A 144179-nucleotide genomic window follows, 5' to 3' on the forward strand; every position below is an offset into this window, starting at 1 on the left:
AGCCAGCAGCTTAGTGAAGGAGATACAGAAAAATACTGAAGAAAATAACATCCTAAAAACCAGTCACATGGAAAAAACAGTCCAAAAGGCCAATAAGAAAAAGAATGCTTTAAAAATCACAATTGGTCAGATGGAAAAGGAGATAGAAAAGCTCTCTGAAGAAGATAATTCCTTCAAATGTAGAATGGAGCTAAAGGAAACTGATGACTGTGAGAAATCAAGAAGCAATAAAAAAAAAACCAAAAGAATGAAAAACTAGAACAAAATGTGAAATATATCATTGAAGATCAGCTCCTGGAAGAGATCCCCAAATGAAAACTACCAGGAATATTATAGACAAATTCCAGAACTCCTAAGTCCAGGAGAAAATATTACAAGTGGCAAGAAAGAAACAATTTAAATATTGAGGAGCTACAGTCAGGATAACAGGATTTTTTTTTTACATTAAGGGCTCATAAGGATATGATACTTCAAAAGATAAAAGAGCATGTATTTCACTCAAGAATCAACTACCCAGCAAAACTGAATGTACTTTTTCAGGAGAAAAGGCGGACATTTAAATGAAACAGGGACTTTCAAACTTTCCTGATGAAATGACCAGAGCTAAACAGAACATTTGATCTTCAAGTATAAGACTCAGGTGAAACATAGAGAGGGTGGATGGGAAGGGCAAATCATGAGAGAGTTAATGATGCTGAACTGTTTGTATCCTTACATGGGAAGATGATGCCAATAACTCATATGAACCTTTTCATTTATTAGGGCATTTAGAAGGAGCATATATGGAAAAGGCACAGGACGGAGTTGAATTTGAAGCTATAAGGTATTAATATCTCCCTTACTTGATTTTAAATGAGGGAGAAAGGAATGTCCTGGGGGAAAAGGAAAGGAGAGGTAAAATGGGAGAAGTTATTTCACATAGAAGAGGCTCAAAAAAGCTTTTGCAGTGGAGTAGAGGATGGGAAAGGTAAGGGGGAGTGAATGAGCCTTACCCTCATCAGAAGTGTCTCAGAGAGGAAATAACATAAATAATCAATTGGGTATAGAAATATATCTTACCCTAAAGAAAAATAGGAGAGGAAAGGGATTGAGAAGAAGAGCGGGAGGGTCATGAGAGAGAGAGAGTATTCAGATACAACACACTTTTGAGGAGAGGGGAGACAGAATAAAAGGAGAGAGAGGATAGAATAAATAGAAAAATAGAATAAATAAATAATTAAATAATAAATAAATAAAATTGAATAAATGGTGGGGGGAATAGAATGGAGGGAAATAGAGCTAGCAATAGTAACTCTGTGAAAAAATATTGAAGAGATTTCTCTGATAAAGAATGCTATCCATCCAAAAGACTTGATAGTATCTGAATTCAGACTAAAGCATAATTTTTTTTCCTTCTCACTTAATTTTTCTGTAGATTTCTCTTTCTTTGTGGTTGGGGGGGAGGAAGGTAGAGAATTTGGAACTCAAGGTTTTGGAAGTAAATGTTGAAACTTGTTTTTGCAAGGAACTGATATTTAAAAGATAAAAAAATAAGTAAAAAATAAAGATATTTGGAGTGGTTTGGAGGAAAGCTTGTGGGATTCCCTGCCTTTACTCTACCATCTTGGCTCTCCCCCCCCCCCCACCCAATGCTGTTTTATAACAAACAGTCTGCATTTTCTTATATCCCCATAGAAAGGTCCTTTAAGGTTTTCTCAAACACTTTAGGAAGATCATTAACAATCTAAAAGATGTACAGCTAGCAAAATCAGAGGTGGTCTTTGAGCCCTGGGCTTAAGGATACCAATGCCAGCACTGGATTTTCTATAGCATCTTATTATTTCTTTGTTTTCTGCTAGTACCCACAGGGAGAAGCTCACTCATTCGCTAAAGTAATTTAAAAGGCTTTCTGATGAGGTTTCCCTTAGCTCCCTCAAGAGAGTTTTCTCTTGTTGTTACCTTTTACTTCTCCCTTGAGGGCAAGAATAGTTTTGCCTTTCTTTGTATCTCCAATTTGTATCCTCCAACAAGAGAAAATTCTCTAGTCTTTTTAATAGCCTATTGATAATACATCTCTTGGAGATTACTTCTGCAGTTGGTGAATCTCATCCATTTTCTGTTGATTGTCAATAGCTTCAATAGTGTAGGTAGTTTGTATTCTTTAAAACAGGGGTGTATGCTATTTGTAACTCTCAAGCGACATTTGCTACAAAAATGTAATTTGATGTCAAACCTATGTGAAGTCTACTGGTTTAATTTCTATCCTAGAAATGATAGTCAGTGTGGCACAATGGAGAGAGTCACCCTTGGAGCCAGGAAGAACTCTGAGTTGAGGCCATCAGTACATACCTTTCAGAAATACATGAAAGATGGACAATGAGTTTGGCTTAAAATCAAATAAAAGGAAAGCATGAACTATATTATGTGGGAAAGTTGCATAGAGCCTTCATTGATACCCAGATGTTCCCTAAAACAAACAAACAAACTTTTTAGTAGAAATAATCTGACATAATCTGGAGAGATAAATGACCTTGAAGTCAGGGAAACCTAGGGTCAAGTATCATCTCTGATACTGTATAACCAATGACAAATACTCAAAACTATAGCAACTTTCTAAGCCTATTAGATGTAGAGAAAGTGATGACCAGCATTGGGTAAAAGGAGTCTCTTTACAAAGAAGTTCTCTACACAGTAAAAAATCACAAATCTAGTCCATGTTCCTGGAAATTGTTAGAACATTAATTTTGTAAGGCATGTCTATTGTTTGTGTCTTTTTAAAAAGGGCTATCCTTCCTCTATCCCCACCTCAAAGTTTTCATTCTATCATTCAACCTCTGACCATTTCAAATGTAACCCTTAGACAACATAGAACCACAAATCTAGAGCTGGAAAGGTCCCCAGAGTCTGACCCCCTCATTTGGTAGATAAAGAAGCTGAGACTTAGGGAGACTGGGTTTCCAGTTGCATAGATATTAAGAACGATTGGCAGGACTTGAACTGGGGTCCTCTTACACCAGAATCAATTCTCTTCCAATATTATAGCATATCTAGACCCTTCATTTTAAAGAGGAGGGAACTGTGACAGGTCTACCTCCTTTTCACTGATGTCACTGCTGTGTTAAAGGAAATCGAAATATATAATAAGAAAAACACCATTATCAGTGTTCTGAGAGCCCGTGCTTTGTTTTTATATGTATATTTCTGATCAATGATCTTGATAGTTCATAAAGTTTCAATGTCAGAGGAAGAAGTAAGGCAGAACTATTTAGGACTCATAGGTAATGCACAGGTAAATCCCAAACTATATAGATCCTACATTTCAATACATGTAATCTAACCAGTTTCCATGGCTTGTTAATTCTACCTCCTGTCACATTCATGCTTTTCTCTTTACTCCCCTAAGTCCAGCTTCTTTTTCATTATGCCTCTATAACTTGTTATCATCAAAGGCATCTAGGTAATACTATGGATAGAGTATTAGACTAGGAGGCAGGAAGACCTGAGCTCAAATGGTGTCTCAGAAATTAACTGTGTGATCTTGGAAAAGTCTGTATTTGCCTCAGTTTGCTTATCTTTAAAATGAGATAATAATAATAATGATAATAATAATAATAAAACTTACTAGGATTAATGTGAAGATAAAATGGAACTATTTTCAAAGCGCTTTGTAAGCCTTAAAAATCTCTATAAATGCTTGTGATTATTATTGATGAGGCTGTTGAAAGTCTCCTGATCAGTCTCCCTTCTACCAGTCTTTCCTTTCTTATTCTACCCTCCACACAGTTGCCAGAATAATCACCTTTTATATCCTTAGTTGTAGACTAAGAACTTGTATCAGGAAGTTAATCAGCCAATCAGCAAACATTTATTAAAAACTTATGAGGGAGGAAATGTGTGAAGAATTGGAGATACAAAGAAAGGCAAAAAGTATTCTTGCCCTCAAGGGAGAAGTAAAAGGTAACAACAAAAACAAAAAAAAATCAAAACCAAAAATTTGAAACAAATAAAAGAAAAAAAAAAACAATCAGCCCCAAACAAATTTTATACACAAGATAGATGCAGTAGGTAATCTACCAAGGCTTAAGTCCTGCCTCTGACATGAATACATATTAGCTGTGTGACCCTGGATAAGTTATTTGCCTTCTCTTTAAACTCTGAGCTTCCATGTCCTTATCAGTATAAATGTAAAATAAAGAGATTAGACTGGGTGATTTCTAAAGTCCCTGCACTTTTAAATCTATAGTCATAAGATTAATGAATTTGTCTTCTTGAAAGATCTAATTGTGGGGTGGCTAGGTGGTATAGTGGATAAAGCACTGGCCTTGGAGTCAGGAGTACCTGGGTTCAAATCTGGTCTCAGACACTTAATAATTACCTAGCTGTGTGGGCTTGGGCAAGCCACTTAACCCCATTTGCCTTGCAAAAACCTAAAAAATATCTAATTGTTAATTGATTGATCTAAACCCTCCAAATTATCTAGTAACATACTAGTTATGGGAATTTCCTCCCTTCTGGACAAATGTAAGGTCCATAAATCTCACACTTTTTTTAACAAAAAGATTAATAACTTGCCCCCCTCCCCTCTTAAAATGGAAATACCCTTTGGGAAGGAAAAATTTATTGGTCACTCTGACAAATATATATCTTGGTGTTCCTTTTTCCTGCCTAATGTACTCATAATGCTCTCTGGAATTTCAAATTATATATGTACTCCTATTCTGTTAGGCCTGTGATGAGTAATAAATTCATAGATTTAGAATTGATGGGGATTTCAGAAGTTATCCAGGCTAACATCCTCGTGTTACAGATGAGGACAATGAGTTTTAGAGAAGTAAAGGGATTTATCTAAGATGACAGACAATATCAGAGAAAAGCAAGGACCTGAATTCCTTGCAGAGGTCTTCCCATTCCCACCCCACCTCGACCAACCATACCTCACAGTGCTTTGATATTTGTCTTCTTTCAACCAGCTTCCAAAATTGAGTTAATGTGTGCAGAATTGTTTTAATTTGCATTTAGCTTATGCAGTTGATATTTTGCAGCAAGGGAACTGGCAGGTCTCTATTGGCATCCTATCTCTGACCTATGGTGGCTGGGTTGACCCTGGTTCAGTCAGATTCTCAGGGCTCTAGGCAATTCTATAATTGCAAATTGTAGATAAGGTAGTCTCCTCATCTGTGGGATCTCCTATTCCACTGAAACCACAGATTCCAAAAGTTAGCTTCATATTTTCTCTGGCCCCAAACTATAGCTTTCTTTCCCTGCCTTCCCTCCCCTCCCTTCCCCCTATTCCCTTCCCTCTGCTCTCCTTCCCCTCCCCCTCCCCTCTCCCCTCTCCCCTCTCCCCTCCACCTTCCCTTCTCCCCTCCTCCTTCCCTTCTCCCTTTTTCCCTCCTCTTCCCCTCTTCCCTGTCTCTTCCCTGTCCTCCTTCCCTCCCCTCCTCTTCTCCCCTCCTCTCCTCTTCTCTCCTCTCTTAGCTTCTTTTCTTCTCTCTCTCTCTCCCTCATTTTTGTATTGTGTGTGCATGCGTGTGTGAGTACATGCGTGTGTGTGTGTGTGTGTGTGTGTGTAACTGGAAAATTCATACTTATCTTTAAAGCAATCTAATTTAAAAATAAAAGTGGGAGAACTGAATACTATCAATTACCAGATAACAGTAACTTTAGATAAAAAAGCAAGAAACTAAACCACTTGCAGTAATCTGGACATGTTTCCAGGTCTCTACCCCATCTATAAATTACCAGTCTTGTAAAGACTTTATATGCTATTAGACATTTGTTTAATAGACACTTGTATTCTATGTTTTGTCCTCATGTCCAAATTGTTCTGAAAATTCCCTAGTTATCAAAAATATGAGAGTGATATCACTAGCGATAGGAGGAGACATCCTCTGAGATAGACCTTAAGGGTTGTTCTTGTCACCACAATTGTCCAGATCACTTTCCAAATAGGATGGCTAAAGGAGGGGTCAACTAGCCTTACAAACAAATATTTTGCTTTGATTTATTTTAAAAAATCACCAGTTTCTCTTCATTGTCAGACTTACAGAAAGCAGTCACACAGAACAAAGAGACAAAGCAAATGGTAACCCTGGCAACAGGAACCGTGTGCAAGCTCTTGGAAAAGGCCATTTTCTACTACCCAGCTCTCCTTCTTTATTATACTCTCTGCATATAGGCTTGGAGGGAGCATTTTGTGGCACCTGAGGGAAAATTTTTAGAGCACTGCATTAGAAAGTGAGCATATAAGCAACAGACACAAATAACAGGAATTGGGCAAATATCTTTCCTGCCCAGCTTTCAAATCCCTTTGGACCCCGATTCTGTTTGCACTGATATGGGATGTAAATCAAACCTACTTCAGCACTATATTCAAAGGACAGCAACCTCAGTTGAGATTGCCTTTGTTTTAAAGTGACATTTAAATTTGACATCAAATAACCGAATACCTCTTGGGTGCAGGGCACTATACCACACCGTGATGTGTTTTTGGTCTCAGAGGTATCTGTACAAACAAATCATCCCTTTACCTGGGATTTGGTCTGCCATGAGAATTTTTTTTGTCTACAGATCTAGAGACATATGGATTCCTGTTTGATCCTGCATTAGAGAGCCACATAGAAACTGTGGCCAAAAGTAATGATATCCAGGTGATCGTTAGTTCTGAACAACCTTTAAATCCTGCATAACATAACAGAGTTCTGGAGAAAACAAACCTACCTTAGTTTATTATTTTAGTTTAATGTTGACATTTATTAAGCATTGCTCTAACCACAGAAGGGTCCAAAAACTAAATAAGACCCAGTGCCTGCCCTTATGAAGCTTTCAGTAGGTAAAGGGGGTGTACTGTTATAGATTAGAAATTGTCTAATGCAAAAAGAAAGAAAATACCAAAGAAAGAAAGGAGAAATCATCTAATACAAGTCAAGAGGAAATATGGAATAATGGATAGAGGTTGGATCTTGGTTCAAGTTGAATGTTTTTCTTTATACTCCTAGAACTTGGTTCTGTGGCTAGCACATAGAATTGGTTTAACAAATATATGCTGACAGATTGGCTGCTCTCTGACACATATAAGTTATTTAATTCTTATTGTCCCAGGTGATTTTCTAAGACTACATATTACATAAGAATTGCCTATCTGCATTTGTGGATGGGATTTCCATACTGGGCAGCTCTCACACAAATGAATTCTTAGGTTTGGGATGCAGAAGATTTAAGGAAGTCAATATAAATAACTCAATCCTAATCATGAGACTACTGACTCTTTTAAGAAAGTATCAAATGTGACCCCAAAGTGTTCTAGCCTGCCAAATGACTCCCATTCCCACCGATCTCTCGGGTATGTGTGCTACTACTGGATTACTAACCGTGTATTTGGAATCAGGTCACTGTCTTGTTCCACTTTCCACCCATTGACTTTATGTTTGACTTTCCAAGACAATTCTTCACTTCCTGCTGTGTTCTCAGCACTATCTCTTACTCACTTTGCTGACCTGTTGCATTATTTTTCTTTACTGCCTCCACCTCCCCTCCCTTCCCTCTTTCCTCTTGACATGTTTGTGGTGGACAAATCCTACCTTTGCTGGTATTTCTTCCCTGGGGTGTCAGATGTAGACAAAGGGTTTGTCAAAAGGGCCTCACCTGACTCTGCATGAAACAAGAGGGACATTTAGTCCCAGCACTGCCCCTTGGTGACATTGTTGTAGAACTATTACAGACTATAGTCCTCAGACTATAAAAAGTATTTGAGGCTTTTACAAGATGTGATGCCTTTTTTATTACTGTAAAATTAATAATTTGTCAAGAGGATAACTTGATTCCAATTTAATTATGTTCTTTTGCTTAGATAAGGAAAGAAATAGGTGAAAAATATGGTGGGGACAGAACTATGAGAACTATGTTAGAATGCCTGGGGAAATCATGGAATCTACAATCAGAACACCTGCATTTGAATTCTGGCTCTGCTTCTTCCTAACTATATAACCTTAGACAAATAACTTAGCCTCTCTGGGACTCAGTTTTCTCAACTGAAAGGAAAGGGTGCTATATTTCAATTTAAAGTCTTTTTCAGCTCTAAATCCTACTTCTGTCTCTATTTTTCCCTTTTTCTTCTTTTTTACCCATTTTAGGAGAGTAAATGACTACCACATTGGTAAATTTAAAATAGGAGTAATTAATTTTTTAGCAGAAAAAGGATAATTATCTGATCCCCCCCCCCCACATCCCCTCATTTTTCTTAGAAATTCCTTTAGTTAGTATACAAATTATAGTGTTCACTTTCCTAGGGTAAAAGTACTTTCCATCTGGGAATTTGTGTTAACTTTTGTAGGACATCCTGAAAATGAACATATTTATATGAGAGATCAGGAACAGGGAAGGCATAGGAGCCAAACAGGGAATTGACCTCTAATACTTAACAATTGTGCTTGCTGAGTTCATTTTCATAGTAGCTACAAAACATTTAATCAGTCTATAGACATTTAAATCCCTTGTGTGCCAGACTTTGGGATACAGAAAGGGAAAAAAAGACAATCCTAGTCCTTAAAAAGCTTCCAATCTAAAGCAGGTGGACAACACATGAAAATTTAAAAGAAGGGTCAGGTAGGGAAGCTGATGGAGCAGTCCAAAGGAAAACAGCTTGGTGGGAAATGAAGAAAGGGCTTTCCTAGGCTGCCCTTCTTAAATGGAGGTTTGGGGAGAAGCTCTTTACAATTAGAGGGTATATATCAATCAGATCAAGTATGAATATTAAAATTGATGCCAATTTTCAGGAGTTTTCCTAAATATTGGAAAGGATCAACTTTACACAGTTCTTTGGGGTTTTTTGAAGCAGATTGCATTTGAAATGAGGCCATAGATACCTCAGTTGGGAATTAAACACAGAACCTGGAATAGAAAAACTGCTTAATAAATAAATGCTTGTTGCCCAAATAGGAAACTACATAGACTTTCTAGCCCTGAGCTAGAGAGAAATCTCTGATGGAAATGAAGACCTCAGGGACCACGAAACATGGCTCAAAAATAGATTTTTGACTGAAGGTGTTGAAGTAGAATGATACAGATGATAAAATGCTCAGTGGGGAGCACTGGTCCTAGGATCAGCATTGTATAGGGTAAAAATGCTCCATTTGGAGTCAGAGGACCTGAGTTCAAATGTGAACTATTTGAGCAAGTCAGTTAAGTATTCCCAGTCTCAGTTTGTTCACTTGGAAAATGAGGTGATTGTAATCACTGACTTTATCCAAGGTTCTTTTTAGCTCTATCCTCCTGCTACAAGGGCTTTCTCTTTAGAGATGTAAGACCAAGGCTGTGACAGAAACTGAGAATACTCTGATGACTAGTTAATCTTTCAGGTTTCTGCTTTCCTAAGAGTTATAGCAAGAAAAACCATGGATGCTTTAAATCAAAAGAAATGTGGAAGAGCCCACTCCATCTTCTTAGGAAGAAGATTCTAGGAAAATCCAGAAGCTGGACACAAAGACATTCTTCAATCATGTTCTTTCTGGAATCAAACCAGTAGTGATTGTGGAAGTGATGGAGACTACATAGCTAACAGAGACCCTGCAAGAGCCTATGTATCATGAAAAAGTAATAGGGTCCAGGCTTGATGGGAGCATTGCCAGAAGACATTGATAGCTCTGTAGTGTGGCTGTGTTGAGCTGTTCCCTTCTATTAGTATGTCCTGCTTAAAAGTGTTATCTATATGTGAGATTCTTTACAAACACCCTCTTGGTAAGGTAATTATGCATCAGGCTCATGGGAAGCAATTTTTTTATTGCCACTTTTCCTTACTATGCTATTTCATTGTCTTTGATTTGAATTGTTTTCTGTCTGACTAATAATGCAAAACATAGTTATGGGGGCTTATGAACTGTGATTTTGAAGCGAATAGAGGTTAAGTGACTTGCTTAGGGTCACACGGTTAACAATGATTTGAATCCCGGTCTTCCTGACTTCAGACCCAGTCTTCTATCCATATGCCACCTACCTGCCTTAATAAATGCTCTGTCATCTTTGAGCTAGGCATCAGTTGAGGAGCTACAACTTGAGGAAAACAGACTTTACAATAGGGATGTCATTTAAAAAATGATCCCTTAGTATCTGTGTGACATGGGAAAGTCCTTTAATCTCTTTGGACCTCATTATCCTTGTTGGTGAGATGAGAAGATTGGATTCTAGCCCCATGGGACCTATTATAAGCAATTAATGCTTCTGATTTTATCATGTATTTACTAATCTAATTAAACTGTATTTAAATTATGTCTTCAACTGAAATTGATAAACAAGGAACTGAGCAATTCCGACAGAGACACTATGCCTATATAATGGACTGTGTTTATTTGAAATGGTTCTAAAGTTGATAATTATAATAGCCAGCATTCATTTAGCTTTATAGATATTATCTCATTTTATTCTCACAACAACTTTAGGAAATAGATATTATTTCTTCCAGTTTATAGATGAGGATACTAAAGTAGACAGAGATTAAATGATTTTCCCAGGGTTATACAGCTAGTAAATGTCTGAACTCTTCCTGAGTCTGGGTCCAGTATTCCATCCGCTGTGCAACTTAAGCATCTCTGCCTCATAGGATTTCTAACTGCTCAGTCACTGACTCTCTCTACCTGGATAACTTCATAATATTTTTAGCTGAAAATGTCTAAAACTGGACTTCTCATCTCCCACTTGATATTCTCCTTTCTAGCTCTAATTTTATGTTAACCCCACCACCATTCTCTTTATCACTCTTCTGGTACAGTGGATCATTCAGAGCCCAAGGGTTCAAATAAAAAAAAAGCAAACTCCATTTAATAAAAATATATTAAAATATCCCAAGGTGGTTAAAAAGCTCTTCTGGAAAAGAAAAGCAGATAAAACCCTTTTAAAAGCAGTTGGAAGAGAGGTTCCCTGGGGTCTTAGATATTCTTCACCAAATCCTAAAAAAAAGTACTTTTATCTTCTTCTTGCCCAAAGGGCCCACAGCTGGGTGACACATGAATCTGTGTGAGGGCAAAGTTAACTTAAGCTGTCTCAGGTCTGCACCACCCCTTCCATGCTCACAATAACCTCCTCAGTTCCAACAGATTCTTGCCTCATGCCAACTTTCTAGACTAAAGACCAGTGGTCTTTCAAAGACAACGCTATCTTAATGGCACAAAGATGAATTTTAATGGAAGACAGATATCACACTGAGGGGGTAATAATGACTCTGTTTTTTATCAAACTAATTCTTATTTGCTTCCTAATCTAATCCCAGTCAACTTTGGCTAGTGAATTTTATATATGCTCTATATACAGTTTTATATGTTAATTTAATAAATTACTAATGCTATTGAAAGTTAGTATGGTCTGCAGAGGGTCTCAAAATAGATTTTTGTCTGAATTTAGGAAGCGTTTCTTCTGAAGAGTTTGGGCATTTGGGAATCTGTAAAGTATATATTTCAACTCTAAATTGTATGATTTTTAAAAGATTAAGGTAAGAAAGGTTCATAAATTTGGAGGGATAAGGGATCCCAGAGGCCATCTAGTCCTACCATTTCCTTTTACAGATGAGGAATTGAAGCTAAGAGAAGCTAAGTGAGTTACCCAAGGTCACAAAGGCAAAAGCAACAGAGCTGGGTTTTGAGCCCTACACTGACCCTCTACCTCATTGCTACTCATCTCCAAAGAAAGCAAATTTTCCACTGTACTACTCTGGATTGGGGTTAAATTCTCCTGACCTAGAAAAATAAAACCAATGTTTCCTATCAACTTCACTAGTAACTCAGGGGCTTTAAAAGATGTCTCTTTAGGGGACATTAGCAGAACAAGCTTCCCTCCTCTCCCCACCCCAGACCACGAAGTCTATTTTATTCACTGAAGAAAATTTTCCCCCTTTTCTCCTTCCACCCTCCAACTTCAGTATAGTTTAAGTTTCAATTTACAGATCACTCTGCAATGAACTACTGAGCAAGTGGACTCATTTTCTCTATGGCAACCACTTCAAAGTCAAATGGAAAAATACATTAGGCAACACTATGGCTGGAGTAAGCTTCCAGGATACATTACACCATAAATACGCAGAACTGCAGTAATGGAGCTTCTATCAAATACTGGTCTGAATGCATGAGCTTATGACTTTCACAAATCAGAAAAATGAAACTATAAATCAAGGCTCTTGATGCGAAATTATTGGAACTGCTCTCCCATAAGAGCATGGGGAATGGACAACAAATGGGATAATGAATGGATCAATCAGTAATCCCAAGATAGGCACTTATCTCAAGTTAATCAATGCATAGGAGAAATATTCAGTTCTACTTCTTGCTCTCAGAAATAGATTTTTTATGGGAAATGTGCAAATAAAGTTTGAGAAATTAGGGAGTTGATGACTAGTGAGTTCAGAATTGAAATTGAGATGTAGCTGTGGGGCTCAAATCTATTAACTTCAATTCATCTTTGGAAAGTCTGGTTTTGGAAACCTATGGGCTGAGCCTTTGCTTGAATACAAATAATTCAGTTCTCTATTTGAATATCACCTCAAAGTTAAAGATATATATTTTCTGACTTTCCCTCAATATTATAAGGGAAACTGCATGACCAGATACAGGAATTAGTACATTTGAAAAACAATACCTTTTAACATTAAATCATGAGAAGAAAGAATTTTACGCGGGAAATCATCTAAGTAGTATAATAGATGGGATCTCAGAGCTGATCTGATCCTTCCATTTCACAGATTAAGAAGTCACCAGTTCAGTGAGCAGCTAGGAAGTACAATGGGTAGTGTTCTGGGCTTAAATTCAAGAAGATAGGTTCAAATCTGATCTCAGACACTTATTAGCTATGTGACTATGTGACCCTGGGCATATCACTTTGGTTTGCCTCAGTTTCCTCAACTGCAAAATTGGAATAATGATAGCATCTACTTCCTAGGGTTGTTGTGAGGATTAAATGAGATTATAATTGTAAAGGGCTAAGGACCTTGGCTATATAAGTATAGTCAGTATATATATTATATATATATATATATATATATATATCATATATGAATGTTAGCTATTATTAGCTAATGGTATTACTCTTTGAATTAGCACAATTGCTGCAAGGTCACATAATAAATCACCAGTAGGCTTAGCATTAGAATCCTGCTCTCTCTAGTTCCCAGATTAGTGTATCTTTCATTTCTCATGTCAAATGGTCTCACTAATGGAGAGGATTGAAATCCCAAGATTCTGGGAGCCATTACATTAAGCTATGATTTTTGATAGTGAAATCTCAAAATAATAGCATTGTCCATTCATTGATTTCAATGGCAGATTATTATAATGAACATTTAAAAAAATTAACATTCTAATTATCTTTTTAAATTAGTAATCATTCTGATTATTAGTGATTAATAGTGAAGAGGTTTCCTCTGAAATCAGTTTTCTGAGGTTTGGGGTCTAGCAAAACAAAAAAAAAATATTCCTAGCATAACATGGGAGTTCTAGCCCTGCCTGCTAGTATCCTGATATCTTGACATATTTGAGTTTGTCTGTGTTGCCTCCCAAGATGTATAATGAGCAAAAGAGAACCTAAAGTGAAAATGAACCTTTCTTTCAGACTTCAAGATACCAAACCCATTTTGAGCCATATCTCCTTGCAGCTGGGAGCTGGGTGTTTTTGACTAAATACTGACATTCTTTGCTATTGACCTACCTTCTCATTAGCAGGTGATGATTGACCTGGAATCTGTTCTCTTGATTAGTGAGACTCTGGCCAGGAGTTAGGGGCACTGAACCATTTTTTTACTCTTAAATCAAATCACTCTCCTGATGACCCTATCTATTCATTAGAAACCTTGACTTCTGGCATGGGCACCCTCCTCCCAACCCCCACTACCTACACTCTCTCTTGGTTAAGGGAAGAAACCTGACATATCTTGAATAGGATCAGCTTGCTGTATTTAGTGGTAAGAACCTGTGGAGAAGTAAACATCAGTAAAAGTTGAGATTCTATCCAGGCTGGTTCTATAAATCAAAATGATTTTTTTTATGTTTTTGCAAGGCAAAGAGGGTTAAGTGGCTTGCCCAAGGCCACACAGCTAGGTAATTATTAAGTGTCTGAGGTCGGATTTGAACTCAGGTACTCCTGGGCCAGTGCTCTATCCACTGCGCCACCTAGCCTCCCCTCAAAATGATTTTCAACAATACCTGTTGAAATTCTAAGTTCCTACACTTTGAGAAGCATGTCCCTATTTATCTGTATGTCTGTCTCTGTCCATACACCTATATTCACATATATGGAGGTGAGACAAGAAGGCTGGGCATTCCTTAAGGTACAACATCTTTTGTACTTTTTCCAAGAGAATACTAGCTAAACAAGTAATCTGTCTCAGAAGTCATTTATCATTATATTTGGGGGCCATTGTTTTTTTTTTTTAATCAAGAGAGTAAGTAAAACAAAGATGATAGTTTTTTTTAGGTTTTTTTGCAAGGCAAATGGGGTTAAGTGACTTGTCCAAGGCCACACAGCTAGGTAATAATTAAGTGTCTGAGATCAGATTTGAACTCAGGTACTCCTGGGCAAGTGCTCTATCCACTGTCCCACTTAGCCACCCTGATAAAGAGTTTTAATAACCACTCCTCAGGATGGTGAAAAAAATAATAGATAAAGGCAGTAAATAGAGAGTTGATATCAAATCAAGAAGACTTGGATTCAAGTCCTGACCTTTGATACTTATCAGCTATGTGATCCTGCAGTAGTCAAACTATTCTCATTGTTCTAAGACTATAAGTTGCAGGGGAAGTGTCAACCTGAATTCATAAAGGAAATATAATCTCTTGGGGAGGGGGGGGGTCCTTATACTGATGAAATCACAGATCTTTAATAACCAAAAACACAAAATTAACCTAGGCTCTAGGCTCTATGGTAAGGACCAAGATTTTGTGGAAAGAAAACTGATAATTTGTAGACCCAAATTTTAGTCTTAGCTCTATTACTTGTTAGCAGTGTGATTTTTCAAACAATTTAAACTTTTAGAGCCCCACTTATATCAAATATAAAGTGGGGATACTAATATTTGTCTATCTGTCCCCCATAGGGACACTGTGAAAATGATAAGATAGTATATGTGAAAATATTTTGCAGATTGTCATATAATCTACTATACATACAAGGAATTCCAATAAAGAACAGATGATTTGCAAGCTATAACTGCATCCCAGCTGGGATAATGGTACCCATCAATATTTATAAAATCAGGAAAATATTTACTATCAACCCTCAGTTTTTGAGTTTTGAATATGTTTAGAAGATGTTGGAGACAGAGATAGAAACACAATATTGCCATTTCCTTCAGAGTTTTTAATCCACTTGGGCATTCAGGAAACATGTATAAAAATAAATATATCGCACAGTACTACATGATGAGTGGTTGGGAGTTTTAAGGAGGAGTAAGGGTTGAGGCAGTTAAAGAAGATCTTTCAGAAGAAATAGAGCTCAATCATAGTGTTGAAGAAAGTTTTGGAGTAGGGGAGAGGGCATTTCAGGGCAAAGAAACATCCTGAACAAAGGCTCAGGAATAAGAGTTATTTGGTGTACTATAAATAGATAAGTTTGACTAAAGTGGAGCATTAATGTAGGGGAACATGATAAATAATTGGAAATTCTAGCTGAAATTTTGGAGTTGCTTTTATAGCATGAGAAGAAGTTTGGAGGTTATTCTACTAGTCTGCCTGACATCATGGTAAATGGATAAGAAATGCTTACTGAATTAATTTTATTGAAAGATTTAGGAATAGGGAGAGTAGTATCTGTTAATAATGATGAGGATAGAGTGAAGAAATATGAGATGAGGGGTAGAAGTCTACTTAAGAATCTACTCCAGTGGATCATGCATGATGTGATGGATTGTGGTGATGATAGAAGAAATGGAAAGGAATGGGCAGATGTCTCAGTGACTTGTGGGTGAGGAGGCAAAGGAAAAAGTAAGGATGAAAATCTAAATTCCTGCACTGGATATTTAAAGACCTTCACAATATGATTCCAAATTACCCTTATAAGGTTTGTTTCATGCTATTCTCTCACATGTCCTAAGTTTCAGTTAAACAGGTCCATTATTCTTTCTATGTGGTATTCTGCCTTCCATCTCCTTTGCCCACAATGTAACACGTACTTTGGGGTTCAGTATTAATCTCTGCTTATATTGGTAGACCGAGTTTCTAGAAAATGTCTATTTTATCTCTTTAAGCTTCTAGAAATAGCCCTGAGGGGCTGAGGGGAACATTTATAGTATGATAGCTCATGAGTTCCATCAATGTGCTGGTGGCATGGTGGAGAGAGACCTGGAGTCAGGAAGATGAGTTCAAATTTGACTTTAGATAATATCCCAAATATTGACTTGGCCTGTGACAATACTATTTGTTCATCTAAGTGACAGCACCAATAAATTCCTTTACCTGATCAACAAACCTCAAGATAAAAGACATTTTGGATGAGGAGAGAGCAATCCTATTGTTATCTGAACACATTTACTTTCCAGCCTAAGTGATATTCTTGTCATTAGGAATTTTAAGCAAATATTATAAGGTAGGAGAGGATCATATTGTAAAATCATGTCCTCTATGTGAAATCTCAATGATTACTTAACTCAATTTTTATGATGCTTTGTTCTTTCTGTATAAAATGCACCCAGAAGTTTGTATCAGGGTTGGCATTCATAAGGATGCCATCCTCTCATGGGTTTTTGGTAAGATCCTAGAAAATAAAACTTTATTTATAAAACTAACTTTATTATTTACTTTTTAGCTTAAGAAAATTACATTTAACACAGCTCTCTAAAAATCCTAGGACTCATATTTCCATCAGAACCTACAGAGAATAGGACAAATTAGACTCAAATTGGAGAGCCCATGTGACTAGAAATCTTTTAGTTGGTGTCCTCAACATATTCCTCTTACGTATCTGTTGAAATCTGTAGAACCTTGAGGCTACTTTCTCTTTTTAAAAAAAATGTTTTTAAATTTTTATTTTTATTTATTTTTAACTTTTTTAAAACTAAAATTAAATTAAATTAAGTTTATTTTTTTATTGTAATGATTCGAGTTTACTTTCTTTATCCATTTCCATCTGTCCTCTCCTGATACAGAAACTGAAGAAATAAAGAAATCCAAATACCCTGAACTCTTCAAAATTCATGAGGCATCTTTGACCAAGGGAAGTAGGGAAGATTCTAAGGTTGAGCAGGTCTCTGCTCCTGCCACTTCCCCAATCATTTTCTTCACAAGGCTTTAGCTGTTTTCATATGCCTGTGATGGACTTTTTCCTGAATCTTCCTTGCAGAATCCCTAGTTCCTTTCAAGTCTCAGTTTAAATGTCAATGCTTCCCAGATTTTTCTGAACTCCATTCCCTCTATCTTCATGTGTGAGTTCTCTCTCCCTCCAAAATATTACTTTTAATTCCCTTCTTATATTTGTAATCTTGACTTGTCTGAACATGGAGGTGCCCTTGATGGGCCTTTTGGAGCATGTCCATATTGTCCAGCTTGGACACCTTTGCATCCCCTGCCTCTTTTGATTGGTTACCTGTATCTTTAAAACTGGTGTTGATTCTCTGTTATTCTTTTCTATTACTCTTTTTCTGTTATTTGCAGCTTCTGACCAGAGGAAAATCATAATTCACTTACAGCATGAGTGCCATGAACTTTGCCAGTGAGAACAGAAGGAATTCCTTTTCCTGCTCCCCTCTATCACCCTAGAGAGTTCAGGCCATGGTAACCTTGTAATTGGTATGAGAAGTCAAGATGATTGAGACTGCAGCCTGAAGGAGGTTTTGAACTTGGAAATGAGTCTTCTGAGTTAAGTGTTGAGTATTCAGAGTTAACTATATTCTGAGTTGAGCTTTGGACCAAATTCTTTCCCCCTTCCCAGCAAGTTCGATGATGTTATGATTATATTTTCTGAAGTAAATATTTCTGTTAATTGCTTTTTAGTGGTTAATGGAACTGGGGTACAGAGGACTACTCCTTATATTTGGGGTGACCCCATTGATGGGGGGGAACTTGAGCCATTGGAATAGAATCTGTATACCCTCCCAACCCACCTGGCCTTCCAGGAAGACCCCTGTTAGTCTGTTATATATTTTCACTTATTTCTCTTTGCCTTTGCTGTATATCCCTAGTAGAATGTAAGTTTCCTTAGGTCAAAAATTTTTTATTTTTGTTTTTGTGTCCTCTAGAATCTAGCAGCATTTTGTGAATTGGACATATTTAAATTTTAAGAGACCTAGTTTCTAAGTAATTAATCATTTTATTAATCATACTAGTAGATAATTAAAAAAGAGTCACTCTTGAATGTCAAAAAGCCCTCATGGAACCCATTTGATGCCTATATGCTCTCGGGAGAGTGGGTATTCCTGAAGATAGCAATTGACTCTGGTTAACAATTAATGAGAAGTATATTATGATGAAAGGTGAACCCATTCTAATAAGGGGTTATGGACATGACTTCGATCTCTCTTGCTTCCTGACCATCCCCAATCTTGGGTAATCTAGACATAGGATCTACTTCTATTTAGATCTGCCTTAGAGGAACACAATGGGCTAGAATTCATCTTAGATTAAATTTTTTATAAGTTTCTCTAGTTGGGTGGGGTCTCCCACTGAGGACTGAAAAGAATTGAAGCAATCTTATTAAACATCAATGTTCTTCAGTTTAATGTAATTTAATAATTGATCATTAATATAAGAAAGGAATAATCATTTCTCTCAAGGTACTTAAAGAATGAAAAAAAAAGAGTTGAAGATTTCTCTAATATTTTGAGTTTGGTAGGAAAATGCCATAAAGTTGTCTTGATAAGAAATCTGATTTGGGAATAAAGATGATTGTTTTTATTAATTTTGAGCTTGAAGTGACAGCATGACATTTTGGGCATGAGAATGGATTGGGGAGCAATCTATCCAACTGACAGATAGACACAAGGGAGTATAACTTGGTTCATTTAAACAGTCAAAGAAAATTAAAGTTGGAAGCTTGATGGATGGTAAACATTTCAGTTGGGGAAAAAATTGACTATTGGGGCAACTTCTCTATGTCTGAGCATTAAGGAATTGCTCCTCATATTCTCATAGTCCTTTCTAATCTGTTCTGAAATGGGCTTTTCTATCACTATTCCACAGTCTAATGAAACTCATTAAGAGATTTTCCCTGTTAGACTAAATGCTTCTTTCCTTAATCCATCTCATTACACTCTATATACCCCCTGGTATAAGCTTAAACAATTCTTCGCCCTCACTAGTGTTTATTCCCTTGAAAATAGTTTAATTTTGTGAGACCCATTAATGTAAATGGAATTTTGTCCTAAAGACCTAAAAATTCAATAGAAGAGTTGGGGTGGCCTTTGTTCCTATGGATTCATATGGGCTTATTTATAATTTTGGATTCATTTAGAATTAAAAAATGATTCCAAGTGAGAGATTAATACTGGATAAAACAAATAAATATGGTTCTATTGTATGGAGTAATAGAGTCAGCTTCAACTTTAGACCAGTCTATGCCAATTGGTCCAAGGTCAGTAGCAAAACTAAATGACTAGACATTTACATAACTGGAATTCATTATATCTAAATTCTTAATGAGGATTGAGCAGAGGTTATTCAATCTTCTTTTATAGGGGTCATCCCTTGAAAGACTTCTGGGGTTGGGGTAAGAGAATACAGACTCTTCTGATGTATATTTTCATATAATAATTCAATTATCTAATCTAGGACAAATTCTTATCGATGGCTATCACTTCTCCTAGTCTTAATAGCTCAGGATATTTTCCAAGGCTCAAAAATAGATACAACAAGATATGGCTCTCAACCTTTTAGCAAGATTTACAAAGCTCATACAGTGGGCCAGATAAGAGGAGGGTCCTAGACTCTGAAAATTCCAGGGAGCACATGTACTGGATAACTGATTGTTAAATTGTACAGTGCTCACACTTTGTATTCACTTCTTTGAGAAAGTCAATAAAGGTGGCTAATCAGATCACCCAGTGTCCAGGGCATCCCTTGATGCTGCTACTTATTGGCTTGGGTTGCAGCCCTTCAATAGGGGCAGTAGTTTAGAAGAGACTTAACTCCAGTTCTTTTGTCTGTGTGATTGCATTTATTTACAGTATAAGGCAACAAACAGTTATACTGTATTAGGCAAGGTTAATGTTTGTGGGAATGGTGGTGGCAATAGCTAACATTACCCTGGTCCAAAAGAAAATATCGAGGATAGGATTGCAAGTTAAAAAAAACCACACTTTTCCCCCTTTGTATACTCATATAAATTGATTGTTTTTATTGCTTTTCTTTTAAAAAAAATACCCTTTGCCCATGACTTTTGATATATCCCAGGTTGAGAAACATGCCTGCTTCCTTCCTCTCCCTCCCACATGAACATATATTTTATTTTTTCATTCTTACTATTAGATCCTAATCTGAATGAATGGTACTTGCAATCATCATCTCCCTGTCACAAAAGCCAAGGAAAACAGGAAAGTTCTCAATTAGGTATCTATATACTCCTTCTTGGGCTGTTTATAATATTGGGTGTAGCTTTCACTGAGATCCCAAAGTCTTCTTTACTTCTTATTGGATGTAGTCTGTGACACGGAGCCTTGAGGGGTTGCTCTGTTTTGTGACCTTGCTGAGTCCTCGTAATCCAAACTTCAACTAATGATCAAAGAATGGGAAAATCTGAATGAACAACAAAAGAACCAAGTTAGAAGCCATCAAAAAAATCCACTGAAATTCAGACCAAGAATCTAAATAAGACCATCATTTTTCTATTTTCTTTCCATTTCTTCTTCAGGCCCTCTCAATCATTATTCAGAAATCCAACTCTTGTTACTCTATATAACCTTGCATTTAGTAAGTTTGATGGATGCTTTCAAAAATATTGCTATCACTTGGTAATATACCTCATATGGAACTTTCTATTTTAGTAACAATAACATCAACAACAAAGGATAAAAAAGTATTTATTATTGCAGTGTTTTCTCCAAGGAATCTGGGCAATTTTAGGATGCTAAGCCCAAGAGTGCAACTTTCCTAACACATTTTCCTCATGAAATAAACTTTTAGATTGAGACCCTAATGTAATAGAATTAGACCTAGATCAGTATTCAACACTATGGTGCATATTTCCTGAACTTTTTTGGAGAGGGATGGAATTGAATTGAGGAAAGGGAATAGAAGAAAAGAAAAAGAAGCAGTTCTTACTTCCACCTGAAATTTTCTTGTCTTTATTTGTCCAAATGTTTATATAAATGTAAGAAGACGTATTCAAATCATACCTCTAGTACAATTTGTGTCACTTAACTTCTCAGCAAACCTAGAAAACAACTAAAATTGTAAGTTGTAAAAGTTTAGAAAGGAAGTTTTATCTTTGTATATTAGCTGACTTTTATCTAGTACTTTGAGGTTTACAAAATGCTTTACAAATATCTCATTTTGTCCTAACAACAACCCTGGGAGGTGAGTGATACTATTATTATCCCCATTTTACAGATATGGAAACTGGGATAAAGAAAGGTTATGTCGTAATCCCTGGAACCTTGCACAGTGCTTGATTCCTGGAAAATATTAAATGAATGTTTGATTGACTGATTAATTTTCCTCATTAGAAATTCCCTACACGGATTAAATCTTAGATCCATCAAAACAAACAAATGATTGTGGTATCCCCAAAGTGAAATGTCAGCTTCATGGGAGCAATGATTCTTACATATTTGTCACTTTATCCCTATCACTTAACATTATGATGGACCCTTGTACATAATAGATGCTTATTAAATATTTATTGATGAATTTTATTGTTGAATAGGATAGGAAATAGGTGAGATAAGATGATCTAGAGAAGTTAGCATGTAGGGAAGTAGGTGTTTTTGTTTTCCCCATGTAACAAACTGTTCACAACCAAATCAGACTAACTGAAAATTTTGCTTTATTCTCTCTATAGATGGTATGTACAATTTCCTTTTATTTGCCTGACAGAAAAGTAGTACCATTACTCCCATGGCACTGTGTCAGCCCATGGCAAATTAGATGAGTCAAATGTTTCGTCCTACATTCAATTTGCCATGGTCCTATGAGTATAACTTATGTTAGCTTTGCCAAAAGTGTGGTTTTTTTATGAAAAAAAAAAGCAGTTCTGTGGCAGTTGTATCAGAGAAGAAAAAACTTGATTTCATTAAAATATTTAATCTAAGTAGATCATTATTCAGAAGACATTGCAATTGAGTGAAGGGTGAGACTGAAAGGAAGGTGTAAATAGATTGTAGTGTATTATTATCCCTGAAATTGTTCATAAAAGTCATCATGAAGGATTTGAATGACTTGAATAAAAAGCAGGTGGGTTAGGTTTGGACAACTTGAATACTATCCCCATGGGATCTGTTACTATTGCTTAGCAGATGATTCATAGATTTGTCTCCCTAGGCCTACTTCTTCCTCTCTTTAATTCTAATCTAGCACCACTAGCCACTTAGCAGTCATTTCAGTTTGAATATCTGTGGATATCTTAAACTCAATAAATTCTTTTTTTTCTTTACAAGCCTCTCCCTCATTGTCCCAGTTGCCACTATCCTCATAGTTTTTCAGGGTCACAACCGTGAATCCTTAATTTTCACTCTCACTTTCTCCATTTTTCTAATTACTTGCCAAATCTTGTTGCTTCTAACTTTACAACATTTCTCACACATGTATCCTCTTTTCTACTCACATAGTCACCACCCCTAGTTTCGACTTTTATTACTTCTCCCCTGGACTAATACAATTACCGTTTTTTTTTAAATTAAAGATTTTATTTTGAGTTTTACAATTTTTCTCCTAATCTTACTTCCCTACCCTCATCCCCCACAGAAAGCAACCTGTCAGTCTTTGCATTGTTTCCATGTTGTAAATTGATCCAAATTGAGTGTGATGAGAGAGAAATCATATCCCTAAAGAAGAAACATAAAGTATAAGAGATAACAAGATCCGACAATAGATATCAGGTTTCCCCCCCCTAAATTAAAGGGGATAGTCCTTGAACTTTGTTCAAACTCCACAGTTCTTTATCTGGATACAGATAGTATTCTCCATACAATTACCTTCTAATTGGTCTCTGTAAATCATTTTTCTCCTCTATTAAACATAACCTATATGCAATCATCAAAATAATTTTCCTAAGCACATATCTGATCATGTCATCTCTTTGTTACTCCAGTTATTCCCTATTGTCTTTAGGATCAAATACTGTCTTAAAAATTTCTTCACGGGGCAGCTAGGTGGTGTAGTGGATAAAGCACTGGCCCTGGAGTCAGGAGTACCTGGGTTCAAATCTGGTCTCAGATACTTAATAATTACCTAGCTGTCTGGCCTTAGGCAAGCCACTTAACCCCATTTGCCTTGCAAAAAAAAGAAACAAACCTAAAAAAAAAATTCTTCACAACTTCTATATAAAATTTTGTCATGGGGTGGCTAGGTGGCGCAGTGGATAGAGCATCGACCCTGGAGTCAGAAGGACCTGAGTTCAAATCTAACCGCAGGCACTTAATAATTACCTAGCTGTGTGGCCTTGGGCAAGCCACTTAACCCCATTGCCTTGCAAAAACCTAAAAAATAAAATTAAAAGTTTTGTCACACATTACTGTACTCTCATCCTCACTTGCAATCTTCAGTCTAGCCATTTTTCCCATTTTTTGTTCTACAATATTATCATATCCACTTGTCCCTATGTTATTGACTACTGTCTACTATCTTGCATTTTTTCCTTTCTTCTTTTCTTTCCTATTTCTCCTCTCTTTCTTTCTCTCTTGGACATACTTCTTCACCTCTACCTTTTGGAATCACTGGTTTTCTTTCAGACAGCTCATGTGTTACCTTCTATGTGAAGTGATATATTGCCTTCTGTCCCTTGCTATTGTCACCCCTCCCATCACCACAATATATTAGGCATGTTTTCTTACCCATTGGAATGTAAGTTCCTTGAGGGCAGGGATTGTTTCACTTCTAATATTTTTTATCCCCAGCTCTTACCACAGTGAGTACCAAATAAATGTTGTTAAGTTTCTTATTTGGTACCCCCAAATATTAAAAGAAAAAAAAGTAAGTCTTCTATACTAGTGTATTCTCAATGATGGATTTATGGAAAGACATTCATAATAATTCCATAGAGAGAGAAAGCATGGAGAGGTTGTAACCTCTCTAGTAGAGAGAGCATTCACACCAAGAGGTTATGGATCTATTAATGGAAGTTTGATACTACAAAGATTCTCTTTTACAGATAATCAAAAAAAATTCAAATTTGGATGAATTTTTATATAAGGGATCTCTCTATGTCTTTCGCTCTCTCTCTCTCTCTTCTCTCTCTCTCTCACACACACACACACACACACACACACACACACACACACACACATAAATAGCAGTTACCATTTCCAGTCATACAATTGATAGAAAAATTCCATTTTAAGTCATTTGTTCTCATATTGGAGGTTCAAAACATTTTTTACATCATAAGTTTAAAAATTTTTTTATGTTCAATGGAGAAAATCTTATGTGTGTATATATATATGTATATATACATATATATATATATATTCCAAATACATTTTTGTCAGTTAAAAAAAGTCAGATACAATGCCAAATTCCCTGGTCTTATTCATTCTAGATTACTCTTTTGATATTAGAAATATTTTTCTTTACTAGGAAATACTTTCCAAAATGAAACAATAGACTACCAACTTTATCTATAAGACTCTATTATCCTATGATCCTTGTGCTGCCTGTCTATTACTGTGTCTTGGTGGGTAGGTTCTAATGGCTACAACTAGCAAAGACTGATTTAAAAGCAATAGACCAGTAATGGTTTGCCAGTCCCAACTGTCCTAGGCCATATCCACCACAGGGTAGCTATATCGAGGAAGAAATCATAGATTGTTGTGAAAAAAAGTGAAAGAATCAATAGTCAGACTATATGAAATTTCATGACTTTGTACCTTTAAAGTTTTATAGCTCATTTCATTTATGAATGTATTATTTGATTAGTCCAGATTCCTTTCTCGGTTTCTCACTCTCCTCTAACCATACATAAAAATATATCTTTTTTCTGGTAATACTTTTTTATATATAAAAAAACTTATATACTATAAGTTATATACTTTATATATAATATATATATATATATATACACTGCTCAATAATCAATTAATTTTTACACCAATATTAAGTATGTTGAAGAATCTACTTAAGTATTTTGACATCATTGATAGAGACATTGTGGTAGAGTGGAAAGAATATAGGATTTTGATTCAGCAAGACCTGGGTTCAAATCCTACCTCAGACATTTCCTAAATCTAGGACCTTGGATAAATCACTTATTGTCTCTTGACCTTGGTTCTTTATCTATAAATGGAAAGAACAGGATTAGAATGTTAGGGAGATGACATCTAAGGAGTTTTCTAGTTCTAAATCTGTAATCCTATGTTGAAAAAGTCACATAGCTAGGGTGTGTAACATTCTGTAAAGGTCAGAATGTAGGGGTGTCCTAGCAACATGTTATAGTTTAGGGAATCTTTAAGGCTAAATCAACTCAAAGTTACCCCTTTTTTGGTAAAACAAAAGTCGCTTGTCTTCTATAAGGGCATCAAAATGATCTCAAAGACAAAACCATCTTGATAAGTTATTATAATACTATTTGAAGTTATGACTTTTTTTTCATTTTCTTAGTCGTACATGTAACTTGATGATCTTCTTTCCTGGGGAATGTACTGTTCTTGCTCTCCCTCACACCACATCCCCCCCAATAGTTCTGATGCAAAATAAAAAAAAGAGAAGTCTGTTAGGATTTATTTTATTAACAAAAGAAAAGACCAAGAGGTAGTTGAAGAAGAGGGACCACAGTGGGAGGGAGGAAAGAGGTTGTGCTCTTCTCTAACTCAGTTAGCTCTGACCAATAATAGTTCTGTCAACTGTAATTCCATCAGGGGTCTAAGTCTAGAAGATGTCTTAGAAGGACTTCAGAGCATGAGATGTTCCAAAGATTTCAGAGGGAAGGTAGATCATGCACTATTCATATGTGTAGTACTGGGTTGCTAAAAAATCTGACAATTATATTCAGAGAGGTATAACTTTTGCCTGGGAACAGAGACTTTCCTAGATGGAACAGGCACTTTGTAAAGTTTTTCTTTACCCTTGGTGCTTTCCACATTTATTACAGAATCAAGGGAGCCCAAAGATTGCTGAAGAGACATTCATCCTTGAGAACAATTATGATGACATGCTTCACAATTTGCAGCTGTTTCCCAGCATGATGGGACTCGGTCGCCAGACCTTGTATAGGCCACATTGTATAATTTCCTGGGGTATAGATTCAGTGATCCATCTCTGCATGCTGGGCATCAGTGGATATGATGTCTTCTAAGTTTTTATAATGCATCAAAAATACTAGAGTTTCATAATTTCCCAACTGGATGGGAGGATCAAAATTTGACTTATACAATACTTTAAATTCCTTCTATGTGAGAAGGGTGAGGGGAGGATAGGGGAGTGAAAAGGAGGATAGGGAACGAAAAGGTAGTGAGGGGAGGAAAAAAGGAAAAGATTTCCTGGAGGTCAAAATTCCAGGCTAGGTCTCAAAGCTTATCTTGCTACTCTGGCATAGTCTTCAAGAACTAAAATGGTGAAATGTGAAGAATGTCATCCACCAATAGGTACAACTCTCGATAGAAGTGAGTTTTGAAGCTGGGAGCAGATAGATAAGAATGCAGACCACTAATATTCTTATTTCTCTATCACCAATCAGGTTTTCTTCTATTGGTCTGGTCAGCCCTGGTGTTTGCATCTGTTCCAAGTATGTCAGAGGGCTGCTAAGCCCACTTATAACAGTTAAGAAACTTTCAGATACCTTGCTGGAGGAATTGTAGTGCTGGTACTATTTTCCCAAACATCAACATAGCTATAAAGTTCATTGGAGTACAGGCTACCCTGATTAGGTAGCTGACACAGAGATGGATATAGGAATGATATTTTGGAAGTTCCACCATTAACAAATACAAGTTGATCTCTTTAAGAGCAGTAACACTTTTACCCCGTCTTGAGCTTTGCCCTGTCAAAAGTCATGGAAATCTTTTCTTTAATGACAACCTTTTTCTCATTTGAGTCTCTGTGGAATTTCACTTGTCTTTGTCCTCCTTAACTCAAGCCTTGAGCCCTTGCTAGACTGTACTGAACTTTAACAAACTGTTTAACACAATTTTTTTATTTTTTGGAGAGTATTTTTAAAAAAAAATTAAATATTTTGTTTTCCAATTATATACAATGGTAGTTTCTACCTATCGATTTTTGGTAAGGTTTTTAATTTTACACTTTTCCCCCCCTCACCCTCCCTTCCCTCGCCCACCCCCCCATAGAATGCAATCTGAAAATCTGTTTCTATGCTATGCATCCATCAAAACTAATACAATGTTTTTTTAATGGTGGTGATGGTAATGCAGGTATATAGGAGGATGATCATGAAGAAAGGAAAGGCAGAGAAGACAACAGTGCTGATAGTTTTGAGTATAATCTACCTCAAAAGTAAAAGAAAATCTTGGCATCTTACTATGAAAACTAAGGGGTTTTTGTTTGTTAATTTTTAACATTTCCCCATATCTATATTCCTCATGTCTACTCTATTCTTTAATTTATATTATAATTTAGAACTGTCTGAAACTTCACAAATGGTTACCAGTTCTTTTTTTGTTATGTAGTATTTGAGACTCTTTTTGAACTTACCTTCTAATTCTTTGATCTACTAATTAATTTTACTTAATAATTTTGTTTTCTCTCTAGTTCATGATAATTCTTTCATTAGCTAACCCCTCCCCAATTTAGATAACATTCGCTAATTCTTTCTTTTCTTTGTAATTCTCCTAAATTGACTTTTAATGTCTCCTTTCTTTTTTGCTAAAATTTTTATTTTTGTCTCAGCTCAAAAAAGCCTTGTGGCAAAATAATAACTATTAACCTTGGAATAAGTTATTTATTTTTTATTATTCTTTTATATTTTGAAAATAGAGATTTCTCAAATGTTTTAGCAAAAAATTAAAATAGCATCATTTCCATATTTTAATATCTGATGCAAATGGTCTTGTGGAGACATATACTTTTAAAAGCAGTTTGGGAAGAGTAAGGTGTTTTTACAATCTCTTGTCCATTCTGTTTTTGTAATATGCATTCAAAAAGACTTGGTGGGAATAAAATATGTGTAGGAGAAGCACAATTAAATTTTAAAAAGTATTCAACATAGAAGATATTGTAAAAGATGGCTCAAACCACATTACTTGTTTTAATTTCTTATTTATATGACTCATAGCCTGCATTTGATTAAGTCTAAACTCATTTCTAGCTCTCATATTGCCTGTATGCAAGTGTTTAAAAAAAACACTTAGACATTGATAAAAAGAAACAAAAACACTAGAAAGAATGGAACTGATGGGACATGAAGCAGATACTTTGACTTCTTATATTTTATGAACAAGGATATGATGAGATCAAAACTGTCACTGTGTATAGGCAAGGGATGAGAGTCATTGAAATGTACTTGGAGCTCTATAGGGCAGTCACCATTAGAGTCTTTCTTTTGTGTTAAGGCATTATTATTAGAAGGGCCCCATGAAAAGGCATGCATTGTAGCTCTGTGATTTATTTGAATCATAGTTCTAGAATGGAAGGGTCCTCAGAGGCTCATTTTATAGAAGAAGAAACTGAGACCTGAGAAATCTAAGGGGCTTAAGCCAAAGTCACACATATAAGAAGTGACAGGGTTATAATCTGAACCCAGATCCTCTGAATTGAGAGCTTGGATGCTTTCTGCTGTATCATAGATTAATTATTGATTACATAGGAACCTGAAAGAATGAGAGGAAAATACGGTTAAGTCTAGTTAGTACAGATAATGAATCCTTTGAAGTGGGTACAAATATCTGGATATATTCAAATTCTACACAATTGGAAGTTGTAATTGAATAAAGTATGGCACCAGTCAAATGAAAATATGTCATATGAATTTGAATAATTCAACTACTTCAGAGGATTCACTCTTTGTACTAATTGGGAACTAGCTATAGTTTTAATAGGGAAATGTAACTAGTAGAGGAAAGAGGATGACACAGGTGCCAAACAAATAGAAAGGGGTCAGGTAACAGCAAATATGGATCCCTGTGGGCTGCATATTGACTTAGTTTTAAAATGTAAAATTGTCTATGATTAATTATATTTTTAAATTTTGTTAATTATTTCCCAATTACATTTTAATCTGGTTCAAGATATACTGGAAAGTGTTACAGGATGCATGTCTGACTACTCTATCTAAGGCATAAGAAAAAAATTAAGCAAATGACTTGTATTCTTTTGATACCTTGGTTATCCAGAGCTCTCAATTTAATGGAAATGAATTTAGCTTCAGAGATTTTTCTTCTAAGTGACTTGGTTGTAACAACAGAATGAGTTCTTGGATATGTATGAAGGGAAAGCATGAATTAGGAATAGTCCCTCCTTAAGAAAGAGAAGAAAAATATGGGTTCTTAGAAGTTCCAGCCTAACAGACTTCCTTAAGATCATTCAGGGATTCAGTGACCAGAGATATATTTTCTCTGTGATTTTGAGAATTGTAAATCTTTACTACTTTCTTTTTCTTTTGCCCCTTTCTTTGCTTTAGTTTCAACAGCAATAAATGCTAGGGAAAAATGAATTGGCTGTTGGCATGCCTTAGGGAAAAGGTCAGGGGTCCAGTTTGCTAAGAGCTGTGCTCCAAATCCAGTATGAGGGAAGAAAAACTCCTTGTCTACAACCATTTGTTGATGGCACAGTGTATCTCTCTGGTGTCTAAAGGGATAATGAAAGTGCAGGAGCAGATTAGTCCCAGGGAATTAGACCATTGGAAGAGCCAGGGTCTGAGAGAAGGACCCAGCTGGATAGCGTCACAGAAAGGGGCAGTCTTTGTTACAGTGAGGATCAAAGGGCTCAGAGCTGAACATGATGTTCAAATTCATCTAGTTCAAAGATTCTTAATTTTTTTCCCTGTGAGTCTACCGAAGTCTATGGACACCCCAGAATCATGTTTCTAAATACATAAAATACTTAGGATTACAAAGGAAACAAATAATTAAAATGCAGTTATCAAAATATTTCTTACAAAGTTCATGGACCTTAGGTTAAAAACCTCTAAACTTCTCCAATCATTTCATTTGTACAAACATGGAAACTGAATTCTACTGCTTAAAGTAACACTCCCAAGGTTCCATGGAGCAACACTTCAAAACTAGGTAGCTAGGTGATATGATGAATTAAACCAGCTTAGGGGGTACGAAGACATGAGTTCAAATCCAAACTCAGACACGTTAACTGTCTGATTCTAGACAAGTACTATCTCAAGTACTTGAGACCAGTAGTAGACAAATACTATCTCAGTTTTTTTAATCTGTAAAATGATATTCTAAAAGTCTTTACTTCCCAAGGTTGTCGTAAGGATCAGATGAGATATTTGTTTGCTTTGCAAACCTTAAAGTGCAACATAAATGTAGTTGTTATTTTTGTTATTAACATCTATATTCTCTGACTCTAATTCCAGTGATTTTCTTCTATACTTTGAGGACTCTCAGTCATTAGCTTCATCTTATCTTCATCTTTCTGAGCTTCAATTTCCTCATCGGATAATTGAAAAATCAAAAAATCGGAAGAGATTGGACTAGATGATCTCTTTGCTTCCTTCTTAGCACTAAATTCTTTGATTTTGGGTACCAGAAGAAAGACTATCATGAAGGTGGAGGGAGGCATTGTGCCTGTTTAGCTCTGACAGTCACGAAGACTTTGCTATTTGGTTATCACTGAAGCAAAATAATTGAAACTTTAGAATGGATAGAGATGGAATCTAGAAACACTAGATTTCACTTTGACAATCTCTAACCCATTTTTCCATCTAACTATGAAATGGAACTAATGCTAGTTTCAAGAAATGTGAATGGTAGTTGATGTGGAGCAAGTATGTAAATGATGGAAACTCCCATATAAATGTCATTTCTACTAATGAGGCTATTCCATCTTATCAATCTTTTTTTGGAAAAATACAAAATTCCTTTGCTTGTGACTCCTCTAACAAGTGTTTGCCAAATAAAACTTATGCATTAGCAAATCAACATTTGATTTGACAATATCCTAATAGCCAAAGTGAGTATTTTAAAAACAGATAATTGCCATCTAGACAAATGGAGTTATTCCAAATAGAATCATTTATTTTTATTTGAGGCTAAAACTGTTTTTTTCTTCCTAGGGCCAAGTCAATCAAAGTTCCTCTCTCTTGACTGACTTTTTCAAGCTTTATAATATTCATTAAGACTCATTATTGTCCCCAAACTTTTCCTATCTCTCCTACCCTGAACTAGGTGTTCATTGCATTATGCTAGACAATTGCTATAAGTCAGAAAAAAAAATTCCCTTTTATTCCTTTGGTATATTGTGATTTTTGAGTAGAGATCTGACAATATCAAGACTGGCTTTGTATGTAGGCAGAATAAGAGTAGGGGCTTATATTCTATAACTGTCTCCTTGGTGAAGAGATATATCATGGATTACTATGATAAATTAAATAATATAGTAAAAAGTACTTAAAGCCTAATGTTGGGGTGGCTAGGTGGCATAGTGGATAAAGCACCAGCCTTGGAGTCAGGAGTGCCTGGGTTCAAATCCGGTCTCAGACACTTAATAATTACCTAGCCGTGTGGCCTTGGGTAAGCCACTTAACCCCATTTGCCTTGCAAAAACCTAAAAAAACAAAAAAAAAGCCTAATTTTTTTTTTAAAACAGGTTGCCTTTGTTAATGTTTTTTTTTTTTTGACTTCACTGTATATATTGATGAGGAAGAGTAAGATTATAAAAAAAGAGTCAGAGGAACAAAAAGGAGAGAATTTAGAGATTTGAATTGTTTGATCCCTTTCATCAAGGGAAGATGTGACTCTTAAAATATTGATGATATAGGGCAACTATGATAGCTGAAGCCAGAGTTAAGAGTGCAACCAAATTCAATGATTAGAAAAGAGAGGCATTCATAGCAAAAGTGAGGGAGGACAACATAGGAAACAAACCATTAGGGAGAAAACTAACGCTAGTTTTGCAGAGACATTGCTGCAGGGTGATGACATTTATAGTGAATTTATTTGTATTCCTTCAGCAAAACAGAAGCAACTAACTTAGCATCCACTTAAAAACAATAATTAGTTAAAATAGAATTTAATGAAATATAGGTTTTCTCCTTTTGCTTTTCCTGAATCTCCTCTTCAAAGGAAGCCTTTGTCCTGAGCCCTTTTTCATTACCCATGCAAATGAATTCATTAAAAAAAAAATTAACCTGAGGTTCATTTGTGCTATTTATCTTGAGTGAGTTTTGTGAGTATTATGCCTAACATCAAAGTTGCTAGCTACATCTCTGAGGAAGGAAAATAATATACCTAGGCAAAATGCTGATTTACCTAATATTTTTAATATGATAAATTATGTTCACTGTTGTCCTCATGCTGAAACATCTTTGCATCCCAGGTTCAAATTCAACTTAATGATAATGAATTATTTCCTGAATGAATTTCCTTAGTCTGGTGGGACTTTAGGTATATTTTAGAATATTAATTAATATTCTAATTCTAATATTCATTAATACTGTTGGTTTCTGATTCTATTTTATTATATCCTGTGTTAAATTTTTAGGACTATATTTGTCCCATTCAAGAGGTTTAGGAGAGTACTTTCTTAGTTTTTGATAATTTATGTAGTATTGATACTAATTGTTCTCTAAAAGTTCAATGGTGAATTCTGTTCTTATTTTTATTCTGTGTGAACAGCTTACACAATACAACCTCCTTACTGTGATCATGTCTTATAGAAGACTTACTATTGATATACTGTGTTATCCTTTATCCTGTATCCAAGTAAAGTTTTAGAAAGTTAACAGGGAATATATTCAGTCTTAAACCAAAAGTCCAAGAAGTGTTAACAGAGAGGGTAAGAAATTAGAATAAGCAATTATTGAGTTCCTATCATGTTCCAGTAAAGTGCCTTAGAATTGTTATCTCCTTTAATGCAGTTTGTAGATAGAAATCTGGACTTGGAATTAGGAAGACCTGAGTTCAGATCTAGTCACAGATACTTACTAACCATATGTCCCTGGGCAATTCACTCAGTTTCTCTCTCCCTCAGTTTCCTCAATTGTAAAATGGAGATAATAGTATTGGTTATGAGGATTAACCAATATGACATTTATAAAGCAAATTACAAAAAAGTAAAGTGATATATAATAACTAGATACTCAGTATTTTATTACCTTATTTTAGAGCGATGACTGGGTTCACAAAGACTATGTTAGGTTTGTTCAAGGTCTGGTAGATCCAACTAAAATGAAAAGACTATAGATCTTGTGACAGACTGCATATTTGCTTGGTCAGGACCAGCTTTGAAAGTTTTTAATTATTTATCCAAAATTTGGCCCTAGGATGATTAAGCATAGCAACTCCCGAAGCATGTTCTAAGTAATAGGGAACCATGATCAGCCTCTGGATGAAAGTCAGTATCAGTGTCATATAGATGAAACTGTCTATCTGACTCTTATAAACATTAGAGAACTGGTCTAGTTTTCTTTTATTCTTTTATGTCTCCCTCCTTTGTTATTTGGATCATTTGCTTCAGGGAATAGTAAGTTTTGCTTTATAGAAATGAATTTCATTCATTTATCTTTTTCTTCTCTTTACATTACCTTTTCCTCCCCTTTCAAAATATTTTTCATTCTATTTCCTCTTCTTCTTTCTCTATTCCTAACTTATCTTGGTATCTTTCTTTTAAGCCATCCCCTTTGCTTCCTTTTATTTATTATCCTTCTCCCCTTCCTAACCTAAACAGTATTCTTCTCTCATATCTTTTCTCATTGAGATAAAGTGAAAAAGGAAAAGGACCTTCATTTCCTCACTCATTGAAAGGCCCCTTTCTTTTTTCTTGCGATCATTAAATAATAATAAATCTAGAAAAGTATATCTCTAAAGCATTTAAAATTCATTCAAGCAAATAGAAACATATTTGAAGGCAAAAAAAAGAAAGACACCTTTAATGAAAGTTTGATCAAAATCTTCTGTTAACTAGACCTATGGAAAGGGTGGATCTACAAGCTAGTTTTTAATTAGAGGAAGTTTATCAGACTGCTTCTTTGCAGATGATTCATATTCAAGCAGGACAATCTAGGGAAGAAATGGAGGAAAAACCCTCATTTACATATTAACCCTGATTCTCTCACAGAAAGGGGGTCAGTAGTGCATTGGATAATCTGTTAGACCAGTCGGGAAAGTGAACCCTGCTCAAGTCTTCTGGTCCTAAGAGAAATCAAGGAAAGTTTAATTAATGCCAGACAGTAGACTTTAAGAAAAGTATATTACCTTCACTCTCTGCTCTTAATTCCTTTGGTATTGGTTTCTGGTGAAATTCTTTGTAGGAAAGTCTGAGTATCTTTTTCAGGCAGAGAAATGTTTGCTTGGTTGTGAAATATGAGACATGATTAGCAAATATGGTCATAAAGAAGGGATGTTAGTGATATCATTCAGTCAGTCAGCAAACATTCTTTTTCAGATATTATAATAAATACAGTGGTACAGCAGAAGTCAAATCACAGTCATTTATGATAATAATAAGAATGTAGCACATATACATTAATTATCTCAATTTAATGGAGGAGACAATATACAAATAAACAATGCATATGTACAAGATGCATATCTTATTAATGGAAGGAAAGCTCAGATAAGGGCACCAGCCTGGCCTTGTGACAAAGAAATAGATAATAAACATCTCCTGCTCAATGTGGAATTTGAGTTGCCAATTTTTAAATTAAATTTTGTTTTTTCAATTAAGACGTTTATTTTCTCTCTCTCTCTCTCTCTCTCTCTCTCTCTCACACACACACATTTCTCTCCCTCTATATACTACATTAAGAAATATAAAAAGGAAAACAAAATCCTTCTAACATGCACAATTAAGCAAGGGACATTACCTGAGAGTTAAAGTAGTCCAGGGAAGCTTCTTCCAGGTTTGAGGAACAGCTAGTGAAAAGGCAAGGAGGCTGGAGATGTTTCCTAGGAACAAGTAGGCCAGTATAGTTGGAGTATAGATTACATGGAAAGGACACATGTATGAGTAAGACCATTTGAAAGTTGTGGACAATATGGAATATTTATAGACAATGGATTTTGAGAATTATGTTTTAAGTTCTGTTAGTCATGGAAATTTGAACAAACAGAAAAAAGCAAAAATAAATTCAGATATGAAGATTGTTTAGGCAAAATGTGGATTGGAGAGCCACGAGTAGATTACTTTTTTTTTTTTTTTAGGTTTTTGGCAAGGCAAATGGGGTTAAGTGGCTTGCCCAAGGCCACACAGCTAGGTAATTATTAAATGTCTGAGACCGGATTTGAACCCAGGTACTCCTGACTCCAAGCCAGTGCTTTATCCACTATGCCACCTAGCCGCCGCTAATGAGTAGATTACTTTTGAAGATGAGGCAGGGTCCCAAGGGAGATTCAGTGGAAAGATATTGCTTAGTTCCTTCAGAAAAAGGTTTCCTTTAGAAAAATAAACAATTATGATAAACTTTTATTTATGTGTAAATTATTCCTCATGCAAACTCAACTTAGTGCCGTATTACAAAATTATATCCATCTTTCCTGTACTTTTCCCCATGAGTAGAAGATCCACTTTAGCTATAAATCACTTTGTCATCTATCCTCTAAGATAAGAAGGGAACAAATGTTTATTTTTTACTGTGCTATGTGCTTTTCAAATATTGTCTTATTTGGTTCTTCCAACAACTCTGGAAATTAACTGCTATAATTATTCCCATTTTTATAGTTGAGGGAACTGAAGAAGGCAGAGGTTAAATGACTTCCCCAGGGTCCCATTGGTAGGAAGTATCTGAGACTGTATTTGAATTCAAGTCTTCCTGATTCCAGGTATATAGTGTTCTATCCACTGCTCCATTATTTTAGAAATGGGAATGATGTTCCTGGTATCTTCCATAGTATTTTGTTTGTAGCTCCCTAAAGCACTTGCACCATAACAGTGATTATTATAGTTACAATATACATTTCTGTTTTATCCCCCCTCCTATATTCCAAGAGGAAAGGACTATGTTTCACATAGATCTATGAACTTATCACAGACGTTTGGATATGGGCTCACCTTCCAGTGATACAAATTGTCCCCCCTCAGGTTCTTTCTATTCTGTATACTTCTTGTCTTTGTACCTCTGATAATTTCACCATAATGTGCCGGGATCCTTTGTTTTATTTTCATGAAATATCCTGGATTCTAATGGAATACAAGGTGTCCATGGGCTATCTCTCCCTCTTGCTGTGTGATCTGCTCCTCTCTTTTTTGCAATCATACGGTTCTTTGACAAATCAACCAACTAATCTATGAACATAAAAGCATTTAACAAGAACTTCAATCCTCCAAAGATTATACTTCGATGTGTTCTAAGAGTCTTAGTGCCCTTTTAAATTCTTAAGACAGAAATAAGACATTTGGGACAGCATGTATTTAATGACTTATAGCCACACATCAAATTTTTTATTTCCCTAATTACCTACCAAAGTGCTCTGAAATAATAGGCACTGTGTTGAATGAATACATTTATTATTTTTAAATTCTCATCTTTTAGGTAAGGAAACAGATCTAATGAGTTTGCATGTGGTACCCAGGGTCATCCATCTAGTATTGCTAGAAGTTCAGTCTCTAATTCCCAGATAGCACTCTTTCTGCTGTAGCTACATGATGTCCATATTTTTGGCTCCATAAAAGTTTCATCATTATAAATAAGAAAATGGATTTTTAAAATGGGGACTCTTATCTATTGACCTAAAGCACATAGAAAACTAGAAAGTATAACTTGAAATATGGAAATCCTTTAAATATATGAATTGTATCTGGACAATAGGGAAAGTAATTTGATTTCTGTCCTAAAGTCTCCCTTCAGGTCTGTACTGGTTAAAAAGTGGTCACACACATAAGTGAGTGCTCCAAAGCTAGGGGAGTGTTTCAGTTTGGGGATATATAGTGATGGTGGCTTACTACATAATGTGAAGAGCTCTGTGTAAACTTAGGATGACCTCTGATTGCAGACTGTTCACATGCATTTGTATTATCACATACTTAACTAGCAAGTTTTTCTTTCTTCCATCTTTTGCCCAGGTAAACATTTAAGAATGGTGAGATTGAGATGTTCTATCCCGTCTTTTTGAAGAGTTATACTTTCGCTGCAGTCTATTTGGAGTAAACATTTCCTCTATTATGCAGTTGAATATTATCCTGCTATATTTGAACATCAGCCCTATCTTAGTGGTAATGGTAATAGGAATGTTCATAGAGAACTAGTAGAAAGAGTTATTGTTCTTATACCATTTCTTATTTTGCATATCACATCTGAAATATCGGTTGATAAAGTCATTTACCATTGGTAATAAAACATAGACTATAGAAGTATCTTGGAAACCTTGAGAGCAATCTAATCACATCAAACATTAAATAGTGTCTCTCCTTCCTCAGATGCTAAAGAAAGCAAAAATGTGCGTTTTTATTGCTATTCAAAAGGTGAACTTTGATTTACACAAAAAATCAGAACATAAACTTCCAAGTTTTCTATCTAAATACAACACACATTTCCTGTGTATTTGAATAAATGGGTGAGCCCTACAGGGACATTTGCCATCTCCTTTGGAAGTGTCCATCTCAGAATAGCCTCTGGGTGCACATTTGCAAGTCGAATAGTAATAAAAAAAAATTGACACAGGATTTCAATCTATCCAAACAGTATAAAAAGACAAATCTCCTGCCTGGTATTGACTTTTTATTTTAAAAAAAAAATATTGTATGATGAGTTGTGACATCCATCCTGATAGCCAAAAAGAAAAGGCCAACTCAGAAAAATGTCTTACTGAGATTGTTTTAAGTTTTCTGTATGTTTCTCTCTCCCCCTTTTCCCCCCCATCTCTCTTTCTCTGTCTCTCTGTCTTTGTCTCTCTGTCTGTCTCTCTCTGTCTCTCTCTCTCTCTCTCTCTGTGTCTCTCTCTCTCTCTCTCTCTCTCTCTCTCTCTCTCTCTCGTGTGTGTGTGTGTGTGTGTGTGTGTGTGAACTAGGTAAATATCTTGCCATTTTGATTTGAAGTGAAAGTCAGTATTCTTTGGTGCTTCTAGTTTGACCACTAACTAGTTTTAACGACCATGGGCAAGTTACTTGATTTTTTCAGCTTATTGATTTTCTCATTTGTAAAATGGTTATGGTTAAATGGAAGGGTTGGAGAGAGGACTTGGTACTCTCTAAAGTCTTTTTTCATCTCAATCTTTCCATTTGGTTATGGCTTACACAAATGAAAAGCAATAATGAATAATAGTTCTTGTGGAAGAAGGTAGAGGATGATTTCTGCTTATTAGAAAATTCCCTATACCCTTGAAGTTATATCATTAGGTCATTTATACTACCTATCCACAAAGAAAAAGGGAGCTAGATATCATAGTGAATAGAGGGTAGGATCTGGAGTAAAGCAGATCTGAATTCAAATCTCGATTCATGTACTTCCTAACTGACCCTGGGTAAGTCATTTAACCCTGTTGCATCAGTTTCCTCATCTGTAAAATGAGCCAGAGAAGGCAATTACAAACTACGCCAGTATCTTTGCCTAAAAATCCCCCCAAAACAGTCATGAAGTGTCAGACATCACTGGAAATGACTAAACAATGGCAAAGCTGGTTCTTCACCTAAACCAATGCATCCACAAGGGTTTTAAAGTGGAGATCAAGAAAATTGCATGTCTCAGAAAATGTACTGATTGGCTCTCATTAAACTTGCCTTGATTTCTCTTAGGATCAGTGACCTGGACAGTTCTCATTTTCATGCCTGAACAACCAGGACTACTCATAGGAGACATAACCTGGCTAGTTTTAAAGCCAACTGGTCACTTTGGATTGTGACCAGAGATCTAAGTAGAAATTTTTGTGCCCAAGGTAAGGGTAATAAAATATATCCTCAAATTCTTCTAGGGAGTGGACTGGGGACTACCAACTGTTATGCCACAAACCAAAATAAAATAGAAGGCTAATTGACCTATTCTTCAGGAGTTCTTAATCTGAATTCAGAAATGAATAAGAATCAGATAAATACATGAATCCACATGAGGTATCTGGGCTAGTGAAGGGTTGGGAACTTACAAAGAGCTTATATGAAGTAACTGGCATCTCTCTGATAGTCTCCTATTTTAATTAATTAGTCTTTCTATCTAGGTGCTAAATTCATTTCATTCTTTGATAATAATGGACTTCTGTGCTCTTGATGCTTTCTAAATTTCAACAGTCTGAAACTAAGCCCTAGTCACCCCACTCCAGCTATGATTCAGATTCTAACCTAATTAGAGATATATTGAAACTAGCTTATTAGCAGGTTCACGAGAATCAGTTGTTCAATTTTACGTGTGAGCACTTATACTTTGCTATTGAGAAATGCTACAAATGGAGGCAATTTATTGTTTTGTTGCTTGTCTAGACTTAAGAATATGAAGGAGAAAATGTCAATAATGCAAGTTAAACTACAAAATGTCTTCTGTCCTTCTCCCCTCCCCACTCCCAAGAGGAGGTGTTAAATATTTACCATCATACCACTGAAACTAATCCTCATTTCCTGTCTGCAATAAAAGTATTTCATATAATAACTTTTTCCCTTATAGTATATACACACTTGTAAAATCTAAGGTCATAAAAACTCAACACTCATGGTAGCCTGTAGCAAAGCAGGATCTTATCCCTACTTTCATTTTGTGGAGGGAGAATTAGATTCAAGTTCTCTTCTATTTTTTTACAGTGTGACTTTTAATATTCAGATTATTGATCTATTATAAACATATTGTGACATGTGGTGTAAGTTTCTGGTTTGAACCTAATTTCTGTATTTCTGTTTTCTTATTTTCCAAACAGTCCTTATCAAAGTAATTCTCCTTTCAAGTAGTTTATGTTTTTTGGTTTTAACAGTGTTTTGAGTTTGATCATTTCTATTCTTTCTTATTTAGTTTCATTGGTCTACTTTTTTAACCTATGCCAATTAACTTTAATGATTATTGATTTTTATAATATAATTTGAAGAATCAAAGTTTTGAGTGGCTAACTTTTTGACCTTGATATCATACTTCTGAGCATATAAAAAACAAAATAAGTCCTATATATGCTAGTATTTCATAGTCAAATATTTTGTGGTAGCAAAGACCTAGAAATAATGTACTATTGCTTGGAAAATGGTGGAACAAATTAGGGCATATGAATTTTATTTGATGCTATTGTGTAATAAGAAGAAAGGAATATGAAAAATTCAGAAAGAATGGGATACAGAGTAAAGTGGACCTAGAATTATAATGTAAGTGGAAAAAACAAACAAAAAAATGAAATGCAATACTAAATGGAACAATGACATATGACTGGTTTTGGCCCTGGAGAAGTTGTTGTTGCTGTTGGAGAAATAGAGAACTACCAATATGTGTGGAATTGTATACATTTTTAGACATTTTGTTGGGTCAGTTAGGTTGCTTAACTCTTTTTCTTTGTTATAAGACAAGTCTCACTTGAGAAAGAAGAATAATGTATCTGGAAAAAATAGTAAAAATTTAAATCATGAATAAGATGAGTCTTTTTATCCTTTTAAGGAGAATATAGTTATTCTTCTGATTTCCCCAAAAGAGGCTGAAGCTAAGTCAGGTCAATACATGAGAGAATTTAAACTGAAAAGGCAGGGTCACCAGACCTTCCAAAGAAGAAGTTGGATTTACAAGGGAGAATAGAGCATTTAAAAATAGACAAAGGGTGATTGAAACGTTTAAATATTTTTTCTTTAGTAAGAGTATTAATAGAGCATATTATTATGGGCTTATGTAACTCTAATGCTCTGGTTCAGTGTATTAGAACAGCCCTGTGGCATTATTACCATTTTGACAACAAGATGGATATTTCAAAGAAGCGCTTTTGAGTTCAATCAAATTTGAAAAACAATTTAAGATCAGTCATTTATGTGGTGCTGCTTTCATCTGCAAAAGGCTAATTTAGGGAAAATGAATGTGCAAATGGAAGCTGCCTCACTCCTGTTTCATCCATAGTCTATTTTTTGTACGTGAAAAGAGCAATAATCTTCAGTGAACAAATGAACTTCTCTGTCTACAGCTTTGATGCTGCAGAGAGTTTAAATTAATAGAAGGGCATAGAAATCAAATTGTTCATATCACGACAGTCACTGGATAGTAGATACAACAAAGTGGATGCCACTAAGCCATGAGAAGCACTGCAAACAAAAATATTTTTTTTTTGCTTATGAAAGAAAATGTAATGGGAAAATATCAAACTAGTGAGAGGGTTTGCAAAGATCAGGCCCAGGTTTCTATTTCTCATTAAAAATTGTCACTTCAGAAGCAGTCCTTCAATAATCAAAACTGAAGATTACCCGACAGATAATGGATAATCATAGGACAAGATCAGGATATAACATATTACCTCTGTGTTATGTGGAAGAAATATATGAAAGAAATAATAATAATAATAATAAATAAAAATAATTATATGTTAGGCACTGTGCTCCCATGGAGAAATGACATGAAAGTTATTTCCAAGTAATGTAGTAGTGAAAGTGAATGATAACTTATAGATAGCCTGTGTTTGATATCCACCTATCATCAACAAATTGGGAGTAAGTTCCCCAACACACTGGCAAGATTTCTTGTGATAGGTTTATGGCAGAGCACAGAAAACCATGGATAGACTGTGATTTGTTTTGTCAGAGGGAGTCTCCATGGTGATAAGATCGTAGCTCTTTGGCATATTTATGATTTGGGAAGTATTCCAAATTGTGCTTTGGATTAAAAAATGACTGCAAAGTTCATTCATAAGTTCATAGAAAAAAGTTGGAAAGGACTTCAAAGGTCATAGAATTTAATTTCATTTTATAGGGGATGATACTAAGACCCCTTGATCTTAAGTGACCTTTGCCAGAAAATATCTGGGCAAGATTCAAACCCAGAGTTTCTTTACTTCAAGTCCAGTGCCCTATCCATTACACCACTCTGTTTTGAAAACCTCAAAGTATTTTAACTTGGTTGATTTGGGTACTTCTGTAACCAACATAGATTACTATCTTCCTACTATTTAATAGGGAGGCCTCAAGAGTTATAAACAAATATATCAAATTATTCTATCTTCTAAATGATGATGAGACTCATCCAGTCTGTCTAGGTTGGTCCTTTGCAAGTAGATAGAGAGGCTTTCACTAGGCCTTCACTGAAGTTTCTCTAGATTGGTGGGATCTACCAGATTTAACATTTATTGGCATAGCCTTTGGGAACTCAGGGACAACATGTCACAAATGAGGCATGAACTCTAATGGAGGGCCCAGGTATAAGAGATTAAGAATAGTTAAGATCATAGAGCATTATACCATTCACCCACCTTCACTTTTCTCCCCCTTCAGTTTGCTTTAGTCATTTGCTAAACTTATGCAGATAGCTATATTGGAGTCTGACCTTTTTTTGAAAAACAACTTACTGGAGAGGTTGTGCAGAGTAAACCAAACACCAGTGTGTAGTGTTGGGCAGCAATGGGTTTAAATTTCACCTTTATGCTTACTAACTTTCTGTATGACGATGGGTAATCAATCATTCAACCATTAAATAAATAATGATTTATTATCTGTTATGTGCCACACACTGTGCTAGCCTCTGGGGATGCAAGGACAAAAACAAAAACAATACATTTTAATGGAAGAGACAATATTTACAATATAGAGTTAATTCATTCACATATTCACATATGTATGTACAGATAAATGAGTTAAATATAAAGTAGTTTTGGAGGGCACTGATATAGTCAGGGGGTCAGAGAAGGCTTTATTTGAAAAATTGGATTTAGGTTGTATCTTAAAGGTAGAAAGGGATGCTATGAAGCAAAGGTGAGGAGATGATTCTATAAAATGAGGATAATCATCTGTAGCACCTACTTCACAGGGTTGTTATGAGGAACAAATGAGATAATGCACCTAGAGTGCTCTGAAAACCTTGAAGTACTATATTCAGGTAAGCTATGATTATTGTGAACAGACTAAAATGAGAATTTCACTTAATCAGAGTTTCCTACAAGAGAAGATATTTATATTTGCCATGCTCTTCACTTTCCTGGGTGGAATTGAAAATGAGTTTATTTATAGGATCATAGATTTGGAGTTGAAAGGGACTTTACAGATCACTTAATAAGTGTCTTCCATTTCTAGACCTATTCTATAGATTATGTAATTGGGTCAAGGTCATACAAGTAGAAAGTAAAAATGGGTTTTAAAAAATATATTCTCTGCTACCAGATCCAATTCTTCTTCTATTTAGTCATGCTTGTGGTCATCTCTTCACAATAATCTCATTCATTTAATCAACTAATGTTTTTTAATTGATTACTATGTGCTAGTCACTGTGTTAAATACTGAGGATATAAAGAAAACCAAAAGATAATCACTGTCTTCAAGGAACTCACTTGCAGTGTGATGCAAGAGACAGTCATGAAAACAGCCATGAAGAACCAAATTATATACAGACTGAATTGGAGATAATCAATAGGAAGAAGGCATTTGTATTAAGTGATATTGGAAAAGGCAGGTGATATTTCAACTGGAACTTGAAACAAGTCAGGAGAAAGAGACGAGGATGGGGAGAGCATTCAGGTATGAGAGATAGTCAGTAAAACTGCCTGGAGTTGGGAGATGGAGAGTTTTTAGCAAAGGCTAGCTAGGTGATCATTCCTCAATCCAATGATGCAGCCATGAAGGCAGAGAATCCATGATGCTTAGTAAGTGTGAATGTGGACACATATGGGACATATTTATTTGGGTGATTCATGGCATACAATCCTCCATTACAATCTTTGTGTGATGCTTCATGTTCTGGGTTCTAAAAGGTCATGCCAAAGAATATAAACTGAAGGTCCTATCAAGATGAGTATGAAGCCATCAATGGATTTTTTTTGGCCTAGAATTCAAGAACAAACCTAGTTAAGTTGAAAATGTCTCCTCATTAGAAAGTTGACCATTGGGTGCTGGATTTTTTTCAGCTACAACAACTCACAAAGAGAATCTATTGAAATGAACAGGGTTATCATTTCCATTGATGGAGAGAATTCTCACTGAAAATGAATCATGGATTCTTGAAGTTGAGTATTATTCAAATTTATTGACCTTTGGGTCTGGTAATTGTTAATCTTTATTGACCTTTCTTCTTTTCATAGCTATAAAATATACTTGACTGATTTTTAAAATTCACTTTAATAATTTCTCTCAAGTAGAAATTATTATCTAGCAAAGATTATCAAATTCTTCACCCTTTAGTCATCTTCATTTTAAGAGATAATATTATTATTTTAGTTTACTGTAACTGCTTTATTTCAGGTGTTATTAAATGTCACCCATCCCTCAAATATCACATTCATTTACTATTTTAATATATACACAGAACACTACTTTTATGCAGCATTAAACATACATACACACAAATATTTGCACTTAAAGAGGAAGCAAAAAAGAAAATAATCTTAACTAAAGGAAAAAAGTCCCAGTGACTCCTTGTAGCATTATTGTATTAAAGAAAAAAAGACCCATACATCAGTCTAGATTTTGTCACTAACTAGCTGTGTGACTTTAGGCAAACTACAATCTTTCTGGTCCTCACTTTCCTTATCAATGGTTTGGATTATCTAAAGGATATCCTTAGCATAAGTTTTCTTAAAAAAAATAACGTTAATTTTATACTTGCACCTTTTCTTCATTTCTCCATCTAGCACTGTGTCCAGCCTATAGTAGGCTAGAAAACTAGGTTTCATTGGTATAGGGAACTTTCCCCTATTAAGTGAGCACTTTTTTTTATAACTGATAGTTTTTGAATTTCTCAGAGTACTGAGAAGTTAAATAAATTGTCTAATGACACACAGCCAGTATTTGTCAGAAAGGGGACTTGAACTGAATCTAACTGGTTTTGAAGTCAGCTTTCTATCTACTATACTATATCGTTGATCATCTGTCCCTCTAGGTTCTCAATAAATTTACTGAATTTAAATAATTTCATAATAATTACTAGGGATGGACTAGTTAAAATATCAATTTTATGGCAAGAAGAATGGCTAGTGTTATTATTTGTCATTTTATATATTTTAAAATTATATCAGACTCTATAGAACAAAGTTTAAATAAGATGTAGTCCATCTCATGAAAGTATTACAGTTAAGTAGAAGATAGGATCTAGACTTGGGATTTCTTTAGATAAAGGAACTTCCGGGTGAAGAAATTTCCTTTATCAATGCAAGCTAGTACCTTTTTTTTCTGAAATATTATGGTCTTAAAATGTTACTAGAGCACTGAAAAGTAGAAAAAGTCACTCAGAATCCTTCAAGCAGCAGAGGTGATATGAAAACCCAGTTCTTGGTTCTGATGCCAGTTTTCCATACACTACTCCATGATGCCACTAAATAGAGAGATAAAACATAAACACAGATCAACTAAAACATTCAACATTATATGATGAGTACATTAGAGAGCTACAAAGTGCTATGTAAACTCTAGGGGAATGTTGTTAATCCCTGGGAAGTTGGGAAAGGCTAGCTGGAATATGGAACATTTGAGTTGGGCTTTAAAGGATGGGTAATATTTTAACAGCTGGAGAGCGGACATTGGAAGCTTATCAAACAGCATGAAGAGAGGCATAAACTTTTACTGAAATGAAATGAAATGGAGGGGCAAAATCACAGTGGATGTTTGGAAGATAGAGGGTAGAATTATTTTACTGGAGTATGTCATGTACAAGTAGCTGATTGGGAAACTTGTCTGAAATGGTACAGTGTCACTATTACATAGAGGTCTTTAAATACCAAGCAAAGGAGTTTGGGGGTTATTAAGTTCAACAGGGATTCATTGATGTTTCCTGAGTGAAAGTATCCTGAGCATAACTATATTACGGTATAAGACATCCCTATTCTAGAGCAGCATCTCTATTATCCAGTCAGTCAGGAAGCTAGTGTTATATTAAATTCCTACTATGTATCAGACACTCTGCTAGGGATATAAAGAAAATCAAAAGGTAGTTCTCATTCTCAAAGATCTCACAGCCTAATGAGGAGACAATATATAAATGCAAAGACAAGACACTAGTATTAAGGAGGAATGGGAAAGAACTCTTGCAGAAGATGGGAATATGATTGAGACTTGAAGGAAGACAGGAAGGTTAGAGAAGGAGGTGAGGAAGAAGAGCATCTCAGGGAAATCCAGTAAAATGGAGTGGAGAGATGGAGTGTGAGTGAATGTGTTTGTATGTGTATATGTGTATGTGTATGTGTATGTAATAGCAAGAAGTTTGCCTTACAAAGAACTTGGAAGTGAGGGGGTATAAGAATACTGGAAAGAGGGGGAAGCTTAGGTCATGGAGGCTTCTATAAATGAAATAGAGGATTTTCATATTTAATCCTCAAGGAAATAGGGAACACTAAAGTTAGGGTTAGAGATGGACTATAATGGGGAGAGTCTTGAGGAACCAGATAGTCAGGATAGTCAGATATCAGAGGAAATCAACAGCATATATATATATATATATATATATATATATATATATATATATATATACATATATATACAGATTGCTTTAAAGGTAGAACTGAGAATTTGGAAACTCATAGGATATGGGAAGTGATGAAGTGTGAGGACAGATCACTCTAAGGTGGGAAACTGGAAAGATGCTAGTACCCATTAGTAATAGGGGAAAGGAAAAGTCTGGGATAGTGGGAGAAGATGATAAATTAGGTTTTGGACATATTGAACTCACTATGTCCATGAAACATATAGTTTGAGATGTCCAATTGACAGCCAGAGATCTGAAACTGGTGGTCATGAGAGAGGTTGGGACTGGGTTCTGAGAACACTGTATATTTTTTGTGATGCAGTGTTGCCACTGTGGAAGTGCATATGGAAAAGACAAGAACTTGCCTTGATAATCCACAGATTGCAAAATGGATATATGGGCTGACTGGTACTTCTAGCTTCCATCTTTCCTGCCAATTTGTAGAATGTATTTAGAGAGAGAGAAGGAAAAGCTTAAGAGACTCTCCTATGTCCCATGGAATGAGAAGTAGTTTCTGTGGCCAGCAGTGCCTTTGCTTAGAAAGTATTGGCTAGATATCTCATTACAGCTTCTGATGGGTAATCAATTGAAAGGTTGAGGATAAACCTTTTATAGAACACAAAAAGTGGTAGGATTGGGCCCACTCAGCAGTCATTTAGAAATTCAGAATCTGTGACATCTAATCTTTAACCTACTATGGATTTGCTTCATGATACTGGGCAAATCTCTCAACCTCAGGCAACTCATTATTAAATAACAGAAAGGCAAGCCAGACAAAGTTAGCCAGTATATGTCTCAGGAACGAAATGAGCAGCTTGCTTCCAATTGCTGCAGCTGAGTAAATAGATTGGGAAAGCTCATTCCACAACCATTCAGCACTGAGTTAGAAATTGTGAATTTAGAAATGAAAGGAATTCTTCAGTTCAGTTTTATGTCTTTTACTCTTAGTTTTAGCTTTATGGATAAAGATTCCCTTTGAAGTCAGTAGAATTTTTGATTTCCAGTTATAGACTCTTCAAGGCTATATAGGGGAAAGGGAGCAGGACAAGAAATCCAGAGATTTGGAATTGAATTCCATTTCTGACACTAACTTTAAGAGCTTGGGCAAAACTCTTGACTAGTAGGCTTCTTAAAGGCAGAGACTTCCTTATTATGGGTAAGATGGTGAAAGGATTATATCATTGAATTTGGAGTTGGGAAGACAGAATTCGAATTCTTATTTAGACACCACTTCTATAACCCTGGATAGACTCTTTTGTTTCTCTTTCCCTCAATTTTCTCTTCTGTAAAATGGAGATAATAATAGCGCCTACCACACAGGGTTATTAAAAGGATCAAATAAGAAAATGAAATATGAAGAACATGGCAAACCTCCAAAGACTATATAAATGATATCTATTAATATTTTAATAATAACCACATTTAATAATCATCACTTCTGAAATATTAAATTCATATTCTCTCTACTTGGCACAGTGCCTGGTACATTCGATAAATAGATACTCAATAAATACTTGATGGCTTGACTTTTTTAACTTTTGGTTTCATTTAAAAATGAGGATGGTTATGTTTGTAATGTCTTCCCAGAACCTTATTGTGAGGAAAATTCCCAAGTCATTATCTGATTATGATGTGTTAATATTTTTCCCAAGACTGATGCTGTTCAAATGTGATGGCTAGAAAGGCAAAAATAAAAGCATTGTTCATCAAACAGAAAGGGTTTCTGAATTTCTTTTCATTGAATCTGAACTTTTTGATTTTATGTGATTCATTTAAGTGTGAAAATGGTTGCAATCTGGGCACCTGCACAAAAACAGTGAGAGCAGTGGGAAGTGAAGAGGATTTAGCTGACACATATGGAGTGTGATATTCTTTGACGGCAGCCCCAATTTGTGGGCTTTGGTATGAATTCCGGAAAGCTGTAATGGAGTTGAGGCTTACGAGGCTTAAGCTCCCATTTCTTCACAAATCATTTGGCTCAAACATTTGTCTTAAATCCAGTATGGAAATGAGACTAAGTGTTGTCATCCCCCCCACCCAGATCCTATCAACAAATTGGTGGAGTTTCTTGGAAGTTAAGAGAAAAGTATTTCACTTGGTATTTCTCTAGCGATCTATGCCTTATAAATATTGTCTTTTAGAGACAGGTAAATTGTTCTTGTTTTCTTCTTTCTTTTTTTAAAATCAGATTTTGCCTAAGAAACTAGAATTATTCAAAAATTGAATAAAATAAAATAAATGCTAATATGATGCATCATTATTGAATTTGTCTACTATATTTGAGAATGACTAAGTGGGAGAGAAGGGAAATTTGATATTTATTTGTCCTGTTGAATATCCAAGGGATCAAATAGAAGATTACAATAAAGGGAGAAAAGGAAATAGAGCAATGCCATCCTGGGGTCTATAGTCAATTGTAGGGAGCAGGGAAGTTTAACAACATAGCATCTAGTAATGACAGATATTGTACCTAATTTACCTACACAATTCTTTTCCCCAGACTACTGGTCCTTTAAGCAGTTGCCCTACTCTGCTTTTAAGCTTATTCTGCACTATAAAAATCAAGAACATTTATTTCTCTAACTCCACTGGTCACTGGATTCTTCCTGAATTGCTGACTCCTATATGGATTGATTCTGACTGTTTAACAGCCTTTCAAGGGTCAACTGTGAGTGTGGCTAATCTGTTCTTGATCAATGGACAGGCTCCCTTTTGAATACAGTTATGTTAACACCTTGTTACTGGTGCCCTATGTTGCCTCCACTACCCTCACCCCCACCATGATCATCATAATCCTCCTCCTCATCATCTTTATAAAATAATTCACACCTATAAACAACATCTGAGATATTACATTAAACTTAGATTGCATAGAAGTGGAAAGAAAAATTTGAGCTTGAGGTCAGAGGACCTGTGTTCATATTCTTTGTGATGTGTGGTTTACATACTTTCTCTGGGTTCTCAGTTTCTTGTCTATAAAATAAGAACATCAGAATAGATTGCTATCGATACCCCTTCTCATTTTCTTTCTACTGTATCTCCCAAATAGTTTCCATCATTGATTAAGGAGGGTAAGAAGAATGTTTATTCACTGTGTTCTTCAGCACAACAGCCATAGGGTCAACAATATATTCCATGGTGGAGAGAATCTAATTCTTGAAACCATTTCATTGGTATTTCTGGGAAGCTCTGTTTTTTGGAATGTGGTTCTATCATATACTTTTGGAACTTGAGGTAGGTTATCTAAAATCTCTGGGAATTCAGCACCATCAATTGTGAGCTGCGAGGGGATTTTACAAAGTCTCTTGCAGCTTCAAATCTATCATTCTAAGAAGTTTAGTACTCCAGAACATGGCCAGTTAGTGCTAGATCTGATAGTTACTAATTTCAGTTAACCCTACAGTTTGGGGAAAAAAACAAAACAGAAAATGACTGAAATGGACTTTGTTGTAAGGCCATTGTGAATATGTAGGAATGGCATATAGTGGAGGTTTTTAAGGAAGAAAAATAATTGTCCTTGCTAGCAGCAGTTAATTGATTGGTTGCTATTTTAAGCCATTTCTTATGGCAAAATCATTTAGAGCAAGGTAAGTTTTCAGGAACAGAAAAAGAATTCCCTGATGTGTGCATCTTTCTATGATGATTCTTGGAAGGAATCCAGTGGAGCTCTGCTTTATATGTACATTTCCCAATCATCCATCCAACACATATCTGTATGCTTTAACTGCACTTGGTATAGCCCTAGGGGCTGGGGAGTCAATTTTCTAGTTTAGAAGGAATTGTAATTATTAAGATCTTTCTAAGATAGTCTAGGTTGCATTTCTGAGATAATAATCGTCTGATGGAATAAGTGTTCCATCAACTTCAGATCATGTTGGATAGTGCCAGTTATAATATATCCCAGGTAAAATAAAATCTTTGTACTTTTGTTCAAAACACATCTGGGGGCAGCTAGGTGGCGTAGTGGATAAAGCACCGGCCTTGGAGTCAGGAGTACCTGGGTTCAAATCCAGTCTCAGACACTTAATAATTACCTAGCTGTGTGGCCTTGGGCAAGCCACTTAACCCCATTTGTCTTGCAAAATAACCCCCTAGAAAACAAAGAAAACAAAGCACATCTGAAATATCACAACCATTTATGGTCAGTGGTCTGATGGCGAATGTCAAATAACTGGCTCTTTAAAAGAGCATGTATGACACATTTTAAAGTTTAATTGGCATAATTAACATTTTCCCATCATATTCTTAAGTTTAAAAATCAGCAAAGTAATGAATCAAGACATGAAATATAGGATTTTCTGATTTCCAAAATGTAATTGTTTTTTTATGAAAATTTAACAGTTGACTCTTGGGAGCCAGGATGAGCTGGTCCCAGCCAATCCATATTTTTAGATATATTTTGGGGGAATCGTGACAATGTGGAGCAGTTTCAGGGATGGGGAGAAGTCCGGTTTCAGGTTATTGAAAGTTTAACTAACAGAAGAAGAAACTAATTTGATAATTTGATTATTGCAGGATTACCAAAAAGAAGAGGATTAGACAACTGTTGCTACAAAGGATAGGACCAGGAACAAGGAGTAGAAGTAATAGGGCATAAGATTTGCATCTGAATCTATACTATCCTTGATGTAGGAATTTCCTAGATGAGAAGTATTTAAGGATTGGCCTCCATGAGTATTTTCCACCTCCTCTGATGTCTCATTGAAGTAGCTTAGATTTAAAGTTGCAGGTTATCTCAAAGTTCACATCATCCAGTCTGGCATAGATTGGATTCTAGGTGTGTGAAGCCTATGTCAGAAGAGCACAAACAAGTCCTACCAAGACACAAAGGCTTTGGCTATAGCTTTGGAAAATACCATGTGTTCTCTCTGGGGACTCTCCTAGTTAGAAGTTTAGCTTCAGAGTAAATTTTCTTTTTCTGCCTCAGAATTCCTGAAGATCATCTAGTGAGAAATAGAAGTGCTTCAATTGGCTTTGGGAGAAGGAATACTACTATTGGTGAAGTCAAATATCCTTGGTGTATTGGAGGAACCTGTCAGTTGTATGCAAGAGATATGGAGTGAGACCAGTTATGAAGCTATTCTAACTGTTCAGACATGGGGGAGGGGGAGGAAAAAGGCATTAGTTGGAAAAATAGCAATAGGAACATAAAGGAGAATATGTCTGAAAGAGATGTTGAAGGAGATAAAAAATGACAAAATAAAATGATAGGATCCAGGAAAGCAACACAAAATAATAACCATAACAAAACAGTCAAAAATAAATGTTGTCAAATTACATAGAGCAAATTTGACTCCAATGATTGACTCCAATGACCAGTAGATGTGGGAAGACATTTCACCCCATTTGCTTATTTATATGTGTGCATATGATAAATGGTTCATCAATATGGAATGAAGTATTCAAATATTTGAATCATCAGATTCTTTTTCAATTTGTTGCTTTTGCTGAATTTTTCTCTTTTCTCTTTTAAAAAATTCTTTTTTTATAAGAGATACCTCTGGTGGGAAGAGGGTGGGACACTTGGAAATTTTCTAGGCAATGTAAAAACAAAATTTATCATTAAAAATTAATTTTAAAAAAGACAAATAGGGATGTATGCGTTGAATTGATTCTTTATCTTTCTTATTTGACTATTTATATTTGTATTTATTTATATTTGTATTTTATAGATTCATAGATGCCCATATACAAAAATATGTACACACACACACACACACATATATTCCTATATCATCCATTTGGATACAAGATTTTGTGTGTAGGAATTGCTTCATTCTTTGATTCTTTTTTATTGTAACCCTAGTATATAGCATGCCACCTGGAATATGGTAGGCATTTAATAAATGATTTGCAAAGGATTGTCTCTCTTTTTTCATCTCCAAAGTGACATCTATATTTTAGGTCTGAGAAGAATAATGAGACTTTTAAGAGGATTGGGTAAGTGAGAAGGGAGAACTAGCTTTTGGGGTGGGGAGAGTAGTTCAGTACTAGATATGTTAAGGTTGGAGCTAAGAGGGGCATATATTTTTTTTTTTTGCTTGTCTCCCTCTCACTTCTCTCATCTTTGTTCCCCTTTTTCCTTATTGGTCAAGACTCAAATGCTGTTTCTTGGCTGCCTCAATGATATTACTTCAATGTTTAATTCAGGATTGACTCTTTAGGGATATTTTATATTTACAGATATTTCCTGATGCCCGTTTACTACAATTTACCTTCTTTGTGTCTTCTTCATTCTGATTTGTTTTTTTGAGAAGAAAGAGTAAATTCATGTAGTGAATTCCAGAGACTGGAAACTCACTAATGTTTATTAACAAAAGAATAGCTAGATGACAAAGTAGATAGAGTATTGAACCTGAAGTCAGAAAGAATCATTCATTCATCTTTGTGAGCTGAAATTCAGCCTCAGACACTCACTAGCTCTGTGACCCTAGGCAAATTACTTAACCCTGTTTTCTCCAATTTCCTCATCTGTAAAATGACCCGGAGAAGGAAATGGGAAACTACTTCAGTATCTTTGCCAAGAAAATTCCAAATGGGGCCACAAAGGTCTGATCAACTGAAATACTTAAACAATAAAATTTGTTCTTCAGTTTATAAGTTTAGAGAGGTACTTGGGGGGTACTGAGAAGTTAGGAATCTTGCTAATAACTGCCAATTTAGAGCAGGATTTCTTATCCGCAGTTCTAGACAGTTCTTAACCTCTTGATAATTCTCTACAATAGTTCGTACTTAATATTATTTATTGATCATTACTCCATTCTATCTCATTATGCATTGATGATTTAATGATGATAGTTTAAAAAAACCTTGATGGATACCTGCATATTTATTAGAGATTTCTAGGACTCTGCACATTATTGAGGCAGAAATGGAGGAGATATTTATTAATCTCTGTTCTTTTGCCATCTCTTACTGAACTTGCTATACTTCAAATCTATTGAGTGGGCAAGTATCCCTGGATCACCTAGACATCGGTCGATAGAACTTCCAGAGAGCTTAATTCCATAAAATAAAAATGCAATTTTGCTTGAGAGAGCAGCAACATTTTATGAGCCAAAATTAAATGTGGCATAGCGTAGTAGATGGATGGGAGCAGAGTCAGGAAGACCTGGATTTAACCATGATCCCTAATACAAGCTAGCTATGTGACCAAAGAGCAAGTCAGTGAATGACGCTCGTCATGTAAGACTATAAATTACAGACAAGTTGTTGATCTCCATCATTACAAAGATTGTTCACCCTGAGAGTTCTCTCACATATATACAAATGAATCTGAGATCTCGTTGATTTGAATGTTCCCTACAATGATGCAGATTGTAGTCTATTCATGTAAAATAGTAATAGCAGTGCTTTAGGATTTGCAAAACACTTTACAAATATTATCTCATTGGTCCTCAGAGGAACCCTGGAAAGTAAGTGCTATTGTTATCCTCATTTTACAAATGAGAAAACTAAGATAGACAAAAGTTAGGCAATTTTTCCAGGGTTACACAGCTACTAAGTGTCTGAAATTGCATTTGAACTCAGGTGTTTCTTTCCAATTCTTGGTCTAATGGTTGTCCATTGAACCAATTAGCCTCAGAACTGTTCAACCTGTGGAATTCTTAAATATTTTCTTCTATGAGTTCACCAGAGGATGGGGAGGCACCCAACATGCTTTATTTCACATGATATTGGTATAATAGCAGCAGAAACCTTGGACAGTCCACCTGAAATCTCCTTCCTTGCCATGTGACCAGTTCAGTTTTTTCCTTTTCTCTATTTTCTAGATGATATATTTTATTTCTGTTCTTCTTGAAGTTTCTCTTTGTTTGCATGGTGCAGCTTGTTTACTTTTACCATTAACCTCTTCAAAGTTCTTTGCAAGATATTAATTTTCAATTCTTCAAGGATTATTCCCTATGTCTTACAGCTATGCAAAGTCAGTAGAATATTGGTATTAGAATTATGGGATTTTGTGGTCACTAAAAAGAACTTGGAAATTTTCTAAAGGCAATCTAGTCTACTTTCCTCCATCTATTTAACCCTGGGAGTATGCCATTTTGACAGGTACAGACAAAAAATATCTGGCAATGGGCTATTTGGGAAAATCTTAGCTCAATAATAAATGTAAAAACCCAGCATAAAATCAAAACTATCAAGAATGTAGACTACTAGAGGGAATTTCTACCTCAATACATACGGACAAATCTATCAAAATGACTTCCATGTAATGAAAATGGAATTCTTAATACTAATCCTAAAAGTATAAAATATCCTATTATTTCTGAAAGGAGAATGACAATGAATCACCTCTCTTGGACTCAATTGGTACTTCTTTGTTATGAGGTCACAAAAACTTTCAAAAGCAGAAAGATTGGAAAAAACAGGAAAAAAAGCAAGAAAAAAATATTCTGGTTACCCCTCTTAACACCAAATGAGTAGCATCCAATCTGACCCCCTCACTCAAATTCAGCTCATGTGCTTTTCATGGCATCACCTCCCTGATGTCATGGTTTTCTTCAAGAATGAAGGACAAATACTATTAATCATAGAGCTAGTGAGAAGCCACTAGAGAGTAGGGGAACAATTAGTATGTCATGTCCATTAACTGGACATGATATTCAGTTCAGTTGGGCCTGAGGTAAGGCATTGTTGAAGGTGGTGAAATTCCACAACCCTTCTTTCATTGTAGCTAGCACTGCAGATTATTTTTATAGAAAGTGTTTTCAATGATTATCTAAAATTTTCAAATGCCAAGAAAGATTCCCTTTCAGAAGCACATTTAAAGGGATCCAGAAACTTTCAGAAGTGAGGGTCCGAAACTTTATTCATCTTCCTGGAATACAATGAGGATGACAACACACTTTCACAATACACCTTTCACAGGTTTACAGGAATGTAACAGCCTCAAAATATTCTATCCTCCTCCCTCCCATGGTCATAGTGGACATGAAATACTAATTGTTTCCCTACTCTATAAGCTGTATGCTTTTATTGTTGTTCAGTCATTTCAGTCATGTCTGACTCTGTATGACTATATTTGGGGTTTTCTTGGCAAAAATACTAGACTGTTTTGCCATTTCCTTCTCTAGTTCATGTCACAGATGAAGTCAATAGGTGACTATAAATAAGAGGTGTTCTAGGACTTGGTAAGAAAGATTATAGGAGCACCGATTTTTGAAGAAATGAAAATCCATCTTTTTATTTCCCTTGTGCACAATTTTGCTTTAAGATTGTTTTTCTGGGACAGTTAGATGGCACAATGAATAGAGCACCAGGCCTGGAGATAGGACTGGAGTTCAAATCTGATCTGACGCTTAATACTTAGTTGTATGACCTTGGGGAAGTCACTTAACCCCATTGCTTTGCAAAAAAAGAAAGACTGTCTTTTTATATAGTCCCCTCTTCCTCTTAAAGAGCCCCATTTAGGGACAACTAGGTGGCGCAGTGGATAGAGTGTTGGTCCTGGAATCAGGAGGACCTGAGTTCAAATCTGTTCTTAGACACATAATAATTGCCTAGTTGTGTGACCTTGGCCAGTCACTTAACCCCACTGCATTGTAAAAAAATAAATAAATAAAAGATCCCTATTAAATATATCCTGGAAGGTGTCATATCCTAAATCTGTCAGGATTAAGTGACAGTCAGATAAAAGCAAGGATGGGATATAGGAAAGTTCCTTGGGTGGAGTGGGAGAGGTGACAGACAAGTGGAAAATAAAAGCAGTGTTTAATAGGGAAGTTCAAGTATAGATATCACCGTCTTCACAATTTTGTTTTCAGAATCTTCAACCTTGGCCTCTCCTTGCTTGTCTTTGACTCCCTTGATTCTATTCACTGTTCCTCTTTGCTCTGAGCTTGTGCTTTGATCTGGCCTAATGTTTCCAATGTCTTTCATCGATGTCTTTGAAAATTGAATTTCAAGATTTCTAGTCATTGCCATTGGTAAAAGAAGTTAGGAAAATCTGAGTTCAAAAGTCGATGTAGATACCTATTTGCTGTGTGACCTAGTAAATCATGGAAGCTCTCCCATTGTCAGTTTGTTCTTCAGTGAAATGAGGATAATAAGCACTCACTTCATTAGTGTTGTGAGGTTCAAACAGGATTTGTATAGTGTTTTTCAATCTTAAAGGACTATTTAAATGGTGTATAATTAATTAGTTATTCATCTTTTAAAGCCCAAATCAAAAACAATGCTTTCCTCTTTCGGAGGATTAGTAATGACCATAATTTCCCCTTATGCTTAACCTTGCATTCTGTTTTGCTACTCTCTCTGTATTGTGTTATTTCAGTTATCTTCTGCCATGTACCTGTTAGATAAGCTCCTGAAGGATAACTTTTTTCAACTTTGTATCTCACAAAATGCTGAGTGCAGCAAATGTACAAAACAAGATTTAATACATAGGTATTACTGTTGTTCCCATACGCCTAACCTTGAGGTGGCAGTCCATCTATGTACTGTTTTCACTTTTTTCCTGAGAATGTTCTTATGTGCCTATTAGCAACAATAATGGAAAGCATGAGGAAATTGGGTTCAGGGGACCAAAGGTTTCTGCCACTTACTATCTGCGTGACACTGTACGAATCCTTTATATAGTCTCCTCTGAACCTCAGCTTCTTTATCTATAAAATACAGGGGATATACTAGATGACCTCTAAAGTCCCTTTCAATTCTAGATCCATGATCCTATGGTCCATTAATGCATTTCTGGGCCATCAATCCCATAAACCCAAACTTATATTTATGCACATAAAGCTCCTCAAATTCTTTGAGAATTATATCCTATTATTCTAATAACTAGAAATGAATATTGGAAAAAGGGGGTGGACGGAGTGGGATGATTTGGTGAGTAAAACTTTGACTTATAGATATTTCCTCGTTGTCCTTGTTGGGGAAGTTTTGTAGTGTTCCAAGCTTACTCTCTTATTTAAGTCTAGAAGTTTGACATTTGTCTTATCCAAGCTGTGACTTACCTAAAAAAATATATTTGATTCCGCAGAATAACTTTGGGAAATAGTTTCTATTATCATTCCTATTTTACCAATGAGGAAACTGCGCCAGATAGAAGTAAAGTAGCTTTACTTAGGGTCACAAAGCTAAGAAGTGTCTGAGACAATTTTGAAGTTAGGGCTTTTTTATTTCAAATCTGTCTTTAAACCATAACAGATTGTCTCAAAAGACAGAAAGTTTATCTACTTTAGATCTATTATAAAGTTTTTTTTGGAATAAATATCTCATAGCTGATTAATAATTCTGTATAAAGTTACTCAGGAAAAATGGGTAACTATTTTAAGAAAAGCAAAGTTTCTTTAAACTTTAAAGTTTATGGGAGCAGATGAAGGTGCTTGTGAAATTCTGCTATAATTAATAGAGAGATTGTTAAGTGAATCATGCAGTATTAAAATACCATCTCTGTAACATAGTTGGAGATAAATGTTCTTTCATGAATTGAATAGAACTCTTCTGCATAACCACATTATGAAATTCTTTAATTTAAAAATTGTGTTTTGGGTGTCTAATAATGTAAAAAAGACAAATAATCGGGTTCATTGAGGTCTAGATTTGAGTTATTGTGCTTAAGGTTCTAACACTGATTGTACATCAGAGTCATGGAGCAAAGTATTTTGAACATTTAAAGGACATTACTGTGGGGATGATTTTTTAAAAAAGTGCTTTGAAATTTTTAAGGTGCTGAGAGACCAAGTTACTTGAATGAGACCATGCTTCATTGTTATGTTAGAGCTTAACACTGAAACACTTTACTCCCCAAGCGAATGATCATGGATAAATTTTCAAATTAATAAAGGTTTGAATATCTCCTGCTTGTCGTAACTTAAAAAAACCAAACAAACTCTGCTGTGCGTGTATTAACAGAGATCTGTTCAATAGTATCCTCAAAAACTGAGTCAGGTGTGATTTGTGATTTGTTTAGGCCCATCTTGACCATCACTGAAGATAATAATAATAATATTATTATTAACAATAACAATTATAGAGCATTGTGATGTTTGCAAAACACTTTACAAATCTTATCTATCTGATCCGCATACCACTGGGAGATTAGTGCTATTCTTTACTTCCATTTTACAGATGAACAAACTGAGTCAGTTAGGTTAAACACCTTCTAAGTTTATGAGACTGAGCTTGAGCTCAGATCTTCCATGCATCTGTACTTAATGAATACTTATTGATTGATCACATTCGTCCAACATTGACCTTGTAACAGATGTACTTCTGGGACTGTGAATGTCACATGTCCCTGATGAGGAGGATGAAGATTAAAGAAGTTAAGTGACTTGAAGAAGGTGGGTTCCAAAATCGGTCTATCCTGACTTCAAATGTTCTGTCTTCAGTCTTCTATTCTCCAAGCTGAACTCCTTTGGTTCCTTCCACCATTCTCTGTGTGAAAATATGCTGCTTCAGACAAAGGCATTGAACTATTAATCTTTTCATCCTTGGGTCATGACACTGAGAAATCCCAGGCATTGATATTTGTAACTGAACATCCTTGATTCTTTCCACCATTCTCTGTGTTATAACATGCTACTTCAGATAAAGGCATTATATTATTCATCTTTTTATCCTTGTGCTATGACATTGAACAATCCCAGGGATTCATATTGTAACTTTAGATGGATTGTAAAATGCATGTATACTTCATATTTAAAACAATACTAATTTCCCTTCTCTTAGGTTTAATGTTAACCTTGCAATCTGTTTTGCTTCTGTTGGCAAAATTAATTTTTCTGATGTGGCAGATTGTTGGTACAGTGGCTAGAGCCTTAATGCTTGAGACAGGAAGACCTGAGTTCAAATCCAGATTCATATATTTCTTAGCTATGTGACCTGGGCATGTCACTTAACCTCTCTCTGCCTCAGTTTCCTCTTCTATGAAATGGGCATAGTAAAATCATCTATACCCTGGTATTGTGAGGAACAAATAAAATAATATTTGTAAAGTGCTTTACAAACCCTAAAGCATGATATAAATTCTAGCTATTAATAGGTGTCTCTGAAGTGACAGAAAATTGGTTTTCCCACTTTTAAGTACATCTATAAATCTGTATTCCTGGTTACCTTAGACATCATTCTACCCTTCATGGTCAAAGTTACTTTGAGTTTTTGATCTGGGTCATGCTCCAGAGTTCACCTTATTTGATGAGTCTTGGCTTGAGGGCTAAAGAAGGCCAGAATGTCTGAGAACTTTATGTTCATGTTTTCTCATTTATAAACTGGACTGACTAACCTGTAGGAATGAACACAAGAATAAAAAGAGACACTCTAGTTAATGTGAGAATTTTGTTTGGAGAGGTGGGTGCAAAAATAACCCCAAAATAGAAATTCCATTATATTGTGTCAGATTATATTTGGAAGATCATATTGGATTGATAATGAGATTCATTTCAATACTCCTTTGTTGAAGGAATCACAAATTTAGATAAGATAAAGTGAGTTGTATGCTGAAGGCAAATAAAAAGGAGTTGTTTTAACAAAGAATTTGCCATCATAGGAAATTTTAAAAATAAAACAATATAATATTAACAAAGAGACAAGCCATGACTGGACAGGCTATTTTGGGGATGATCTGGTGTTTTTGAAGGAGATCCCTTATATGAAATATGGATTACCTTAAAAGAAATATTAGATGTCATTTTACACAGATGTATCTCTATATTAAGAATTCTCTCTGAGATAAATGAAAAACATGAGAGACAATCAATTTATTAATTGAGCTAGTAAATAATCAATAAATTGATGGTTAGCAATTTCTCTTGATAACCAAAGACAAAACCAAGGATTCCTGAATATTGAAATACCTTTGGAAGAGGAAATGCCTGACAGGTGAAAATCAGTCTTGATTGGTGAAGAATTAATGAGCAGATGGATTTTAAAATGTACAGGTAGGAAATTTTAACTCCTCCTGCTGAGAACGAGTTTGATCATGAGACTCAACTGCTTTTAGCAATCTGAATAAAGGAATCAATCTTTACCAAGACCACTCAGGCTGTTTTTTCCCTTCCCAAGTTGGATTCCTCTGAATTGTAATAGAAGGACTGCAAGAGAATAAACTTATTTCCTCAAGAATTTACCTAGATTAGATTAAAGTTTCAAGTTGGGTTCAATCCAGCCTAAGATTTAGAGCATGTACTCAGAAGCTTTGGGAAATTAACTGACTGATCTACATGGACTGGCTCCTGATTTAGTAAGTAAAGGAAAACTTTAATCCAAATTATTAACTAGTTATTAATATAAGAGAAGATAATTTCTCTCACTCTACAATATCCCCGAATGTTTGAAAACTTCCGGTGATGACTGTCACTATTTTTTGCAATCCTATTAATTTTAGACATTGTTAATTATTCTTTAAAGCTTAATATCGAATGGAAATTTATCTCTTTCTTATTTTGCCCAGTGATCTCAGTTCTGTTTATTGACTTCTATATCTGTTCCCATGGCAGGGTTCTTGAAATATTTCACAGAGTCATGGAGTCATAGTTGGAAGAGACATTGATTATTGCCTGTGCAGGAATATTTTCCGTAATAGTGAGATCAGAGTATATTGGATTCTTTGATATTTGATGTTTACCTTTGATATTTACTAACTCGGGGACCTTGATCAAGACCCCTCCATCTCTGTGTGTTTCAGCTTTCTCATCTGTAAAAAAGAAGAACCAAATATACATCTGTAAAAGGCGGGAGTTAAACTAGACCAGAGGTTGTTAACCTTTTTAGTGTCATGAACCTTTATAGAAGACTAGTGGAGTGTATGGATACTTTCTTGGAATAATACTTCAAATAATAGAAGGAAATGCCAAAATTTCAATGAGAAATTAGCGAACTTATCATTTTCTAAGTTCAGATACCCCATGTAAATTTATACATTAATGCCTTGGGGTTTCAAAGACATTAGAAATAGATGGATTCTGAGGTTCTTTTTTAGGTTCAGATCAATGATTCCTAAAAATCACTGTGTTGACAACCTTTAATTTCAAGCTCATTACTACTAAGTAAGCTGATATAATTTTTAGTACTATTATTTGAAAGACTTCCTCCCACCCTTACATTGAGCCAAACTCTACTTCTATAACATCTAGTCAAAGCTTCTAATTCTCCTTACTAGGACTGAAAAAATCCTATTCTAAAAAAGCAGCATTTTTATTTTTGAGCACAGTTGGAATGTCTCCTCTTATCTTTTTCCTGACTCCCCTGATTTCTCTTCTTCAGTATAAACAAACTTAGTTCTTTCAACCCATCCTTTTGCAGTATGACTTTTAGTCATACTCAGCTTCCTCTGACTGTAGTCTGATTTGTCAGTGTCTTTCTTAAAATGTCAGAACAAAACCAGATTCAGTGCTCCAGATCACACCACTTAACAGTGACACTGAGAATTTCCTTCTTCAATCTTCTCTTCTCCGGGCTAGACATCCTTGATTCCAAATGTGACTTGGTTTCTGGTCCCTTTACATTCTCCTTTTAATGTTCTGGATTCATCAATAGGTCTCAAGAGTTTGTGGCCATTTGGCTGATTCTCCACCATTACTGTCATCAACTAATGTCTAGGGACATGTGATATACACAATTCCCTTCCTGATGCTAAATTTATCATAGCAAAGTATCCTCAATTCGATTCAATTCACTGAACATTTATTAGGTACTTATTATGGACAAGACCCTTAAGAGCTAAGATACAAAGACAGAAATGAAAATGGTCTATGGTCTCAAAGTCCTTATAGTCTATTGAGGGGAGAGATATGAAAAGTAAACAGAGAAGTAAATAACAATAGTTATAGATAGCATTTTTTAGTATTCAAATTTTCAAAATGCACCTGTGCTTTTTGCACACATACATACACATATGTTCTGATGTGTAGATACATGTGACAAATGCATATAAATAACATGGTATATATGCATGCATGCATGTATAATTCAATTCACATAATAACCTGGTAAGGGTAAGTCCTATTATTACTACCATTTTGCAGAGTGAGTGCAGAATAGCTGATAGAGAGATGACTTTGGAGCCAGGGAGCTCCAAGTTCAAGTCTTTTCTCTTATCTACACTAGCTGTGTGATCCTAGGCATACTCTTGATTTCTTCATGCAGAGGTATCAAACATCAGACAGGAGCCCACTACTGAGTGTCCAGAACCAAATGTAATTGGGAAATATTTAACAAAATGAATAAAGTTCCATAGAATATAGATAATGTTAATGTGTGGTTTTTCTAAGTCAACATGCTGCCTGCTGGGATACTTATGTACTGGTGAATGACACTCATTTCCATTGAATTTGACATTCTGGGACTGCAAGTTTCAGAGATGGATGTGTTGGATACTATTGTAGAGAGAGTTTTCTCCCAGGAACTTCCCTATACCAGTGAAATCACAGATCTATGCTTTACAGATGATAAATCAGAGGCTGAGAATGTAATAAAAGAGCTAGTAAGTGTTTGGTAAATGTAAAGTAAGGTAAGGGCTTTTCATGAAAGGGAAAGTAATGCCTCAAGTGTCATGAAACTGGACAACTGGTTTGATCTGGAGAATCACTATTGGACATACGCCAAAGAGACCAAAGAAAGAAGAAAAAGACTCACATACAAAAATATCTATAGCAGACCTTTTTGTAATGGTAAAATATGGAAACGAAGTAAGGTGCCCATCAATTGGAGAATAACTGAGCAAATTATGGTATATGAATGTAATGGAATGTAATTGTAATGTAAGGGAAGAGGAAGGGCTAGTGTCAGAGAAAATGTGAATGCAAATTAATCCTGGGTGAAGTGAACAGAACAAGGAGACTGATTTATATAATAACCATAGTGTAAACCCTAACAATTTAAAAATACCTAAAAACTATGATCCATACAATGATCAGTTGTGATTCCAGGAGTCCAACAATGGGATAAAATGCTACCCACATTCTGCCAGAGGAGAAGTGGATTAAAGTTGAAGAATAAGGCATATATTTATTTATTTTGCTTTACTATACACATTTGATACAAAAGTTTTTGCCCCTTTGGGCATAGGAAAAAGAGGAACTAAATTATTGTTAACTGAAAAAAAAATAAATTGTAATAAAACAGATAAAGGGAAAATGCTTGGTACTTGAAGGGGACAGATCAAGAATAGGCTTATGTTGGAGGTGCTACCTAAGCTGTGCTTTAAAGGAAAGTAGGAATTCTAGGAGGTAAACTTTTTTGCTGGAATAGAAAGTATTTACTATAGGTATGAAAATTTATGTTATTATGAAAATAGTTAAATTTCTATTTTAAAATCTTGTTAAGTTTTGGTATAGAAATGTTTCAAAATATTTTGCATTGAAAGGGAGATTTGCCTTTAAATAAGCTATTTAGAAACATTTTCTCTTAAAAAAGCACATTTTTAGTAATTCTAAAACCTGGGAAACAAAGCAGTATGTGAAAGATTCAGGCTATTGCTAGAGGCAACCTCAACTGCCAAGGGAGTCATTGTCCATGCATACACAGCAGATAGCAAATGGGAGGGAATTGAATTGAGGTCTATCAAACCGAAAAAGAGAAAAAGAAAAGAAAGGAACAGGTAAAGGCATAAAGGCAAGAGACCTTAGAGGATTAGAAAGATCTATCCTGGAAGAGTAGTGTCTCAGTGCAGAGACACAGAGTCACAATTATGTGGTGTGTTTGCTCTCTTTTTGTTCAACCAGAGAAGTATAGAAAATCTTCTTTGATGAGGAGGAAGCTAGGAAGGCTAACAGAATTTATTCCCTCAGGTAATAGGTTTATAGATATTTAGAACTAGAAGGAAACTTTGTTGTTGTTCATTTGTTCCAGTTGTGTCTAATTCTCTGACCCCATTTGGGGTTTTCTTGGCAAAAATGCTAGAGTAATTTGTCATTTCCTTCTCTAATTCACTTTATAAATGAGGAATTGAGGCAGACTTACTCAGTGTTGTAGAAGGGAGAATTAGTCAGGGACGGGGTTTACAAGAATTGTTGAGGTTTCTTTTTTCAGTGAAAAAAATCACAAAGCACTCTGACTCAGGAGGGCAAGAAAAGGCATAAATTTGAAATCATATGTTATTGTAAAAAATTACAAGTTAATTCACAGAATTCTTTAGCGAGGTAAAGAAAGTAAAAGGAAGAAAGAGCTACAAGTTGGGCTGGTGAGACCATCAAAGATAGCTAAGAAAAGGAAAAGTCAAAAATTGGTGAGTGGGCTGCAATCAAAATGGATCCATCAGCTTGAAGATAGCAAGAAAGACTTTTTCAAGAAATTATTGGAGAAAGGATCAGATGGAGTTAGGTGTAGAACTGGGAGGTCTCAGGGAATGACTAAGAAGGAGTTTCTATGACATAAAGTTGTATCTTGTACAGTTTGGAGGACCAAAAATAATAGATTAATTTTAAATTCTTAAATTAAGGTTGAGAATTAATACTACCTTAGCTGAATCAGCTTGACTGGAAGTTGGGGTCTTTGTTAATTCAAGATTGCCCCAAGGAGTTTATGATGTATAACTAAGAGAGCCTGGTGAGATAACTAGGAAATACTAGTTCAGATAGGATTAAATACCAGACTAATACAGAATATTCAATGTATTCAATCGATATGGAAATCAGAAAGGTTTAATAGTTTTAAAGGATTTACTATTTTAACAATGTCTATTTGCTAGGAACATTCCTTGCTTACAGGGTTTTGCTTGAAAGGAACAATACAGAAAAAGAAAAGGATCATGACATTTGTCTCAATACAGAAAAAGAGGGAAAAGTTACAATATCTCTCTGCCCAGGTTCCCTGTTTCAGGGAACAGAGCTACAGTGTCTAAGGTCATAATTGAACTCAGGAAGTTGAGTCTTCCTAACTCTAGGCCAGACCCTCTATCTGCTATACCATCTAGTTTCCCAGACGGAAGTTAGAGATGATCCAATCTCATCTTCTCATTTTTCAGATGAGGGCTTCAGAGAAGGGTAACTTGTCTGAGATCATACAAGTAGTAAAGGGCTGAGCTGGGATTTGAACTCAAGTTTTTTCATTTCAGCTCCCTCACTCATCCCATTACATCACATTGTTTTACATGATTATCTTAATAGGATGTCAATTTAGGAGTTTGTTTGGCATATACATGGAGAACCCTGTGTGATTTTCCCCCAGAACATTGACTATCCCTTCTTATTTAGTATATGTAGAGAAAGGGGAAGAATAAAGCTGAATATTGAGAGTTCTAAAGTAGCCTAAAAGAAGAATAGAAGGAGAAAGTGAAGGCTAGACAGAATCCCTTTTTTGTTCTTGATAGTAGCAAACATTAAATGATTTATTGTGCTTAATGCTGGAGATAAAATTTTAAAAGGATGAAACAGTACTTGCCCTCTTAGAATTTATAATCTAATTTTTGATTCCTTACTACCTAAACTTGATGCACTTAGGGAAGAGCTTGAGCAAGGATTGCATGTTTAGAAGGGGAAGAAAATCATGAATTCACTTCAGTTTGGAGAGCTAGATAACATTTGTTAAGTGTTAGACATAAATTATAGCATTTGTAAAGTCTGGAATGAGGCATTGGGCTATTCTTCATTTTTGGCTCTCTCTCAAATAGCACAATTCTTTTGAGCTATAACAAATGTTGTTTGGATTGTTGTCACACCGAATCACTGAATCTTAGAGCTGGAAGGTACTTTAAAGGTAATTTAATCCATATCCCTAATTTTATAGATGAGAAAATTTAGGACTAGTTGAAGTGGCTTGTCTGGGGCAAACAACTAATAAGAGGTATAGTTGGGACTGGAAAGCCAGCTCTCCTAATTCTTACTTTCCTTCTGATATCAGCATACTATTATCTGTCACTTTGCTTCTACTCTGCTTTGCTTCTAGCCCTTATTGTTATTTCACTTTTGACATTTATTTTAGCCCTCAATTCTCTCTCTTTAGTCCTGTCCTGCATCCAACTATTTGGAGAATTGTGAAGAACGAAAGATCATGTCCTTTCTTCCTCTTGGAAGTGCAATCTCATCTATAGGTCTAGGTGACTTCATTTTCTATCTTCCTATTCTTCTTTTAAAATTTTCCCTCAGATCTTTTCTTCAACTAAGGCATTATCAAATCCAAGAGCTAGACAGGCCTTTAAGGCCAACTAGTTCTATCTATTCCTGAACAAGGAACCTCCCATGTGATTTACCCAATGATAGTTATTTAGATCTTGTTTGATGAGGATGAATCCAATACCTCCTGACACCATCCATTCTACTTCTAGGTAACATTAATTGTTTGGAAATGTGTCCTTACCTCAATTTAAATTTTCCTCTTTATAGCTTCTATTTATTGTGCATAATTTTATCCTTTGGGTCCTAGCAAAACAAGACTTTTCTACATGACTAGACTAATGTCATCATTTCTTTCATCTGATCATTGTATAATATAACCCTAAGACCTTCCCCATTATAGACATCCTCCTATTTATCTTACTCTCCCTAAAATATGGTGCCCAGGAAATTAGATAATGATATAATACTCCAGGTGTTGTTTGACTAAGGTAGAGTTCTATGCAACTATCATAACTCTAGTGAGGCAGATAGGTGGAGAGAGTATTGGGCCTGGAATCAACCAGATCTGAATTCAGATCTATCTTCAGATACTTACTAGCTGAATGACCCTGGATAAGTCATTTAACCATTGCCTGCCTCAGTTTCCTTATCTGTAAAATAGAAATAAGAATAGTGTCCACTTTCCAGGTTTTTATGTAAGAATCAAATCAGATAGTATTTTAATGTCTTAGCACAGTGTCTGATGCTTACAACATATTTAATAAGTGCTTGTTTCCTTTCTCTCTTCATAATTCTTATAGGCTTACCTTCTATAACTTTATTTAAGTCACTGATAAAAGTTACAGAGCTCTACAACTCTTGAAATGGAAGGCACCTTGGAGGACATCTAGTCATTATTTTACAGATGAGAAAACTGAAATCACCCAAGGAGGTTAAATGGAAGCCATACAAGCAACGAGCACCAAAAGTGGGATTTAAACCCAGATCCTTTGAGTTGAGAGACAATGTACTTTCCAATACTATATTAACTATTACTGACTGCCTGAGTAGAGAGAAGTCAGATATAAGAGAGATAGAAATGTCAAGGTTTGACAACTGACTATATATGGTAGAAGAAGAGTGTAAACATTGAGACTAATATGAGGTTCTGAAGCTAAGAGAATTGAAGGATGCTATCTTAGAACTAGGGAAATTTAGGTGAGGGGTGGGTTTTGGAGAGAAAATAATGAGTTCTATTTTGGACATGTCAAATTTCAGATGAATTTTAAATGGCAATAGAATTAAGTGAATAAATGAAGGAAATATGTTTACTATGTACCAACAACTTTGATAAGCACAGGGATATTTAACTACAAAAGCAAAGAGAACTCATGCCCTTACAAGTGAACATTATTCTATTAGGGACAATTAAGCAGACAACGGGGAATAGTGGTCAAGCAGGGTCACTTTGGGACATCTAAGTGGAAATATTCAGATAACTTGGGATATGCCATGGGAGCTTTGGAGATAGAACTAGCTTTGGAGATAGATCACTGAAAAAGGAAACAAGGGGATTGTTTTACCCCTATTTCTGATGTTAATTTTATTTTATATAAATTAAGATGGAAAAAAATTGACTGTCAAGAATACCATCTTCCTTACTTTTTCCCTTCAGAAAATCTCCTACTGAAACAGAAACTAGAAACTCTAAAACACACAGTTCATTACATCCTTGTACTGAATATAAACTAATTTTTCAGATCAAAATTACAAGCCAATTACAATAACCATAATGTATATAAGTTACATATTTTGAAATATAGTTCTGGCTCTCTCTCTCTCTCTCTCTCTCTCTCTCTCTCTCTCTCTCTCTCTCTCTCTCTCTCTCTCCCTCCTCTGAACAAATTCAGACCAAAAATTCCCATCTGCCTAACTCCAGGGCCGGTCCTCTTTCCACTGCACTACCTAGTAAAATGCTAACCTGAATGATCCCTATTGAGGGGGGTGGGGGTGGGAAGGAAGGATGGAGGAAAATTTTGTAACTTGGAAACATGCATGTACAAATGGAAGAAAATTAAAAAAAAAACAAAAAGTAAGTTCATATGAAAAAATAAAATAAAAATTCCTTTCCTAATCATTGACCAACCTTTCAAGTTTTAGTCTTCTGAGAGTGTGTAAGGGAAACCTAGTGACTATACACTAGGGATAAAGTGTTTGATACTGAAAATCCCAATAATGTGGGTGAAAACAATGATTTAGCTCTCCAAAGGAGAACCTTCATGTTTATAAGAGTTGCTGATTCAAAAGTTACAATTAAAAGCAGTTCATGTCACTGGAATGGTATGTTTCAATTCTTCTTTGAGGTGAAAGTGAATATATATATATATATATATATATATATATGTCCTTTGGAAGTCTCTAGATGTATAACAGTTCAACCAAATGTCTTCTTAACCCTATGATTGAATTTAACTTTAGATTGGTGCTTTTCAGCTTTAGGAAGGCTTTTTTCTCACCTGAAGACAGGCAATGTGCAGAGCATTGTGAACAAATATTGTCATAATAGAATCACACTGAGTACAGGTGGCTGTTTGACAAAAATGAGCCCTAAATGAATCTTGGCCAATCAAGACCTGACTGGATATCGGCTGGCCTGGAAATTTGTCATCTTAAAACCTTTTCCTTAAGGCAACACATTTTGAAAGTCTGCTTTAGGAGACATATTTATCTTCAAAAGCAATTATGCTCCTTTGAAAAGAGTTTTTCAGTGTCCAGCTATCTTGAAAATTGTTCCTGCTTAAGAAATTAAATTTCTTAATTTATGTCATACTAGGTTGAACAGTTGACCTTACCTTATTGCACACAACACATGCAAACATATTACTTAATCAAAGTATTTCTTTGATGTACCAAACTTTTCCTGGGGACTTCTGGATGGATTAAGTCCATTTCTGATTTAAAAAAAATTAACTTAAGTAATGCTCATCACAGCATTTAAAATAAACTCCTACTGGAGTCCTTTAAACATTATGCATTTTAAGGCTTTATTCTAGATTCTGTTGCGAGGTGATAATTAGGTGCTGAAAACTAATTAGATCATCATATAAAACTGCCTGGTTTGCCATCTGCTAAATCTGGAGAGTGATAGCCCCTCATTGAATTGGAACTGAGGAACCCTTTTATTCCCCCATTCCTAGTTTGGTTCATGTTTTAATGTGATTGAGGAAGTGAAGTTATTCAATACTTCTGGGCGAGTTTGCCCAACTAGATAGAGATGCAGCTGCATATTGATTATACTGATATCATCTGTATAAAGAGAAACACACTAGATTTTAATATGACCCACATGAGTATGGGTAGAAACTGGAAAGATTATTTCTTGATAATGATCTATGAGCCCTCATAGTTCAGACATATAAATAAAACTAGGTACCTGGGATAGGCCATGAGGACAAAGCATTTTTCTTTTCCAGAGCCCTTGAGTCAGACCAATTCTATTGAGGATAAATGGAGTTGACCTGTAGGCCGTTATTTTCCTCTGACTTTTGTCTAACTTTGATATCTACTTTTATCCAGCTTCAGGATAATGAAAAGAATAATTTTTTTCAAGAGATTTTGGAGATTTACCTTAGATGAAAAGTGTTTTGTTGATATAAGGGATTAGCCTCTCAAGTTATTTTGGTTGTAACTTTCCAATCATTACTTTGGGCTGAATAATCAAGATTATTTTTTAAAAATGGATTGGCATATACATACTCATGGAGGAATGAAATGGTCTAAGAAAATCAGTGTATATGCATATATATATATATATATATATATATATATATACACATATATATCCCTATTTTAGGGTCTATATTTGACAAAAAAATTTTGCCTTTTTCAGGCATAACTAGAGCAGGCTGATTGGTACTTTGCCCCCAAATGTTAAAATTTAGAAGGTACCAAATGCAGTATTCACAGTCCTATAATAATATAGAAGCAAGAGCATTTTATTACCCAGTTAGCAAGAATAATTAGTTAAAATAGCAAGCAAGCAGATGGCACACTGAAGTGAACTCTTGCCTCATTATATCTTACTGTTCTCATAGCCTTAAAACCACCTCTGTGGAAGCCTCATTCCAATGTCTCAGGATTTGTTGTTTCCATCCATAGAGTGGTGTTTTCTCTATCCCTTTCAACTGATGACACCCTTTATGCTCCTTGTTTATAGGGTCCTTTGTGCTCCTTGCCTTAGTTTGAAACTTCCTTTATAACAGGGGAAAAAAAAGAAACCAATAATAATTGAATTAATGCTAAAGTTTTTAGTGGTGGACTAAAGCTTCCATTTTTCTATTGCAAAACATGAAGCAGAAATTGCACCCCAGGGAACATACCTTTGAATGGGTTTCTTGGAATTAGCCCATGGAATATGTGTTGAGTTGTCTTGACCACTTTAGGGGAACTTTTGATCTTTTCTGAACTCATTGCTTTTGGTATGATGCAACAAACCCTAGGTGGGTCACTTCATGATGGGTGAAGCAGGGGAGTTGCTTCATCTAAACTGTGTCAGAAGGAATTGCACAGTAAGTGACAATGAATGATCCACTTGATGGAATGCCAAAAGAGAGTGTAACTGTCCTTTGGATCTCCTCCTTCATTTCCCATACATAAACTAGATTTTCCTTGGTTGACATCCTATGAGAAGGTAGTACATATCCTTACTACATAGCTTAAGCCTGGGTTTTGGGTTGCTTTTTCTTTTCTGTTTCCTTCGAAAACGTAGATCTTAAAACAGGAATCCTGAATTGGAGAGGTTTGGAGGTCTTGGGTATCTTAACTACTGAAGCACTGTCTAGAAGCTTCTTGCCTATCAAATGTCAAACCAATTTAATTGGGTTTGTTTGTAGTCTGATGTGGGAGGGATGACTACCAAATAAGGTTCATTGACTCATTAAATGTTAGGTGATCTTAGAGATCATCTATTGCAGTACCATTATTTAAAAAGGAGAAAATTAAAGTCAGTGCCAAAGTGACTTGGAACAGGGGAATTATTGTATATATATATATATATATATGTATATATATATATATATGTATATATATATACATATATATACACATATTTATATATATACACATATTTATATATATACATATATATGTATATATGGAAATATGGAAAGGTTATTACTTGATAATGATCTATGAGCCCTCATAGTTCAGACATATAAATAAAACTAGGTACCTGGGACAGGCCATGAGGACAAAACATTTTTCATGTATGTATATATATATATATATATATATATATATATATATATATAAATATATATATATGCATTTTCTTTTCTATATATAAATATGTAAATATGTAAATAATATGTAAAAGATATAGCATGTAAATAATATGTAAAAGAGTTCCAAAATCATATATATAATATGTAAATATGTAAAAAATATGTAAAAGAGTTCCAAAATCATTTGGTCTCAACCTTTTATTTTAGATATCAAGAATTTGAGAAATGAAGGAAAGAAACATTTATTAAGTGCCCACTGTATTCCAGACATTATGCTAAACACCTACAAATATTTCATAATCATCATGTGAGGCAATGCTATTATTATCCCTAATTGACGATTGAACAAACTGAGGCAGTTAGGTGACTTGTCAAGAATCACCTAGTTAAGTGTTTCTGTAAGATAAAATGAGCAGATGGACCTTGGAAAAGCTTGGAAAGACTTGCATGAACTGATGCTGAGTGAAGTGAACAGAACCAGGAGCATTATGCATTCACAATATCATTGTAACAGGATCAACTGTGATGGATGCAGTTCTCAATAGTTCAATGACCAAGGATAATTCTGAGAGACTTGTATGGAAAATGCTATCCACATCCAGAGTAAAAAACAATGAAGGCTGAATGCAGAGCAAAGCATACTATGTTCACTTCTTGAAACTTTTTTGTGTTGTTTCTTTCACATGATCTATTTTTCTCCTTAGATCCAATTCTTCTTTCATAGCATACCTGATGTGGAAATATGTTAAACTCAATTGTACAAGTATAACCTATATGATATTGTTTGCTGCCATGTGGAGGGGGGGAGGTACGGGAGGGTGGCAGGGAATCATGGAATTCAAAAACTTTCAAAGAATGAATATTGAAAACTATCACTGCATGTAATTGGAAAAAAATAGAGGAAAATTTAAAACAAAAGAGAATCACATAGGAAGTGTCTAGGATTGTATTTGACATTAGATCTTCCTGACTACAGGCCCAGTACTCTCTTCACTATGCTATCTAGCTGTTTAAATGAGAAGCTAAGAAACTTGTTCAGTGTCATATACCTAATTACAGAGGCAGCATATTACAGTGAAGAGACCTCTAGAATTATAATCATAAGTGCTCAAGTCCCATATTTGGTATTTGACTCTATGATTGGGATCAAATCACCTAACCTCCCTGAGGCTCAGTTCCTTGAATTTCAGGTCCACATCATCAATAGATTATTGAGAATTTTAAACTGTATGTTATTTTCCATCTCCCAGTTCCAGTCAATCCTTTAGCATTACTACCCTCTACTTGTCTCACATTAAAAACACCTGACTTCAAGTACTATCATTTCAATGGAAAAAAAAAATCAGCCTAGAAGAAGCAGTGGGTCATCCTAATGGAGAGCCAGGAGGTAACACAATGCCAGGTAACACCACCATCTCCCTTCAGAACCTGATGGAGATAACTCAGGATCTGAACCCAAGAACCTTGGGAATATCAATCTCCCTCCTCAAAACAATCAACATATCCACTAATCTAGGCATCAAAGTCATCACTGAAATAAGAAATCATTGTGGGCTTTTATTCCTATTAAAAAATTATTATTTTGTTTCATTTTAAGTTCCAAACTGCTTTCCTTCCTCCCTCCTCAACCCATAGTAGACAAGGTCACCATTTAATATACATGCATATATGTGTGCATATATATATATATATATATATATACACGCACATATATGTTTATCTAAAGACATATTATATGTATATACTTATATATGTATATATAAAACCATATACATAAAAACCATACTATTTTTCAGTTCTTTCTCTGGATGTAGATAACATCTCCCTTCATAGGTCCTTTGTAGTTGATTTAAGTATTTATTATACCCAAAATAACTTAGTTATTCATAGTTATTCTTTAACTGTATACAGTGTTTTCAGGGGTGCTGCCCATTTCACTCTTCATTATTTCATGCAAGCCTTTTCATGTTTTTCTAAATTTAAATTGCCCATAATTTTTTCATTTCAAAATATAATATTCCTTCATAATCATATACCACAACTTGTTTAGCCATTCCCCAATTGAAAGGCATCTTCTAAATTTCCATTTCCTTGCCATCATAAAGAGAACTGCTACAAATATTTTACAACATATAGATTATTTTCCTTTTTTCCTTGATCACCTCGAGAAACAAACCCAACAGTAGTATTGCTGGATAAGCAGTTTAATAATTCCTGGGCCTAGTTCCAAATTGCTCTCAAAATGATTGGATGTATCACAGTTCCACCAACATTAATGGTGTATTAGTGTCACAATTTTTCCATATCCCCTTCAACATTTGTTATTTTTCCCCTTCTATCATTTTAGTTCATCTAAAAAGCATACTATGATATCTCAATGTTGTTTTAATTTTCCTTTCTTGAATCAATTTAGAGCATTTTCATAAGATTATATAGTTTTGATTTTTTCATCACAAAACTGCCTATTACATACTTCGCTTATTTATCAATTAGACAATGACTCTGATTTTTATAAATTTGACAAAGTTCTCTATATATTTGAGATATGAGAGCTTTATCTGTAAAACTGTCTGTAAAATCACATCCCAATTGAATTTTCTGCTTTTCTTCTAATCTTGGCTACATTGGTTTTATTGTAAGAAGTCATTTTAGATTAATGTATTCAAAATCATTTTACAATTCACAGTGCTCTGTATCTTTTGTTTATTCATAAATTATTTTCCTTTCATAAGTCTGATTGATCATATGTTCATATTATTCCAATTTACTTATGATATCTTTTATATTTAGGTCATGTATCCAGTTTGACCTTATCTTGGTAAATGGTATAAAATATTGATCTATATGTAGTTTCTGCCAAACAGCTTTCTAGTTTTTCTCAACATATTTTTTTTTATCAAGGAGTGAATTCTTATACCAAAAGCTTAAATCTTTACATTTGTCAAATACAATATTATTATAATAACTTACTACTGTGTATTTTATGTCTAATCTGTTCTATTTTTCCATCTTTCTATTTCTTTTTTTTTTTAGGTTTTTGCAAGGCAAATGGGGTTAAGTGGCTTGCCCAAGGCCACACAGCTAGGTAATTGTTAAGTGTCTGAGACCAGATTTGAACTCAGGTACTCCCGACTCCAGGGCCGGTGCTCAATCCACTGCGCCACCTAGCCGCCCCCTAAGATTTCTAATAATATTGGTGATAATGGGTCAACTTGTTTTACTCTTGTTTTGGATTGTCCTTTTTGCCAATAATGCCTGCTGATGGTTTTTGGAAGATGTTCCTTTTCATTTTAAGGAAAAATCCATTTATACCTATGATTTTTAAGTTTTTTTATAGTAATTAATAGTGTATTTTGTTGTATTTTATTTGCATTTATTAATATAATAATATGACATTTGTTACTTTTGTTATTGATATAATCAATTTTCTTAGTTTTGCTTATGTTAAACCATTCCTATATTCCTAGTATAAATTTCTGATTGAGCACATTGTTATTATCTGTGTGATTTATTGTTGTGGTCTCCTGGTTAGTATTTATTTAGGGTTTATATATATATACATATATATATATTCATTAATAGAATTGGTCTATAATTTTCTTTCTGCATTTTTCCTTTTACTGGTGTAGTTATCAGAACTGTATTTGTTTTATAAAAAAAATTGGTAGGATTCCTTTGCCTATTATTCCAAATTATTTATGTGATGTTGAAATTAGTTGATATTAAGGGGCAGCTAGGTGGTGCAGTGGATAGAGCACCGGCCCTGGAGTCGGGAGTACCTGGGTTCAAATCTGGTCTCAGACACTTAACAATTACCTAGCTGTGTGGCCTTGGGCAAGCCACTTAACCCCATTTGCCTTGCCAAAAAAAGAAAACTCTAAAAAAAAATTAATTGATATTTACATATTTGGTAGAATTCAGTTGTCTGGATGTTTTTTTTTCCTTAGAAGCTTTTAGGGGTCCACATTCCTGATCATTACCAGCAAAAATGCTGATCAATTATCATCCAAGTTAGATATGAACAGGGGTCCTGGGAGTGGTACCCAAAACCCAACCAGTCCTTCTTCCAACTCAGGTCTCACAATCATCACCTGGAGATGCAACTCCTTTGGAGAAGGGGCTAGTTATCACTATCAACTGCCAACCAACCCCACCTACAAGGAAGGTAAACTAGCCTAGCTGAAGAACCCTGAGGAAAAAAAAATAAGCAGCTTGTGCCAGGCAAATAAAACCACTACTACCACATTGACCACCATCTTCTTTAGGACCCTGATGGAGAAGACCCAGGACCCTGAACCCAAGAGTCTTGGGGAAAAGCATTACTGCCAGCTTGGTGTTCTCAGCCATCATCCTCAGTAGCAATCCTCTATAGAGCTGGAGCCTGGCACTTTCAGGTGCTATAGTCATAGTTCTGGTGACTGTAGTCACCAGTTCAGAAAGTTCTGGTGACAGAAGTTCTTGGCACTCTCAAATAATTCACTAGTAGAAACTGATATAGTTTTATTGGAGGAAATGACATTAAAGCAGACATTACCACCTGCTTGGCTGCATCACAAGGTCTATGGGACCTTTCCATTTGACTTGCAGCTGAAACCTGCCATAAGTGTTGTCTCTCCCATTAGAGGATGAAAGGGGACAGGCTTACTTTTGTGTTGTTATCCCCAGTGCTTTACAAATAATAAGTGCTTAATAATGCTAAAACTTCTGGTTAATGACTCTCGGAGAAAAGTAATCAAACTCCCATGTTGTGGATTTGACTGGATCTATGGTTAACTCTCAAAGTGACCCTGGCATTGAGATATATGGAATCTTTGACATTTAAACTGCTGAAGCTTTTCAGTAACTGCTGAGCGGTTAGAGATATCACACAGAGACCCAGCAGGACTGAACACTGGCAAAGGATTTTTATCCCTTCTAGAACCTAGAATGAGGCTGATTAGTTATGAGACTTTATTACAATATGTGTTTATATAAATTAGCTAAGATTTAGTTTGATTTTATTTATTGGAATAGTTTGGTTTCTTTCATTTGTTTGAAAACTTATAGTCCCTGGGAATTAAAAAAAAAAGAAAAAATCATGATTCTCCCTTTCAATTTTCAAAAGTTATAGGGCTTTAGATATTTTATATGCAAGAATCACAATCATTTGGCCACATCAATATACCCAAGTTGAGATCCATGGCACTAGAATTTTCTATGAAAGTAAGGCTTATTCAAATTTGAACTTTTTTTTAAAAAAATGAAATGAAAAGTATACATTTGGAAAATAAATTGTAGTGTAATCTATAGAAATGGAATTTAAAAAATATAAATTAATAACTTATAGTTTTATTGATAGAGCACTGGCAAGGTGATGGGAACATAGAGTTAACCTGATCTCAGGAATTTTATATTTTGCTGGAGAGAAACAATTTACACACTGATAAATGAATACAAGATAATTTGAGGAGAGAAGAGGGAAGTGAACTGGAAAGGCTGATACTGGTTTATTTCTATTTCACAGAATCTTAAAGTTAAAACAAAGCTTAGATGTACAGTCTTATATTATTCAAATGTTGACAACGTGTCAATGGCTCCCTATTGCCTCTGGGATAAAATGTAAATTCCTTAGTTTGACAGCCTTTCACTGTCTGGTTCTATTCTCTTTTCCAGATTGATTCATATTATTTCCCTCATGCATTCTATATTTCAGTCTAAACTTGTACATTTGCCATTTCCTGTGAACATGTCATCACCTACCTTCATATTTTTGACCACTCTGTCCAACTTTGCCTCCTAGAATCCCTTGTTGTTGTTTGTCCTTCATTCTTGAAGAAAAACATGGGTGCTGCCATGACATCCAAATGAAATCCAAGTGGATTTGAGTGGGGTAGAGCTGTACAAAGTCACCATCCTTACTGAATCCCTGTCTCCTAAGGTTTTTCACAAGTACCATCTCCTGGGTTCTTGACTTTCCCAATTGTTTGTGCTTACCAAATGCCCCAAATCACTTTGAATGTATAATCTATCAACCAACAAGCACTTATTAAGCCTCTCCAATGAGCCGGGCATGGCAAACAAGATAAAACCAGAAATGGTAGACTAAAAATTGTGTAGGAGGAATAGTAAGTCAATGTCATTGCAAAGTGCATGGAGAAAAGTAAATTATAAGAAGACAGGGAAAGTTGGAAGGACTCAGGGTGTTAAGAGCTTTAGGTGCTAAACGGAGGAATTTACATTAGTTTCTCAAGATAATTAGGAACCACTGGAGCTTATTGAGGGAAGAGAGGAAATAACATGCTCTGTCCTATTCTTTAGGTAACTCTCAATGGTGGCGAGGTGGATCATGGATTGAAATGAGCAAAGAGACCAAATAAAAGGCTAATTTAGTAATCCAAGAGTGAGTTAATAGGGGATCAATAGGATATGGGGTAGATCTGGAAAGTACATCTAGAAATGTGTGTGTATTTTTATATATATATATATATATATATATATATACTGTTTAGGGATTTTTAAAATATATTTTCATAAATTTATGATATTATTTGTCTAGGGTATTAATTCTTCTGTAAGTTAGCCTTAGAAACCTGCCTCAGTTTCCTCAATTCTAAAATGAACTAGTGGAGGAAAAGGCAAACCATTCCTATATCTGTGCCAAGAAAATACAAAATGGGGTCAAGAAAAGTCAGATAGTTGGGGAGGATTGAGAAATGACTGAACAATATACATATACTAGATATTCCAATGGTCTTCATTCTGTTTATCTATCTATCTATCATCTATCTATCTATCTATCTATCTATCTTTATATCATCTGTCTAAACACATATACATATACACATATATGCATGCATATTCGAGTGTACTTAGTATATATTATTGAGGTTCAAAACTTTTTTTTTCTGTCATGAACAATTTGGATTTTTACATTTGAGGGCCATAAAAATTATCAACTTAAAAATTAGTCTGCTATATTTGGTCAAACATTTAATTAATTTGACCCTAAAAACTCCTAGATTTGATGAATTTTGAGTCCTATCTGTGGCTGTCTTGGCAGCACCAGACCAAATGATTTCAGGGGCCTTATATGGTCCATCGACTAGACATTCCCCACTCCTGGTATATAAATATACTAAAGATATAATATATATACATATATATATATATATATACATATATCTACATTATATAATTATTTATTTACATGGATATATATTCTTTCCTGCCATTAGAATATACTACAGACTTTTTCTTTACTAGACTATTTTCATTTTGGTTTTATGTTCTTATTACCTAGCACAATGCCTGAAAAAAAATAAGCATATGATAAATGCTTTTTGAAATTTGGATGAATGAATAATATTCTTCTGCCCCTTTCAGGAATCCTCTCAACACTACTGAGGTAAGACTTTAGTCTGTGTTTGAATATTTCCAGCAATATGTTTTCATACAAGGTAATGTTAAAAGACTGAGAATCCCATATATCTGAAAATTTAAGCCATTTTCAAAAGCTAGTTGTCAAAATAACTGGCATTTATATAATATATTAAAGTATGTAATGAACTTTAAAAAACTACTTTAAGCAATGACAATATTATTATTGATTATTACTGTTTTACCTCACTGTTATGTATTGCCTTCTGCATATATATAAAGCAAGACACACACATATTCATACACAGAGTAAACTTCTGATAGTATATAAAATATTCTAGACTCATGTTCTCCTACCTCTTTATGGAAACAAGAACAAGTCATTTCTTTATCTATTCTGATTTCAACATTGTTTATTACAATTAAATGGTATTTGATTTCTTTAAAAAATTATTTGTAGCATTATATATACTGTGTACATAGTTCTCAGTTCTTTACTGCAACAATTAATACAAGTCTCTTTTTGCAATTTTTATAAAATAATATTCTGTTATTTGATGACTATAATTTTATTCACCAATTTTCCATTTGATGGGCAAACACTTTAATTTTAGTTTTTTGCTACCATAAAAAGTGCTATTATCAATATTTTGTTATATATTGTATCCTTTCTTTGGCTAGAAGTAGAATCTAGGCTGAAAGATATCATCAGAATAGTGATTATTTTGTTATAAAATCCCACAATATTTTCAGGATATCTCTTTATTCATTTGTTCCAATGTTTAGGTTTTTTGGTTATAAGGGGTACTGGAGTAAATCACAGAGCAGCATGACTGGTAATAATAAGATATAAAATATAAATCTATCACAATATTGATATAGATATGGATTTGAAGTTTGTAAAGCACTATCTCATTTGAATCATCCATATTAGAGAAGGCAAACAATGGAAAGATAAGAAGCCAAAAATGGGAGCTCAACAGGAATGGCACAATGGGATGGAACACTGTTATCTAATTAATCAGGGTCAAGATTCATCCTCACTGTAACTTGTGACAAGCATTTTATTAAGAGGAGTTAATGTTAGGTAACAGAGTTTTCACAGAAGGTGAAATTATTTTTAATTCTTAAAATAGACATAATACTGCCTTGGAGAGATTCCTGGAAGTTCCATTAAGCATTCCTGATATTCTAGTGATAATTTTGAAATACCAGAAGTCTCATTAACAATATGTCAAATAGAGAGAGTCTTGATCATCCCTTACATTTACGGGAAGTTATCCATTTCAAAAAATGAATTGAAGACTGAAGAAGTGGAAATTTCAATGAAACAAAATCCTTCCACTAAATCTATTTGCCTAGTGGAGGAGAAACATGTGTTTACATGCTGCCACTTGACTAAATTCTGGCATGTGATTAAAGAAATTGAGTTGTTCAAGTTAGCATGGCTTCCAATAAACAGTATTGATCCCTCTCCCTTAGTTTCTATGGCTCCATGTTTATTTTTCAAACTGTCAAGTACATGGAATCTTTTGATCTTGAAAGCTTTCCTATCTTTTTCTCTGGGGCCTTTATATTTAACTAGATTTATGTCTCTTCCTTTTCCTAATGCAATAATAGAAAATGCCATTTGTTAGAGTACACCTTCGAGCAAATTATTGAGTTTGTCTCTTGGCAGCCTTATATGAACTTCCCTTCTCAAATCTACCAGGCAACTTGATCTTATGCAATAATGTACATGTAATATTTTGCAAATCTTAAAATATCATATTATTTATTATCTCTTCTATGATTATATTCATCTTAATTTATATTATAATTTATTTATCTTTATGTCATCTCATTAACCTAGATTAGAAACTCTCCTAGAAAGAAATTGTGCTTGTTTTTTTTTTTTTTTTGGTTCTTTATCTCTTCACTCCAGTATTTTTCGCCAAGAAAACCCAAATGGGATCGTAAAGCATTGGACACAATTGAAAAATGACTGAATACATATATATTCTGAATTCCAAGAAGAGTAGATACTTTAATAAATGTTTTTAATTGAATTCAATCTTATTTATAGATTTATATTTAATTAAGCTATATATTTTGAACCAGTAGGATCTTTAAATTACCTTTATGGAGAAAGAATGGTGCATTTACAGGGATTTTTTTAAAAAATCAATTCTTAGCATTGAAGTCCTATTGAGGGTACAGGCCAGCTTTAGATGTTATTTGGGGTTTGGGGTAAAGAGAAAACAAAAGAAATATTTGACATGGTCCCTGAATTTGAAAAAAGTTGGAAAGAAATAGTATAGACAAAAGATTTCTTGACTAACTGACCAATAGTATATCATCCTCCATGTCTGACCAAACCAGAGTGTTATGGCTTTCATTGGTGAGTTCACCTGCTATATCCAGGAACTTTATATAAAGTTGCTTCAGAAACTCTAAGAGTGGCAATTGCTTCCTATGATAAGTCAGATAAAAGTATTCATGTGACCCTTGCTTTTTCTATAACCTGTGTGACTTAACTTTAAAAAACATTCATTGAGTACCTTTAATTCTTTTTTCTTTAGGTTTTTTAAATTTGCAAGGCAAATGGGGTTAAGTGGCTTGCCCAAGGCCACACAGCTAGGTAATTATTAAGTGCCTGAGACCGGATTTGAACCCAGGTACTCCTGACTCCAGGGCTGGTGTTTTATCCACTGCGCCACCTAGCCACCCCTAGTACTTTTAATTTTTAAGGCAGAGATAACAGCAGCGCAGTGACTGTATGACTCTGGGTAAGTCAGTAATCTGTTAGGGACCTAGTCCACACTCTAATAATAATAATAACAGTAATAATACCTAGCATTTGTATAACAACTGAACACATACAGATTATTTGAATCCTAACTGTAGCCCTGTGAAGTAGGTACTACTATTATTGACTTTTCACAGAGAAGGAAATTGAATCTAAAAGATACTCACAAAAACTCTATCAACCATCATTCCCCTCACCCAAAATATCACCACTACCACCCATCACCATTTGTAAAATGGGCAATGTTTGCTTTGGATTCACTCTTAAAATAGGGAGACCTTTCTTCCATTCCAACCACCAGCACTTACATCATGGGATTTTTCCTTAGATTCCCTTTCTAAGGTATTAGGTTTAAGGTTTTTCCTTTTTATGGGGAATATTAATTTTATTTTTTAAGTAAATAATATTCTTGTACGTGTAAAGATTGTTTTCAACTTCACTTTCTATAGAATTTTGAATTCCCAGTTTTTCTCCCAACCTCCATTTCTCCCAACTCCCCACCATGATGGCAAGCAATCTGAAATAGGTTCTACTTGTTCAATCATGTTAAATGGAGTATTCTTTTTAACAGGAGTATCTGAAAGAGGGATAGTCTTCAAGAAATGTTTTTCCATCAAAGAAATGAAAGTCTAATTGTGTAATTTCTAGCCTTAGTATAGAATATAGTTGCCCCCAGCAGATACACTGTATCCTTTAATAAAATAGATGTGAGAAATGCCAGTATGTAGAAGGACAGAACACATTCACCCCCTCCTTGCCATCCCTCCTCCCCACCCTGCCATTTTGCTCTTAGTGGGACATCGACTTAGAATTTCAAGTTGCTGTCCTGCTGATAAGACTTAGCAGAACTCCTTTGGTTGCTATTGCGAGCTAATAGGGATGTTGTCAGGATTCTTCCCTGTCAATCACTTTACACCTTTCCTGGGACTGGTACAATCTATGTTCTCATCCCATTTCTTTAGAACTGTTTTCAGAAAGCCCTAAAATCTGAAGGCAAGAAACAAATCAATGTGTCAACCTAACTTCGGAGCTCTTGGCTTTCTTTTTCAGTCACACCTACATACAACTGCTCTTCCTGGCTTTCCTTCTCACCACCTCCTCACAGTCAAGCAAAACAGACCTTCCTCTGAACTGTTTAAGATTCACTGCATCGACTTCAGCTGCTTTTGGCATTTTAATTAACATTTAAATGTGAATGAGAGTCATATTCAAACTTTGAGGATGCTTATAGAAATTGGATATTAAAAATGTTTTGAATCAAAATCCTGGACAATAATTCAATTAGAAGGTTAGACCTGGAAGGGACCTGGGAGATAATTGAGTTAGACCTTCCTCATTTTACAGATAAGGGAACTGAGACTCTGAAAGGTTGTAAATTGGCAGGAAGTCACTGCTAGTTAGGGACCAGGAACAGAACTTTTTCTCCATTTCCAAATCTGGGCTTTTGTCATTAGATCAAGCTACCTCCTGAGGGTAGGAATATTCAATATATTGAGTTGTCTCTGGCTTAATGATTTCACTCAAGCTTCTCTAGATTCAGGATAAGGCAGCATAGTTTGGATGAAATGGCATTTGTTTTGATGTGGGCCTCAGATTCCTCATTTGTGAGATGAGGGAGTTGGAACTCTAATATTTCTTCCTTTTTAAATCTATGAATACAAAATTGCTCATTCAATCTTTCACTTTAAGGAAATAGAAAAGTGAAAGGGCAGAGTTGGATCTTTTCCTGTTTTTTTTGACATAGGGGATTAATTAAAAATTATCAATTTAAAGGCCTTTTCAACTTCTTTCTAAGTTGATCTCCTGACTTATAGAGGGGTTCCTTCTAGACTTGAGGGGACTATAAATATGTTTGTTGAGGACCAGGTAAAAGAATACATGCTAAATGATCACAACAGATTCAAAGCCATTTTTTAATAGTGAGTCAGTCTGGAAATAATTTATCCTAAGGAAACCCTTAGGTTCAAATAGAGCTTCAGACACTTATTAGCCATTATTCTCTCAGCAAGTTACTCAACTTGCCTTAGTTTCATCATTTTCAAACTCAAAGTACTATTTTAATGTTAGCAATTATCAAATCCACTGCAAATTATATATATATTTATCTTGAAAGGAAAGGGAGTACTAATGTTCAGGACTCACCTGTAGACTGAGGAGGGAATTTGGACTAGATGATGTCACAAGACTCACTGAGTTCATAATCAATGATTCTATGATGTGAAATTCACCTTGAAGATTTTAATAGATCAGGAGGATGAAGAAAGACTTTCTATTGAGGAACAATCAATCTACCAGTTCATAAACATTTATTAAGTGCCTCTATGTACTAAACTGTGTTTTAACAATGTGTTAAACACTGGAAAACAAATAGAAATTTTTTGCCCTCCAGGAGTTTATAATCAAATGGAGGAAGACAACACAAAAAGAGATTGAAAAAGTGGGGCAATACTGAAAAAGTGGGCACTGGTATAGTGGCTAGAAATGAATGCTAAAACATGAAGAACCGTGAACCCTAGAGCCCACTTGGAGAAAAGTAGAAAACGAGCAAGAAAGGATGAGATAAGACCAGATTAAGGAGGACTTTAAAAGGTTGAACTTTCTATATTGGGAAACTAGGGAAATGGTAGTGCTTTCTGTTTGTTTATTGTGAAAAAAACTTTTAATTTAGTGGAACAAAACACCATATTGAAGACTCCTTTATGAAAAGCTGACTCGCATCAATAACTTCAAAATCATTCACATTTCCTTGAAAGATAAAACAACCAATCAATCAACAAGCATTTATTAAGGATCTCTTATCTGTTTACTGCTGGGGATAGAAATAAAAAAAAATAAAACAATGCTGACAATCAAGGAGTTTATATTCTAATAAGGAAGATAAGAAGGATATACATATATATACACACATGTGTACATGAAAATATACATATATGTATATATAAAATGTACTTATATACAGAACAAATATAAAGCGAATTAATATAATATAGATAAATAAAAGGTAAATGCAGAGTAGATAAGGAAGTAGTCAATCAGTCAATGAGCAATTATTAAATACCTCATGACCCCAATGTGATTTGAATACACAACCTTCTGATTTGGAAGACTGGAGTTCTAATTTAACCTCAGACACTTGACACAAGTTGGGTGACCATGGGCAAGTCACTTAACCCTGACTGCCTCACATTCAGGGACATCTCTAGTCATTCTGATCCATAGCTGGCCACTGGACCCAGATGGAGGAGAAAGTGAGGCTGGTGACTTAGCACAACCCCCCCCCTACTCAAATCCAGTTCATGAGTCTATCTTGGTAGCACCTCTCTGATATCATGGTCTTCTTCAAGAATGAAGCACAAATATCATCATCATCATCATCATCATCATCATCATCATCATCATCATCATCATCATTAGAGACCTATCTAGAAAAGACACTGTTCTAGACAAAAATTACCTGGAGAATAATGTTCTTTAAGGTTTTTTTGTTGTTGTTTTTGGCAAGGCAATGAGGTTAAGTGGCTTGCCCAAGGCCACACAGCTAGGTAATTATTAAGTGTCTGAGGTCAGATTTGAACTTGGGTACTCTGACTCCAGGGCTGGTATACTCTATCCACTGTGCCACCTAGCCACTCTGAGAATAGTTTTCTCAGTTGCATTTCTGATCTGTGCAATCCTTCTCTGCAGAGGACTAATCTGTGACTTAGGTGTTCTGGGAGGGAAGGAGGAAGAACATAAATTGGATTTCTTATCCTTACAGTAGGGTCTCTAGAAAAATCTTGAAGATTAAGGTCCTTATAGTATTATATGCATGATGATATTGGTAATGGGTTGTTTTTTGGTGAAAGTGACTAATCAATGAAATAAATGAATTTTTTTTGAAATTCAGTCTTTGAAATAGCTTAAATGATGATTTGATCTATTATTGAGATTTCTTTAAAGAAGAATTTAAAATATAAAATAGTATGTATTCAATCAGTAGTCAAAGAACTTGATGTATAAGATGTTGTAAAATATTTTATTACCACCACTCCCACCAGTAAAGTACCTACATAGGTGAAATAAGCAATTACTTGTCTTGCATGATTTGTAAAAGTCCCAATAAGATCCTAGTCCTCCAAATTTTCTTTCATGGTTATAGAAATTCTATAATTATACATAACATTTTGGTTACATATTGCCTTCTTTTATAGCAATCTTTTAAAATGTAAATACCTTTGGAAAGTAACATATTAAATGTTACTTAAATGCCAGGAGAAGGAGACCAGTAGGAAGGAGTTTGCGGTCTAAGGAAAAGAGCAAGAAGACTCATAGCTAAGGGACCTTAGACACTGTGTAGTCCAATGTCTTTAATGAAGGAATTTCACAAAAGAAACCCGTGATCTAGAGAGGTGATGTGTATGTTTTGTTTAAGGGCACACAATGTCTGTGGCGGTCTGCTAATATTCAGCCCACTTTTTACTACTTTTATGTGAAAGGAGGAAAAAAAGGTAAAGAAAAAGAAGACATTGGACTCTCAAAACACAACTTCACCTAAGTTTGTAATTTTGCCTTGGTTGCTACATAATTTTTAAATAAGCATTTATGAAATCCCTACTATGTGTCAGATGATGTGTTCTAGATACTTTGATTACAAAGATGAAATTAATTGTTCCTTTCCTCAGGGCATTTACATTTTACTGGAGGAAAATGAAACAATGTGCATACAGATAAATTACTATTATTATTAGGTATAAATAATAATAATAATAATAATAATAACAGATTCATGTAGCAATTTAAGGTTTGCAAAATATTTTCCAAATATCATATCATTTGATCCTCTTCATCAGTGTTTGGATGGAGATGCTATTATTGTATATGAGGAAACTGAGACAAGCAGGTTGAATGACTTCCCTAGGATTACATAGCTAATATTTGTCTAAGGTAGAATTTGAACTCTGGTTTATACTAACTCTAGGTTGAGTGCTACATAGCTGCCTATATAATGCAAAATTTGTACAAAATAGATACCTAGCCATTTCACGATGGAGAGTTCTACATCTGGGGGCATCAGGAATAGGTTCCTATAAAATCAACCTTTACTCAGTCTCAAAGGAAACTAAAGGAATTCTAAGGGGGAAAGGTGAGTTCATTCTAAGTATGGGGAATAACCTGGGCAAAAAACATAGCGGCAGAAAATGATATTGTCTTACATGGAAAAATAACAACAGCAAGAATAGCAAGACCACCAATTTGACTGTGATGTGGGGTGGCTGACTTATCTGAATATGCATTGTAAAGTGCATGGAAATTGAACTAGATGATCTCTGCATTCATCTAATTGAGGAATGTATTGGAACTTTTCACTTGCCATGTACCGTATTATACTTTGATCCCTCTATTGGGTATAGATAATATGATCTACTGATTCTGCTGCTAAAGGAAATAAAAGGGGGATTAAAATATGATTTCTTAGTAAAGAATATGTAGTACTTTTATACTAATGCCTAACATAGTGCCAGTGGGTACTTATAAATATTTTTGTTTGGTTGAAGTGGTGTCAGAAAAAAAAATTTAGGGAAAATTAAATATATATGAACATAATGTATATGTATGTATATATATGTATATCTTTAGCTGTTTAAGCAGAAAACAACCTTCAACCAAACTGACCATCTTGAAGTAGGGCAATGGTCTTTAGGTTAAGATTAGTTGTTCTAATAAATAATGAAAAAAATGACAGAAGTGGACAGGAAGATAGTTTGTCTTCCTTCCTGATGGAACCTTGAGGGTTTAAGAAATTGTTTTGCCAGCAATGATAAACCAAGAAGAACATGGCGAGCTAAGTCACCACCTTGCCAATGTCTGGCATACAGTTCTTTTAGTTTGGTGCCCAAGATCCAGAGATATTGCCAGGGCAGGGGAGCTTTTGCCAAGAAAAGCAGATTAGTCTCAATTTGCTTATAAGCTTCCAGGAGAGCTGTACCAGTCCAGCTAGCCAAGAATACTTGGGCCAGGTGTCCTGAAGAGGAAGGTTGTCCAATTATTCAGATAATTAAGGGGCAAAATGAGCCTGGTAGATTAGCCATCTCCACTGGCTTCAGATAATAAGCCCAATGCACCACTTTGGTAGTATGGGACTGTTCTTTGCTCTTCCCGATCCCTTGATTTTGTTACCTGTCCAAAGCAAAACATGGAAGTGACTACAGCTCTGTTCAGTCTTTTCAAAATTATCTTTGGAAAGCACAAATAGACAGATGAGCACCAGCTGAGAAAACCTTCACAAATCAATCAATGTCAGGGTTTGTCCTCCACAATTCCAGAGAGAGAGAGAGAGAGAGAGAGAGAGAGAGAGAGAAAACTTCAGTTTTCGGGAGCAAGTAAAGTAGATTCATGAACAGAACCATCATAATCAATTTCCATTAATTCAATATGGGATGAGCTATTTGTTGTGATCTTTGAAAAACAGGGGGTTAGGGCAGACGTTCTTTTGGGGGGCACATAGCACTAAATAAGGTTCTTTTGCCTGAGTGAACCACAGTCTGTAGTACTGCTTCCCCATGGTACATGGCCTATGTCTTCCAGCCTAAACTACCTGAGGTACTACATATTTTGGACCAATTAATGAATGCACACCCTATTGAGTGTTTGTTCTTTTATAAAAAAAAATGAAAAAAAAAAAAACTAAGTTCCCTATTTCCATGCAAGGAGGAAAATGGTTTATAAATAAAAAATGGAGACAGGCTCCATTATGGTTTGTGCATTATTGATAATGCTTAGAAAGGCTGCTGAGTGAGTATGAATGGTATCAGATCAAACTAGAGGAAAATATGAGAATGTAATCTTTTCAAAAATGCTTACAACCATATCCAATACATTTGGAAATTGGTTGTAAATGCCGGACTTAAAAAGACCAGTTGCTCATGGTCTGCCTTCATTTTGCTCAGACATATAAGCTGTAAAGAAATGCTTCATTTCATATGTTTAATGTTATACTAGACTCTGAAAGTCCCCTGCCTTAAAAGGTAGATGGAGAAACTTGCTGAAAAACATTCACTGAGATCTTACAAAAGACTTGAATTCAAGTGCCAGTTACTAAAACACAAAGAGGTCAAGCAACATGCCACAGGAGAACCTTGAGTAAAGGAGAAAACAAATTATATCAACTTATTCTTCATTTCAAAAGAATTCAAGGGAGCTAAAGGGGAGAATAGGGTGAGGATAAAAGTGAAATTTATAAATATAATGCAAAGAGAAGATGAGGATAACTGAAGTGAATATAGTATCTTGTCCTTTATTAAAAAACATCAGAGCAATGGTTGTTCCAAAAGCCGGCCTTCTTTAGAGCTAATGCATAAGACTATTTCTAGACAAAGCAAAAACAAGGTTAAGGTTATAGTAGAGAGTGACATTTTGGATTTCTTTGCAGTTTGTTAACAATTTACAAAATCTCTTTCTTGTTGCCACAATCCCACCAATATTATGTAATGCTGAATTTTATAGCTTTCAAATAGGTCATAGTTACCCTTCTACATTTTTTTTATATCTTTAGGTGCCAAAAAGATATTTGTAATGATCCTTCACTCAATTATAGTGGGAATCCAGTCCATTTGATCTAATATTCCATAAAGTTTATGCTTCTAGAAAACTATTAACCTCTCCATGATTATTTAGTTTTTTCAGGACCTTGACTTTATTGTAATAAACTTCTCGACTTCTTATTAAATTGTGAACTCTGTGATGGCAGGGAGAATCTTTTACTTTTTTTGTATCCCCAGGACTTAGCAACATACCTGGAAAAGAATTGATTAATGTTTGATTCAAATGAAACCCAGTGAGCAATGAAAGCAACTAAAATACCAGCCTGACTAATAAAAGTCAGACTGGATCAGGACTGAGATGCAGAAAATGAAAAAGAGAATATCGTTGCAGAGTAGAAGAACAGAAATCTATTGACTAAATCCCAAGAAATTCTGTTATTCTCTATTCTGGTCAAATCACATTTAGAATATTGTGACTGACTTCTTCCCAAATTTTAATAATCATCTGAGGTGTACAGAAGGTGACCAAACTGGTGAGGAGACCTGGAGAAATGTTATAAAGGGATCACTTGAGGAAACTAACAGGTTTTAGAATGGAGAAGAGAAGCCTATCTGGGGGCAGTGGGGAGGAGAAGAGAGCAGGAATGAAACTTTATTAACATGAAAAGGCTATATAGAAGAGATTTATAGCTTAATTCAAGTAGCTTTAGGATCGATAAATAGATGTTAGTGAGAGGTAGATTTTGCTTCAATGTGAGAAAGAGCTTACTAATAATTGATGTTTTACAGTAATAGAATGAGTTGTCTCCTGAGGTAGTGAGTTTCTCATCACTGGAGGTATAAAAAATAAAAACTCAGTGCTCACTCTCTTGTCATAATGTGATAGAAGTGGTGCTCACTTTGAACAAAGGTTGGAATAAATGTCCTCTAAGTTTCCTTCCATATCCTGGATTCTAGGTTTTCATATCTATATTACAGACTGATTTTTCACATAAAGGATTTCACCTTGTAGGATTCTCCCCTGTTAGCTAGTAGATAGGGGTTCTTTGCCCAGGGTCTTTGAGATTTAAAAAAATATGTTAACAACTGTGATTCAACATGATTGATTTCCTTTCAAATCCTCTGTTTTATTTTTTTGCATTTAAAAAATATTATTCTCAGAGAGGGATTCATAGGCTTCACCAGAGGAATCCATGGCATGAAACAGTTTAAAAATCCCTATTACAGAATCTGCTTCCATGTGCAGGGGTCCTAGATACCTACTAATTTTTCCTGCTAGCTTCCAGCACTAGTCCCATTCATTTGATTGTTAAATAAATCTGTTTGATTTCACCCAACTGCCTTTGGCTCCCCAGAACAAACCAGCAAACATATTACCAGATCTATACCCCTCTGACATTAGTCACAAACAACAAAGGCTGGCCTCAGGCTTCTTTTTATTGCTCAGAGAGGTTCAAACACAAAACCATTTGTTTGCCTGCGCAGATTTTAATGAATAGCATTGTAGTTGAAACCCAGTTTACTAGGTGTTTGGGGCTGAGCATGTTCAGGACATTTTATTCTTTCTTATTCTTCATGGGAAAAGCCTAAGCAATAAAAGAATTAAACCCATTTGCGAAATAGACAGATTTGGATAAGAAATCTTGCTTTATTTTATTCTGGACCTGGCAATCACACTAATCTTCAGAATCATAATTATGGAACTTTTAAGTTTAAAGGGACCTTAGAATCATCTGATCCAACTTTCTCAGTGTGTTAACTCCCTCCCTCTAATTAAAGCTTGGGGTGGAGAAATGCCCAACTTAAGGTCACAGAGGTAGGAATATAACCAGGATTAAATTGTAGGTATTTTGATTTTTAAAACAATATTGCCCATATTGTAATTCTCATTCTCACTTTCATTCCTGATGACAAATCTCAGGTCCCAGAGGAAGGACATATCTCCCCTTTGGAATTTAGGGGTACTCCAAGGAGCTGGGACTGATTCTCTAATACCATTAATTTGAGTCCCAGGTGGTATATTTTCTCCAAAGATTAGAAGTTGAAAATTGTTTTAGTAACCAAGCATTAAGTAGCTTTTAGAAAAAAAATTATTAAAGAGAAACAATAAAATTAGTTGATACCAAACATTCTTCCAAAAGTCTATTACAAACTCTTCCATAAGTATCTATAGAGTTCAAGGCAAAGTGGGCTCAAGCTCAGAAAATATGTGTGGCAAAATGATATACCTCAAAGCTGCTGGTTTCTAGAAGTTTTTTCCCCTCACATTCACAGTGCTCAGGACTTTTCCCTTAGATATGATGTAGTTTCTTTTCTTGTCTCCTTATTAAACCATGAATCTATGTCTAGTCTATCCTTGATTCCCATCAGCCTTCAGTTCATCTAGGGATACTGCTAGGACATTGGTGAGAAGATGGGAAATTCAACATTTCTAATCTTAGGAACTAACAAAGTTTTCTTCCAACTAAAGGTGTTGGAGAGAGATCAAGGCTGAAGCAGAGATTTTCCTCTCCCTCCTCCCAACTGCTTCTTTTTATAGGTCTTATTAAGACACCATACTTACTTCAACCTCTCAAATGACCCTTTTCTCAATTTGATAATTTATACAACCAGGTCTTGATTAGGACAAACAATTAATTCCACAAAATAGTCACATTACTTAAATTTGCACTATTTCAAGTTATAATACATTTCTATATATACACATAATATATATACATATATATATTATGGTAATTGGTTCTGGCTCAGTAGAAATATGCTGTGATTCATCACTCACATTAATTGGGACATAGCTGTAGATGACCCTTGGAATGTGACTAAGTTTTACTGGGTTGTATGAATATGATTCCTGTGTAATATCACTCCAGTTCCAACCTATGTGGTTGTTTTTGTTTTGCTTTTTATTTTCATTTTTTTTTGATTCAAGCCTCATTTGAGAATGACTGATCAGGGGCGGCTAGGTGGAGTAGTGGATAAAGCACTGGCCTTGGAGTCAGGAGTACCTGGGTTTAGATCCGGTCTCAGACACTTAGTGATTGCCTAGCTGTGTGGCCTTGGGAAAGCCACTTAGCCCCATTTTCCTTGCAAAAACTTAGAGAGAGAAAGAGAGAGAAAGAGAGAGAGAGAGAGAGAGAGAGAGAGAGAGAGAGAGAGAGAGAGAGAGAGAGAGAGAGAGAAACTGGTCATCTTGTCACTTAATTTAAGAGTATTGGGGTGACTTGAGTCTGGCACTTGAAAAGTGAATAGTAAATACTCATTGATGGATTTGAAAAACTCTGAAGGCTGAAGACAAGGTAGAGTGTAGGTAGGAAGAGACAGAAGAGACAGATGTGGGATGTTAATTCTTTAGGAACTCAAACTAGAACACTTGATGGGGTCCAGGGCTAGAGCAAGATCAACTGAGAAGAGAAGAGCTGAGCATCCCTAATGTCAGGGCTCCTGGACTGATGGGTACCAACCATACTTTAGGTTGAATCAGACTTAGTCTAATAGGCTGGGACTAGCATGGCTCAGAGCTTGGGCCTTCCTCTCAATGCCTTCCTCCAATATACTTGATTTGCGAAAGCAAACACCCCACCTAGTACTACCCAAATTCCTTGATATCTCCTAGAAAGTCACTTTCTTTATACTTTTGAGAGGTGGCATTGCCTTCAGAGAACCCTGTGCTCCTACCCTGGGAAAGCAGGTTTGGGCTTACAGAAGCTATAGACCTTGGTTTTTCCCAAAGTCAGATAGATACTGAGCCTCAGGGGAATGGACAGTAATTATGCCTTCCCAGAAAGGATCTCTGTTGCCTTGGAGTCCAATTTCTATCCTTATAAGCATTCCCTCTATATCAGACCAATAAGTGGTTATCTCACCCCTGGGATGACCACATTCTACTTGAGGAGAGCTCTGTTTTAGGTTGTTTTCCCCTTATGACAAGCCCAAATCTGCCTCTGTGGCTTAGACCTCTTGTTTCTAATTTGAATTTTTAGGATCCAGAACAAATCTAAGTATTTTTTTCCCAATGACAGTTTTTAAATGGCTACCAAGGTTTGTGCAAATTCCTATGAATATTGTTTCTAGATCTGCTTCTTCTCTTCCTAACTTCCCATAGCAGCCAGCACCCCCAGTATTGGTGAAAGTGGCAGCAACACAAGTCCCAGGGCTATGGAACTATGGGCTATGGAGGAAAGGTGCCCTATCTTCCTAAGTAGGGTTTTAAGGGAAATTGGGTGGGAAGGCTCTGATAGTTCTTTCTGAACTGTGAGTGTGAGGTGTGGGTGTATATATGTGATGCTCATACACTGAGGTTAGATGCACATTTACATTTGTGTGTCCTCTTATTGCTTTCATAGTTTTCTTTTCTTTAGGGCAGCTTGGTATTGGTCATAAAAGAAGATGCTCTCAAAGTCTGGTGGCTGAATGATTTCTGTGACCCCAAGCACATTAGGATGTTGACAGAACAAGGGGGACACAAAGCTGGAATCTCAGATAACCTAATAGCCTGCCTTCTGTGAAGACCAAATTTAATCAAACTCACAGTATTCAGAACTGGAAGTGAGAATTTTGTTCAGACCCCTCATTTTAAAAATGAAAAAAACTGAGTCCTGGAGGGACAAGTGAGTGGCCTAAAATGGCACAGTTAACTGGGGTTTAATAAAGCTGACAAAAGAAACTACTTAAAGAACAAATTCTATTTGATAACAAGGGACAGCAGAGAACCAAGGTAAGGGGGAAAGCTTTTTAAACTGGCACTCTTCAAAATAACTATATAGTTAAGGTCTAAATATGTCTAACTTAAATATACATTATAAATATCACCAAAAATTAATCAGAAATGAATGAATGAATCTTTTTTCATCTTAGATAGTGTGAGAATTCCTAATAAAAAAGAAGGGATAGAGAACCCAATGGTTGGCACATAATAGGCTAATACTACTAATAACTAACAGTTATGTAGTACCAATTATGTGACAGACACCATGTTAAATGATTTATGATTATTTTCTCATTTGATCCTCCTCTATCCTAGGAGTCATCTTCATTTTACAGATGAGGAAATGAAAGGTCAATTGATTTGCCCAGGGTCACATTGTTAATTAAGTGTCATACTGGATTTTACCCAGGTCTTTCTGATTCCATTCTATCCATTGTATCATATAGCTACTTGATGATTGATTGATTGAGAACACAAGTAAATTAATGGGCAATTTTAATTATGTGACATGGAAAAACTTTTGTCTGAACAATCAATGCAGTTATAGAAAAGACCATTTAGCAATTGGGAAATTATTGGGAATGATTTAGAAAGTGATTTCTGTTGAATGGTGCAATGAGAAATGATATGGGGAGTTATTGAGAATTGAGTGAGGGGTGAGGAAATGGGAAAACTAATTATTGACAACCTTTCCTAGGAGAGGAACAATAGGTGAGTGAATGGCAAGGTCAAAAAGGCTATTTGAAAAAAAAGTGTGGCAGAAGTCAGTGGAAAAAAGGTAGATTGATGGAAAGATAGGGAATCATCTCAAGGGAATTGTCTTTGATAACGGATATGGGATTAAGGTTACAGGTGGTGAGTTATTCTTGGAAAGATGGCAGCACATTATTTCAACTGAAACTAGGGCGAAGGATAGAATTAGGGGTGACCTTTTTAAAACAGAAAAAATGCTATTAGAATTGGAATGGTAGAGGGGAGAGAATTTCACAATGGCTAGGCTCTAATTTCAAGACAAAATAGTAGGTCAAGTCCTCTGTTGAGACCTGCTGTTTGTTCCTAAGAATCAGAGTCCTGGGCTGAAGCCATCAGGATTTGAGGGATGATGGCAGTCAATGTGATGATACTTATGCAATTTGGCTGGCCCATATTGCCTCCCATCTCTCCTTCAGGGTGTCTGATTGCTTCAGGTAGTCTGGCTTGTATACCCCACTGTGCCGCAAATGATTGACGGTTGTTAGGAATGACTAGATTCTTCTCCACAAGAGTTGTGAGATTTGGGTTGGAAGCAGGACTAGTGCTTTTTGGTTTAATTGCTAATTATTTTGCCTTGCATTCTACAAATTTACTATGATATCAAATTTTATTTTGACTTGTCAGGAAAAGTTAGTAGAATTGGTGGCTCTTGTATTATGACTTGAGATTGACTATTACCTTCCTTGAGTTCTATTAAAAATAAGGAGAAATATTGGGGGGCTTAAAGTACCATCCTTGGGATACTCCCACCCTCAAATCTGTTTTTTTAGCAATAATAATATTAAACCCTACAATTCTGCTATAGAGACCCATTCTCATGTATGAATCATCTCTCCTAATTTTGTCTTTAAAGGAAATATATATTTTTGTGTTTTTTGAAAATTAATTTTCTTATATGTTAGTGTGAAAATAAATCTGAATAATTTGAAAACTATGGGTGATAAATGTGGGATAAGAATCAATAAAAAGAAGTAGGGTATACTTTTTTAATAAAATGTATAGAATTTATCAGCATAGGTCAGGGAGGAAAAAAAAAACCAGACCAATGAGTAGTATAGCTGACAAAACACTAGATTAGAGATCAGAACTTTTGAAGCTGCCATTAATTAAATCATTTTACTTCTCTGGACCTTGGTTTGTTCATCTGGAAAATGAGGGACATTGACTAGATCTCTAAGATCACTACCATTTTTAGAAGTCCTAAGACATTTGTTAGTTTTAGTTTATGGTTTTAATGCTGTAATTTCAGCACTTAAGAGTTTCAAGTTTTCGAAAGAATGGAACATGCATATAGTCCAATTTGCACCACCTGATAATATGAGTGAATATGACAGAAGGTATTTGTTAGAAATCTGAGGCACATAAATTGTGAACATTTCATCATCTGGCAAAACAATTGAAAATATAATATTTGTTAAAGCAATTGCCAATATTTGTTTAATAAGTTTTAAAATCTGTTACATATGTTGTAAGATTTTAATGAACAGCAAATGCCCATTTTTCAATTTACTCCCTTTCTCAGTAATCTTTATTGTTTTGTTCATTAGATTATAGGACTTAAGAGTTGTGACTAAGAGTTGGAATAGATCTCGTAGGCCATGTACTTCATTTTCATTTTATGTATGAGGAAAATGACAGGTTAAGAGCATTTTCCAAAGTTCCAAAATGCTTTGCAGAATGGGTTTTTAAAAATTCATTTTTTTCTAATTCTACATCAAATGCTTTACCCATGACATCATGTTTAAATCTCTAATCTTTACAACTGTGTGTTAGAATATTTTTTGTTTCTTCTAATTATCCTGCTTCTTTTAACTTGATATCAAAAGTACTTTCAGAGAATGTACATAGTTCTGGGAGTTGGGACTTCTGATCTGCTTGCTTTTGCAACCCCTTTGCAAGTATATTTTCCCATTTGGCAAAAGGAAATCTTCTTTACCTGATAAGAATATCTTTTAAAGAAATTCTTCCTAGAAAATTTCAGGAAGGAAAACTTTAGAAGTCTGTTTTTGCCTTCACTAGTCTCTTAATTTTCAGCAGAAGCCAAAGAAGATTATAGTAATATATGTGCTTCTATATATATATTGCTAAAAGCTTGAGACTTTCCTCAATCATGGATATGTGCCAAGGCACATTTTAAATATTTTTGGATTTAATCTAAGAATGAATGAAATACTTATTTCTCCTCTGACTGTATTTTCTGCTTCTGAAATTAACTTGGGTTTTTTGCATATCCTCCTAATTGGTGGAGAGAATGATGGCCCACTGTACATGGAATTGGTGCAGAAGCTTTGGAGACATGAGGGACTTTCCCACCCTACTTCCAGAGGGAGACTCATGGTTCTACAATCTCTTCAGGACTCTCCAGGGATTAAGAGAAAAAAAATTTAAGTGACAAATATTTAGGGAAAACTAGAACTTGCCCTGGTTTCCATCTTGTCTTCCTAGCGACTTTAAGGAATTTCCCATTATATGAGTTCAGATCTTTCTCTTGGTTGAGTGAGTTCTCAGTTTAGAGTTCATTTAGAAGCTCAGTGGATAGAGCACTGGGTCAGGAGTCAGGAAGACCTTAGTTCAAATCTGGCCTTAGTTATTTATGAGCTGTGTGACCTTGGGTAAATCATTTAATCTCTGTTTGCTTTGATCCTCTAGAGAAGGAACCCATTCTAGTATCTTTGCCAAGAAAAATCTCATGGTCCACAGGATCATGACATGACTGAACATTAACAGAAAACCTCATTCACTTTTGTATATTTTCTAACCAATTCTAATCTGCAGATCTCTGAATTCAAGTTGCTATCTGCTTGTACATAAATGGCGTATTAACTATAGGCTAACTTGGATTGTCCTGCCCTTTAAGGAATAGTGATAGGGGAAGCTAGTGGCTTTATTGATCTTGCAACTAAAAAAAATGTACTCGCAGGCCAGATTTCTGAGACAAGAAGAAGACCACACTCTGGAGTGTGATCTTCCAGTTTCCAAAGTAGACTTTGATTCCTACCTGAAAGGGAGAAAAAAGGGGGCAAGGGAGTAATCAGTTGTTTTTCCTCTGAGAGGGGGACTGGAATTAAAGCTATCACACATACTATAGTCAAGTTTAGGTAAGAACTATACAACACCAAAAAGGCCAGAACAAAATTAAACTGTATTTGGGAAATGTTTAACAAATTAAATAGAAAGACAATAGAATCTAGATAATGTTAATATGTGGTTGCAGAGAACCTTGTATGGCTTGGTGGTCCCCTGTTTCTATTTAAGTTTGACACAACTGTTTCAACATCTAAGACTGTCTAAGCCTTAAGATAATAGGCACTTGTCAACTAGTTCCCTTACTAATAGTCCTTATTTAGAAAAGCTGATTCAGACACAGGCTGCTTTCTATCATCCTTCAACACATTGTATTGAATATAAGTAGAAAAATGGAGATTTTTAGATAGTAGTTGTCTTTTTTAAACCTGTTATATTTTATTTCTACCTAATCTTGCCTTCGCTTTATGCTCTCATCAAGATATAAAATATCAGCAGCCATTCAAAGGAGATTGGACTATGTTTACTTATTTTATATCCACCAAAAGATGGGGATAAGAAATGGTTCTGTGATTTCACTGGTATACGGAAATTTCCAATGTGGAGACTCCCTTCCTCATGCAGATTGGCACCTTTTCTGAAATTTAGAGAGTTAGACAGTGACCTAGAGAACTGGGGTCCCATGACTAGTATGCATCAGAGGCAGGACTGAAAGTCAGATCTTCCTGCCTCTGATGTCCATTCTCTATCCACTATACCTTTGTCACTCCATCACATCATTAAAAAAAGAATTAGTATAACATTAATCCTGTGTCAGGAAGACAGGAATAAATCACAAGTCCATTTGTTTTCTTTTTATCTAGGCAGCTTCCTATAGTGCATAGAGTGCTATACCTGGACTTGGAGACGTGAAGACCTGAGTTCGAATCCTGTGTCAGTCACTACTAGGTATTTGATCCTGGGGAAATCACTTAACTTCTTCCTGCCTCCCTTTACTTCTTTCCACAATAAAGATGATAATAGCATTTTAGCCCTGCTTTTCAGGGTTATTGGGAAGATAAATGAGGAAATACTTTGTAAACCTTACAAATGGTACATAAATGCTAACTATTATTATCCAGTTGAATATTTCTAAAATTAGACAAACCTGCTTCCAATGAATATACCTATTTCCATATCTCCTGACAATGAATTTGGGCTTTTGTTTAGTTAGTTTCTTACAGAGATAGTTTGAATTAGCTGAGGATTTGTAGAAAAATCAAGTGAATGTAGTGGTCAAAAAGCAAACAGTTTTTGCAAGATTCAGTAGTTTTTTTTTGGTTAATGCCTATCAATTTAGAGACAATGCCTTATAATCTTCTAAAAATCATAGGGTCACATTTGATATCTTGCTATGGACAAGCAGGCCTTTTGGTTTCTGGATCTAAGCCTTGCCTGGTCTTAAATTCCTTTTTCCTTTCAGCTAGGTATTTTTAGGCTCCTAGAGGAAAGTCTTTTTATCCCACTTCTGGCTGCTTGTAGTCCACTAATATGAATTAATAAGAAGAAAGGAAGACCAAAGTGATCAAATGGTCAATGTCTCATTCCATAGAGTGGTCATGCTGCTCCCCTGGCTATCTCTAAGCTCCATGCATATGCAAATGTGTAACATTTTTTGCCCAGGAACAAGTTGGACAGGTTATAGTTTACTTCATCACCAAACTAAGTTAAAGTCATACTATGTTCAATTAATACCTCAGGGCCTTTGTCACCTCTTGCCAAGATTATCAAAACAGATTTTGAACTGCTCTCCTGCTCTCACCCTTCTAGTCCATATTATACACTCCTGTGAAAGTAATTTCCTTTAATCTTAAATCTAATCAACTAAAATACATCTAATCAATAATGTCTAACTATTTGTGACCTCTCTTGGTGTTTTCTTGGCAAATATACTAAAGTACTTACCATTTACTTCTCCAGTTCATTTTACAGATGAGGAAACTGAGGCAAACACAGTTAAGTAACTTGCAGAGGGTCATGTGGCTAGTAAGTCTGAGGTCAGATATCAAGTCAAGAAGTTGAGTCTTCTTGACTTCAGTTCCAGCCCTCTTTCCCTTGTACCATCATTGCATAACAAATACAAACTACTATACACAGTTTTTAAAATCCTACCCAACTAAGTCCCAACCTATCTTTCCAGTGTTGTAGAACATCCTTCCCTCTCCCATGTTCAGTGCTATTATCAAACTGGCCTTCTTTCTATTATTCCTTCACATATTTGGAATGGACTCACCTTGCCTCTACTTCAGAGTCCTTCTCTCCCTTTCAGATTCAGAATGGGCACCATCTTTTATACATAGCCTTTCCTGACTCCATCAAGTGACAAGCTCTCCTAAACTAACTTGTACTTGACTATTTTTTTATATTTTCAATTCATTCACTTCATATTTATGCTGTCTCTATTTTGTATGTATTTGTTGCCTCCACATTTGAATGTAAGCTTACTTCATAGGGATTATTTTGTTCTTTGTACTTGTAATGCCAGTGCTTAGCAGAGTGCTATTCATGTATTAGGTGCTTAATAATTCTTTGCTGATTGATTCTTTGATATCTTCCAAGATTCAGAACCAGACAGTCTGGTAACATCATGCCTTCTAGGATGTATGATGCTTTATTATGCTCTTTCTCACCATATAATCTTAAGAATTTAGGAAGATTTTGGAGACATGAACAAGCCTCCACAATTGATCCAAGGTATGGGACACTAGAGAAGTCCCCCTTGCTTTTTTTTCATATTAAGGATCGAGCATTGAAATTTGGGTTCATATCTTGTTATTAGCATTCGGGTGGATTGGGCTTCTTAGAATTAATCTTATAGTTTCCACATAGCTATGTGAAAGTTTTATATTGGAAAAAGAATCATATAGATAAACACAGTCCTGGAATGTGACTCAGTGTTTGTTGGTGAATTATCAGTTCTCTCTCATTTAGCAGGAGCATGAATCACAGTTTGTTGAAGACACAAACAGATGGCTAATTGCCTCAATATAAAGACATGTTCAATGCCCTTAGTTTTATTTTCTATGCTATTTTCCTCCCCTCCCCCAACCTCTTTTTAGGTTCTTAATGTCCTTATGTGCTCCCTTTCTCTGCCCTTACTGCCATCCCAACACTAGTGGAAATCTACTTTCAGAAGCTTAGATTCCAGCCAATCATACCACTTATGTAAATTCAAAAAGCTGTGAGATCTTTTCTAGGCTATTTGTAGGCTGACTGATATCTAATTGCAGAGGCCGTGCTTCTTTGAATAATGCTGGTACAGGTGACAGAGGGCTGGAACTGAAGTCAAGAAGACTCAACTCCTTGACTTGAAATCGGACCTCACACTTACTAGCCACATGATCCTGTGCAAGTCACTTAACCTGTTTGCCTCAGTTTCCTCATCTGTAAAATGAAATGGTAAAAATACTCTAGTATATTTGCCAAGAAAACACCAATAGAGGTCACAAATAGTTAGACATTGAAATAACTGAACAATAAAATTTTTTGTATGCTCCCACATTATTTTATAAGGGAAGTTACCTCTTCTTTTTCTAGAATATGAACATTACCAGACAGGATTACCATCTCCCTCAGATGCTCACCATGTTATGGACAATTTTTGTTCCCATGTAGATATCACATTTTAGCAGAAAGATTCTAAAAAATATTTTATGTGAATTGCTGTAACAAGAAGCCTGGTGTTCTACTATTTTTTAAGTTTTTTTTTAAAATAATGGCACCATTGAAGGCTTCATCTCCATCTAAATATATTTTCATAATTGCATACTAAGAGGTGAACTTAACAAAAGGTGTGCTGTCAGATTTCCCAATTAATTTGTCCATCTGCTTTTGTTTTTGAACTAATTCTTTCCTATGTACTGTACAGTAAATATTTTTCATTCACTGGCTCTGTTTTCTTTTGATTGACATTCATTTTCATTTCAGGGAGCCTTCAGGATATGAATAAAAAGTATGAGAAAATAAATGTCAGATGATGAATGTGAATGGGTGAAACTTTGAGGGATGCTCTCCTTTTTCCCATTTGGAACCCTTTCATTTCTTAAATCCAAACTGAAAACATATAGAGCTCAAGTTGTCTCATGATTCAATAGTTCAAATACCTACAGATTTCAAATGAGTCATCGGTACCAACTCTCAACATAGATGACAGAAAGGGGACAGTATGCATACTGATTAACCATAAAGTCAGGCATAATCTCCCTTTGGAGGAAGAGCATGATGAAGTCAGGAACCTGGGATATTCTGGGATTCAGAGAAACAGCTGTTCTTTGGAAGCTGAAGGGGGACAAAGATACTTGTAACTCTTTGAGGGTTTAGTTAAAAGTATCAGGATGTAGCCTTAGGTCTAATGTTTGGTCAAGCTTGGTTAAAGACTAACCTGGATGAAACCGGTGACTGAATTTAGAGGGAAAGAATAAGATAAGGCTAGAAAATATATTGAAAGGTTGTATAACTAAGGAGAGAGTATTAGAGACTTTAGGAACTCACTTGGGTATGTGTGTGGTTTTTAGAGAGATAGAGGGAAAGCTGGCAAATGTGGTATTAGGAGCCCTGATCATGAACTGAGATGGATTGTAGCCCAATGTGGTTCAGTGATCCAAATACTAGTTTATCCCATGAAGCAATATGACAGCAGGAGAAGTATGATGCTACAAGACTAGATTTGGTATCATATAGTAAATCTTTCTTGAGAATTTTTTGAGCTTCTTCTCTGATATAAAGAAAATACATGCAGCAGCAGTGAGTTATATAACAAGAAATGTAACTATGCCCTTTCTGTAAAATATCATTTATTTCTTTTGTGATTATAAAATACTGAATTATAACTGAAAATAATTTCCTTTCCTTTGCCATCCTGCCTTAATAATTTCCTGTTTAATATGATGCTATATGAGTTTTAAACTAGGTCTTCTGTGGGGCGGGTAGCTGGCACAGTGGCTAGAGCACCAGCCCAGTCAGGAATACCTGAGTTCAAATCCGGCCTCAGACACTTAATAATTACCTAGCTGTGTGGTCTTGGGCAAGCCACTTAACCACATTGCCTTGCAAAACAAACAAACAAAAAAACCTAGGTCTTCAAATCCAGTGATTGCTGTATTATATAATTATTTCATCTTTGATTATACTTTGAAAATTCTTTGACTGTAAATTTTTTCTACCCGTATACTCCCCAATACTATCTTTATAGTTTCTTTTTTTTTAGGTTTTTGCAAGGCAAATGGCGTTAAGTGGCTTGCCCAAGGCCACACAGCTAGGTAATTAATTATTAAGTGTCTGAGGCCGGATTTGAACTCAGGTATTCCTGACTGGGCTTGGTGCTCTAGCCACTGTGCCACCTAACCACCCCTCTCTAAAGTTTCTTATTGCTCATTATTTTATGATAATGTTTTATTGATCTCTTATTTTTATAGTCTAATTATTTTCCAATACATTCCTCTTCCCTTGCCTTCATCAAACCACCCAATGAAGAAACATAGTCTGGTAGAAAGCAATGGGTACAATAAACATTTGATAACATGAAGACAAAGCTGTATCTTAAAGTCATTGACCTTTTAAGAGTATTTAACCAGGTAGGTAGATAAAAATGGATAGATGGATAAGATTATTTTTAGTATTTAATATGTACCAAGTCCCATGCAATAGAGGAAGAAAATCTTTTGTCTTTCCTTCTATTGCACAAAAGATGGATTTGTTATAATTAATCAGAGCTGGGTTGTCATTTAATGTTTTTATTTAGATTATTTTTAATAGCACAGATTGTTCCCCCATTTCAATCCATCACAAGTTTTCCACATATCTTGAATTGTTGTGTTCCTTGTTTCTTAAGATGCCATTTAATTCACAAGAGGTACATTTATGGTGAAACGCCATCATGCAATCATAAAATTGCAAAGCTGTAAGAGACCATAGAGATGATAAAGGATGACTTGTACCTGGAAAGAAAACTCATCTACAAAATATGCAAGTAATTATTTGTTCTTTGCTTGAACCTCCAGAGATGGGGAATTCTTGAGACCTACCTTTCCCACTGTTGGACAACTCAATTTGTCAGATATATTTCCTTATTTTGAGACAAAATGTCCTAATTTAAAAATTCCTCCTGTTGGTCCCAGTTTTTACTTTTGGGGCCAAGCAGAACAAACGTATTCTCTCTCATATTTCACTCCCTAGTTCCAGATGTCTCCAAGCAGTTTCTTTCCACCAACCCTCCTATGATATGATTTGAAATCTTTTTTACAATCTTGACTACTCTTGTCATTGTTCTTCCTAAAATGAAACCCTTAGAATTAAACCCAGAATTCCAGACATAATCAGTGGAGGGGTGCAACATTTATGATACCACTGCTTAAAATCCGGTTTGCATCATTTGCACATTTGATGAACATGCCATTTTGTCATTTTCCAAGTCAAAGACAAAAATATATTCAGAACAGGACCAAGAACAGAACTCTGTTATTCTTCATTGCTTAGTCTGGTATATAGTATGTGATTAATAAATGTTTATTGATTATTCATAGAGTCTTTCAGATATCTAACTACAGATAGACACTAAATCATTGCTTTGAGTTTTTTTAAGGGACCCAGTTATTTAGCCAGTTCTAAATCTATCTAAGAATGCCATCATCCATCCTGCATCTCTTACTCTATTTCCCAAGGATAACATGAAATAAACCTTGTGAAATACCTTTATAGAATTTATATGGCACTCTCTTAATCTACCAGCAAAAATCATTCCCAAGGAACCCATTTCTGAGACATAGGGATAATTTGTTAAGTGCTCACAAACAACCACTCACACATTTCTAGTCTAGTGACATTTTCTAGTATTCTATGATTTTTTCTAAATATGAATTTTATTTTTTAATTAACCAAAATATTTTATCCTTGCCAGACATCCCCTGCAAGTAAAAAAGCAAAGAAAAATTAAACCTTTATAATAAATATGCAGTCTATCAAAATAAATTCTACTTCCATTACTTAACCTAACTTAAAAATTTTAAGTTTCCTATTAACTCTTTTTATTCTGCACTTTTCCCATCCATAAGCCTTAGACACACAGACACACATGTATACATATACACATACATGTGTGCATAAGAGCAAAGTAGAAAGAGTTCTGTCTATTCTCTGCTTCCCGTTTTCATTATTGTTATCATAATACACATTTCTAAAATAATTTAGGTTTTTCCCACAATCAAGTACATAAATCATGGTACCCCTTGTACCCAAAGAAACAATCCTATCTCCTTTTTGATCATTGTTCTATCCCTACTTAAACTAATTCACTGAATGTATGAGATTCTGAGATTTAGCAGTTGTGATAATACCTTTCCAAGTTATGTCATTCTTTTGTGATCATTTTTACTTACCAACCTTTATTTCCATATTCCACATTCTTCTGTTTTCACTGATTGCTTTAGAACATCTTCATTCATTGTTTTTTAGGTTTTTTGCAAGGCAATGTTAAGTGACTTGTCCAAGGTCATACAACTAAGTAAATAAGGCTGGATTTGATCCTGATTCCAGTGCTTGTGCTCTATTCCTTGTACCACCTAGCTGTTAAACGTTCATTCATTTCTAATATAACTCATTGATGTTTGCAGCTTCAGAATCTTTTCTCTGAGACCAGCCCATATCTCTTGAATTGCCTTTCCACGTTGAACCTTAAGTCATTTGTACTTATTGATACTTTCTCCAAACTCTTTGAATCTTTTAAATCTAAAGTACCTATGGGACCAGGACCTTCTTCCTTCACTTAAACCATGGTAGACGTGTGCTTACTTCTTCCCAAGGTTCCTATGAATTCTACTTTGGCAGCAAATTCTTTCTTATTGATAAAAATCACATTCAGAAGTATAGCTTCCTTTATCAATTATTCTGTTTAAAGAATAAAATTATTAGTAAGATAATTTAAGTAGTCATCTGCTACTCTTCTTCTCCCCCCCCCATGGGTCTTATCCCTTAGTTGCCAATTAAATCAATAGGTTTTTTCTATAATTAAGATATATATGTATATGCATATATATACATACATGTACTCACATATACAAATACATTACACAAAATGTAAACACACATAGATTGTATACACATGCACACACATATGAATATATGCACACATGTATACATATATCCTAACTAAGGTGATTAACACCTAGGCAGTTAGCTGGCTTAGTTGATAGAGAGCTGGACCTAGAATCAGGATGATGAATTCAGTCAAGTCTTAAATACTTGTGTCCCTGAGCAAGACACTTAAACCTGTTGACTTTAATCAACTAAAGAAAGAACTGTCAAATCACTCCTGTATCTTTGCCAAGAAAACTCCATGGACAGTATGGTCCAAGGGGTCACAAAGAATTGAACATGACTGAACAGCAACAATAACAGCAAGGTAATTAGCAATCTGGTTTGTGGGTAAACTGAAGGACAATCAAACCCTCTCAAGACTTAAAACAAAACAAAGCAAAAAACTACCAATGAGATCTTTGAAGAAATGCACTTCACATCACCTATGAGACTATTTCTTCAGTCCTTACTACTACTTCTGGTTATTAACTTGGTAATGATGCTATAGGAATATCTTCCTCTCAGAGTCATTACTACACCCTGGATGACCTTGGGCTTATCTGCAGTATAAAGTGTGAAAGAGAGGGAGAGTAGTAAAAAATAAATCTAAAAAGAAAGAACAGTACCAGTTTCTGAAATGTCTTGAATACTGTTTTTACACTTTTTTTTGCAAGGCAATGGGGTTAAGTGGCTTTCCCAAGGCCATACAGCTAGGTAATTATTAAGTGTCTGAGGCTAGATTTGAACTCAAGTACTCCCGACTCCAGGACCAGTGCTCTATCCACTGCGCCACCTAGCCACCCCCATTTTTACACTTTTTTGATCCTCACAATCCTAGGACACAGGTTTTATTATTATTATTATCTTCATTTTACAGTTGAGGAAGCTGAGAAAAACAGAGGTTAAGTGACTTGTCCAGAATCAAAAGGGTGGTAAGAGTCTGAGGCTGGATATTATTTATTTATTTTATTTTTTTTATTTTAAAGATTTTATTTATTTCGAATTTTACAATTTTCCTCCTAAGCCTGCTTCCCTCCCCCCAACCCCCACAGAAGGCAATTTGTCAGTCTTTACATTGCTTCCATAGTATACATTGATCCAAATTGAGTGTGATGAGAGAGAAATCATATCCTTAAGGAAGAAAAATAAAGTATAAGAAATAGCAAGGTTACATAATAAGATATCAGTTTTTTTTTCTAAATTAAAGGTAATAGTCCTTGGTCTTTGTTCAAAGTCCACAGTTCTCTCTCTGGATACAGATGGTATTCATCATGGCAGACATGCCAAAATTGTGTCTGATTGTAGCACTGATGGAATAGGTGAGTCCATCAAGGTTGATCATCACTCCCATGTTGTTGTTAGAATGTACAATGTTCTTCTGGTTTTGCTCATATCACTCAGCATCAGTTCATGCAAATCCCTCCAGGCTTCCCTGAATTCCCATCCCTCCTGGTTTCTAATAGAACAATAGTGTTCCATGACATACATATATCACAGTTTGTTAAGTAATTCCCCAATTGAAAGATATTTACTTGATTTCCAATTCTTTGCCACCACAAACAGGGCTGCTATGAATATTTTTGTACAAGTGATGTTTTCACCCTTTTTCATCATCTCTTCAGGGTATAGACCCAGTAGTGATATTGATGGATTAAAGGGTATGCACATTTTTTTTGCCCTTTGGGCATAATTCCAAACTGTTCTCCAGAAAGGTTGGATAAGTTCACAGCTCCATGAGGCTGAATTTTAAATCAAGTCTTTCTGACTCCAGGTTCAGCACTAATCCCATTCTACAGTTGTCTCCTTGAAGCTTATGAAGTAATTAAATTTAATTCAACATACTTATTGGGTTCTTGCTTTGTTCAAGGTATTGTGGTAGGCATTGGGGACAAAAAAGGAAATTGCCCTTGGCCTGAAAGAACTCATGTTCTAAAGAGGAGCAACAAGACTTTTATGATTCATAAGAAACCCAGAGAAGAAAGTAATGTGGAGGGCGGATTTGATGAGTGAGAAAGTGAGTTAAGAAGATTAATTAGGGACTATTATTATGGTGTAAGCAGGTGGTAATGAGAACCTTTAGAGGCAAGGAGCCATGTGATGGGAAGGACTGATGCGAAAGATGCAACTGGTTGGATATGAAAATGAGAAAGTTCAATGGATCATGGATCCAGAACTGGAAAGTCTTAACACTTTTGTTTCAGAGTTGAGGAGACTGAGATCCAGAGGTATTGTTGCAGTAATGCATAGCATGGAAACAAATACTGTCCATAATATGGTAAGTATCTAAGAGAGATGGTAACCTTATCTAGTACTGGTCTTATTCTATGGAATGAATAGGCAACTGCCCATATAAAATTGTTTTGGGGGGGGGGGAAGGAAATTTTGTTGCTAACTCATTTTCAATTGTATCCAACTATTTGTTACTCTATTTGAGGCTTTTCTGTTTGTTGTTGTTGGGTCTTTTTTTGGGGGGGGGGTCAAGGCAATGGGCTTAAGTAACTTGCCCAAGGTCACACAGCTGTATAATTATTATGTGTCTGATGCCAGATTTGAACTCTATCCACTGTGCCACCTAGCCACCACCCAATTTGAGATTTTTCCAGACAGAGGCTCTGGAGAGGTTTCCATTTCCATTTCCAGCTCATTTTATAGTTGAAAAAACTGAAGCAAGCAGATTAAAGTGATGTGCCCAGGATCACAGAGCTAGGGAATATTAAATGATTGTAATTGCACAGGTAATAAGGACAGAGGCAAAATTTCACCTTCGAGCTTCCTGAATCCAAGTCATTCAATCTGTCAAATAGCCATTATTATGTAGAGAGAGAACTTTTTCTCTTTTTATTTTGTTTTTAATGGGAATTGGAGTAAAGTATGGTATACTGGTGCTTGAAATAATGAAGTAAAAGGAGGATAAGATTTTCTCGGAAAGATAATATGTAGTTTGGTCTGGGACATATTAAGTTTCAAGGGTTGGCAGAACATTCATTTTATTTATGCCATATTCAGCATATGTACTTATTGCCTACCCCAGTGGAAGGTAAATTCTTTATTAGTAAGGATTGTTTCATGCTTAGGAATTGTATCCCTAAAACCTAACAGTGACGGAAATATAGTAGGTGATTATTTAATAAATGCTCATTGAGTGATTATCTGATCTAGATGGATGCATTTAATATAGATCTGGAGATTGGGAGATAGGTCAGTGCTGGAAAAATCTCACTTTTAATCCACCCCACTTTTATTTTTTCCTGTTAAGTGACAGAGTTAGTTTTCCAAATGATTTGAAACCACCCAGACTACCCTAATGATTTATTCTTATATCAACAGAAATGGGGTGAAAACCTAATTTAAATTTCTGTAACAGAAAAGGGGAGAAGGTTCCATTTTGGTAAAATTCTGTGGCATGTATGAAATCTGACTAAATAAATCTACTGACAAGGAGTTCTGTAATAAGGAAACGGAAGCCCTCTTATCTAGCTATATTCCCTGAAAATTGAAGTCAACTCACCCCTAATAATATAAATACGTGGATGGCAGTTGTGAGAACCTTTATAAATAGCATTACAAGTTGCCCCTAAAATTTAGAGGGACCAAATTGCTGTCTCTCTTTAAGGAAAAAAAATCCAATTTAAAAATTTTATCTGCATGGCTGAGCAGCATGGGAAAAAAATGTTTACCAGCTTAAAAAAATATTCAGTCATCCCTCCTTTGCTTTTCAGGGTCTAAGCAATGCTGTATTAGAAAGCATTTATCCTCAGTGCTTGAAATAAGAACAATTATGGGTTGTAGCTTAGTTTTACCAAAATTGTCTCTTGACTCCAATCTAACTTCTTGTAGACCTAGTCCTGGACTTTTGTTAATTTGCATGCTTAATTAAAAAATAGTGGTATAGAATCAATGAATAGGGAGGAAATTATGGGACTTGGTAAAGGTATCAATAGGCTGTGATCAGATTTACTAAATGGTTGCTAATGTAGTCCTGTGAGTTGTAGATTCAGTTTTTTGGCAGGGTCCAGAAGAGTTTCGTCTTCACCCTGAATCAAAGTACCACTCTGCTGGTGGGTAGGTGGCATCAAATTTGCCACCCTCTAAGGGAGAAATAACTTTACTGACAATACCAAGCCCTGATTCTTATGTTCTTAATGCTTCCACAATACTCTAAAAACAGACTAGCTATTTATTTATAACCATCAGGATTTGGGGGAGGGGGGAATAAGGATAACTTAGGCCATTACTAATAGAATAATGATACATACTTATTTTTATACTTATTTTACATACTTATTTTTTTATTATTTGAAATGTCTATAAGCACCATCATCTTTCTCAAATATCTAATAACTTTTATTACAAGGAGGATTAAGGTAGATAATACCAAATTGTGAACAATCAAAAGACATTGAGTCTGTGATATTTCTTTACTATGTTCTCTGGGATATGAGTTAATGATCTCTGACAATAATGGGACATTATGAATTCTTAGAGATGGCAGTTTTTGTATAGTGTCTCTTTTTTAGACTTTAGGGTATCTGGGGAAAATGCTTTATATATATATATATATATATATATATATATATATATATACATTAGACTTGTTGAACTTGGATTTAAGGTGGGAGATTTGTATTTAATTCTTTCTTTGATACTTTACTAGTTCTGTGCTGTGAACATTAATAAGTTCTTTAAAATCTTTGAATATACCTCCTCAACTGTAAAATAAAGATTACAGCAACACTTTTCAGGGTTATTATGAAGTTCAGATGAAATAATGTATGTTATGATATAGAAAGAAGATTGACCCAAGGGCTAGAGGATCTGAGTTTTAATCCCATATCTGTAATTTATTATTTTTGATGCTGGCCAAGTCATTTGAACCTCTCTAGTCCTTGGTTTCATCATCTGGAAAATTAAAAGACTGGACCAAATGACCTTTAAGGTCCATTCTCACTCTTCAAGTTTATGATTCTATACAAAAGGCATTTTGTAGGCATAAAAGCAACTTCAAGATGTCAGTTTTTCCTGCTGTTACCCACCCCATACTTCTAAGAATTGTTCACCCAAGGAATGATTATATGAATTCCACATAAGACACAAGGACAAACTAGCAAGAACCTTCTAATAATTCCTTGCAGCCACATATCCTAAGTTATTGAAAGGTTCCAATCTGCTATTTTAAAAATTATTATCTAAACTGTGTCTCTCTTCAATCTTCCCTACCTCCCCCCACTCCCAATTATCTGGCACACTGACCTCTATTCCCTAGTAAATACTTAATATATTTGTTGAATTAAAATAAGTCCTAACTTCTCCCTCTATATAGTTACTTTTTAAAAAAAATTGGAAACCTATATGTTTCAAATAAAATAATGATGCTCCTGTGCAGAAAATTGGAATAAAATAGCAATTAGAGACAACTTGAAAGCTATGACTTTCCTGAGCTCACCTGTCAACTAGATTGAGGATCGAAAACATTGCCTTTTAGGCAGATAAAAAACATTTCCCCCCCCCTCTTCTAAGATTCCTTGCTGCCTGTTTCACATGTTGTTATTTTGTCTTTAGAATAGGGAGAAAGTATTGTTTTGGGCACAAAATGAGGTAAAACCTAAACCTTCCTGCTCTTGATGGGTTGGATGTTACTTTAGGTTGAGTGTCACAATCCTGGGTGTGGGAGAGGGTGACAAATTCTGCCTTCTCTAGGCAGAGAAAGTATCTTGGACTTAACATAGATTTTTAAGACTTTGTGTTTTCATAGATCTCCTGAAGCAAGGAAATTTGACATTCCTTGAAGGACAAGGCTAGGACTTGGAGAACCTTGTAAAGGAAGAGATGGAACAAGAAGGAGTCTGAACAAACAGTACTGTCAATGGACTAATTGCTTCTTTCCTCAGTTGCTCTGGCTTGTTACAAGTTATAGCATCTTAGCTGATGAAACAAATCTTTTTTTTTTTTTTTTGGCTGGGCCAAATAGGTTGTTCATAGCTTCTACTGGTTCCCATCACTCAGTTGCTACTACCACTAATTCCATTGGCTGGTAGGACCTTAATAAATACTATGATGTACCTCTTCAATTCACTCTTTTCCTAAGAACTCTCTTCTCAGAACACTCACCTAAGATCAGAAAAGAATAAACATATAATATGCCATACATGCACATGCGTGTGTGCACACATACACACACACACTCTAGAAGAGGAATGTGTTTGTGGGGAAATGACAACCAGTGGGGGACAGGGCAATTGGATTTCCTCTACTCAGCAGTTCACAACAGCTCTCCCCACTAGCAGAGAATGAACAGCTTGAGAGGCTGGGATCAACCCTTTAGTCTATCAATGGAATTTTCAGGAAGAGATAACTTAGATTTTTCATTGTCACACAGTATGAATTCTTTAATTTTCAAAGCCTACAAGAAGATCCCTGCACATGGTCAGTCAAAAGTATATCTGGGGGAGGGGAATCGGTCCTTCCATTATGTAGGATCTTTAGCTTCTTGATACTTGCCTGGAAAGCAAATTGAATACATCCCAAGGAGAGGAGTAGAGAGAGAGACACACATTATAGTAGATAATCTATTTGGGAGTATAGTTGACATCCTCATAAATATCATAATCAGAATGATCTCTGTATAAAGATATATAAGCATTTATCAACTATGTGATCTTGGGTAAGTCATTTAACCCTGATTGCCTCCCATGCAGGCGTACTGATTTATATCTGGCCACTGAACCCAGATGTCTCTGGAGGAGAAAGTGAGGCTGGTGACTTAGCACAGCCCCTCTCACTCAAATCCAATTAATGTATTTATCATGGAATCACTTCCCTGATATCATGATCTTCTTTGAGAACAAAGGACAAACATTATCATCAAAAGCCCCTCCATTGCAACTTCGTATGATGACATTCAATGCCACAAAAATATCAATACAACAAAAATAAGTACATTTCATGCATTATAGACCTAGAAACTATCCTAAACTAGTTATCTGACAATTGGAAAAATCAAGGACTGAAAAGATAAAGTTTCTTGTCCAAGATCACAGAGTTAGATAATGACACATTAACTACTAGATTAAGATTTACTATCCAATGTTCCTTTCCCTGAATTTGTCACCTCATTCATCCTCTAGTGAAATTTAAGTTCCCTGAAGGCAAGAAATGGGACTTATCTTGGTTTTTTTCCCTGCCTAGCATACTGGCTTGTACATACTAGATGCTCATAAAAGTTGTTGACTTGAATTGAAGGTGACCTGAACTGTAATACCAACCAAAAAGGGTGATTTAAAAATAGGAATTGATATAATCAGGATGTTGAAAGCAAGCTGAAGCACTAATAACCCTTCTAGGGATAATTAAGAGTTGACTACTTATCAGAAAAATGTCTGCAAAGAAACGGTGGAAGCTTTGCCTAATGAATAAAGTTGAAACAGATTGAATTCTCAATTTCTCTTATTTGTTTCAGATTAGTTTTCACTACTGCCTTTGCCTTTATTTCCCTGGGAGACTGTGTGGTACAGGTGCAAACGTACTGTATTTGGAGTTGTGACTTGAGGGTTCAAATTCCGGCCAGAGACTACCTGTGTGACCTTGGACAAGTAATTTATCTTCTACAGTATTGTTTCTTTAACCTTAATTGAGGAATTTGAACTAGATGGTTTCATCCAAGTCTAAATCTATAATTCTATATATCCTTCAGTGATTGCTGCCAATAGCCAGTAACATCCTAAGGATTCTTAGAAGGATCACCATGAGGGATATACTGCTCATATATATTCCTCTTATGTAATCAAATGTCTGTTCTTAACATGCAGACAGCAGCTTAAGGCTTAAGGTCATTATGAATCTCTTTGCTTGTTATAGTCTGCCAGAGGCTTTGAGACTCTTTACATCTATCTTTCATGAGTTCCTAATCCTTCTCACTAAGCCGGGGACTTCTGGACCCTGAAGATTCTCTGGATGGCTAACATTCTATTAGTAACAGTCACATCCATTCTCTTTACTCTATTTTCAAAAGCCTTGTCTTCCAGAAATCCAGTAATGAGTCACAGAATCCTTCCTTCCTCTCTCCACCTCTTCCCCCTCCCTCAATACACAGTCCTCATCCATTCCTTTCTAGAACAATTTTGGATAGAATCAGGTCAGGCTGATTGCATTGGAGAATTGTTGACCAGTAGGTGGCAATAGGATACCATTTTAGCAAGCTGATAACTCTTTTCCTGTTAACCTACAGCTGGATGGAATTTCCCCCCGTCCTTTTTTCAAATCTCCAGGGCTTTTCCACCTTCCTAGACATAGAACTGATTCTGACCACCCAGGATTAGTTTTCTGTCAGATTGTAATAGAAATCCCTCCTAAGGTTGGAAGGTTTGAAAACCCAATGCAGTGAGAAGTATTTTCAAATCATTATTTAACTATGATAGGGAGGGAGAGATTGATGATGGAAGGATGATAAAGAAGGAGCATAATGAACCCTGATCTTCCTTTAAAGTTCCCTGAAGGGTCCTGTGAAGGGGTGGGATGGGGAATGTGTGAGTGTGTGTGTGTGTGTGGGGGGGACAGGTAGAAACAGGAATAAATTTTGTGATTCGAATGGTAAAATTCCTGTTTTTGCATAGGGACAAAATTTAAATCAAAGACTCTGATTAAATGCCTATTAATCTATAAGACACTGGAGATTCAATAAAAAGTATGAAACAATTTAGTACCAAGATGATGATTTAGGATACTGGGTTCTAATCCCAGTTCTGCTCATAGCTAATAGCTCTATGACCTTGAGCAAGTTCAGGTACATAGCTATCTTCCTTGAACCCTTATATATTAATCTGTAAAAGGAAGGGGCTGGACCACATGATCTCTGAGGTCCCTCCCATGCCTAACTTAGAACAAAGAAAAAATGAAAAGCACCTGAGAGATGTGGCTCTAGTCAGCAATGAGATAGAGAAGAAGAGAAACAACTTTATCAATTAAATTACTTTTTCTACCCATTTCCCACCAAACCATTATGCACAACATTCTATATCACTGCCTTTGTTCTTTGGTAACTCGGTAATGTGATACCCTTCCTTGGACTTTTTAAAAGCATTCATTCATTCATTCATTCCTAGGCAGAAACTTATTTTACAAATAAGGAAATGCTTATGTCATACAAAGAGTATAGATGAGTAAAGTTTTGAACCCAGCTTCCCAAGAAGTGCTTCCCAGAAAAGATTTTGAAAGGTCAGTATGGAAAATTTGGTAATTCATAGGAAAATGCACTAAGCATTGGAAAACTCCTTACAGGTAATCTATTATAATTCTTTCATTTTATAAATAAGGAAGTGCTTATGTCATACAAAGGGTATAAATGAATAAAGTTCTGAAGCTAGTTTTTCAGTCTACAAATCAGTGCTTCCCAGAAAACAGATTTTAAAAGTTTAGTGTGGAAAATTTGTTAACACTAGTCATCTGAAAATAAAGGGGTCTGGGTGCTGCAGGGGGGAGGGGAGAATGGAGAGACAGAGGATGATAGTAAAGATAAATTTGACCTGTCTTAACAATTGTCTGTTGAATACAAGTAAATTTCTCCAAGTTCTAGGACTTTTGGACACAGCTTTAAGGTTAAAGAGAGGATATAGTAAGAGGGGTGTGTGTGTGTGTGTGTGTGTATGTGTGTGAATGCATCAAGATGGAATGCATTTCTTCACATGGAGAAGTCTTCAGTGGAAGACTCAATTACTATTTGAGTAGATTGCTATAGAGAGGGAGAGTTGATTTTGTCTGGGTTAGACTAGGTGACCTTTCTGTCATGGGATTTTGAGATTCTCTCATTTTCATGACATCAACCAAATAAAATAGGATGGGCATTAAAGTAACTGTTGGAGATACAGATTTAAAAGAAATGAAACAATTCTTGCCCCCACAGAGCTTAGATTTTAGTATGTATTGCTCTTTGAATATCTTCATGGATACACAGCTCAAGAAATTTAGGGTGGTCTGGTGATAAGTGTGGGGGCCTTCCTTTGTGATATAAAAAATTTGGAATCAGATGATCTTTGTTTGAATCACAATTCTTCTTATTTGCCATGTAATCACTGGGATTACCAGCAGACCTTCCTTTGGACTTCATTTTCCTCCTCTCAGAGTTCAGGGTCTCAGTTTCTTCATCTATAGTAGAAATTGCTGATGTCTTATAGCTCTCATTGCTAAGATCCTTCTCTCCTCTTAGTCCAAGGCTATTTAGGGGCAAAAATAAAATATCCAAACCCAACATCAACAAAATGCTTGGTATCTTTCACTCTGTATTAGAACTTGACCCCTCTCTTTTCTTTATTTTGTTTCATTTTGTGAGGTGCAACTCCAGGCCTTTTCCCTTTAACATTCCAACAAAAAAATCTTGAGATTATGTAAGCCAATTATTTTGCATTGAATTGCTTTGTTCCTATTCTGTTAGCTACAGTTGCTAGGCTGGCTCTGGCTGCATGTAAGAACTCTGTTAAAACCTTAGTAAACATTATTAAGCACAAAAAATGATGATAGCTAAATCGGATCTAAGCTGTAGAGTAATGGAATGATACATTGTGCAGTGCAAGACAAGGAAAAGAAACAGGAGGAATTCAACACTTATGAATAAGCTGAGTTATGGGGAAAAAACACTCACATACGATCAGGTAACAAATGATTGTGTGTGTCTTAGAGGCATAGAATCCACTTAAGCAATTTGGACTTCTGCTGCTCCAGGGGTTCTGATGGCTCATTCATGACCCCATGCAAGAAAAACTGAATTGAATTAGGTTTGGCTTTCTCCTGATAGCAATAGCACAGAGGGGTGGGCAGGAATATAGAAGTCTGAACAATGAGTTGAATTCTAGTTCTACCAGCCAGGTGTCCTTGAGCAAGTCACTGAAAGTGAGCCAAAGTTTTTTCAATTTTAGATTGGGATAATTAGATATATTTTACTCACCTCCCGGTGTTTTTTAAAAAAATTATGAGGCAATCTATGAGAAAGGCAAGCAAAATAAGAGCTGAGAAAGGCCACTGTAAATAGCAATTAATAAGGCATTCAAAATTAGCAATGGACAGATGAATAAAATGGTGGGATCTGATGTTAAATGAAATTAAGAAGAGAGTGGGAGGTGAGGAAATGGAAACAATGAAGGTTGATGATCCTTTCAAGGAGTTTGACTAAAATGGGAAAGATATAGTGAAAGACAGCTTGGGGATATGAAAGAGACAAGTGAAGTGGGCAGCTTTCAGAAAAGCCCTGCTCAAATGCTTTTTCCTTCTGTGAGTCAGCAAGTACTGAACATTTCAGGAGGAAATGCATTTTCAATTATACTTCCAGCAAAGTGATTGAAAAAGTGAAAAAAGAAAAAGAGAGAAAATGGGGGAAAGCCATATAATGGAAATCTTGTGAACATTACAAGAATACAAAATAGCAGAGACTGAAGAAATTAAAAAAAGAACAAATAAGAACAAAAATGTTTAAAAAGACTTTATAATGCAAAGTAGAAATAATATGGGATAAAATAAAGTGAAGAGTCATCCTAAGAAGCTAAGTGATTCAGTAATAATTATTTTGTAAATTATTTTTATTTTAAGCTTAGATACAGAATGAGGAAAGAAAAAATTACACCACAAACAATAAGAAAAAATTCAATATCAAACAATAAATTTTCATTGCAAGAAAGTCTTTATAATAAATTCTATTTATTACTTTTAAAGTTGCCCATGGATAGAGCTACCAGCCCTGGAGTCAGGAGTGCCTGAGTTCAAATCCGACTTCAGACACAATAATTGCCTAACTGTGTGGCCTTGGGCAAGCCACTTAACCCCATTTGCCTTGCAAAAACCTAAAAAAAATTATATTGTCTTTACCTGCTCATGCACAATAAATATTATTTAAATTATTTAGGTCTGAGCTTATTTGTATAAAAAATGTTTTATTTTTATGTTCATATAGTTCCTGAGTCTGTTTTGGAAGTTATCTGCTCAGGGATTCTATACTTTAAATGATCCAAAACAATATTGAATAATATTACTGACATACAGTGTAGTTCATTTTTCACTTTTGATTAAATCTATTTTAACCATAATTTTGTCTGAGATCTTGATTACCATCCTTGATTGTTTACATACTAATTTCTACTCCTGCCCTTTATTTTATCTTTGTGTATATCATTTATTTTTATAATGTTTCCTGAAACAAGATGTTGAATTCAAATTTTTAAATCTGCTTTATGCAGGAATAAAATTAATTCCTGAGGAAAGAAAATGAAAGCATCCATAAAAACCCTGAGATCTGTTGAAAAACTTATTTAAAAGATTAATGGAAGATATAAAGAAAACAGTTCTTCTTAGGAAAAATTTTTTTTAAATGCAAGAAAATCAATGGTTTAGAATAAGAAGGTACAAAATTATAATGGAGTTGTGAACGTTCTGACAGAGAGGACAGAGATAAAGCATAGCACTATGGAAATTCAACAAGAAATATTCGAGCAAAGTAAAAAGGCAGTGAAATTGAAATGAGAATATAAACTAAAAGCAACTAATCCTGAAAACAGGACTAAGAAAGATGAGACTCATTAACTTCCCCCATAATACAATGAAGCAAATAGACCGAAAACCATTTCAGGAAATCATAGTAAAAATTGCTTGGAGGTATTAAAATTAGAGGATAAAGTCCAGATAAATATAATTTACAGGAAAATGTCAGAGGACTCGAACCTTCTATAATTATAGTTACCAGAGATTTGTGGTTACTGGAAGACTCTTACAAAGCAGAGATGGTATACTTATTCAAGAATGCAAATTTGAAAGGATGACTTATTAATAAAATAATATGAAAGAAATAGATAGTATATAACATGCTACCAGGAAAAGGAATGTGACTTATCCCCCAGCATAACTTATCCTTCAAATGAACATATTCATACATGAAAAAAGATAGATTTGCAATAACATCAGTGATTTTTATTTATTGCTCTTGAGAAATGTCAAAGTGAGTAGTGTTTTTGAAATGCAAATTCAGTGGGTCAAAGAAACTTACTAAAGTAATGCCAAGTATAAAGAATTCAGGGAGACATGGAAGACTTAAAGGAAGAGGCACAAAATAAAGAAGAAAAATCAAAGAAACAAGATCAGCAATGGTTTCAGTAAAGCTTTGAAAAGCAACTAAACTCAGATCAAGTAAAATGGAGAACCTTACTAACCACATCACTAAAATTAAAGTACTTACTTCCTTTCTGCTAACAGTCACTAGACTATAAATGTGGGAAATTATAGATAAAATCAACTACAAATTATGATATTGGGAAGTTCTACTTGTTCTAAAGAATATACTTTGTCAAGCAAACGGTTTGTTTTTGGTATTCTTAGGAAATACCTTTTGGGTCAAAACAGCACATATAAGTTGTTCATTCATTTCAGTTATGTCCAATTTTTTGTGACTCCATTTGGAGTTTTCTTGGTAAAGATAATCTAGTGATTTGCCTTTTCTAGCTCATTTAACAGATGAGGAAACTAAGGCAAACAGGGTTAAGTAACTTGCCCAGGGTCACAGAGATGATGGGTGTCTGAGACTGGATTGAGACAAGTCTTCCTGACCCTAGGATTCATATTTTATCCACTGTGCCATCTAGTTGCCTCACATACATGTATGCACACTTAAGGTTTCATGACAAGCTCATTCTGAAGTTTAATTTTGTCAATAAAAGTGAAGAAAAAAGACGTTTCAGATTCCAAGGATTTCAAATATGGCCAGTCAGCCACATGAGGTATGTGTATCACAACCAAAAACTATGCTCCAGAACTTTCTCCATTGGTTCTTTATTTTTTAATTTTTTAAATTTAAGGCAATGGGGTTAAGTAACTTGCCCAAGGTCACACAGGCAATTATTAAGAGTCTGAGTCTGGATTTGAATTTCAGGTCCTTCTGACTCCAGGCCTGATGCTCTATCCACTGTACCACCAAGCTGTCCCCCTCTGAATTGGTTCTTAATAGCTCTTCTCTTTAAATTTCTATCAATGAAATCCTTTGGGTTATATAATAAAAGTTATTATATTCCCATTAACTTTAATTCTAACCTTGATTTTTATAGTTCTTAGTGCTCTTTCCTCCCCAAACTCCCATACTATATATTTGCATGTTTTTTATTTAATTCTCTGTGGACATGTTATTTTCCTCTAACAGAATATAGAAGAAGAATGAGAGAAGAAACTGATATTTATTTTTGTTTTGCCAGTGCTTAGCACATAGTAGGCACTTAAAGATGCTTGCTAGGCAGATGAAGAGAAATTCTCAAGTCCTCTATACATCTTTCATGAATACATTGATGCAGATAAATAAACTTGGTTAATAAATTCACATATAGGAAAACTCAGACAGTCTAGATTTTAGAAAATGAGATATAAAGCAGGTCTTTTTTCCTTTTTTTCTTTCTTTTTGATAGGACTTAGGGCAATAATACTGAGGGATAGAGTTCTTTATGAGTGTTCATGAGAAAGGGTCATTGTAGGAGCATTCAAGGGGAAGGAATGTATAGAAATATAGTGATCTCAAAGACTCAATGAAGTGGGAAAGTGAAGCCCTAATTTTTTCTGATTAGGGTAATTTTGGAATTATAGTGTATAACTTGCATCTTCAGGTTGTTTAGCATGTCAAAAGAAAGTTTTTTTCCTGTTCACCCCACTGTAGCTTATATGATATAATGAGCTGTATTCGGAGAAAGATTATATCCTGAGGGCCTAAGTATGGTGAAAAATGTTCTTACTTTCCCTAATAGAACTTTCTGCCCTTCAGGATCTCATAGTTTCACTCTTCAGTTAATTGCTAACAGTATTTTGGGACAAAAATGAGTCTTTTGTGAGAGTGGATTCACTCACTGTGAAAAGATCTTAAAAATCAGTTAGTCTATCTCTCTCCTTAGGAAAAGTAGAATTTGTACATACTTCTAGAAAAGGACAATCAACATCAAAGAAGAATGTTCAATGATTTCTGTAAAGATTGTAAAAATTTGACTCATATCACAATGGAAATTGACTTTAAAAATACTGTAATTTAAAGTACATGTATTTGTAATGTTGAACACTGAAGAGGTTTGACAATTTCACTTACCGTGTAAAAAAATGAGAATTAGACCTTAAAAAAATCTTTTGTCTGAATTTATTTAAATACTTAACACTACAAAGACTTTCCTCCTTTCATTAATTTAACTTCTGCTATAACAGAAGGCCATTCCTCTAGATATAAAACCCCTTAGGTACCCATCCTGTCCTATAAACATTTCTCTTTACATTGCATTATTTCTACAGGGCTCCTGAGTCTTCTGAGCAAAGCATTATAATCCATTGCATTTGATGTTACAATAAATGAGATTATATTTTCTTATTCTATCTATAGATTATGGTGATATAATGACTACGAGCTTGTTTTGCAGTCAGCAACATTTGCTACTAATCTGGTTCGGATACATGGCAAATAAGACTGGAAGTTCCCTGGTTCCTAGGTTAGATTTGTCTTAAAAAGACAGTTTCAACCATACTTGAGACTTAACTGGTAAAGGAGACTAAGACTTGAAACTTTGTTGAGACTTTCTGATGGTGTCAAATTAAAAAAAAAAATGGGACACACTAAACCACACAAAAGGATTCCTGCAGGCCCATATAGATTTAGAAAACTACATACAATGATATATTTATTTTTTTTAGAAAAAAATGAATGCATCATCACATGAAAATAAGAAAGGAACTATAATTTAATTAATTCAGGTCACATAGGCTACATTTAACCTTTGGGTCACATGTATGATACCTTTTTACCTGAAGCATAAAAACCCTGCCTCTCCCCCATCCCCTTGATAAGTTAAGAAATGTTATATCAATTATTATGTGATATACATTCATTGTACCATGAGAAAAATATAGTCAACAAATTAAGAAAAATTAAAATTTAATTGTTTCATCTGATTTAATTTCAAAATGGTAGTAATGTAAAATTTTCCTTCAAGTTTTTAAAACCGATGACCATTATCATAGGACATCTTAAATATGTATAAACTGAGAGTACTAACACTAGGCAGCTGATTGCATATTATCTGCGACTTAGTCTTTCTGAATGTAATGGCTGCTTACAAGCATCAAAACCAAGTGAAATTATGTAAACAATATATGCTAGATCTAGAAAACTATGTTCCCAGACTAGAAATTGATTCTAATTATTGATACTTTGAAATCAATCACTTCAAGGACAGGATCTTCTGTCAGGTTCTAATAAAAGCTTTTGGAGTAAAATGTTTTACCTTGAGACAATCACACAATAAATGCAAAATAAGGCAATCTGTCTTTTTCTACCCGATTTAAGATGACGGTTTCTCTCCATGTGAATGGCATTTGACACAGTTAAATCTTTCTCTTAAAGGCATAAATTCATTATATATTATAGAGTTATCACCAGTTAGATGTGAAATGGATAGAGTTCTGAGCCTGGAGTCAGAAAGATGAGTTAAAAATCTGTTCTCATGTACATACAAGCTGTGTGATTCTGGACAAGTCATTTTAACCTCTTTCTACCTTAGTTTCCTCAGCTGTAAAATGTAAGATAATATCTACTTCCTAGGGTTGTTGTTAAGATTAAATGGTATATGTGGCGGCTAGGTGGCATAGTGGATACAGCACGGGCCCTGGAGTCAGGAGTACCTGGGTTCAAATCTGGTCTCAGACACTTAATAATTACCTAGCTGTGTGGCCTTGGGCAAGCCACTTATCCCCATTGCTTTGTAAAAAAAAAAAAGATTAAATGGTATACTACTTATAAAAATCATTTGACACACAGTAGGTACAATACAAATGGTAGCTATTATGGGGCAGCTAGGTGGCCCAGTGTAGAGAATGCCAGGTTTGGAGTCACCTTCCTGAGTTCAAATCTGGGGCTTATTAGCTTACTAGTTATGTGACCACAAGCAGGCTGCATAAGCCTGTTGGCTTCAATCTCCTTAGTGTAAAATGATCTAGAAAAGGAAATGGCAAACCACTTTGCCAAAAAAAATCCCTAAATGAGGTCATAAAGAATTGAGCAAATCTGAACGACAATTATTATCATATTTAATGAGATAAAGAGAACTACAGGCAGTTAGAAGACATCATAAAAAATATACAGAGAAATTGTATTTTCATTCACTACTTTCCTCAAAATTAGTTTAGCTGAAAAAGATATACAGCTCATGGCCACTTGAGGAAACTTTTCAGGAATATATGTTGAAACTTCCTTCTTCCCAAGCTCTGGGGGGAGGTCACTTGAACCTTATGCTTATTGTCAGAATAGAATGGGTCCTACAAAGAAAGCAAAATTCACTAGCATAATAAAATCTATTCATGACTGATGGTGAAAGGGTAGAGAGTAATTGAAATAAACTCCTCCTTTGAGTCACTAGCACAGATACCTTTGGCAGATCAGAACACCTTTATTCAATCAATCAACCAATAAAACACAGACTCTGAACAAAGTGTGAATGACCCAGCTAATTAAGCCGGGAAGGAGTAGAATGCCAACAGTCATTGGTTACATTGAAATGCTGCGAAATGGGTTGTTTATTACAACCCTATGGATTCAGTCATACACTATGGGTTTTGTCTAAAGAAGGAAAGTCTGGTCAGAACATAGAATTTCAGTGCTTGACTACATTAGTGGTGGAAACATTTCCAGTAAAGTGCCTAAGAGGAAATCACTTGAGAGGGACTAAGGAGGAGAAGAGTCTTTGTGTCCTAACTCCCCTTTCCTTTTGCCAGAGGATGTCCTTGTGAACATAAGATGTGTAATTAGGCATATTGAATAGAGCCAGTTTCAGTTCTCTTCAAAGTGGCCCATAGAAAGTTGTAATATACCTAAGGGGATATTCCAGAAAGCCCCATGAAAGAGAGGAAAAAACTTTTCCAACAAAAGGACTTCTGGGATTCAAGAATGATTCTTTTGTCATATACTTGGGAGACAGTGTGGACCCAGTTTGAGGTATTGTTTTATTACAGCATTTCTAATTATATGACCTTATTAGCTTAATTAGCTTTTATTAAAGCTAATTAAGTCTGACTGATGGATTGATATAATGGATTAATAATTAAGGGAAAAAGTAATAGGGGCTCACAGTGATTCTAAAAACCAAACTCCTCAGGGCTATTTTGAGAATGCTGAAGAAAACAGTAGCCAACAGTGTTCTGAAGACCTACTCTTTCAGGGCAAGTAAGAAAAGGGTAAGTAGCCCCAGAATAGGTATTAGACTTTTTTTTTAGTCTGAGCATACTTTAGAAGCAATGTTCTTTTTAAAAATCTACATTTTTATTTATTTACACATTACTCAAATATTCTTAGTGTAAGAGTAAACATAATCCTTCTCCCCCCTCCAATTAAAAAAAACCTCATTGTGAAATGAAGTGAAAGAAAGAGGGGAAAAAAACATGCTTCAGTCTGTTCTCATACCATCAGCATTGTCTCTGAGGTGGATTGCATTCTTTTATCATATCCATCAGAGTAGTTACTTCCATATTTTTCCACAATTGCTATTGCTGATTGTAATTCCCTCCAACCATTCCTCTCCACTACCATTTATTACATTTTCTCTCTCCTTTCATTCTGTCCCTCTTCAAAGGTGTGCTATGGGACAGCTGAGTGGCACAGTGGGTAGAGCATGGGCCCCAGGACCAAGAGGCCCCAAGTCTACACCCCACCTCAGAGACCCAGCAACCACCCAGCCCCATGATCCTAGACAGGCCAGCCAATCCCATTATTTTGCAAAAAGTAAAAAAGAAAATGTGTTAAATCTGACTTTCCTCTCCCATGGTTCCTCCTACCCCCCATTCCCTTTCTCTCCTTTCCTTCTAGGTTTTCTAAACCCTAATGAGAATGTATGCTGTTTCCTCTGCCATTAGAGTGAAGGCTCTCTCATTACCCCTCACCTCCCCCCCTTCATACCTTTGCACAAGCTATTTCTTGACTCTTTTACATGAAACATCTTATTCTATTCTACCTCTCCTTTCTCTTACTCAGTACATTCTTTTTTCACCCATTGACTCCATTTTTACAATATATCTTCAAATTCAGCTCCCTCCTGTGCCTTGTATATAAAAGCTCCTTCTAAAGAAGATTCATATGAGTATTATCAGTATTGTCTTTCCATGCAGGAATATATGCAGTTCATCTATCATTAAATCCCTCAAAATTTACCCTTCTTATCCAGCCTCTCAGGGCTTCACTTTGAGTCCTGTATTTGAAGATTAAACTTTCTGTTCAGCTGTGGTCCTTTCAACAGGAACATTTGAAAGTCCTCTGTTTCACTGAAAAATTCATCTTTTCCCTGGAAGAGGATGTTCAGTTTTGCTAGGTAGTTGATTCTCAGTTGCATTTCAACTCTTTTGCCTTCTGGAATATTATATTCCAAGACCTAGGAGCCCTTAAGGTAAATGTTAAATCCTGTGTAATCCTGACTGTGGCACCACAATATGTGTATTGTTTCATTTTGACTGATTGCAATATTTTCTCTTTGATTTTGGAGTTCTGGAATTTGGTTATAACATTCCTAGGGCTTATTTTTTTGGGGGGGGGATCTCTTTCAGGAGGTGGATTCTTTCAATTTTTATTTTATCCCCTGCTTCTAGTATATCAGGGCAACTTTCCTGTAGAAATTCTTTAAAAATGAAGTTAAGGCTCTTTTTTTCCTGATCATGACTTTCAGGTAGGTAAATTATTTTAATATTATCTCTCTCTGTATCTGTTTTCCAGGTGAATTGTTTTTTCAGTGTGATATTCCACATTTCTTCTAGTTTTTGTTCTTTTGGTTTAGTTTTGTTTCTTGATTTCTTACAAAGTCATCAGCTTCCCTTACCTCTCTTCTATAATTTAAGGAATTATTTTCTTCAGAGAGCTTTTGAATCTTCTTTTTGATTTGGTCAATTCTGATTTTTTTTTTAGGTTTTTGGAAGGCAAATGGGGTTAAGTGGCTTGCCCAGTGCCACACAGCTAGGTAATTATTAAGTTTCTGAGACCGGATTTGAACCCAGGTCCTTCTGACTCCAGGGCCAGTGCTTTTTTTTTTTTTTTCCCACTGTGCCACCTAGCCGATCATCAATTCTGATTCTTAAAGCATTCTTCTCCTAATTGGCTTTCTGGACTGATTTTCCATTTGACTCAAATTGTTTTTTAAGATATTATTTTCTTCAGTAATTTTTATATCTCCTTCTGCAAGCTTCTGACTTGGTTTTCATGATCTTTCCACATCATTCTCATTTATCTTCCCAATTTTTCTTCTATCTCCCTTACTTGATTTTCAGAATCTCTTTTGAGCTCTGCCATGGGCTGAGACACCTTCATATTTTTCTTGGAGGCTTTGGATTCAGAATCTTTGACTTTGTAATGTTCTCAGTGTGTATTTTGATCCTCCATGGACCAAAGTAATTTTCAAGGGTTTCTTCTGTTGTTTGTTCCTGTTCCTAGGCTCTACCTTGATTTTTAACTCTTTGTTAAGGTGGGACTCTGCTTCCAGGTTGGAGGACACACTTCCCAAGCTTTTGAAGGATTTTTCAACTGTTTTCATAAATACCTCCACGGACCTGCAAGTTCTCAGCTCCTCAAAAGTCTTATGAGAGGCTTTGACTGCTCTCCTGCTAAGGTCCATTATAGTTGACCACAAGGTAGACCATCCTCTGCCTAGGAGCTGTGAGTAGGGTCCCTGCTTCATTGCAGGGAGTAAGTTCTGTTGGGCTTCTGCTCTTCCTCCTGAGACTGGGGCTCCTGATTGTGCCCTAGATTTGAGCATGAGAGAAGCAATACAGTTCTGCCTTGGGAAGAGCAAAGAGATCTCTGTACCCTGACTCCCTTACCATCTGTGGGCTGAGTGTTCTGGAAGCAGCTGCCCGGTGGCTCCTTGCTGGGTGGCTCTGCAGGCCTGCTCCTGGTTCTCTGGGACTGGGTCTGCATTGAGGTCTGTGCTGGAGTGAGCTGCCCTCTCACTCTGGTGTGGCAGAGTTTTCCTGCTGACCTTCCCAATTGTCCTTGGCAATCCTTGGGCTGAGAGGTCTGGAAGCTGCCATGGAGTTAGGAGACTCCATGATCTGTTCTGAGTGATTGGAGCTGGTTTGCTCCTCCATGGCCCAGGCTGTTCTGTGGGCCCTTTCTAACCCCAGAGTTAAGTCACTTTCCACAGATCTTTTAAGTTGTCTTGGGCTGAAAAGTTATTTCTTTCAATCTCTTTGTGAGTTCTGCAAACTAAAATTTGATTAGAGTCATTATTTAAAGGTATTTGGAATGGATTGGGAGAGAGCTTGTGGGAATTCCTGCCTTTATTCCACTGTCTTGGCTCGGCAGTATGCAAGATTTTATTGTACTTTGAGCATAGTTCCAAATTGCTCTCTAGAATGGTTGTAACAATTCACAACTCCACCAATACTGCATTAATCTCCCAATTTTTCTACAATCTCTCCAATATTTTTTCACTTTTCTTTTTGTCACATTATTTAATCTGATTGATTTGAAGTAATACCTCAGAGTTTTAAACTGAATTTTTTTCTAATCAAAAGTAATTTAGAGCACTTCTTCTTATGCATAGATAGCTTTGATTTCATCATTTGAAAACTGACTGTTCATATCTTTTGACCATTTCTCAATTGGGAAGTGGTTTATATTCTTATAACTTTGACTCAGTACTTTTTCTATGTGAGAAATAAGGATTTTAGCAGAGACATTTGTTGTAAAGATTGTTTCTCAACTTTTTTGCTTTCTGATCTTGACTGCATTTGTTTTTCTGTGCAAAATTTTTTTAATTTAATATAATCAAAATTGTTTATTTTTACATTTTGTAATACTCTTTATGTCTTGTTTGGGCATGGATGTTCCTTTCTCTATAAATCTTGTAGGTAGATTATTCCTTATTCTTCTAATTTGCTTGTCATGTCATTGTTTATCTTTAAATCAGCAACCCATTTTGACCTTATCTTGGTATATAATGTAAGATGTTGGTCTGTACTTAGTTTGTGCCCTATTATTTTGCCAGTTTTCCAAACAGCTTTTATTAAATTGTAAGCACTTATCCTGACAATTGGAGTCTTTGGGTTTATCAAAAATTAGTTTACTTTGAACATTTACTACTATGTCTTATGAACTTAATCTAGTCCACTGATCCACCAACTTATTTCTTAGCCAATATCAGATAGTTTTGATTATTACTGCTTTAAAATACAATTTGAGATTTGGTATTGCTTGACCAGTTTTTTTAATTTGTATTTTTCACATTAATTTCATTCATATTTTTGAGCTTTTGTTTTCCCAGATAAATTTTGTTATTTTTTCTAGCTCTGTCAAACAATTTTTGGTAGTTTGATTGGTATGGCACTGAATAAATAAACTAAGGAAGGCTTTTCATTTTCATTATAGAAGCCCTGCCTATTTATGAGCAATTGATATTTGTCCAATTGTTTATATGTCTTTATTTGCGAGAAAGGGGATTTGTAATTGTGTTTATATACTTTCTGGGTTTAGCTGGGTAGACTTGCAAGAATGTTATATTGTTTATAGTTATTTTAAATGAAATTTCTCTTTCTATCTCTTTCTGCTAGACCTTGATGTTCACATCAAAATACTAATGATTTATATGCGTTTCTCATATCCTGAAACTGTAAAGTTAATTATTTTGAGTAGTTGTTTAATTGATTCTCTAGGATTCTCTAAGTATACCATCACATATCTGCAAATATTATCTATTCTAATTATTTTGATTTTTTTCTTCTCTTATTACTATAGGTAGCATTTCTACTACAATAAAGAACAATAATGGTTATAATGAAGATCCTTTTTCACTGCTCTTACTGGGAAGACTGCTACCTTTATTCCTATTATAGAAAATGTTTGCTACTGGTTTTTGAGAGACAATGCTTAGCATTTTAGTAAAAACTCCCTTTATTTCTATGTTTCTAGAAATTCCTATTCCTACGGTTTTTTTTAGGTTTTTTCAAGCAAATGGGGTTAAGTGGCTTGCCCAAGGCCACACAGCTAGGTAATTATTAAGCGTCTGAGACCGGATTTGAACTCAGATACTCCTGACTTCAGGGCTGGTGCTTTGTCTACTGTGCCACCTAGCCGCCCCATTCCTATGTTTTTAAAAGAAATGAATGCTGTATTTTGTCAAAAACTTTTTCAGCATTTATTGAGATAACCATATGATTTCTATTGGTTTTGTTATTGATGTGGTCAATTATGTTGAAAGGTTTCATTATATTGAGTCAACTATGCATTGCTGGTATAAATCCCACCTGATCATAGTATTTAATTCTATTTTTTTGAAAGATTTTATTTATTTTGAATTTTACAATTTTCCCCAAATCTTGCTCCCCCCCAGAAATTAATCTGTTAGTTTTTCTTTGTTTCCATGGTATGCATTGATCTAGTTTGAATGTGATGAGAGAGAATCATATCCTTAAGGAAGAAACATAAAGTATGAGATATAACAGAATTATATAAGATAACTTTTTTTAAAAAATTAAAAGTAATATTCTTTGGTCTTTGTTCAAACTCCACAGTTCTTTCTCAGGATAGAGATGCCATAGAACACTATTCTTCTATTAGAAGCCAGAAGGGATGGGAATTCAGGGAAGCCTGGAGGGATTTGCATGAACTGATGATGAGCAAGATAAGCAGAACCAGAAGAACATTGTACACCCTAGCATCTACATAGGGATGATGATCAACATTAATGGACTTGCTCATTTCATCAGTGCAATAATCAGGGACAATTTTAGGGTATTTATGATGTAGAATAACATCTATATCCAAATAAAGAATTGTGAAGACTATTACCTTTAATTTAAATTTTTTTTAAGAACAGTATCATGTAATTTTCCTATCTCATATTTTTTTAAGTATATGATTTCTCCCTCAACACATTCAATTTTGATCAATATAAGGCATGGAAACAGTGTAAAGGCTATCAGACAGCCTTCTGTGGGGAGTGGGGGGGAGGGAAGAGAGATTGGGGGAAAATCATAAAATTAAAAAAAGCAAATAAAAAAAGAAAAAATTGTGTCATATTCATTGGGAAAATTAGTCCATAATTTGCTTTCTGTTTTAACTCTTTCTGGTTTAGGTATAAGCACCATATTTGTCAGATAAAAGAATTTTACCTGTTTTTTCCCAATATTTTGTATAATATTGAAATTAATTATTCTTTAATAGCTTCAGTTTTTGTGGAAGATGTAATTTTATAGGCATTCTATTTCCTCATCTGTTAATTTAGGCATTTTCAAAAATATTCATCAATTTTTCTCAGATTGTCAGATTTATTGATAAATAATTAGTAAATGTTTCCTAATGATTGCTTTAATATTCATTGGCGGTAATGTCATCCTTTTTCATTTGTGCTATTGGATATTTGATTTTCTTCTTTCTTTTTTGTTAAATCAAATTAACCAGTGGCTTACCTATCTTATTGTTCCCCCCCCAATAAAACCAACTTCTAGATTTATTAATTAGCTCAGTAGTTTTTTTTAAATTTATGTCATTTTCAAGATTTACAATCTGCTACTCAATTGCAGATTTTGAATTTTTTTTAGTTTATATTATTTAGTTTCATACACGATTAATTGATATGCTTTTCTCTATTTTGTTAGTGTAAAAAATTAAAGAAATAAAATTTCCCTAAGTAATGCTTTGGTTGCAATATATAAAGTTTGGTATGCTGTTTCATTGTTGTCATTCTCTTTAATGAAATTATTGATTGCTTCTATTATTTGTTCTCTGATCCACTTATTGATTAGGTTTAACTTAGTTTCCAAATAATTTATAATCTATCCACTGCCTTTTGTTGAACATAATTTTCATTGTATTCTCATCTGAGAAGAATATACTTAATAATTTTGATATTTGATTTTGAAGTTTTTATGTCCACTACATGAACAGTTTTTTTGTGAAGGTGCCAAATGATGCAGAGAGAAAGGAATTCCTTTATGTTCCCATTCAGTTTCCTACAAAGATGTCATTTCTAATATTTTCACCACTCCCTTGTTTTCTTTCTGGTTTATTTTTTTTTTGGTTGGATTTATCAGATTCTGAGAGAGGACAGTTGGAATGAATCATCACCTACTTTTGCTGTTGATTTCTTTCTGTAACTTACTTCTTTAAAAATTTGAGTGCTGTTCCTCTTCTTTCATATATGTTTATTATTGATATTATTTCATTGACTATTGTATCTTTTAGCAAGATGAAGATACCTTCTTTTTCTCTTTTAATGAGATCTATTTTTGTTTTTGCTTTGTCTAAGATAAAAAATTGCTACCTTTTAGTTTCATATCAGCCTTTCACCTTTTATTCTTGATGTGTTTCTCTGCTTCAAGTGACTTTCTAGGAAACAACATACTTAGGATTTTAGTTTTTGTTCTATTATCTACTTCAGCTTTATGAGAGAGTTCTCACAATTTACATTCACAGTTGTAGTTATTAAGTGTACATTACCCTTCATCCTCTTTTTTCCTCCTATTTTTCTCTCTTTTCTGTCAGTCTCTCTTTTCCTTCATTTAATCTACTTTCCTTATATTTTCCTGTTCGGTAAGATAGATTTCTAAATTCAAATGATTATGTAAAGTATTTGCTCTTTGAGTCACTACTGATGAGAGAGAGGTAAAAGTGATGTCTATTGTCCATCCTTCTATCTTTCCCTCCACTGTAACAAGTTTTTCACACAACTTCATGTGAAATAATTTACTTCATGCTACTTCTCCCTTCCTTCTTCACCTTGTATACTCCTCTTTCTCAAAGCTTATTTTTTATATTATTCCCTCAAATTCATCTCATACCAATATCCTCTGTCTATATATATGTATGTATGTATATATATATATATATATATATATATATGTATTCCTTCTAGCTGTATAATTAACGATATAACTTTTAAGAATTACAAATATCATCTTCCCATGAAGGGATGTGAACAGTTTTACCCAATGAATTCCCTAAGTTTTCTTTTCCTTCACCCCCCCCCCCTTTTAGGCTTCTCTTGTGTTTTGATATGGATGAACAGTTTTTTCCCCTTCAATTCTGGTCTTCTCCTTATAAAACTTAATTGTAGTCTTAGCTTATTTGCCTTTCAGAATATCATGTTCTTTGACCTCTAATCCTTTAATGTTGTAGCTGCTAAGTCCTATGTAATCCTTATTGTGACTCCCTGATATTTGAATTTTTCTTTCTAACCATTTTCAATTTGTTTTTTACTTGATAGCTCTGAAATTCGGTTATAATGTTTCTCAGTATTTTTATTTTGGAATCTCTTTCCTGAGGCTCTCAGTAGATTCCTTCAGTTCCTATTTTGCTTCCAGGATATCAGGGCAGTTTTTTCTTGACAATTTCTTGAAAGATGCTGTCCAGGTCTTTCTTTTGATTGTGACTTTCACGTCATCCAGTGATTCTGACTTTGTCTCTTCTGGACCTATTTCCAGGTAAGTTGTTTTTCAATGAGCTATTTTCTGTGTTTTCATTCTTTTCTATTTGTTTTATTGATTCTTGATGTCTCATAGAGTCATTAACTTCCACTTGTCAAATTTTAAAATTAAGAATGTTTTTCCTCACTTAACTTTTGAAATTCCTTATTCCATTTGGGCACTTGTACTTTTCAAGCAGTTGTCTTCAGTGGAGTTTTGTAGATTCTTTTCCATTTTTGCCAATTCTACTTTTTAAGTAATTGCTTTTTTTCTAAGTTACAGATATGTTTCATAATCTCTTGCATCACTCTTATTTCTTTTCCCATTTTTCTTCTACCTCTTTTATTTGATTTTAAACTATTTAAAAATTTTTTTCTGGGTTTGAGATCACTTCCCATTTTGGGGGGGTGGGGGGATTTCTTCATAGGTATTCTGCCATTGTTGACTTCTTTTGAGTTTGTATCTTTATATTCCCTATCACCATAATTACTTTCTATGGTCAGATTTCCTTTCACCCTTCTTTTAAATTTGAGCTCTGCTTTCAGGGTTGGCAGAGGCCCTATCTCAGACTTTTTGTGCCAGGGGCTGGCTGTTTATCTAGTGCTTCACTGATGCTGACCTTAGGCTCATGAGAGTCTCTCATGTGGGGGATGACTGGTTCTGCTTGAGGCTGTAGGGGATCTGACAACTTTCCTTATAGTGATCAGGGGTCCTAGTGGTGGGGTCTAGCCTGTGCTGGACCAGTGGGGTGTATATTCATTTTCCCAGGATTGCACTAAAGTACATGGTTGTCTGACAGTTGGCAGATTCCTGTTTGCCTGGGGCATTGCTGAAGCATGTTTCCTTCTGACCCCTGGATTCTGCTGGTTCCTATGATTATGGTGAGACATGGTTGGGGGGGGGTCCTGGGTTGATGTTTGGTTTGCTGTACTAAACTGACTCAGGATCTCCTACTAGTTTCCTGAGGTGAAACTTGCTGCTGTCTCTCTTTTCCATGAGTGAAACAGAATTTTCTGGCTGATCTTCCAAGTTTCTTGGGCTAAGATTGTTTCACTCCATCTTCCTTTTGTTTAAGGATTTGTTCTGAGCTGCTTTTGTAGGATTGTTTGGAAGTGGATATGGGAGAGTTACAGTGATTTACTTCTCTGTCATCTTGGCTTTAGAAGTCCCTCTTTTTTATAACCTTTTAAAATCTTCAGCTATTGCCTACACATTTACTACTAGATAAATTTTATAATCAATAATGATAATAGCAACAATAATACTTCCCAGGGTTGTTTTGAGGATACTTATAAAGCACTATCTGCCACATAGTAAGTGTTTAATAAATAAATAATACATAAACATAAATATTATAAACTTAATACATGCTGGTTCTTATTATTACTATCAGAATAATAGCTTTTTGAAGGGGATAGCTATTACAGATTAATCTCATTCTATTCCTCTTTCCTGGAGGACAGAATGAAGACCAATGGGGAGGGGAACCGCAGAAAAAGCAAATATTAGCTTGATAATAGGAAAAACTTCCTAATAATTATTGAAATTTCAATTATTTGAGGTAGTTCAATAGGTAGTAGATTCCCTCCACTTCTTTCTTACCCCTATTCCCCTCCAAGCAGTGCTGAAGGAGAGGCTTTGCAACCATCTATCAAATATTTTGGGATATGTTGGCAACTCCTGGACTGGATGGCTACTGAGGTCCTCTTTGTCGGACATTTGGAGTTTTCTTGAAAAAGAAACTGGAATGGTTTGTCATTTCCTTCCCAGTTCATTTTACAGATGAGGAAAATGAGTAGTTGTTAGAAGTACATGCTAGAAAACTGCTGGGGGTGGGAGCCAAGATGGCAGCTTGAAAGCAGCATTTCCCAGAAACTCCTTCCCCCCAAAACTCCAAAAGTCAACAAATTATGACTCTAGCCAAAATTTAGAAGGGCAGAATGCATAGAAAGAATGAGTGATACATTTTCCCAGTCCAAGATAACTTAGAAGTTCCGTGGGAAAGGTATGTTTCACCAGGACTGGGGGTTGGAAAAAAAAGATGTGGCCACAGTGCAGCCCAGTCCAGCCCAGCCCAGCCCAGGGATCACCAGGAACAGCTTGAAGGGGCCACAAGAGAACTCTGCTACACCAGAATGAATGGGGAGTGTAGAACCTGCAGCAAGAATCCGGAGAAACCAGCCTGCTCCTCTAGAGCACAGCCCACAGATGGTAAGGGGGTCACAGGGTAGACTGCAGAAACCTCTCTGCTCTCCCTGGGGCTGAAATCTGCTGTTTGCTCACACTCAGATCCAGGTTGCAGTTTGGCCTTCCATACTAAGATAGCAGGGACCCTCCTCACAGCTCCAGGATAGAGATGAGTGCTTGTCGTCATCCACATATCAAAGCACATGCAAGAGAGCATATGCCCTTGGAGGAAAAGGTCCCAGTGGGGTGTACCAAAGAAACCCTCAAAGCGAGTATCCCAATAATACTCAAAAAGCTCAGGAAGCATCCCCAAAACCAGGCAAGGGATGGAGAAAAAAGAGGAACATCATTGAGAAATTCTTTATCTATGATCCCAAGAGGGATCAAAATACTCAATCTGAAGATAAGAAAGTACAAGCTCCTGCATCTAAAGACTCCAGGAAAAATGGAAGTTGGGCTCAGGCTATGAGAGAGCTCTAAAAAGATTTTGAAAATCAAGTAAGGGAGATAGAAGAAAAATTGGGAAAAGACATGAGAGAGATGCAGGAAAAACATGAAAAAGAAGTCAGCAGTTTAGTCAAGGAGATCCAAAAAATGCTGAAGAAAATAACATGTTAAAAACCAGCGTAGGTCAAAAGATAAAACAGTTCAAAAACTTATTGAGAAGAATGCTTTAAAAAGCAGAATTGGCCAGATGGAAAAGGATATAAGAAAGTTCTCTGAGGAAAACAAATCTTTCAGATGTAGAATGGAGCTAAAGGAAGCTGATGACTTTATGAGAGTCAAGACACAATACTTCAACACCAAAAAAAAAAAAAGGAAAAATTAGAAGAAAATGTGAAACATCTCATTGAAAAAGCAACTAATCTGGAAAGCAGATGCAGGAAATATAATTTAAAACTTATTGGGATACTTGAAAGTCATGATCAGGAAAAGAGTCTTGATCTCATTTTTAAAGAAATCCTAGAGGCAGCTAGGTGGCACAGTGGATAAAGCACCAGCCCTGGAGTTAGGAGTACCTGGGTTCAAATCCGGTCTCAGACACTTAATAATTACCTAGCTGTGTGGCTTTGGGTAAGCCATTTAACCCCATTTGCCTTGCAGAAAAAAAAAGAAATCCTACAGGAAAATTAACTGATATCCCAGAAGCAGAGGGTAAAATAGAAATTGAGAGAATCCACTGATCTCTCCTGGAAAGAGATCCAATAAAAACAACCCCCAGGAATATTATAGCCAAGTTTCAGAACTCCCAAGTCAAAGAGCAAATATTATAAGTAGCCAGGACACAATTCAAATATCGTGGAGCTTCAGTCAGAATCACAGAGGACTTAGCAGCAACTACATTAAGGACTCATAGGTCTTGGAATATAATATTTCAGAAGGCAAAAGATCATGGAATGCAACTGAGAATCAACTGCCCAGTAAAACTGAACATTCTCTTCCAGGGGTAAAGATGGACTTTCAGTGAACCAGGGGAATTTCAAATATTCCTGTTGAAAAGATCAGAGTGGAACAGAAAGTTTGACCTTCAAATATGGGACTTAGGTATATAGCATAAAGAGTGGAGGAGAAGGGTAAAATATGAGGGACTTAATGATGATGAACTGCATGTGTTCCTGCATAGAAAAATAATACTGATAATACTCATATGAAACTCCTCATTTAATAGAGCAGATAGAAGGAGCTTTTATAGATGAAGCACAGGAGAGAGCTCAATGTAAAGATATAATATATTGTAAAAATTGAGTCAATGGCTAAAAAAGGAAATGCACTGGGAATAAGAGGAAGGAGAGGTGGAATAGGTTAAGATATTTTGTATAAAAGATTTTTTTTACAATGAGGTTTTGCAATGATATGGAAGGAAGGAAGGCGAGGGGGAATGGCTCATCAGAAATGGCTCAGAGAGGAAACAGGATGCACACTCAATAGGGCATAGACATTTAGAGCAAAGAAGAGAGAAAGGGGAAAGGGGAAAGGCAGGGGTATGGGTGATAGAAGAGAGGGTAGATCATAGAAGAGAATAGTCAGACATAACACATTTTCTTTTCTACTTTTTTCAAGGGACTGGGATTGGGTGGCCTGTCTAGGACCACAGGGGTGGGTGGTTGCTGGGTCTAAGGAGTGGTATGTGGGCTCAGGACCTCTTGGCCCCAGGGCTGGTGATCAGTCCTCTGTGCTACTAAGATACCCTACAGCACATTTTAGAAGAGGAACGGGTGAAAGGAGAGAGAAAATATAATATATGGTAGTGGGGAGGAATGGATGGAGGGAATTATAATTAGCAACAGTGGAAAAATATGGAAGTAACTTTTATGATGGACTAATCATAAAGAATGTGATCCACCCAAGACAGAGCTGATGGTATCAGAACACAGACTGAAACAAAAAAAAAAAGGGAAATTGCTAGGGAAATACATTAACAGTTAGAGGAATCAGAAACAGTCTTATGAATTAGATGACACTTGAGATAAACTTTGAAAGATGCTAGGAATTCCAAACTGTTAATGATAGGAAGGATTGCATCCCAGGCATGAAAGAGTTTTTTTTTTTTTTTAGAAAGGTATAGATTCAGAACATGTGTAAAAATCTGCATGCTTGAAGTCTGAAAATAAAAGGTGGTACAAGATGCAATGTGGACTTTACATTCCTGGGTCCTCTTGGCTATGTTCTTATGGATGGAAAGGTACTCAAATGGTTCTAACATATAAGTCGGATGGCATGGATCATTCATAGGCAGCAGTAATAGTGTTGATTGTCTCCAATCTCCAGAGTACTGTCTCCATTTGGCTATGCATATAAAAATATACTCTGAAAGAAGATAAATTACTTTTCTGATTATTTTCACAAGGACGAGCAAAACACCTGGATGTATCTGCAAAAGAGCAGATGATCAAGGGATCAAGGTAACTTTAATCTGAATGTAGCTAACTATAATTGGTTTTACATATCTCTTTTTTTGACTCATGTTCCACATGAACAGCAGCATAGTTCTAAGGAAAATAAAATAATAGCTAACATCTATATAAAATTAACATCTATATACCAGATTCCTTACAATTATTATCTCCTTTGGTCTTCACAATAACCCTGGGAGGTAGGAACTATTTTTAATCCTGATTTTGCCAGTGAGGAAAATAGGATTAAGTGACTTGCCCAGGGTCACCCAGCTAATAAGAGTCTGAGACTGGCTTTGAACACAGGAAGATGATTCTTTCTGACTCCAGGCTTGGAATTCTATCCATGGCACTAATTCACTGCCCCATCTATTCCCCCTCATTTTAACAGAAAGATTTATATCTGAATCTTAGTGCTTGCACTTACTTAATACTAGCAAATAAGTTTCCTTTTATACAAAATGGGGAGCATAATACTTAGGTCAACTATCTCACAGAGCTGTTGATAAAAATTTTAAAGATTTATAAACCATGATGCACAATATAAATGAGCTATTGTTATAATTATTAAGTCCAATTTAAACCGGTATCAGCACACAATTTATTCTTTCTTAAATAAACTGATGAATCCTTGGATAGGCAGTTATGGTTTGTGCAATGAAAACATGATTTGTGCTTGGGCAGCCTAGGTGCACTGCCTCTCCATGGTGCTGATAATGAACAAGTATGGAGAAGAATGGTGTGATAAGGAGGAAGAGCACAAGATTTGTTATTAATACAAACCTATGTTTGAATCATGGTTCTGTTCCTTATTACCTAGATGACCTGGGGAAAATTATTTTCTTTATCTCCCTGGACATCAATTTTCCTATCTATAAATCAAAGGGGTGAAACTAGATGAACTCTTAAAGTTCATAGTATATAGGATATTAGAATTGGAGTGAGGAAGGCTGAAGTTCAGATCACATCTCAAATATTTCATTAGTTGCCTGACCTTGAATAGTAACAACTCTCTATGCCTTAGTTTCCTCATCTACATATTTTGGACATTAGAACTGATAATATCTATGATAGCTTCCAGTCTATGATCTAGGAGACTCATTTTTTTCTCACTTGTAAAATAAAGATGATAAAATGTGTACAGACTCATAAGTCTGATGTTTGGATTAAATGAAATAGAGTATATGTAGCAATTATAACCATAAAGTCCTTGTAAATTTGTGCTATTATTGAATTCAAAAACTCTTTCATTCTACCAACACCCCCCATTTAAAGGCACCTTAATACATTTTAACATTCTTTTGGGGAGAAAATGAGAGTGAAGTGCAGCTCAGATAATATTGCAGGATCATATATTTAAAGACCTTATAAACCATTGAATGGAACCTACTTTTTAGGAATAATTAGGTAGGATTTAAACTCAAGTCCTTGGGTACCTAGATGGAATGGTTAGTAGAATGCTGAGCCTGATGTCAGGAAGATCTGAGTTCAAATTTGGATTCAGATACTTACTGTGTGATACTGGACAAGAAAAACCAAGAAAAACCCAAATGGGATCATGATGAATTGAAGACAACTGAAACAGCTAAATTACAACTTCTTGATTCTATGTTGAGCATGCCATCTAGCTGTTTGCCTGTGTTCTCCATTTGCAACAGTTATGAGAAGTCTAACAAAAACAGTCATCCTTTAGGGCCATGAGTTAATAACAGTTGTGCCAACAAAATTAGCAAAGTAATTACATAAAACTTGTGGATGTGTTTTATTTTCATTTTAAATTATGACTCAACCTGTTTCAGTTTTAGGGAAGAAAACAGGCAAATTGAAGTGTATTCAGAGAACAAAGAAAATGACTATGAAGTGGCAAGAGATGACATGTAGAGAAAGAAGCATTTGGCTCACTGATGACTAAGGGTAGAAGTATTATGGCTATCTTCACATATATAAAGGATATTTCAAATAAGGATGGGGGAGGAAATTATTTTGTCATAGTAAAGGGAAAGGTCATTATACATTTGTAGAGGATAATATTGACAAGTAAAATATATGCCTAACTACAGAGAAAACATTCCCACTGAAATCTATTAGATTATCATGGTGAAAAGGAATTAAGAGTCAGATCTTGAGGGCATGACTTCTTGATATGAAGAAGGGGGAGTGGGTGAGAGGGAGGACTTGAAATATAGCACAGGAACCACCTGATGATTAAAGGGACATCTGCTTATTCTAATTGATCTATTCAGCTCACCTTGTAATTTTATGGATTAATATCCTTTCAGATAAGAACCCAGATATAGTTGTGTCAAAGGATATAAATTTTTACACCATTGAAGTTATTGTCTACTTTGAAAACTCAATAATATCTAGTATTACTGAAATCACTCAGCTGACAACCTTAAATTTATTCTAAGGAAAAAAATATATTTTTAAAAATACACCAGAAAAGTGCAGTGAGATGAAAGATGGCAAACATTCAAGACAACCTTCAATTTGTGTCATCTATGAACTTCTTATTTTAAAAGGGGCCTTTGCACATCACCAAGTTATGTTACTATGCTCATGGAAACAGGCTTCATAAAAAATCCTTAACAGTTAACCATAGGTGAGAACTTTCTAATGTTGCTTTAAATTTCCTTTCTAGAAAAAGGGTTGCTTAGAATGTCAAGGAATAATGTACTTGGATCATATTGAATCTGATCTTTGCAAAGGTTAAAAGAAAATCTGAGCCCTGAAAAATTTTGAGACGGGGGTTGTTTGTATAATTCGCTCCCCAGACTCTACTTTCCCCTTCCTTACTTCTATTTAAAGCTGTACCTGGCTTTGGGAGAATTCTTGGATACATTTTGTATTTTTGTAAACTGTCATCCACAGAATTGTCTTTCAAGGTATCAAATGTGTCGCATGGCTGGCTTCTGAATTAAGAGAAGGGGCTCATGACATACTGTGTTATAGACTCCTTTAGCACTCTGATGAAATCTATGGACTCCTCAGGATAAAGAAATCAATTCTATTGAGATACATTTATCAAAATATTAAACAAACAGAAGTTCTTGGATTAAGAAACTTGATATAAAGACAGAGTAAATTGTCAAATCTCATTCATCAAATTTCATAGGAAATTTTCCTCTAAGTGACTTAGGGGCACAAGGGAGAAACCGTGTTCTTTGTGAATATTAGGGGAAATAGTCGTCTATGTTTATCTCATGCCAATGGAAATACAATGAACAATGCAATAGCAGCTTTGGAAGGAAATTATAGTCTGCTTTGTAGTAATTCTTTGTAATGTGCATAACAATAAATCATCTTTTCTCTCTTGCAGTACACTGCAGTTATAGGAAGTCTGTCATAATGAAATACTTGGTTCTTTTCAAATATCAGACTTAAATACATAGATCTTGATGAACAAAAATGATGCTTGAAAAGAAAGCCTTTATTCAGTTGGGGCAAAAAAATGCAACTAATCTTCCTCTCTTTCTTCCCTCTCCCTCCCCTTATATATCTGTATCCCAGTATTGTGTGTGTGCATATATATATATATCGTGTGTGTGTATATATATATATATATATATATATATATATATATATCGCGTGTGTGTGCAAATATATACATACATATGTATTGTGATAATATGGGGACCATGTATAATGACCAGTTGGTCAGATAAATAAAGGATGTTACTTGGGCTACTTTTCCATTCACTAGCAAAGGTGAAGATTTGTTATTTTAGTTACAAGATGTCTTGATGATTGTAACATTTCTCTATTTAGCTTTAAGGAGAGGGAAGAGGGTTTGGGGTTCAGAATTAGTAGTTCAAGATTTTAGAGCAAGCTTTGCCATTTATTGGCTTGGGGATGTCCATGTTACCTATTTGTTGAGTTTTCTATAAAATGGGGATTATGATATCTAGTTTTATGAAAATTTAAAAGTACTAGCTGAATATAGCTTATATTTCTTCACTTGATAACTTCTTGTTTATATCTTTCAAGCATATATTAAATAGAACAATCTCTTTTATTCAGATAAATTTGAATCATTTCATTATATATCTTGGAAATGAAACCTTTGTTAGAGAAATTTGTGGTAAAGATTTTTGTCTCATTGATTATTTTCCTTCTAATCTTAGCTGTTATGATTTTTGTTTGTGAAAAATGCTCCACATCACTAACAATTAGAGTAATTCAAATGAAAGCAATTCCAAGGTTTCACTTCATACTCATCAGATGGGAAAAAATGACAAAAAAAGAAAATGATAAATAGCTTAGGGACTTCAGTGCACATTGATATGCTGGTTGTGTATTAGACCAGTCATCTTCAATAGAAGTTGGACTTATTTTCCCAAAGTAACTAAACTAAATACCCCATACTCAGGATATTATTTGACTCATATTCCAAAAAAGATCTAAGGAATAGGAAACATTGATAGGAGGTTGTTTTTTTTTGGGGGGGAGGGAGTGGCAAAGAATTAGAATCTAAGGAGAGCACTCATAAACTGGGACATGATTGAACAAATTAGTCTGTATCAATGTATTGAAATATGACTTTGCTATGAAAACATAGTTTCAGAGAGTCCTGTGAAGACTTTTATGAACTGTTACAAAGTGAAGTGAGCAGAACCAGGGTAATAATTTATGTCTTAATATTGTAAAATTAATAAATTCTAAAGGATTAAAAATATGACTCCAGAGGATTGATGTTGAAAGATATTGACCACTTCATGACAGAGAGATGCATTGATATGCATAATAAGAAATACATTTTGGGGTGTGACTCCACTGGGAATCTATTTTGTTTGATTATGTACAAGGACTTTTTTCTTTATTTTTCTTCTCTTTCTTCTTTTATTTCTTCCTCTTTTGGTTTTTTACTCTTTTTTTTGCATGGTGTGTGTTTTTTGGTATTCATGTTTCATGATTTCTTTCAGCACTCTGTAGATGACTAACAAATTAATTACGATTTCATTACAAAACTTCTAACTGTGAGGAGAAGATCACAATCTCTCCAGAGTCTAGAAAACTTTCCACATGAATTGTTGATATAAGAAAAAAAAAATCTAGTCATTTCCTAGTGACTAACATCCTGGGACTGAATAACTTCCACTGGTTGGTCTTTGGACTACAAATGTATATGGTCTGTCACTGAACCCTTACTCTTGCCAGCTGATGGAGTATGAACTTTGCAGGCATTACCTTTGTTAACTGAGGACCACTTCCAGGGCAGGTTGAGGAATTGAGTGGGATTTTAGTGGTGAAGACAGTCAATATCTAGAATTTGAAAACTTGCTTTGTGTGAACCCACCCTCACTCTGCATGAGTTAAGATAGTTATAGGGAAGATTTGGGTCTTTAGGAGAATACCAACTTTTATTAGTGTTTGTTTAAACTACATGTATAGGAAAAACAGCTATGTCATTTCTATTTTGCCCTGACCCAGTATTTTTCTAAGCAAAGTTTCCTGGATGTTTTTCATGAAACTTAATTAGGGACTAGGCCATGATGGGACTTGGAAAAATCTACTTTCATGCAAAAAGAATAGAATAGTTATAAAATAACCCCAGAAACCTAAATTTCCCTGGTTATATGTATTGCCTGAATGTTACCTCTTTCAATGGTGTTTCAGATGTGGCGAAGAGGAGAGGAGAGAGGTAGTACCACAGTATTTGTAATGGAAGGATTTTTCTTGTTCCTTATTTTTTTTTCTTCAGTTAATGTTTGTATTTCCTTTTCTAATTGGTTCATTTTACTTTTTGTTGAGTTAATTCCTTTTCTAGATGGTCATTTTTATTTTTAAAGGAATAGTTTTCCTTTTCCATTTGACCAATTTTCCATTTTATTTTAATTTTTTTAGTTTTTGCAAGGCAGTGGGGTTAAGTGGCTTGCCCAAGACCAAACAGCTAGATAATTATTAAATGTCTGAGGTCGGATTTGAACTCAGGTACTCCTGGCTCCAGGACCGGTACTCTATCCACTGCACCACCTAGCTGCCCCCGACCAATTTTATTTTTAAAGGAATTGATTTCTTTGGCTTATTTTTCATAATTTTCTTGCATGTTTCTCATTTCTTTTCTCCATTTTTCATCTTCCTCTCTTCTTTGGATTTTTAAAATCCTATTTGAGCTCTTCTAAGAAATCTTTTTGGATTTGTGACCATTTTATAAACCCCTTTGAGGCTTCACATGGAGGCATTTTGTCACCGTTTTCTTCTGAGATGGTGCTTTTATCATCCTTATTGGAGGAGGAAGTCTAGTGGCTCAGTGGATAAAGCATTGGCCTTGAGGACGGGAGTTTGAATCTGGCCTTAGACTCTTGACTCTAACTAGCTGTGTGACCCTGGACAAGTCACTTAATCCTCATTGCCTCACATCCAGGGCCATTTCCAGTTGTCCTGATTTTCATCTGGCCATGAACTCAGATGGCTGTGTAAGAGAAAGTAAGACTGGTGATTTAGCACAGCACCCCCTTACTCAAATCCTATTCATGTACTT

The 144179-nt window shown here is 35.3% G+C and overlaps 2 long non-coding RNA genes across 5 annotated transcripts; both read right to left on the reverse strand.

Moving 5' to 3' along the window:
- Positions 1-20262: 20262 nt before the first annotated feature.
- On the reverse strand, positions 20263-35292 carry LOC141496126 (uncharacterized). 2 transcript variants are annotated; one of them, XR_012470945.1, is made up of 3 exons: positions 35020-35292; positions 34409-34502; positions 20263-20672 (listed from the first exon to the last, which is right to left on the reverse strand). It is a non-coding gene; the product is annotated as an uncharacterized LOC141496126 (long non-coding RNA). The 2 variants fall into 2 exon arrangements; XR_012470946.1 differs by lacking the exon at positions 20263-20672 and adding an exon at positions 25701-25770.
- Positions 35293-45305: 10013 nt separating this feature from the next.
- Positions 45306-71123, reverse strand: LOC141496127 (uncharacterized). 3 transcript variants are annotated; one of them, XR_012470947.1, is made up of 5 exons: positions 71042-71110; positions 70769-70913; positions 61256-61324; positions 59819-59914; positions 45306-45537 (listed from the first exon to the last, which is right to left on the reverse strand). It is a non-coding gene; the product is annotated as an uncharacterized LOC141496127 (long non-coding RNA). The 3 variants fall into 3 exon arrangements; XR_012470949.1 differs by lacking the exon at positions 70769-70913 and adding an exon at positions 67279-67333 and having other exon boundaries at positions 71042-71088; XR_012470948.1 differs by lacking the exon at positions 70769-70913 and having other exon boundaries at positions 71042-71123.
- Between the last annotated feature and the right edge of the window lie 73056 nt (positions 71124-144179).

Source organism: Macrotis lagotis, chromosome 8, assembly GCF_037893015.1.
Source record: "Macrotis lagotis isolate mMagLag1 chromosome 8, bilby.v1.9.chrom.fasta, whole genome shotgun sequence".
Taxonomy (NCBI): Eukaryota; Metazoa; Chordata; class Mammalia; order Peramelemorphia; family Peramelidae; genus Macrotis; species Macrotis lagotis.